The sequence below is a fragment of the Leptinotarsa decemlineata genome, unplaced genomic scaffold (genome assembly GCF_025532065.1).
Source record: "Leptinotarsa decemlineata unplaced genomic scaffold, Ldec_3_MD MMD2_tig00026361_RagTag_RagTag, whole genome shotgun sequence".
Classification (NCBI taxonomy): Eukaryota; Metazoa; Arthropoda; class Insecta; order Coleoptera; family Chrysomelidae; genus Leptinotarsa; species Leptinotarsa decemlineata.
The window spans coordinates 1,381,093-1,525,271 of NW_027412704.1; the positions used below are offsets into that span (position 1 = coordinate 1,381,093).

The 144,179-nt window shown below is 36.5% G+C and overlaps 11 protein-coding genes and 2 long non-coding RNA genes across 23 annotated transcripts in view; 4 read left to right on the plus strand and 9 right to left on the minus strand.

Annotated features, from left to right (window-relative positions):
* Positions 1–1,168: 1,168 nt before the first annotated feature.
* Ac3 (Adenylate cyclase 3) lies at positions 1,169–47,453 on the plus strand. Of its 2 annotated transcripts, none has more exons than XM_074185029.1 (20): positions 1,169–1,288; positions 4,014–4,293; positions 9,496–9,849; positions 19,065–19,214; positions 21,376–21,491; positions 21,564–21,675; positions 21,981–22,108; positions 29,273–29,431; positions 31,947–32,085; positions 33,674–33,879; positions 33,934–34,095; positions 34,285–34,375; positions 34,469–34,567; positions 36,467–36,720; positions 38,114–38,189; positions 38,800–39,025; positions 39,242–39,324; positions 40,005–40,103; positions 42,678–42,926; positions 45,057–47,453. In XM_074185029.1, the coding sequence occupies exons 2-20, from the start codon at positions 4,123–4,125 to the stop codon at positions 45,435–45,437; spliced, it is 3,255 nt and encodes a 1,084-aa protein (XP_074041130.1). In that variant the 5' UTR covers positions 1,169–1,288; positions 4,014–4,122; the 3' UTR covers positions 45,438–47,453. The 2 variants fall into 2 exon arrangements, with proteins under 2 accessions (XP_074041130.1, XP_074041131.1); XM_074185030.1 differs by having other exon boundaries at positions 1,178–1,309.
* A 1,745-nt stretch (positions 47,454–49,198) lies between these two features.
* Positions 49,199–51,708, minus strand: LOC111516317 (trehalose transporter 1-like protein). The gene is made up of 2 exons (XM_023172483.2): positions 51,468–51,708; positions 49,199–50,692 (listed from the first exon to the last, which is right to left on the minus strand). The coding sequence occupies exons 1-2, from the start codon at positions 51,607–51,609 to the stop codon at positions 49,353–49,355; spliced, it is 1,482 nt and encodes a 493-aa protein (XP_023028251.2). The 5' UTR covers positions 51,610–51,708; the 3' UTR covers positions 49,199–49,352.
* Positions 51,709–53,144: 1,436 nt separating this feature from the next.
* On the minus strand, positions 53,145–59,333 carry LOC141486657 (trehalose transporter 1-like protein). Its single transcript, XM_074185031.1, has 2 exons — positions 58,951–59,333; positions 53,145–55,121 (listed from the first exon to the last, which is right to left on the minus strand). Exons 1-2 carry the CDS (start codon positions 59,198–59,200, stop codon positions 53,776–53,778), a joined length of 1,596 nt encoding a protein of 531 aa, XP_074041132.1. The 5' UTR covers positions 59,201–59,333; the 3' UTR covers positions 53,145–53,775.
* A 2,817-nt stretch (positions 59,334–62,150) lies between these two features.
* LOC111503982 (facilitated trehalose transporter Tret1) lies at positions 62,151–72,091 on the minus strand. Of its 4 annotated transcripts, none has more exons than XM_074185032.1 (3): positions 71,763–72,091; positions 67,491–68,613; positions 62,151–63,642 (listed from the first exon to the last, which is right to left on the minus strand). In XM_074185032.1, the coding sequence occupies exon 3, from the start codon at positions 63,515–63,517 to the stop codon at positions 62,303–62,305; it is 1,215 nt and encodes a 404-aa protein (XP_074041133.1). In that variant the 5' UTR covers positions 63,518–63,642; positions 67,491–68,613; positions 71,763–72,091; the 3' UTR covers positions 62,151–62,302. The 4 variants fall into 4 exon arrangements, with proteins under 4 accessions (XP_074041133.1, XP_074041134.1, XP_023028253.2 ...); XM_074185033.1 differs by having other exon boundaries at positions 71,763–72,082; XM_023172485.2 differs by lacking the exons at positions 67,491–68,613; positions 71,763–72,091 and adding an exon at positions 64,977–65,540.
* A 5,433-nt stretch (positions 72,092–77,524) lies between these two features.
* LOC141486662 (uncharacterized) lies at positions 77,525–79,241 on the plus strand. Its single transcript, XR_012467970.1, has 2 exons — positions 77,525–77,769; positions 77,821–79,241. It is a non-coding gene; the product is annotated as an uncharacterized lncRNA (long non-coding RNA).
* Positions 78,597–82,855, minus strand: LOC141486660 (facilitated trehalose transporter Tret1-2 homolog). The gene is made up of 2 exons (XM_074185036.1): positions 82,648–82,855; positions 78,597–79,949 (listed from the first exon to the last, which is right to left on the minus strand). Exons 1-2 carry the CDS (start codon positions 82,790–82,792, stop codon positions 78,613–78,615), a joined length of 1,482 nt encoding a protein of 493 aa, XP_074041137.1. The 5' UTR covers positions 82,793–82,855; the 3' UTR covers positions 78,597–78,612.
* A 282-nt stretch (positions 82,856–83,137) lies between these two features.
* LOC141486659 (facilitated trehalose transporter Tret1-2 homolog) lies at positions 83,138–89,143 on the minus strand. Its single transcript, XM_074185035.1, has 2 exons — positions 88,689–89,143; positions 83,138–86,190 (listed from the first exon to the last, which is right to left on the minus strand). The coding sequence occupies exons 1-2, from the start codon at positions 88,831–88,833 to the stop codon at positions 84,854–84,856; spliced, it is 1,482 nt and encodes a 493-aa protein (XP_074041136.1). The 5' UTR covers positions 88,834–89,143; the 3' UTR covers positions 83,138–84,853.
* A 141-nt stretch (positions 89,144–89,284) lies between these two features.
* On the minus strand, positions 89,285–93,505 carry LOC111503981 (facilitated trehalose transporter Tret1-2 homolog). The gene is made up of 2 exons (XM_023158434.2): positions 93,051–93,505; positions 89,285–90,747 (listed from the first exon to the last, which is right to left on the minus strand). Exons 1-2 carry the CDS (start codon positions 93,190–93,192, stop codon positions 89,411–89,413), a joined length of 1,479 nt encoding a protein of 492 aa, XP_023014202.2. The 5' UTR covers positions 93,193–93,505; the 3' UTR covers positions 89,285–89,410.
* A 3,526-nt stretch (positions 93,506–97,031) lies between these two features.
* Positions 97,032–101,114, minus strand: LOC111503976 (facilitated trehalose transporter Tret1). The gene is made up of 2 exons (XM_023158429.2): positions 100,918–101,114; positions 97,032–98,456 (listed from the first exon to the last, which is right to left on the minus strand). Exons 1-2 carry the CDS (start codon positions 101,051–101,053, stop codon positions 97,117–97,119), a joined length of 1,476 nt encoding a protein of 491 aa, XP_023014197.2. The 5' UTR covers positions 101,054–101,114; the 3' UTR covers positions 97,032–97,116.
* A 24-nt stretch (positions 101,115–101,138) lies between these two features.
* On the minus strand, positions 101,139–106,993 carry LOC141486658 (facilitated trehalose transporter Tret1-like). Its single transcript, XM_074185034.1, has 2 exons — positions 106,457–106,993; positions 101,139–105,003 (listed from the first exon to the last, which is right to left on the minus strand). The coding sequence occupies exons 1-2, from the start codon at positions 106,605–106,607 to the stop codon at positions 103,664–103,666; spliced, it is 1,491 nt and encodes a 496-aa protein (XP_074041135.1). The 5' UTR covers positions 106,608–106,993; the 3' UTR covers positions 101,139–103,663.
* Positions 106,994–114,241: 7,248 nt separating this feature from the next.
* Positions 114,242–134,594, minus strand: LOC111514826 (facilitated trehalose transporter Tret1-2 homolog). 7 transcript variants are annotated; one of them, XM_074185043.1, is made up of 3 exons: positions 134,339–134,594; positions 130,968–132,121; positions 115,621–115,746 (listed from the first exon to the last, which is right to left on the minus strand). In XM_074185043.1, the coding sequence occupies exons 1-3, from the start codon at positions 134,511–134,513 to the stop codon at positions 115,735–115,737; spliced, it is 1,341 nt and encodes a 446-aa protein (XP_074041144.1). In that variant the 5' UTR covers positions 134,514–134,594; the 3' UTR covers positions 115,621–115,734. The 7 variants fall into 7 exon arrangements, 6 of the variants coding, with proteins under 6 accessions (XP_074041141.1, XP_074041144.1, XP_074041140.1 ...); XM_023171067.2 differs by lacking the exon at positions 115,621–115,746 and adding an exon at positions 120,329–120,476; XR_012467971.1 differs by lacking the exon at positions 115,621–115,746 and adding an exon at positions 125,636–126,937 and having other exon boundaries at positions 127,479–132,121.
* A 2,652-nt stretch (positions 134,595–137,246) lies between these two features.
* Positions 137,247–138,491, plus strand: LOC141486640 (uncharacterized). The gene is made up of 2 exons (XR_012467963.1): positions 137,247–137,337; positions 138,291–138,491. It is a non-coding gene; the product is annotated as an uncharacterized lncRNA (long non-coding RNA).
* A 3,933-nt stretch (positions 138,492–142,424) lies between these two features.
* The window catches only part of LOC111514823 (circadian clock-controlled protein daywake), a 10,239-nt gene continuing 8,484 nt past the window's right edge, over positions 142,425–144,179 (plus strand). The window contains exon 1 of the mRNA XM_074184966.1: positions 142,425–142,586. Coding sequence (XP_074041067.1) covers positions 142,514–142,586 — 73 coding nt within the window. The 5' untranslated portion in view covers positions 142,425–142,513. The remainder of the gene's footprint in view (positions 142,587–144,179) is intronic.

Consider the following 144,179-nt stretch of genomic DNA (forward strand, 5'->3'; position numbering starts at 1 on the left):
CCACAGTCTTACTCGACGAGAATCTGGATGAAATCCAAATCTGGATTCGTCTGTAAACAAAACAGTGGCCCAATCATTTGCATCCCAGTTTTGATGTTCTTGACACCACTCTAATCTTCTACCGCGATTGCCTCTCGACAAAGGTGGACATCTAAGTGGCCTTCTGTTGTGGAGATCTGCTTCATGCAGTCGATTTCTGACAGTATCACGACCAATGGTTACCTGGTGCTTCTGCTGCAACACGTTAACCAACTCAGGTGCTGTGATTGTCGGTTGTCTTCTTGCGGTTAAGACCAAAAATCGGTCTTGAACTGCAGTTGTAGCGCGTCTTCGCCCTGGATGTTGTTCGGCTGGACTGCCAGTTTCACGGAAACGCCGCCACAATCGACTAATAACACTTTGAGAGACACCCAAACGAAGAGCTACATCAATTTGTCACATGCCACCTTGAAGAAGCCCTACAGCTCTATTCATCTCAGCCAATGGTAAGTGATGGCGTTCCATGTTAAAGCACAATATTTCCAGTTTAATTGCTGAGCAAGAACTGCATAGAATGTACAAACTCGACACTTTCAGATTATTCATTTTAGCCGAAAACCTACAGTTTGTAAAAAACTTGATAAAAGATTAGTTACCGTTTTTGCAGGCTTTGTTCAACCCATAGAAATCTACGGGGTGGTCGAGTGTACCAATTTAATCGAAATTAAACGACCTCATGCATTTATTTTTATGATATTTAGTATGTTATAAAAATATCCCTAGACTTTTCCGATGTGTGTACATTACTCGCCAGTTGAAAAAGTGGAATCTAGATTTCGAAGACAACGTGTATGTGGGAGAGCTTCTCAATAGAAATATTTAGCCCCAGGAAGTGTTGTAGGACCCAAAAGTTCTCAGATTCTCACCTTCCTCCTTCACAAGGACTCAAGATGAAGACGAAAACTCCTCGCTCCTTCGCTCCCAACGCGCGAAACTCACAACCATAAAATATTCCATCCGATTGATTGAACCAGAAACTGAGAATCGCCCCCTCAGACTTCCGCCTACCCCCAAAATCATAATCGAAATCCGTAGAACTCGACACCCCTTTTACGCTTGCGTTCGCTATCCTGCACGAATTCAATGGAATGCTCTGGGAAGAAGCCCGACTCCGGGAGCAGTTAGCTTACTCCGGCTACCGGATTCGGTCGCTTGCGGACGAAACGTTGTCCGATCGATATGTACACCTGTCCTAGGTTATGTGGCGTTGATTCACGTGAGATGTGACTTTATTTCGGGGCGATTGATGGTGAGGGGTGCAGCAGTGAGGGTAGGGGGCATGCAAACTCTAGAATGCTGGGGGTTGATTGGGTTGATGCTGGGTTGAAGGAGTTAGAATGATGAATGAGAAGAATGCACTTTATTTCACAAAAGCCTTATATAGTGACATATGAATATAATAGTCTGGGTTTGATACGAAAAGTTACTATTGGGTAACAACCGATGTGTACTCTTTTATGAGTGGGAATAAAATAAATGAAAGTTAAAAATAAACTAGAAAAAACACGCTTCAATAGCAACACAAACTGAAAAATGAATAAAATGAATGAAATGCTTTATTCGAATAGGATACAAATCAAATCAAATGAAATCATTTTATTCTCAAATATGAAATGGAAACCATACATACTATTTATTTTGAGACTTAGAATGTAAGAATAACAATTAATACAATTTTAAGTGATTTGAGAATAAATTCAAAATCCCTCTGAGGTTACAAACCTGTGTGTGGTTATAAAATTTAAAAATATTAAGAAATATATAATAAAATACGAAATACATATATCGGAACGAATAATAATATTAAGTAAATACAATAATAAAATGATATGACATAAAATATAAAATGTAATAAATAAAAATAGATAAAAATAAGTCCTTAAGTTACATATAATATGAAAGTTGGGAATATAAAAGTAACCTCTTTTTTTTTTATTATTAAAAGCTAATAAGCGAAGTAAGGTAGAGGTACTATACGGAATTCAATCAATATATTCTCGTATTTTTCTTCTTTCTTTACTTGATATATGTTTTTTCAACATTATACATACATACATACATATAAACACAATAATAGAAAAAAAGATCTACTGATATTTGTTAATAAGTAGTCTCACCTACGATAATTGAGAATACATTTTGTAAATATGAATCATCGTTAAATATGTAAGCCTGCTTTCTATAGATGACCATTCTAGAGTATTTAACATTAACGATGTATGGGTACTCCTGTCACATCTAAAAATAATCCTAATTGCGCGATTCTGTAGTTTTTGTGGTGTTCTCATTTTATTTAAATCACTTGTGTATAGAAGAGTGGGACAATATTTGAAATGTGGCTGTATAATGGTCTTATATACAGTTATCTGTGATTGCTTAGCTAAGTGTTGGGACATTCTTGTGAAAAAATATAATTTCTTAAAAAAATTTTTCTGTATGTTAGTTAAATGGTTATTCATTCATAGATGCTTGTCCAACATGAATCCTAGATATTTGAATTCAGTAATGAGCTCAATTTTGTCATTTTCGATTTGTTTTGTTGACATTCAGCTTCAATGCATTAGTTTTTGAATATGTAGCAATATTATTCAATGCTTCATTCATTTTTTGAATAGCTTTATCTATATCTCTCTCACTAACCGATACTAGGGCATCATCAGCAAAATGATGTTCATAATCACATTCATTACATTTGCTGATATCATTAATGTAAATTAGGAATAGCAATGGCCCTAAAACACTTCTCTGTGGAACCCCGTGGTCTACGTTTATTGCTGTTGAGACAAACTCATTAATTTTGATTCCTGTAAGGTAATCACTGATCCAATTAAGTACTTTTCTTTCAATGCCATATTTTTTAAATTTTATTTTAATCAGTGTCAAATTATTTTTTGATTGTGTTGCTATTGAAGCGTCAATTTTTAGTTTTTGAACTATTATTCATTTTCCACTATTTAGCTTTCATATGATTTTCAATCCACGATTTTTCAGTTTTCAGTGTTAAATTTTTTTGGGTCAAAGGCTAGCACAATAATAAAATTGGGGTAAAATGTAAATATTTATTCATTCTGGCTCTTGACGAGATATTCTTCTGAAAAACTGAAGCTTATTTACTGTCTTTCTGTTAATGTAACCCATATTAAAGTGGAAACTGACTATCAAGTTGCTGTTGATGATAAATACCAAGTATTTAAAATCCTTCACACATTCAATTTTGTTCTTGTCAACAGTCAAAGCAACTTCTGATATATGCTCATCTGTTGTGGCGTTTCAAATATCATCGCTTCGATTTCAGTTACGTTTATTTCCAGTTCATTTTTAATGAGGCATTGAAAAATCTGATATACATATTGATTCCTTCGGAAAATAGCTCCGCTCAGGTTTAAATCAGAAATTAATAATGACAATGACTATGACAAAGATGTATGTCATTCATATATATTGAAAAAAGTAGGGCCCAAGTAAGTGTATCTTGCGGCACACCATAATTTATGATATATTCAACCTATAGCCTGTAATGAATATGAATACATTGTTCAAAACAGAGTATTCATTGCTCGTTTCAAATCCAAGCAAACTACTACAACAAATTCACCGTAATTTCTATAATTTTTCCACTTAGAAATGTTGACCTACAAAGTTACAGGAATATCTTATAAAATTATAATTATATTCAGATCTTTCATCTAATGTCAGAAGGTCTTATTGATTGAGTTTTTTAAAAAGAGAAATCGACTAATTTGATGGCAAAAAAGTGGTATGTCAGTTGATTCGAAATGATCCACCCTATATGTTCCATTCCACTGAATGGAATTATAAGTGATTAACTGTTGTGCGAATAGCATGAAAGTTTCAGTCACAACAAAACAGTGACCAGTCTGAAAAATATCTCTGAGGAAACCTAGACAGAAACTATTAATCAGCTCATCTTGTTTGCATGTCCCACAACATTTGCGTGTTCCACTCCACAAAAGCATCCGAACCATGGAAGGATAAATCACATAAAACGATGTTTCCTTATCAAGTTCTCGCACAAATTGAAATACCGATGAAATATACCACGTAAGAAAAACGAAGCGGAAAATGGAGGACCACAAGTCCGCGGAGAAAATGAAGGAAGTATGTTATTTATTTAACACCTTCACCGATCCATCCCTGGAGAAACTTTACCAGAGTTTCAATGTCAAACAGAAGAGGGCCGGACTTGAGTGTTTTCTTATCGGAGCCATTCTGTTCGACATCTATATGCTGGTGGTGAGTATTTTGTTTGTGGTAGAATGTTTTGGGATTTTGTAGAACACCAGGGTTTGTGAAGAACTTCAGAGTCTTGATATTGCTTCCAAAGGTCTAAATACAGAGCGAGATCCTTCATAAATTTAAATTATCTTCAGTGATGATTGCTCAGTTTAGGATTATTGAAGCTCTACTTTCGAAAACAATCGAATTCATTAGAATACGACATCAAAAATTCCAAAACAAATACAGGACGTTTCTTTTATCATGTGGTAACATTGCTATATTCTAAACCGTGACAGATACGAAGACGATTAATAGGAAAAAAGGTAACTGTCATAGGGAAAAATACAATGGTTGACGAAAATTTACGGGGACTCTCGCCTTTCTCGAGTTATACGAGGAAAACCAAAAATGCTGTTTTTCGTCTTTTTCGAATAAAATTGTTATTTCGGAGAATATCACAAAATGGAAAAAAATTAACAGTTGTTTCGGTGTTGCAATGAGTATGATGATTAATTTTGTTTCGGATGGTAAAATGTTTTCTCAATATTTTGATAAAGGACCCCGCACATTTCTTATGAGAAATGGCTTGCCTTGAATTTTGCCGAAATTTTGATATGTTGTAGTTCTTGATGTGCTGATTGAAAGTGTCTACAGTCAAAATTCAGAATTGTACAGTTTTCGAGATGTGAACCTTTGAATATAGATTTTTTCCATTTCTTGCAGTTTTGCTCATCAATCGAGAGCTCTCACTTCTGGTTGGGATAGAATTTGGATGTTCAGCAACCAGAATTAGTTTTACGAATAATCTTCTTCAGTTATAATAGATGCCGCCATCGATAATTTTTCATACACTGCTTCACACTATCTCGATAATCTGAGAATGTGGTGCTGTGACATTTTCCTCAGATAGACTCAAAATGGATGATAGCATCTCACAGCATCTGTATCTTTCATACCTGAGAATACTCTCCAGATAGAATGGAGGGGTTCAGGTATTGGAAGCGAACTATTTTGCGCCGTAATATGTTTTAAAAATGGGGTTTTCCATCGCGAGTGGCGGACAGTGTATATCACTTTGGCCAACCCCATTCAGGTGGTAGGTGCATTTTGAGCATTTCCATCAGTCCTGAGAGTTTCATCATTCCACCTCGAATATTATGGAAGATACGGGGGTGTTTCCATAAGAAGTGAGACAACTTCGGATTTTTCAGGACTGAAATTTTTTCAGGAAAAAAGTGTATTCGTAGTAAGTTGGTAGTCCTGATGACGAATCTGAAGGAATTTTGATTCTATTTTGCCCCCTAATATGTTTCACCGAAAAAATGGGGTGTTCCATCGCGAGTGGCGGACATTGTATATCATTTTGGCCAACCCCATTCAGGTGGTAGGTGCATTTTGAGCATTTCCATCAGTCCTGAGAGTTTCATCGTTCTACCTCGAATATTACGGAAAATACGGGGGTGTTTTCATGAGAAGTGAGACACACTGTATATATAGATTTAGGATTGGCCAGTTACAAAAATTTTGCTAATCAAGATTGTTCTTCACGAGAACTTGCACACAAAATGAGGACTTTTGTAAAATCCACCAGAACTATTCCGAAAAAGAACAAATATAAATGCTACAGGATACGCAAAGTTAAGACGTAGAAATAGGGAAGTTAGAAATATTTCTAAAACAAGAATATGGACGGACGAATCAAAATTCACCAACAATGGTTGGTTTAACAGACAAAGGTAAACCAATTTCCAAGAAAGGTTCGGAATGAATGTTTGGTTGGGAATTGTGGGAACAAAATTCACTGATGATGGTGGTTATTTCAATTGAAACGCTATAAAAATATCGAATGTGATATACCCTTGGATTGTGAATTTATCGCTTCATCAATATCTGTAATAAAAAAGACAGGTCCAAATTGAAAAAAAGTTGATGGTGGCCATGTTGACACGAAACGTTTTATCGAATATATATTATTACATTAATAACATTTTCCTACTCAATTTGTTTAAGTTATGTTTTTACGTTGCAAAACAATGTAAAGCATACCCTGTAGTATCTGTTACGGTTTAGAATATAGCAATATTACCACATGTATAATGACAAACACTGTACGTTAGCTTCATTACTCCAAAAAAAAAAGCAGAAACTGTTTTTTTCGGTTGGGAAAGTGATGGCGACTATTTTTGGTATAGTTATAGAGTTATTTCAATCGATAATTTTCAAAAAGATAAAATCATTATAGGAGCGTACTATGCATCATTACTTGAGAAGCTGCAGGCAGAACTTTGCAGAAAAAAAATCTGCCTCATCAAGATAACGCACCGTCTCACAATTCAGCGGTTGCTGTGGTGAAAATCCACGAATTACGGTTTGAACTGCTTGACCACCCGCCTTACACACCAGATCTAGCTCCGAGTGACTTTTTTGTTCCCTGGTCTGATAATTGCGCTCGTAGGACAGAGATTTTCGTCAAATGAAGGGGCAATTCGACAAAATGTCTTGCATCTTTGTTAGGTCAAAAATTTTTCAGATCACTTATAGAATACACAAAGAATTCACATACATATACTGACAGTGTGCTTCAATATGTTCACTTTTATGAATTTTCAGTCATCCCGTTGATATCGACAAGAGTTCTGAACCTTGTCGGAGTTTTCAACTGACGGTTCTAAACTGAATAAAAATAAAATAGCTATCCAATCTTGGTTTGATACATTGATTTGTTCGGATCTCTTATTTTTCTCTTATTTTTCAATAATTTTGGGTGAATAAACTTTTTTTCGACTCAGAGTCCGAATTCAGATTGTTCGTTAGTTTGTTTTAGCTCAAGAATATAAATTGCATTTTGTTGCCCGTCAATTGTAGCAAACGTGTGAGGATTGGCTGCTCATTGATTAGTGCAGCCTATCCTGATTAATTTTTTCAAAACATAAACCCACTCACCATTCTTGAAAGCCCCTCTTCCTCGCTTTCTATTCAATCCATCAATTATGTTTATAAAATTATCAAAATCGATGTCTCTATGTAAAAATGCTGCTTTCCTATCGAATTTCCTCGCTATTATTTGACCTTAGCCTACTGGCATTAAGGAAAAAAATCTCAGCTGATTTAAAAAGCTGAGCCCATCAATATTGTTCGCAAAGCTACAGGCGCAAAGTGATCGCTTAAGCTTTGATGCATGCTGAGGATACCCTACAAAAACACACTTTTGTCTATTTTCCACGCTATTTCTTTATTGTTGTTGAAAATGGTGTAATAGTCGAAACTAGTCAACAATAAAGAAATATCGTGGAAAATAGACAAAAGTGTGTTTTTGTAGGGTATCCTCAAACATGAATTTCCACAAAATAAACAAGTCGTCAATCAAAGAAGTTTGATGTATGCCTTTTGCTTAACAAGTTCTATCTTGGTAACTGAGTTGTGGTGACATCGTTCAATGTTTCAATCTGAACTCAGTTCATCAGCTACTTGAGCAGCAGTCTCAGAAGGAAATGCTCCCTCATGTTCGTGAACCGAACTACTAACTTCATCCAATACCATTCTGTCATTAGATACTCCAAACTGAAAACTCCACGATCCTCCTGTTGTCTTGGGAAGCTTAACCATGGAACAAGCAACTTGAAATGCAAACTCCTTGGGAGTCATTTTTGGTCTTCACGTCTAGTTGATTGAGCTTCTTTTGAGTGTACTATGGAAGAGTATAGCAAGTGTATTTGAAGCAGCAACTTTGTTCTCTTCCGAGAGTTCTAATGACCATATCTGCTTGAGCTATTACTTGCCAAGAAGAGAGTTCTCCACCGATGTGACACCTTGAGATTAACGTCATTTTTGGTCTTCACGTCTAGTTGAATGAGTATAGTAAGTACATTAGAAGCGATAGTTCTAATGATCAGATCTGCTGGAGTTTGTGCTATTACTTGCCAAGAAGAGAGTTCTCCACCAATGTGACACCTTGAAATTGACGTCATTTTTGGTCTTCACGTCTAGTTGATTGAGCTTCTTTTGAGTCTACTATAGAGGAGTATAGCAAGTACATTAGAAGCGATAGTTTTAATGACCAGATCTGCTGGAGTTTGTGCTATTACTTGCCAAGAACAGAGTTCTCAACCGATATGACACCTCAAGATTGACGCCATTTTTGGTCTTCACGTCTAGTTGATTAAGCTTCTTTTGAGTCTACTATAAAGGAGTATAGCAAGTACATTAGAAGCGATAGTTCTAATGACCAGATTTTCTGGAGTTTGTGCTATTACTTGCCAAGAAGAGTGTCCTCCACCAATGTGACACCTTGAGATTGTCGTCATTTTTGGTCGTCACGTCTAGTTGAATGAGTATAGCAAGTACATTAGAAGCGATAGTTGTAATGACCAGATCTGCTGAAGTTTGTGCTATTACTTGCCAAAAAGAGAGTTCTCAAACGATGTGACACCTTAAGATTGACGCCATTTTTGTCTTCACGTCTAGTTGATTAAGCTTCTTTTGAGTCTACTATAAAGAAGTATAGCAAGTACATCAGAAGCGATAGTTGTAATGACCAGATCTGCTGGAGCTTGTGCTATTACTTGCCAAGAAGAGAGTTCTCCACTGATGTGACATCTTGAGAGTGGCGTTGTTCCACTTGATGGTTGAGCAAGATTACGAATATGGTGGAAAATCATAATGGAATATGGGAAATAACACTTTCTATGTTTTTCACCACTTTTATTTGTAACTAACGTTACTGCAGTTTCATCCTATAAGGACATTTTCAAAATTATACATCAAACTTCAACGAATATGAGCTGCATATCCTCTTGGTAATCTTGAATCTCTTTTTTTCCGATGAATATACATATAAATGATCTGTCTTTGTTGCGTCATCTATGGTCTGACTTTTCTCTCCAGGAATCTACGCACGATTGAATTAACAGAACTTTTTCTTCCTCCACCTCATCTCTATCCTCACTAGTTCTTGATTACAATCCCCTCCAAAATATTCATCATCTCTCCAAGTATATTTCTGTTAGGTGTGCAAAACAATAAAGGTAACTGAAAGATTTGAGACGATAAGTGTGATTACAATTTGGAAGTTTTGATATATTTCTAGCCACATCAGGTGGCTCAATATTTTCCATGAGATTTTGGTCATACCAGAGTTTGTTTGCTGCAGAATGAGTATATAACGGTGCTTCCCAATCCACAGACAATTCCGTGTAGCTGAAAAGTATTTTTTTTCAGGTTCCAAACGGACAAGACCATATATTCTTCACCGTCATGATCCTCTACATCACAACGAACACATCGCTGTTGGTACTATGCAAAAAAGAAATGAAGTGCACTATTCCTTGGGCAGCAATACCCTACATGTGTTGGTACGTGGCGATCACCCAGGTGCTATCGGCCCTCATCCTCAAAAAGAACGAAGTCACGTCCAGGGATAGCCTAGGATGGGTTCTACTGCTAGTATATTTGGTGTACGTGACGCTACCTATAAGACTACGATATTGTATCATTTTGAGTATTGGTACTTGTGCCTCTTACTTCGCAGCTATTATCATATTCTCGAAGTCCGATCTGCATTTCTACCAACAGGTGAGTATGAAGTTTGAAGTTACCCGTGATGAATTAGGCGGTTTGTAATATACACCTACTGCTATATGGACATCTCACACCCCTCAAAACAAATAAAGGATCACTACTTTGTATAATAAGTTAGTCAACTTTGATAAGAAATAACAGTGGTTTTAAAACTTTGGAACTGCTACCAACAACTAGAGACTGTCCATCGGAGGCCAGGTCAAGGATGGTGGAGGTCCACTTTAGCCCAGGAGGATAGGTATTTACATCTGAGTACAGAGTTTTCAACAGCCAGGGAGCTACAAAATGAGCTAAGCCGAGCAACGAGGACCCAAGTTTCCTCGACTTACAGCACGTCACAAAAAGAAAGAATGCAGTTTGCTTGGACGCAGAGTTGGTAACTAAGGCATTGGCGTGAAGTACTCTGAATTCACTCTTCTTGGTAATGATGGTCGTGCCAGGGTATACAGAAGAAGGAATACACATTTTATCCTCTGCTGCTTATCTTCAGGGGTTCTATTTGGAGGTGGATCAAGGATCGTGTGGGGTTGAATGACACTCAATGATTTTAAAGACCTTGTAGATATACGCAACGAATCCCTGACCGCTCAAAAGTACGTTAATGAGGTGTTTGTCCAGATACGTTACAGGGCATAAAACCAGGAGGTTTTACAAGCGTACCACCCCACTACTTTGGGGTGGTACGCTTGTAGCCCGGGTCTCAAGCCCATCGAACATGTCTGGGATCAACTGGGAAGAACCATTCGAAACCAACAAAACCAACCTACCACTTTGGATGAGTTGAAGATCGCTCTTTGAGAAGAGTCCTTCGATTTCTGTCCTAGAAGGAAAAACAAGATACTGAGCCATTAATTATAACACAAAACAACTTTTTCTTCACTTTTGACTTCAATAAATGGAGGGTTTTCATTTTGACTTAGTAGTTCTTTTATTTTCTGACGAATACCCAGTACAAAACAAAAAATTATCCAATAATTCAGCATTTTGCATTGCCCTTCAAAATATTATAACATATAGGTAATGGGTTATTTTTTGTTGAAAAAATCACAAGCTCATAAAGAAGTGATTCTTTGATTGTTTTAAAAAGTGTATCAAATGTAAATGGTTTTCATAGTTCCTCCAAATCCTGTAGCGCCGATCGCTATCCTTTCCTCTGCATCATCATCATCATTACCAGTTTCATCACCATCATTATTATTTTCATATTTTATCATGATTTCTGTTTTCTAAACTTGTATTTGTTTTTGTATTCTTTGTTTTCGTTTACATTGAATACTATTGGATTTTTATCCCAACATCAAAGCCTAGATCTGCCAAGTGAATTCCAATGGACAAGCTCAATATGATTTCCATCTCTTTGATCCTAGTCACTATTGATATTAATTAGGTGGAAGTAGAAGGGCTCTATGGTCGATTTTAATTACGGTTGTCAATCAGCGTGAGCGATTGATTTCCGGCAAGCATTCCATAGCAATTTAATTAATCCTGAATGGATAGTCCTGGGGTCCTTCATCACAGAACTGGCTCACTTCGTTCCAGCATTTCCCTATTTTCACGTTTTGAAATGTTCGTTAAGCTTTTTATTCGTACAACGAAACAAACATGAAAGCTTCCAAAAGTCTGGAATAAAAGGACGATGCAGGACTCGCAAGACTGGAGATCGGCTTACGCGGAATGTTTTGTTAAACAGGATGAACAAAAGAGGATTTTCGCACGACAAAGTTAGGTAGGGTTTTTAATGATAACTCGATGGCCGGAGATTTTCAGAATGTCGTTATTTCAGAAATGACACCGGAGGAATCATTATTTTTCTGGCAAAATATCTACAAAGAAAGGAACTTTTAAAATCAGACGCATATCTCAGACGCATGAATTTGCGCAAATATTACAATATTTTCATTGTAATTCGGTAAAATCAAATCAAAAACTTCAGTATTGAAGATATTTATCATACCCTAAAAAAATTAAAGCCTTAATTTACTGCGGGACCTGAATATATTCCAGCATTCATCATTAAAGATTGTGCCTTAGCTCTGGTTGAGCCACTAACAACTCTAATTAATATATGCCTGAAAACATCAACTGTACCATCAATATGGAGAATGTCGAAAGTCTGCCCAATTTTCAAAAAAAGAGATGAAAGTGAGGTAAAAAATTACAGACCGATTTCTATCATATGCAACTTTTGTAAAGTGTTTGAGATGCTTTTTGAGAAGATAATGTATTGTCATGTCAGCATCATTATTAGTCCCAATCAACACGGTTTCATGAAAGGACGTTCAACCACCACCAATCTTGTAACAGTCACTCAATGTATTGCAGAGGGTATTGATTGTCAGTCTCAGACTGATGTCATCATCCTGATTCACAAGAAAAGTAATTTTATCGCATTACATGGGAAATTTACGTACGTCACATCACCGTTTGTTGAATAAGAACAATAAAAGTCAGTATAAGACCTCAATAATAATTAATGCCTGAAATCAATCCGCTTTTTATGACACTCGGGCGGGTTCATGATATCCCACTGCTGAAAGAGAGAGGACGAGTCGCTAAGTGAAAGTGAAGATTAGACTAATTGAAAAGGGTGAAAGAATGGAGGGTCTCAACAAAGCGCAATGGTCTTAGAGCATTGTGGGTCGATGAGGAGTTGCTTCTCATCGCGTGTTGCGAAAATTGGCTACTAGACGATTTTTATTTCAGGTTTGAAATTGTTCAGGTTTTCCTTGTCTCAGTGGATCGAATCTCGTCGACTTTTACTAACTACTATCTGAAAGTACGTAGGCAAACATAAAAACAATTTTTTTTAATGAAATTTGATTTTGGAGCCATGTTTCATTCATTGTCAGATATCCACCCATGAATTTAGGATTTTATGGTGTCTGTATCTAAATCTTTTGGTATACCTCTCTCATTATATGGTTCCGGAACGATGCTGAATAAGATGAAGTTTTTTTAACTTCATCTTACTCTACGAGGATATTGTTTTTGTCAGTCCAAGAGAAAATGAAAGTCCGAGGTTTCAAATATAAAGTATAATGAGTGAAACAACGACTACATGGAAAAAATAAAAAAAACGCCAATTTGACTGTGTTATTTACGAGTACGGATCAACTAATTTCAGTTTTCTAAACGGGGTTGAGAGAGGATTTTTAAGATCTTTAAAATGATGTGTTACAAGATAGAGGGTGCTATTCAAAATTATTAAGTGGGGGTAGCTAGGGGTAAGGGGGTTAAACCTAAAATACCACTGGCACTGGTTTTAAACTTCCCTCTCGATATCTAAATTGACGTGTTTTTTGCCTACGGCAAATTCTACCTACTAAACGAAGTACTAGGGGTGGGAAGTTTTGAAATGAAGGCACTGCATACATTTGTTTAGTCTAGCTTGATTTAAACATGACGCCGAAAGGTCCGACAGTCATAAAATTATGCAAACGCTTTTTTAGATGCGAGAATATCGACACCGAAACACCGGGTGATCGCCCTTGATTTGCAATAACATTACGAGTTTCTTATATAAATATTGAGACTTGATCGGGACGAAGATATCTGTTTTGAAATAACTTCTCATTTTCCATGAATGAAACGAAATTTTACGTTACTAACACAATGACATTTGCTACATCACCATCTACTCTGTGTAGCAAAATACATGGAATAATTTTTGCAAACTTTATTTGTTCGGGAGTTTCACGTTAGATGTCTCTTAGTGTAGATTTTTTTTTGAAAACTACTGATTGATTTAAAATATTTAAGAATTGGTCCTTTTTGAACGAACTCTGAACCAGCAATAAACTTTAACGTTCTCGTCTCACTACTGCTTGAAATAGTGATGGCATAACCAGCTGTTTGACTTAATAATTCACCTGGGATCGGGATCCCCCAAATTCACGACGAAACAGAACATAAATAAAGCCTAGAAAGTGGATTTACTACTGGCAGATGTTACTTTAATCAATATGGCATGAACTTTCGACCTTCCTGAACATCTTGTGGATTTTCGTGCCCTTCCGAGAGGCGTCTTCTTTCTTGCAAGACATGCGGAATTGTGTGTGGAGTAGTTTTTGAAACTCTACGTAACTCTGTGATATAAGCTTGAGTGCCATTGTTATTTGAATGAAAATATGTTGAAGACAACTGAAAGTGATTCTGAAAAACGATATTCTGAATTGAATAACAAATAATTATAATGATCTAGTTCTGAAATGTAATACAAAAGGTACAGAGTACAATCGCTGTATGCCACTGTCAATATTTCAAGTGTTTTTGAGCACCTCATTCCAGTTTTCACACAAAAACACAAAATGATGAATAAAGAATGATTGCCACCTGAAATAGAAATAAAATGATGTGTTATTAATACAATTAACCAATATATTGTCTTTGGGGTTGTGAAATGTAAAGTCGGGGATATATGGAAGACACTGTGAAGATTGTGACAATAGATATATCGGCCCGACTGAGCGGGCTATTGACACTCGTTTCAAAGAACACACAGCAAATGGCATCATACTTCTGGATGCTTTCTATAGTCTGAACATGGCGAGGAGTGACATGACAACTATGAACAATGACAAAGATCATATTTCAATCAACTCACTGCTATTGATGAGGATCCCTCTGTTGAAGATTACCGGGAACTTGCACTAGAACATTTCCCGAAAGTTTACCCTAGGAGATATAAATAGGTGTGGTTTAGATATCGCGTATTTTCTAAAAATCTAGAGGGGTCCTATCAGGTGATCTAGCTGGCCGTTCTAAAAGAACACACTACCCACCTACTGGTTTGGATAATTGACAAACTCAAAAGGGTTTTCAACCACTGTTATGTTTCACAACGATGAGATTATGTGAGATATGTGTTCGTGGATAGAATTCATTATTGAAGGGAAGTGACTTTTGAATAATTACGAAAATTTGAAGAGATAAACTGCTGAAATGAGTTTCGAAGACATTTTTCATTGAGGTTATCCAGATTCAGGAACGGCTGAAAACAAGTTGAAAACGCTTGCTCGGTAATTAGTGATGTCAGATTTATTTATTATTTATCAATCTCTTCTTGTCTGAAAGACACGAGAAATAAAACGGAGGTTTATATCACTTTGAGATAAGACTGAAACTACTAAAAATCCAATAAGCAGAAGGCGTGAAAACTTCTTGTGCCAGACAAAGGACTTTTTCATTGGATTCCTTTCCAGAGAAGATTTTGATGGAAATAAGTACGAGAACAGACATAGAAGAAAAGATAATGGAAAAAGTTTTATTGATATTGAACGTTTTTGCTGCGTTTCTCAGATCTTGATGGTGGAAATGATTACAAACATGATTTGTTAGCAAACTGAAGTTACTAACTGTTCACTGAGTTATCTGAAAATGGCAGAATATAAAGAGAGTGTAGATGAGAATCGAATGAATGAGAGAACCATTATTCATGTGATTATTTCCAAGAGATCCTTTCCGTAGCGAATAATTACTTGAAGGATTTTGAGAGAGTTCAATTTCTTTATTTCACTATAAAAAAATTGATGTAGTAATTCTGGAACATCATAATCATTTGGACGAATGAAAAAGGGATGAAAATGAGCCCATTTTCATCAAGCTTCTTTCTCTTATGATTTCCATAGACTTGGGACAGTTAATTTTCGAAAATATAATGATAAACAATCCTAATCTATAACCCAACCCAACCTACGAAGTTGGAAAGTTTCTCTTCAACTACTAACTCAACATATTACTCATATAGTTGACGGGAAAAGTGTTTTTCAACAAAAACTAACCTCCGAACCTACGAACTTGAAGAAGAGCGTTCCTTATTAAAAACTGATCTAACATATAACCTAAACCAATACACGTAGTTGAAAGAGTTCCCTAATCTAACCTTACCTAACCTAACCTAACCTAACCTAACCTTACCTAACCTAACCTAACCTAACCTAACCTAACCTTTTTTTTTTTGGTGGGGTGGAAACCCTCATGGGCACTGATCGCTTGGTGTCCATCGCGAATCAGTAGTGCCGGACTTTTACCGGCTAAAACCACCCCCGTGCCCTCTCCCGTACCCAGAACTTTCCGAAGGACATATCATCAGATACAGGCGGCATTTAACTGCCTTCACTCCCTATCTTCTGCTTCTAAGCTTCTCTCTTCATGCTCCTTTTGCCTCATTATCTCTTCCAAGTACCTTGCTCCTCTCTTCTACTGATTTTGACTGTTCATCATCTTTCCCATGAGGTTATCAGGATTTATTTCTCCTATTTCCATCTCTAACCTAACCTAACCTAACATAACCTAACCTAACCTAACCTAACCTAACCTAACCTAACCCAAACTAATCTAATCTAACCTAACCTTACCTAACCTTAACTAATCTAACCTAACCTAAACTAACCTAACCGAACCTAACATATAACCTACCCTAGCCCACGAAATTTGGGATTTTTTTTAACAAAAACGAACCTGACCTACGGAAATGAAAAGAAAAGTTAATTTTTATCAAAAACTAACCTCATGTGTGACCTAACCTAACATACGAAGTTGAAAAGGAGGGTGAACATTAGGTTTAGAGATTACCTATCGTTTTGAATGATCGAATAGTGAAGTTGTTGAGTTAGCTGCCATTGGAAAGGTATTGAAAGAAGGTGTGGGTTTTATATGGCATGACAAATTGACTATGAAAAAGCTCTGTTCAAAGTGAGCGTCTAGAGAGCTCACTTTTGAACAAAAATAAGAACGTCTTGATGATTCTAAGCAGTGTTTGCCCATGTTTAAACATAACAAACCGGAATTTTTGCATCGATATGTGACAATGGATGAAACATTGATCCATCACTCCAATCTTCACGTTTTACTTTGAATGTTGATGATAATAATGGTTTTTTGTGAATTGTGAACATTATTCCGAATTTGGACTGGCGATGTAGATGTTTCAGTAAATTTGAAATGCACAAGAATGTTCAGGAATACATACTGCTTCAAATCGTGGTCTGAAATAAAAAAATTGTTTTCGGATACGAAGAATACAAGAAAGGCTATTCAAAATTCGCCAGAAAAAGTAATTTGTGAAATCACCAACTTTCAAAACTCTGACAGAGAAACATTTCCCAGTAAAATATCTCCTTACAATCGAACTTCTCCCAATCGATAGTCGCCCTGCTTCTGGCTGTGTAGTAAGTCATTATCGACAGGTATACTGTTTCTGGGGATGATGGGGAGGTCATTAGTTTGAATATGAATCACGCCACTAGGAAATATAGTGCAACCGACTGGAATTATAATGAGCACGAGGTATTGACAGAATCGAAACCGCTTGTTAATGAATGTAAATAGAAACTATACTACTGCATATACATATACACTGATCCAGTCAATATTGGTTTCGAGATCACCCTCAATTTTCTGCAAGCTGGCATTATCATGAATCGGTGGTAAATTTATTGCTTGAGTGAAATCTAGTGTAACACGTATCAATGTTTGTCTGTGGAGTATATACATAAGAGCCTGTGTATTTTTTACGCATCACAGGTTAGAAGTAAGTAATTTGCTGTGCTCTCAGTTTTGACGCGAGCCATTTCTTAACTTCAATATTGGTTAGTGAATCCCTAATTTTTGATTGATGAAAAAGTCTCTGAATTATCTGAATTCTGATTCAGAAATTGATATATTACACAGTTACTGTGGAATCCATCCGGATCATCTGACGACAGGCTGATTTGGGAATTTTTACAGGCTAAACGTTTGTTTCAACTTCTATGATGCATTTGGATTTGCTACTGAAGAATATGAGGAAATTGCTACATGGCTATTTTATGCAGGGAAGTCATATTGCTGTTGGGTTTGGGCAGCATAATGATGGATTTTACCTACACTGTAGTCCGAGATCTGTATATAGAGTGAAGTATGGGACCTGATGTTGATCTTTGAGGCATTCTCAATATGAGAGGCGAAAGGATTTCATACTCTGTCGCTTTGGAATCTGCTAGTTAGACAGTTGCTGGAACCGAACGTTTCTGCATAAAAAGATGTCTGTGACCCGGAACATCAAGAGCTTTGTTGAAATCCATTCATATGAGACTACTAATGTGATTGTTATCGATACCTCAGTGATGTTTTTGAGGTGTGTACAGTTTTCTGAACCGGAATAGTTCCTTAAATTCAGCACAATGCAGTATCTTGGTTTCATTTCGTTACTTAATTTCGGGACAAAATGAAACGTTCGAAAAATAGTCAGCTACAATTAACTTTTTGAAGTTCTGAAGCATTGATACGACTAATTGGAGTTCTCAAATCTCCAATTTTGTGTCCTCTCGCTTCTGTTTCAATTTCATAAGGGATCTGTCAGGGCTTTGTCTCTGCCGTCCAATCCTCCAATAATCCTTGGAGTAAGAACGATCCGTCCCAATCTTGACTTCTATCTCATGTGGAATACACTGCAGATTGAATAATAATTGAATGTGGTATCTCTTACTTATAAAACAAAGTGGCACAATTATCTCAGTTACATCATTTTCAACTCAAGAATGACTGGATCGATTTTTATGATTTCTTATCTGAGATGAACATTAAAAGAAGTTGACGACGTTCCATTTGTTAGGTTAGGACACTTCTCATAATGCGCGCGAAGAGAATTGAGGTTATGATATTTGTAGTTATGCGCGCATAAATAATTGTCATGTCATGTCTCACCAGAGGTTACGGTTTTCATTCTGTTCCAATTTGAGTGTTCCTCAATATCCTAAAGAACTGGTAGATGACTTTAAATTTTTCACTTTATATAATTGCAACTCATTCACTGACGATTCCTGAATCGTTGTTAATGACCGACATGAGGGAATGAAATCATTACTCTAAGCATTAAAATACAGCCGTTCCTTCAGCAAAAGTGACTTTTCATTGATTTCTCAAACGGATTGAACATAACTTTTATTTTGAGATCAACGTCATAGCATCAATTGAATTCAGAATGTCTGCCACTGAATAAATTGTTTTTTGTACCGCTCTGTAATTAGTACAAAAGACATCTTGAATCACTTTGATTTATGAGTGAAGTTGTACAAATGTATCAGCAAGTAAAAAAACGACAACAATCTACGTCTCCCTTTCAATTCAATTTTCTTTGCAACCCTTGCAAAACCAATCCCATCCAACCACTCCTCCTCCCCCTACAATAAATCCCACCTGGATGTAATACAAATTATTTTCTCTTCTAGCACGTGTCGAACAGCATCCTGCTGCTAACGGCCAGTCTTTTGGGTATAACGTCTTTTCTCGTGGAAGACAAACAACAGCGAAGGGCATTTTTAGAGACTAGGCAGTCGCTGGAAGTGAAGCTCGTCATCGAGGAACAGAGCGCAGAGCAGGTGAGAGCAATATCCTTCAAAGCCAACACGTGGAAGGTAACAATCTCGGACGGTGCGTTGATTAATTCAGGACTGTTCGTCCGGGGATTCTGATTTCATTGGTTGAATAGGGTTCGGATTGGCGTTGCTGCGACCCAGTTCAGGCACAGGTTGGGAGAGCTATTATTGAAATTGCAGGAGTGTATTTCATAAGAATGAAGGAATGAGGTGTCTCAGTATCTATTGATGTCCAATAATTCATTTGTCTGCTTTGGGAAAATAAACAGATTGGTAGAGTAATTATAACAACTTGATATTGGGTCATCCCAATCATACAAACTCAACCTGAACAATGTTCTATTGATATACTTACATCAGTGTCAATTTTTCCAACGTAGCAGCTATTTATGATATTATCTTGAACAATGTAGAAAGTATTGATTCCAGGTGGTTCAATTGCAACAGCAGCCATAGAAAAAGCAAATCTACTAGCTTAAAAATTTGCTTTCCACTCCACAGTCGATTTTCTGGGAAAGGAACGACCCACTATTCCCACAATGCTGAAAATTACTTTTTGACAACTTCTAGTCAGGCGAATTTTGAAACAGCTCAATATTAACAAGATAGATATAGATAGATAGATATATTTGTTTTATCATGTTATGTATAAAATACATTTATGATAACCAGCACCAGCTAGGCTGTCCTCAAGACCTTGTTATCTGGTTGTTCAAAATTCCAATCCAAACATTGGATTTTTGTGGATTTTGTGTATAACACAAAATCCATAATGTGGATTTTCTCTTGCCCAGTATCGATACGTCTGACGGTTTACGTGACCGTCGAGCATAAAAGTAGCTTCATCTGAAAATATTACATTTTGTATGAAACTTCAATCTCTGTTAGAGCGTTCCATCATGATTTTGCAGATTTCGACTCTTCTATCAAAGTCATCTTCTAACAGTTCTTGGACCAGATGAACTTTATACGGATGCCACTTTTATTTTTCAACACACTGACGATTGGTGTGAATTTTCATCCAGTGCGACTTTCCTCGAACTGGTATGGGGGTTTTCTTGGAACACAAGTACCACGTCAAGTTTCTGGGCTTCTGAAATTGATTGTCTACCACTTTTACGAAGATCTTCAACATGACCCGTTTCTCGAAACTTTCTCTCTTCCACCGCAGTGCAAATAATCAGTTGCGATCTTTTGTTTTCAGGCATGTTAGGCGTACACATTCTCGAACCATCAGTCCACCCTTTCGTAACTGTGTCGTGAGTGTCATACCAAGTTTTGTCCAAATGGAAAGTTTGCCGTTTCTCTTGTCTACATTTAGTTATTTGTTCTGAATATTTGTTACGCAATTTCACTATTCTTCTGCTTTCCATAACTGTTTCACGTTTGTTCATCATTTCAAATCTGAATCCTAGTTTCCTTACCCAATTTTGAAGAGTTTTGTCACAGCAGCTCACGTTATGGCCGGAAGTATTTAATTTCTTCCTTATGATTTCAGTTGTAGGAATGTGATTGCTTTTGTAACAGTCGTATATTGTTTTTTTCAATGATTTTATTAGATGAACATCTAAAGGTTTTGGTAATCCTATATCACATCGCGTCTTGCATTCATAAAGTTTGTTTTTGACTATTTTACGTACAGTTGAGAAAGGAATTTCGGTCAAATCTGATGTTGCTTGTAATAGTTTGTTTCCCTCGAAACCAAACTTGAGATGTAGATTCTTATTTACATTGATACATAAACGCTGTATTTCAATATTCAAATGCATTCGAATCTTATTCACTGGCATCTCTTTTTCGCATTGTTCGCATTGTAAAAATTATCCAATACAAACTGCCAATTCTACAGTCCACGTTGACTAATTGGCAGCCGGTTCATTTCTTTGTATTGTTTTTTGGCGTTTGAGAGTACCGCCAACTTCAAATGTGCACAATATTGTTTACTTCGACTATAACTCAGTATCAAATTTTCACTGAGAACCGCACACAGTTTTTGAGGGCAAGTGAAAATAGTTTGTATCAACAGTCTTGTACAGAGGTTTGTCATTATTACTGGGAGATAGAGGAATAATTATGTCATGACAGATCATGTCCTACGATAGAAGTTAAACATTTATTGAAAATAATCATTATATTGTTCAAATAGTAATCGAAACATCTTTAGGAACGTTTGCTATTGTCCGTCCTACCTGAGCATGTAGCGGTTCAAATGAGGCAGGATTTGGACTCTACCGACAGTCAGTTCAAGAAGATTTATATGAGCAGACATGAAAATGTTAGGTAAGATCCTTCTGTCAAATGGGAGCACTGAATTACAATCTACCACTCCAAAAATTATGTTTTATTTTTCAGTATTTTATATGCCGACATCGTAGGATTCACGGCGATTTCATCGACGTATTCAGCTCAAGAGTTGGTGAAAATGCTCAATGAACTGTTCGCCAGATTCGATAAATTAGCAGAGGTGATGTATGAATATTGCTGCTTTATAAACGGGAATGATAAATTAATTTATTTTCAACTTCTTTGTGATTTATATGAAAAGAATGCATCAAATTGGAAAGCAACAAGAACCTCTTTATTTTTCAAACGTTCCGCGCTACATTTGATGTGGTTCATTTTCTTTCTCTCGTCGTAACTGTCGGTCTACTTGATTGATTAACTTTGGAAATGGGGTATAGAAATAGTGAAAGAAGTTTTCGAAAAAATCAATAACTTTCCTTCAGACTATTATTGAGTGTGAAAAACTTATGAACATGGTCTTTTCAGAAATATCAGCAACTACGGATAAAGATTTTAGGAGACTGCTACTACTGCATCAGTGGAGCACCAAAGGAAAGACCAGATCATGCGGTTCTGTGCGTTCATATGGGGTTATCGATGGTGAAAGCAATCAAGTAAGTGGAAATGAGTTCAATGATGATGTTAACGATTTTCTCATGAACATTGTTAATATTCCACATTCAATGTTAGCCTCAATAATCCGTTTTGAAATGAGTGACATATGCTACACATAGAAGTATGGAAAATAGTTTCAGTACACAGAGTGTTCCATGAAGACAGTACAGACATGACTCAGATTATTTTTCTGAAATAAAATATATTTCACACAATGAGGAATACTTTTTTTATGATGAACTGTTTGGAACCTTTGGTGTAGTAATGACTCTTACTGGAGTTTTTTTCCAACACCAAATCTTCATTTCCAACACCTCGACACGTGTTTCGATCACTAGAGTGATCATCTTCAAAAGAAAGATCAAACTGTCAGTCTGATGTCAGTTTGATGATCACTTGGTGATCGAAACACGTGTCGAGATGTTAAAAATAACGATTTGGTGTTGATCAAACTGAAAGTTTGATCTTCCTCTTGAAAATGATCACTTGGTGATCGAAACACGTGTCGAGGTGTTAAAAATAACACATTGGTGTTGGGAAAAAACTCCAACGATGTCTCGATACTACTTTTAATTTTCATTCTATTTTGAAATTGTATTACGCAGCTCTGCTTTGACTTTTTGACGTGAAACTCCTTCATACTGGCATGAATATACCTGAGCATGCTATTGCATAGTGTTCATACTAGTATGAACACCATACTAGTTCATACTAGTTTTTTCACTATACAATAGTTTTTTCAGGTATGTTTCTCACTAGTATAAACACACCTGAGGAACCTATTGTATAATTTTCATATTACTATGAATACGCCACAGGAAGCTATCGCCTAGTATACTAGTATGAGCATACCAAGGAAGCTATTGTATAGTTTTTATACTAGTATGAACACATATGGGGAAGCTACTGTACAGTGTTCATACTGGTATAAAAACTTTATATAGGAAGCTGTTGTGTGGTGTCCATACTAGTATGAACACTATAAATAGCTCCTTCAAGTATGCTTCCAATGGTATAAACACGCCTAAGGAAGCTATCGTATAGTGTTCTTTCTAGTTTGAACACGCTAGAGGAAGCTATATCACGATAGTATAGTATAATGTTGTATTGTATAATGTTCATACTAGTATGAACATGCCTTAGGAGCTATTGTATAGTATTCATACTAGAAGGAACACATATGAGGAAGCTATTGTATGATGTTCATACCAGTATGAACCCTATACATAGGAAACTATTGTATGGTATTCTCACTAGTATGAACATGCTTAAGTAAGCTATCGTGTAGCATTAGTGTTCGTACTAGTATGAACACTATGCAATAGCTTCTTCAGGTATGTTTTCAATAGTATAAACACGCCTGAGGAAGCTATCGTATAGTGTATATACTACTATGAATACGTCTCAGGAAGCTACGGTATGGTATTCAAACTAGTATGACGAAGATGTTGAGTAGTATGGACACGCTTGAGGAAGCTATCGTATAATGTTCGTAGCAGTATAAACAAGCCTGAGGAATCTATTGTATAGTGTTTATACTAGTATTAATACGCCCGAGGAAGCTATTGTATGGTGTTCCTTCTAGTATGAACACGCCTGAAGAAGCTATCGTATAGTGTTCGTAGAAGTATAAATATGCCTGAGGAATCTACTGTATAGTGTTCATACTGATATGAATACGCCTGAGAAAGCTATCGTATGATGTTCATAGATAACACAGGATGTGGTGTTTTACTTGAATATGTTATGGATTTCATTGAATATTGGCCAATTTCATCACATAAAAATCACTAATAGTCTAGTTCACATGTACTTTTTTTTGTAACATTTTTCAGCCCTGTCCAAAAATTACGACCAAGGTCATTCGATTCGTATTTTTGCCTAGAAAGTTTAAGGAAAAGTCCAAATAAATCCGATAGATCCAAATCCAAATAAATCCGATAAAATTTACAAAAGTTATAAACAATTAAGTGAAAAAAAAATTGGGCTTTAGTTTTTCCGCAATATCTCGGAAAATGTTCAAAATTTTGGGAATTTGAAAAAAGATTTGAAAAGATCAATGATTTTGCGACTCCCGAAACTGTATCTCGATTATTTATAATTTTTACAAAGCCCTGAAAATAGAGCCAAAAACGAGTAGTCTGGCTTCCGCGCGCCTTTCGTCACTCTGACATAAAAACAAAAAAAATATTTAAACATATTAAATGTAAATATTAAGGAATGAAAAAATTCATGTGATGTTGGGATACATCAATAAACAATAATTCACAGTCAAAAAATTTTTATCCCAATTTCAACTTATGATTTAAAAAAAACGGTTCCTTAATTTTAATATTTAGTTGCAAAAACGATTGTTGAATAACAAACGCATTTTTTAGCAACAAAAAAATTTTTTTATGAAACCATTTTTTTTCTAAAAATCATGATTTTTTCAATTAACATAATGCAAAAAAAAATTTCGAATTGCTTATAAACAATGTATTTGTTTATAATAAATTTATTACCAATAGCTGTGAAAAATTAGAAAAAAATATTAATAATTAGTGTTTAGCCATGAGACATTGAAACAATGAAAAATTAAAAAAAAATTCGTAATGTACTTTATATAAAATTATAATTTTCAATTGTTGATAAAAAAATAGAAAATAACAATTTTTTTTACTTTGGCAACGATAATCTATTTTTTTGCCTATTAAAGATAACTTCACCAAAGGAAAAAAATGCCAGGGTTTTAGTTTAATAATTATAGGGATTTTTATATTAACTTTCAATTCAGAAAAAGTTATCAATTAACAAATTTATAATCAACTTTAAAATTGGGATATAAATTTTTTGACTGTGAATTATTATTTATTGATGTATCCTAACATTACATGAATTTTTTCATTCCTTAATATTTACATTTGATATATTTAAATAATTTTTTTTGTTTTTATGTCAGAGTGACGAAAGGCGCGCGGAAGCCAGACTACCCGCTTTTGGCTCTATTTTCAGGGCTGTTTAAAAATTATAAATAATTGAGATACAATTTCGAGAGTCAGGACTTTTTTAACGCAAATTCATTGATCTTTTCAAATCTTTTTTCAAATTTCCAAAATTTCGAAAATTTTACGAGATATTAAGAAAAAACTAAAGCCCCATTTTTTTTTTACTTATTTGTTTATAACTTTTACAATTTTTATCGGCGCGTTTTCGGACCTTTCCTTAAACCTTCTAGGCAAAAATACGAATCGAATGACACCTTGGTCGTAATTTTTGGACACGGCTGAAAAATGTCACCAAAAAGAGCTAAATCGAGTGCATGTGAACCAGACTATAAGTGCAAACTCCAAAAAAGTAATCAATGCAATAAATATTCGAAGGTTCATAATCAGTGACAAAAATTCAGACCCTCAGACTGTATACCCCTACTTGTCTCTATAAAAAAGGCTGTTAGCGTCGGCCATCAGGCGCATATTTCGTGAAAGTCGTAAAAGGAAGCGGTGATGAGAATTGCTGAAAAAGTATATCTTCTACGAATTCCATCAAAGAGGCTTCATCGCAGAAAATAAAAAAGCCCGAACAAAAACGAAAAAGGAAGAGAGTCTCATCAGTCACGGGAAATCCAATTGGAGCGGAAGGAAGTCGAACCGAGTATAAAATATCGATGGCAGAACTCCTTCAGCCAGAATATCTCAGATAAATAAATTCCGCTGATATGAAGAGGGTCCAATAATTGAGGAGTTGGCTTCATGGAAACTGGATTATTATTGGAATCTATGCCCTTGGGTGGAACTGGGAGGGTGATGGCGACGGTTTTTTTGGATAGTCATAGAGTTATTTCAGTTAATTATCTTCAAAAAGGAAAAACTACTATAGGAGCACACTACACAAACTACAAAACGTCCATATTTGCCAAATACTATTTGAACGGGTTAAAGAGATGGGAGCATCGCTGGGAGAATTGCTTTGCCGCACTTTAAAAAGCTAGACGGAGATAAAGTTCTGATCGGAGATAATTTAAGTAGCCACGTCACTGTAAGCGAGAATGCGAAAATAACAATATTAGGTTTGTCCTCCTTCCACCAAACTCGACACACCTGCTACAACCTCTAGATGTAGCTTTCTTCCGACCTCTTAAGGCTGCATGGAAAAAGGTATTAGAAAAATGGAAGTTAAAAAATAGAGGAGTGCTTCCCAAAACTGTATTTCCAAAGCTTCTCAAGGAGACAGTGGAGTCTGTTGGTCTCAGATCTCAAGCCAACTCTACTGCAGGGTTGTCCTCCTTCCACCAAACTCGACACACCTGCTACAACCTCTAGATGTAGCTTTCTTCCGACCTCTTGAGGCTGCATGGAAAAAGGTATTAGAAAAATGGAAGTTAAAAAATAGAGGAGTGCTTCACAAAACTGTATTTCCAAAGCTTCTTAAGGAGACTGTGGAGTCTGTTGGTCTCAGATCTCAAGCCAACTCTATTGCAGGTTTGTCCTCCTTCCACCAAACTCGACACACCTGCTAGAATCTCTAGATGTAGCTTTCTTTCGACCTCTTAAGGCTGCATGGAAAAAGGTATTAGAAAAATGGAAGTTAAAAAATAGAGGAGTGCTTCCCAAAACTGTATTTCCAAAGCTTCTTAAGGAGACTGTGGAGTCTGTTGGTCTCAGATCTCAAGCCAACTCTATTGCAGGGTTGTCCTCCTTCCACCAAACTCGACACACCTGCTACAACCTCTAGATGTAGCTTTCTTCCGACCTCTTAAGGCTGCATGGAAAAATGTATTAGAAACATGGAAGTTAAAGAATAGAGGAGTGCTTCCCAAAACTGTATTTCCAAAGCTTCTTAAGGAGACTGTGGAGTCTGTTGGTCTCAGATCTCAAGCCAACTCTATTGCAGGTTTGTCCTCCTTCCACCAAACTCGACACACCTGCTACAACCTCTAGATGTAGCTTTCTTCCGACCTCTTAAGGTTGCATGGAAAAATGTATTAGAAACATGGAAGTTAAAAAATAGAGGAGTGCTTCCCAAAACTGTATTTCCAAAGCTTCTTAAGGAGACTGTGGAGTCTGTTGGTCTCAGATCTCAAGCCAACTCTATTGCAGGGTTGTCCTCCTTCCACCAAACTCGACACACCTGCTACAACCTCTAGATGTAGCTTTCTTCCGACCTCTTAAGGCTGCATGGAAAAATGTATTAGAAACATGGAAGTTAAAGAATAGAGGAGTGCTTCCCAAAGCTGTATTTCCAAAGCTTCTTAAGGAGACTGTGGAGTCTGTTGGTCTCAGATCTCAAGCCAACTCTATTGCAGGTTTGTCCTCCTTTCACCAAACTCGACACACCTGCTACAACCTCTAGATGTAGCTTTCTTCCGACCTCTTAAGGTTGCATGGAAAAAGGTATTAGAAACATGGAAGTTAAAAAATAGAGGAGTGCTTCCCAAAACTGTATTTCCAAAGCTTCTTAAGGAGACTGTGGAGTCTGTTGGTCTCAGATCTCAAGCCAACTCTATTGCAGGGTTGTCCTCCTTCCACCAAACTCGACACACCTGCTACAACCTCTAGATGTAGCTTTCTTCCGACCTCTTAAGGCTGCATGGAAAAATGTATTAGAAACATGGAAGTTAAAAAATAGAGGAGTGCTTCCCAAAACTGTATTTCCAAAGCTTCTCAAGGAGACTGTGGAGTCTGTTGGTCTCAGATCTCAAGCCAACTCTATTACAGGGTTCAAGGCATGTGGCATCGTGCCAATCAATTCGGACGCTGTACTTAAGAAAATGCCACGTAAAACAGTTGACGATACCCTTGAAACATCATGGACAGTTGCTATAGTAGACCATCTTGAACAACTTCGGACAGGTACATCAAATACTATAAAATGAGGAAAACAACTGAATGTATCTGCAGGAAAGAGCATAGGGACATCGGATGTGCTAATAGCTGAATCCAGATGCACATCACAAAACATCAACACCAGAAGTGACAGCGAATCAGAAGAACCTGAGCAAGCTGAAAATAAGAATATAAGTGACTTTGAGTCAGAAAAAGAATTGGATTTAGAGATTGTGGAGTCAGATAAGTCATTCAGAGAAGAATACGAAATAGGAGAACCCTCTACCATAAGCAAACGCTTGGTAGATGAGCAAAACTCTGAAACTTTTATTGTAAACGATTAGGTATGTATTAGTGAAATTCAAAACGAACAAAAGAGACAGACATTTTATTGCCGAGATTGAAATTATCTCAGGTGAAGAAATTACTGTTAATACAATGCGCAAGAAAGAGTCAAAGAAAGAGTTGTTTTTTGTATATCCGCAAATACTGGACCTATCAATAATTACATATGAGCAGATTAAAAGAAAGGTTAACTTGAAAGGAGAAAAACGTGGAAGGTACAACTTTCATCTTCGCGAAGAGGAACAAGGTCTTCTGTAATGAGTTTTAATTATTTATATTCTTTTACCAAAGCTATTTTTTACAGCTAAGAATTTTATATTTTTTGTTATATTTTATTGAAGTGTTGACTGAACTTATCTACATACCAATGTGATATTTTTCGTAGATAGGTATCAGAATTTGTAATTAAGTTATGTTTTTCTATCATTTTTAGTTGTTTTGTTATGTTGTTTTAAATAAAGATTACATGACTATCAAAAAAAGAAGCATTTTCCTATTTTTTGATGGATTCATTTCACTAAAAAAGAAAAAACATATTTTTTTTATTGTACGTAGATCGACTTTACCCTTTGAGAGGGAAAAGTCGATTTTTCTATGCTTTAAAACAGCTGACCGACTTTACCCAAAATGCGGGGTTAAGTCGATCACACTTTGATTGAATATAAAAATTGAATGGGAAAAGTTACGAAAATAATAATGGCTTCATCAGATGGTTTAATGTTTGAGGTATCTTTATTTTCGATCTCTTTAAAAAAAAAAGTCAATCGTTTAGGCGCTAGGATGAAAAAACCTTTATTTTTGATCGACTTTACCCCGTTTGACGGTACTAACTGTAAAAGCAGTGAATACATTGAGGGTTAGGCCCAAAACTTTTTAGCCCAAGTAGTAATTAATATGTCATTCAATTCACGGATTACTCTAACTTTCAACTCGCTCATGAATAACGCTCTCCAGATTTATATGCGTGAGATGATATCCGTGAATGACTCCGTTGAAATGAAATTTCGTTTCCAGATACGTTCAACAAACAGCGAACTCCCCGGTAGATATGAGGGTCGGAATCCACACCGGAGCGGTTTTGGCTGGAGTTCTCGGTCAAAGGCAATGGCAATTCGACGTTTACTCCAAAGATGTGGAATTGGCAAACAAAATGGAAAGCAGTGGATTGCCGGGGTGAGGATGAATTGAATTAACCGCGGTAATGTATTCCTCTGAGAAATCTTGATGAGATACGTATATTTTTTTAAGTAGGTAAACTCTTTTCGAAAATATGTGCAACTCTTCACCTGCTCAAGTTTGTTGGTGAGAGGCATGAATGTAAGAAGTGTTTTACGTGTTGGGCGATTTTTTGCTATCGAAGAAAATGGATCAAAACATAAGCATTAAATTTTGTACTTATGATGCACTGTTTGGAACCTTTGGTGTAGTAATGAATATTACTGGAGTTCTTTCCCAACACCAAATCGTTATTTTTAACATCTTGACACTTGTTCGATCACCAAGTGATCATCTTCAAGAGGAAGATCAAACTGGAAACTTTCCTAAGCTAACGCTATTTATGCTATACAGACAGTACTATACAGGTACCATATAGGTATACCACCCATAAAGGTATACCAACCTGAATGATTGAATCATTTTTGCCCATTCTGAAGGACCTTTCATGTTCAGCATACTGTTTTTGAAAATTTGGTCGGCATTGTCCCACATAAACACTATTACACTCCGGACACTTAAGCTTATGAACTCCAGATTTTTCTAACTTGTCGACCTTATCTTTGGCATTGAAAAGGAAATGATATAACCTGGCATGTGGTCTGAATGCTACTTCCACATTATTTTCTCTGAAGAAACCTGCGATTATTTCTGTTATTTTTCCAAAATATATTAGCGTTACCCATTTCTTGATTTCTGGTTGTTTGACCTGAGGATATATTAATCTGTGAGTGAATTTCCGGCTTTGTTTCCTAACTTCTGGATAGTATCTGCATTGAAACCATTATCATGACCTACCTGTGTAATTGTATCAATTTCCTTAGCTAGATTGTCTGCAGACAAAGGCAATTAGAATGCTCTGTGCAACTTTGAGTTGTAGCCTGCTAGTTTATGACTGTCTGGATGGAAAGAATCGCTTGGAATGGTTATGTCTGTATAGCTAAGTTTTCTGAAAACATTGAACTCGAATTTATTCTGATTGTGGCCAGGTCTAAGAAATTTATCTATCTCTTTATCGAGTGTGTACTGAATGTTGCTATTGAGATTGTTCATGAATGTCATAAATTGGTTCAGCTGTCGTGTACTACCTCTGAAACAGGCAAGAATATCGTCTACATATCTGTACCAATATAGAATACGATATATTTAGAAAAGAAACAATCACGTACAGGTATATTCCTGACAGTTCATATCACTGTGGACAGCACAAAACAAAGGATAGACAAAAAGATCTATTAAAGTAAGATATAAGGAACACATAGCACACTTGAAATATGGAAGACCTGAAAAATCAGCAGTCCCCCATCATATTTGGCAACAAATGCAACTATATGCCTATGAGAGTGTAGAAATAAGTAAACATAATAATAATTTAGATAGGAATATTGTGAAATTAATTTTAATATAGCTGAAAATCGTTTTATATATAACTATAACATTTAATAAGTACAGAAGGACATATAAAATAATAGATAAGGCAAATTGTAAAATTAATTTAGAGTGGTATACCTGTATGGTACCTGTACAGCATGAATAGCGTTAGCTTAGAAAAGTTTCCAGTTTGATCTTCCTCTTGAAGATGATCACTAGGTGATCGGAACACGTGTCGAGGTGTTGAAAATAACGATTTGGTGTTGGGAAGGAACTCCAGTAATATTCATTAGATTTTGTGTTGAAAATGAAATTAACTGCTCAAAAGTACTTGAAATATTGACAGTGGTATACGGTGACTGTACTCGTGAGTCAAAAAAATGTTTACAAGTGGTACATACTTTTCACAGAAGGTCGAGAAGATGTGAAAAATGAAACTCGCCCTGGAAGCTCCAACACATCAACAACTGATAGAAATGTTGAGGAAATGAGGAAAATAGATATGTAGAATCACTATTAGAAAAATTGCTGAGGATCTCGGCATATCGGTTGCTGCATTTTGAGGAAAAATACCTTTAACGGCGATCCAAGTTTCCTCAAAAGGGTCATAACTGGTAACAAATCATGGGTATATGATTAAGACATCAGAACCAAAGTTCAATCGTCTCAATAGAAGATACCAGGTGAGCCAATACCAAGAAGGGGCGCCAAATTTGGTATTGTGGAAAAACAATATATGGCTCTTTGGGCAAAAACAACACCGTAATCATGCCTCAATCACCGTATTCACCAGATTTGTCCCTGTTCGACTTTTTCCTCTTCCCAAGGTTGGAAAGTTCAATGAAAGGAAGGCGTCTTGCGACGATTGAGGAGATGAAAACCGAATCACTGAGAGCGGACATACCAGTGCAAATCTGAATTGCTTCTTCGAGAAAAACAGAAATTCATTTTTTTTTCAAACAGAGTAGTATGTTTTGAAGATGACTAGACGAATACTCAGTTTGTGACTATTATTCTTTGACAGATTTTCAGGAATTTTCATATATACACTCACCTATATATGCTTCAGATTCCTGTTGAAAAAGTTAGGTTTTATTTTCAGGAGAGTCCATATTTCGGATTCAACTTATTCTTTCCTAAGTGGAGAATTTGAAGTGGAGCCTGCCTATGGGGAGAAACGTGATGAATCTTTGAGGACAGCCGGACTCAAAACTTTCTTCATAGTCAGAGTAATCAAACCGGTAAGTAGTGAAGGTAGATTATTCGATTTTGAATCATTTTCACACATAGTGTGTTTCGACGATATTTTGCTCATTTAGGAATGCATCCATTTATATTTTCAGGAAAAACTTATTATTTCATTCTAATATAACCTGAAATCTCTGAAGAAATGAATGAAATTAAATTGAATAGGTAAACATTTCAATTATTTTGAACAATAAAACGTGAAATGAAATCACAATGATGTGAAAATAAGCGAAAAATTAAACAATTGAGAAAGGAATTGAAATACATTGAAAAAACTTCAAACCAATCTACTTAACGACGTTCAGCAGTTAGCGGGAGTTGACCGTTTTCCCGCTTGATTACAGGTTTTGCATATGTTGCGTATCTCTACACAGGCTTAGTTGGATTCGTCCTTGAACATCAAATTTGCTGCTTCCTTGAACTTCCTCTCAAACCACTGTTTCTGCCTGTGGATGATCTCAGCTTGAGACCACTTCATGTTATTCTTTGCTATTCCTGATTTGCTGGTTCCTCCTCGCCGTGTGTTTCTCTTTGCTCGTCAATACAGACTTCTAATGGCCTCTTTACTTTCACCGATATAGAATTTGCCACCCTCACAGGGTATCCAGTAAATACAATTCTTGGAATCGCAGTCCGCGTTTGGTGATTCCGGATCTGAAGCTGGTTCTGACGTTGTACTTGGACCCAATTCTTCTCATCCTTTTCGACAATCCTCTGATGTAGGGAAGTGCAAGCATTGGTTGTGACGGCTTCTCTTCCTTGCGAGGCTACTGCTGTTTCTTAGCCAAAGTCAGTTCCACCATCGCTTTGGAGTAGCCATTCCGTTGAAGATCATTTTTGATGATATCTAGTTCTTCCTCGAGACTTCACTTCGTAATACAGAGCCTGAAAGCTTGATTCATTTGGATCTTGATGATTCCTTTTTTGGTAGATGTCCCTTGTGAGTGGGTTTTCAGTATACAGATGTTTCCCACTTAGTGTCGGTTCTCTTCAGCAATACGTCTAAGAATGTCAATTCGTTGTGGACTTCCTTCTCCATTGAGAATGTGATCGATGCTGATGTGCTTCAGTAAGGTGTCTAGCTCTGAATCCTTATGGTTCCATACCATGGAGGTGTCGTCAACGTATCTCAACCAGACTCGGAGCTTCTTCAATGACCAGAGTTTCAAACCACCCCATACATATGTTGGCTTCAATGGCGATATTATTGGCAGTCCTTCATCTTGAGTAAATAATCCATCCTTCAGTTGAAAATTGCAGTTCCGTACACATCACCCTAGTAGGTCCATGATAACTTCCACAGGTGAGTTCGTTCTTCCAGGTCCTCGTCTTCGGATAGCTTTCTCCGTATGGTTTGGAGTGCTTCTTTGACAGAAACGGTGGTTTATACGCTTCCCACGTCGAAACTGATTGATTGTGACTTCGATTGTCTCTAGTAATTCTACAAAATGGCTTGAAATCCTTATAAAATATGAAATTTCTCCTTGTAGTACTTGTATTATTGGGAGTGAAAATCATATCAGTCCTTGAAACATTGTCAAGCAATTTGAAACAACAACTTATTTGCTCTATCGCTTTCAGTTCCAACCTTCTGTACAAGAAGTTCAAAATGGAACTAGCATTCTTCCTGACGAAGACAGTTGTGTGATAGCAGAAGTGACGTCTGATAAAGAGAAACAGAAGGAACAAGAAGCGAACCAAGAGACTGATATGAAAAGATCTCGCCAGGACTCGGCAGATTTCAAAATACGACTCAGGAAGGAATTGGTCAGTCGGGATGGACACAAGTATGTCTCAACCAGTTTGATGTGAAAGTATTATTAGTGATTGTTTTGTTACAGGGAGTTGTCCAAAAACACGAAGATATTCACATTAGCTTTTATAGATCCGCAGAAGGAAAAATCATATCACCTGCACACGGAGTCATTTTCTAGTTTCACTCTGCTGATGTTTTTAATCGTTAGGTTAGCAATAGGAGCTACAATAGTTATAGTATTACCAAGGTAAGCGATGAAATCAGCTAGCTCAGATCAGAAAGTCTCAAACACATGCAACAATATTGAAATTTTCATTAGAAAAATTTATAATCGGCCATTTGTTGTTCACCAAGGTTCAGTATTGAGAAGTTTGTGATTAGGATTTGATAAATTCACGTTCTCCTCGAAAAGTTTTTAACGATGTTTTTGTTCCAGTGATTTGACAATTAATATTACATATTGTACAGAGAATATAATATTTTTCATATTGGTGATGGTAGCAATAGCAGAAGAATTCCCAGGAATGGTGAGAACCCTCATTATTTACGAATAATCATCAATTAGAACACCTGCCAAGGTACTGATGCTCATTGTAATGCTTGATTCATTTAATTTTCAGTCCAAATGTTGGCGAACTTTCAAAGAGTCAATGCTAATCAGAAGGATTTTATCAACGGCCTGTGTTGTGATTATGGGCTCCGTAAATATCTTAGATACGGTAAGATTGAGATCTTTCTGTACAGAGATAAAGAAAATGTGTGTGTACGCAAGAAGTTATACTTCTTTGGCGTAACAAGATTGAAATCTTTCTAAAAATTTAATCATTCGTTTGTAGAAAAAACTACACTGATAATAGAAATGAACGGACACGGACTTCTCTGAAGCATTCGATAGGGTCAGCCATAAGTTACTAATTTGTAAACTTTCTTGCATGGGTTTCAATGGAATTTGTTGTCAACTTTTGGAATCATACCTTAGCAGACATAATCAATACGAATATTATCGCGGCTTTTCTTCAGATGTGTATCTAGCAACCAGCGGAGTCCCGCAAGGATCCAATATTGGTCCCTTATTGTTTTTACTAATTATTAATGATCTGAGTCCAAAAGAAGTTTTTAAAATGTCTTACTTACTTATGACCGGAACTTATCCTCCAAGAAACTGTGATTACCCTGATCTGCTATACAGATTTGACTTTGTAGCCTTAGAAAAGAGAAGATATCAGGCATCTGTTTCATTTCTATATAAGCTATTGAATGGCAAATTGGATTGTTCTGTACTATTATCAGAAATTGATATCTTTGTTTCAAGAATATATTTTAGGCACATCAATACTTTTTTATGCAAAAGGGCACAAACTAACTCATTGTTGAAATCACCAATGAATCTGATGTGTCGTAATGCGGACAACCTCTCTACTAACATCGATATTTTTTGTAGCAGTATTTGTGAAATTAAAAATAAGTCTCGTGCGTATGTATCAGTCATTTATGTTTTTTATTTCGAATATTATTTATCTTGTATCAAATAGTAAATGGGAAACTGTTGGGCCATAAACGCTATTATTGTTATTATTATTATTAAATGAATACAATAAAAAAAACACGCTTTTGAAGAACATCGAACTGAAAAGTTAAGAATATTTTTTTAAATAAGCTTAAAACAATAACGAACGAAAAATACTTGTATTATTGTGAAACAAGCGACGGGCGCTTGATATACAAAAAATATGGCACAATGCACTTACGCTTTTTTCACAATAATACTAGTATACTAGGATACGTACAGCGCCATCTGCCCGCGAATAGATCAAGCAATAATGCCGATAATTCTGTCAAATACAGATCCCGCGGTTGAGAGTTACAAGCAAATAAACAAACAAACATACATACATACATGTGCAGCTAATAAAAGCGTTTTCTGGTGACGTTTTAAAGACTATCCATTTTTTTCATGCAACCTATTTAAATCAAAACATAATTTTTAGTTATAATTCGTCTCATGATGTAAATCTATTTGATATTATTATTATCGACACTGATAATATCAAATTGATCGTTGGTTTTAAAAAGTTAGATGGATAAAGTCTTCGAAACGTCTCCAGATGAGTATTCAAATAGAATAGAATCTCTTATTTTTCTATTAACATGTTCTTTATATCTTGTTTTCCAAAAGTGAAGTTTAGCTCTTGTAATATATTTCATAATTCAGTTCTTCTTATATAAGGAAAAAAACTGTCTTCACGAATAACCGACAAAACTTTATTTGATGTAGATATTTCGTTTCTTATGTAAAATGAGTGAACTGTTCTAATAGAATTTTTGACTTCTTCGTCGATAACCAAACACTTTCTGCCGATTCTTTCGGTTGCGTACAGCGCCATCTTCCCGCGAATAGATCAAACAATAATGTCGATAATTCTGGAAATAAAAACGAACTGACAAATAAACAAACATACATACATACAGGGGAAGCTACTATAAAACGTGTAAAAATGTGATCTCTCGCGTTATCCCACGTTTGTAGAAAAAAGACACTAACAATAGAAGAAAAGGTATTCAATACATTGAAAGTTTTATCATACAAATCGACACCTTGTATATATTATCTTTTTCAGGTATCATGTGTCCAATTCAAAAAACACTACGAAAACTGTTCGACAACGACAGACATAGATGCGTCATGTCTCTATCCTTCCTACTTCAGCTACTTTACTGTTTTGATTCTGATAGCTTCCTCTCTGCCGGCTTGCCTCTCCTACTTGTGGAAGAGTTTCTTGATGTTGCTCATCGCTGGGAGTCAATGTTTAGTAAACATTGTGGTACTGGGATCAGCTTTGGATTGTGAAGAGTTGATGAAACATTGGACAAGGTACGTGGAACTTTATCAGAAGGTATTAACTGTAGTGAACAAGTAGTTGTTTGTATGTCTGATGTTCACGCAGAGTCTTCTTTGTTTCATTATGAGAACAGTGGAGGGCTTTGACGAGCTTCGATGCGTTTGAAAAAATAAGAAAACTATCTCCATCCCTACATTCCAAAATTTTAAATAACCTATATGGTTATTCAATATTCTAAAAAAAAGATACGATATTCATTGTCTTGAGTTGAGGTTATGCTGCTCAATTTAAAACAGCCATGTGTTTCTTCATCCTTTTGTTTTCCATAGATTGAACTTTGTTATTGATAAGGTTTTGAAGGAGGGTTGAGCCAGAATTTTGTAGCCAGAAAATCAAAAATCCTTTCATTAATGAAATATCAGAATTGTCTGATGTCTAAGTCTTCGATTTCACTGATACTCAATTTGTTGATACATTAAACTATATTGAGTGGACCAACGGAAACATCAAAAAGGTCTACGAGAGAAAGTGGAAAACATGAATTGATGCATCGATATGTGACAATGTATGAAACACGGCTCCATCACTTCACGGTTGGCAAGGTTAGGTTAGGTTAGGTTAGGTTAGGTTGGGTTAGGTTAGGTTAGGTTAGGTTAGGTTAGGTTAGGTTAGGTTAGGTTAGGTTAGGTTAGGTTCCTTTAAAAGGGAAAAGGACGTTTGAAGGAAGAAATCGTGGAAAAACAGCCCCATATGGAAAGAAAAATGTGGTGTATAATCAAAACATGCACTGTGTCACAAATCAATGAAAACGATGGCGAAATTTCTTGAATTGGGCTTCGAATTGTTTTGACATTATAATTCGTCTATTGATGTTAATCAATTTGATATTATTATTGTTAACACTGATAATATCAAATTGATCGTAGGTTTGTTAATGAAGATGCATAAAGACTTCGAAACGTCACCAGATAAGTATACAAATAGAATAGGTTTCTGCGGTTAGAAATTTGAACATTGTTCTACGTTTCGGCTTCGATTTTGAAGCCATTTTCAAGAAGTAGAAAATATGGCTTTACATTAGGGTATTGATGTTCTGGTCTTGCCAAACCTTTCTTTATTTCTCTTGAATAGTTTATTCTCCATTCTACAATCTCTGATTATTCTATTAACTTGCTCCTTCTATCCGGTTTTCCAAAAGTGAGGTTCAGCTTTTTTAATATCATTCATATTATCCCCTCACAGTGGACTCGGATTGATCTCGGTCTCAATATAATGAATTACTTCTTGTATTAAGAAAGAAAACAAGGAATCTATTTCCTTGACTTATTTTTTTTCAACCTTTCCTTAAAATCCAAATACTAACAAGTACACTGATGTGCGCAGTGAATAAAAACTAATTATATTTTTTCTTTTCTCTCTTTCTAGTTTGACACAAGGAAAGTACACACTCTCTGGAATACTTCTGACAGCTACTCTCGCATTGGCTTTCCTGGCTCGGCACGTAGGTATCCAGTTTTATTCAAATTTAACATAATAATGATGGAACGGCCAGTCTGTTCATCACATTTTTTATTTGATTCTTAAAAATCAATCGTTACCAAAAAGTGACAAGGGTTTCAGAAGGAATTGAGACTCATGCAAGATTCTGCGGGTTTCTCATGAGAGTTTTCAGTATTGTCACGTTTTCTTCGTAGGTTCTATAATAATTAAGCACAACTCAACTTCATTTTGTTACTATACTGACAATAGAGCACACAGAATTGTCGCTCATCAGCTGACTTCACGCTGCACTTTCCGCATCAGAATGACTCTCCTGAGTCGCGGCAATGCTTATATGAGGCAATGGAACTCTTTGAAAGCTGGTGGAACAACTCACTAATAGAAACTCCGAGAGAGAGACAAGTGAGGCTGAGCGAGACCTTGACTAAGTCGCAGTCGATGGGAGAAGTCCAGCGTTGGCCAACGTTATTTCTTCAGGGGATAATTTACAACAGTAACTATTCGAAAAAAGTTGAATATTTGAAGGCTAACATTCTGAAGTGGGTCATAAATGATTAAGGATTGAAACTCACGATCCTGAGATAAGATAACGTTTTTTCTTTCATTGACAGATGGAAAAAGTTGCAAGAGTGCTATTTCTATGGAGGTGTGAAGTGGAAGAGCAACGTGATTGCGCAGAAGATATGAGGAGGAGAAACGAGGCCTTGGTTTATAATATATTACCGCCACATGTAGCCACACATTTCATGGGTAATAGAAAGAGACAACATGATGAGCTTTATTCTCAGAGTTATGCTGAAGTTGGAGTTTTATTTGCTTCTATGCCAAATTTTTCTGGTGAGTATTTTTCAGTATAATTTGTGGGAAAGTTCGTTATTGACTGCCTAATTGAAACAAACTCTTCAAGAATGTTGAAAGAAAATTCATGAAATAGAAAAATAAATGAGTAAACACTTTGAAATATTATTGATGTCTTTTTGGGAAATCACTTCAAATTCTATATTGACCAATTCATGGCTGCTTGAATATTGATACAATTTGATGAATTTCCAGATTTTTACTCAGAAGAAACAGTGAACAATCAAGGATTGGAATGTTTGAGATTCTTGAACGAAGTTATATCTGATTTCGATGCTGTAAGTTATTACTTTGAATTGTAAATAAATGAAGATGTAGAACGTTGTTTCAAAAGTTTTGTCCATCTCAATATCATGTGTTTTTGTAGCTCCATATCTCAATAATTTTTTTTCAACTGTGTCGCCGTGTATACTGATCGATAGAGAATTTCGTACAGTATAAATCGATGCTGTTCACTTTTTTCCAATTCTAATTTTTGCCTCTTTTTAACCTATTACTATATGATGTCAATTCTAGACATTTCATACAATTTACACAATTTATGGAAATTCAAAACGTGTTTCGTTGAACAGTATGTATTGAAAAAAAGTAGATGAAATTCTTACTAACTTATGGAAATATAACAAATTAAAAGTCTTAATATTTCAGTTGTTTGTTAGTTTGTCACTTGTATGGGCATTAGAAGAAGCTTTACTATTTCAGTAGTGGAGACTGTAAAAATAAAAGAGCCTATTCAATTTTCATCAAGATAACCGGTATTTCCACAAAACACAGACTGCAAAAACTTGCATCGCCTGTGAAAATATGAACATTCCACTTTCACTGATGCAAATTCTGTAAAATTAGCTGTTTTTCACCAGTTATTCAGAATTGCTTCTTTCGAAGAAAATTAGATGTTACATCAAACAATACATGGTCACCATCCCAAAAATGTTTATACCTAATTTGTTTTTTCCAGCTATTAGAACTTCCAAAGTTCCAAGATGTCATCAAAATCAAAACTATAGGCTCCACATACATGGCTGCTAGTGGGTTGAACCCTACAAGACAAATGAAGGTGAGGAATTTTCTGTAGCTTTGAAGACCGAGTTGGCTGATACGTTGTTTCTTTTCAAAAATCCTGAAAAAAATACACCTGAATATCTGAGCCAGGAGATTCACGTACAGGACAAATGTTTTTATTCCGAATTTGACGAGAAAGCATCTTACTGATTTTCCGATGAATAATAAAGGAATTTATAATTGATCCTTTCCTTCGCGGTTTGCCATAACTGTCTCTTTACTGGATATTTCTAATTTTTTGTTGTTTTTGAAATCGTTTAAAAAAACGAAGAACAATACTTGCTGATATACCAATAATACTCATTAGTGAACAAAATGCTTCTTTAGTTTATGTTTGTTTACATATTATATGATTGGGGGAATTAACTGTTTATCTTGTTTCTACACCTCTTTCTTCAATAGAATTTACGACGAAAAATAAGAGAGAGGGGGAATCAAAATCTTATATTATTTATTCGGGGAAATACTACATCAAGGGCACCTGATATTGATGGGACTAATTAACTACCAAATCCGCCAATTATAATTGGTATAGCTATGAAAAAAATTATAACAAAAGCATGGGCAGTTGCAATAACATTATAAATTTGATCATTACCAATTAAAGTACCTGGATTTTCTAATTCTGCTCGTATTAGAATTCTTAACGAAGTACTTAGTATACCAGCTCATACACCCAAAATAAAATATAAAGTTTCAATATCTTTATGATTAGTAGAAAATAATCATGTTGATAGAGATAGATATGTGTCCTGGAATTATAGGTACAGGGTGTAATAAAAGTACATTAAAATATTCAAGTGACGTATTCCTGAAATTTTTTTATGAAAAGTCTATATGAACTTGTATCCGGAAATGCTTCGTTTCGGATGTTGAAGTTGATTTTTTGTTCGTTTTTAAAAAATAACTTTTGCAAAAAATAGTTGCACAGAAGGTAGCCAAGATTTTTCTACCGTGGAAAATCATATTAAATCGTATTAATTTCCATGTAACATCTAGACGGCGCTGCGTACGCTGTTATTTATTTCAAAGCCCTTACTTTTTTGACAGTGAACTTTTGGTACTTTTCATAAAAAAACTAATTCCCACACCTTTTCTATGTAAAAAAGATACATTTTTCAACAACGCATAAATAAACCTATTTTTTGTGAGTCATTTTTAAAAAACGAACAGAAAATTACATTTCTTCGTTCTGTATTTCCGAAACGGAGCATTTACAAGTTTATATAGAATTTTTTTTAATTAACTCAGGAATACGTCCCTTGAATATTCTAACGTACACCCTGTATATGACAATATCCTTTCAAGATGGTGTGTTTGTTATTGATTTTAGTGATGGCCACGTCACCATATACTTCTTTTCCTCGTTTGTTTGAAGGTGACTGACAATGTTTCATGATGAATTTCACTAGTTCGACTTCCACTGTCTACTATATAAAATGATTTGAAATCCCTGAAACAACTAAAAAAGAAGAATTAAAAATGAATAACTGAAAAATAACAATTATATTAAGCATAATAAACCTGAAATGAGATAATATGAAATAAAATACAAGTAGAAATAGAACAATTGAATGAATGAAAATAAAGAAATGAAAAAAAAATAGGAAATAAAAATAAATAAAAATAAACAAAAAGTGGAGAAATTCCAAGTCACTTTAGTTCACGACGTTTCGATTGTTAGTATCTACAATCGTCTTCGGGCGATGACTGGACTGATTCCTCCGAAAGATGACTATTTATAGATCGTTCGAGTACTTTCACTTATTCCCGCTTTCCATTTTCCGCTTCACTGGTTCCGTGGGAGATGACCGTTTTGGCGGGAGTTGGCCATTTTTCGCTTGATGGTGAGTTTCCATATGTTGCGTATTTCTACGCTGGCTAGGCTGAATACGTTGTTGGACAACATGTATGCGGCTTCCTTGAATTTTCTCCTAAACCAATGTTCCTCTCTGTGCAAGATCTCAGCTTGGGACCACTCGATGTTGTGTTGATGGGTCCAAACATGGTCTGCTATTCCTGATTTGCTGGTTTCCCCTCGCTGTGTGTGTTTCTTGTGCTCGGCAATGCGAACATTCAATGGCCTCTTAGTTTCACCAATGTAGGATTTTCCGCGCTCACAGGGTATCCGGTAAATGCAAATTTTGGAATCGCAGTCCGCGTTTGGTGGCCTGGTTTTCGTGAGGCTGCTACGGATAGTGTTACCGGATCTGAAGCAGGTTCTGATGTTGTACTTGGAACCAATTCTTCTTATTCTCTCCGATAATCCTCTGATGTAGGGAAGTGCAAGCACTGGTTGTGACGGCTTCTCTTCCTTGCTATGCTCCTGCTGTCTTCTAGCCAAAGTCTTTTCTACCATCGCTTTGGAGTAGCCATTCCGTTGAAGATCATTTTTGATGATGTCTAGTTTCTTCTCGAGACCTTCCTTCGTATTACAGAGCCCAAAAGCCCGGTCTAATAGAGTATTGATGATTCCTCTTTTAGTCGATTGAACAGGGATTTCAAATCATTTTATATAGTAGACAATGGACGTCCGAACTAGTGAAATACTCCTTTTCCTATTTTTCAGCCTGAAGATCCTATCTCAGTCCGCTGGGCCCACCTTGCTATACTGGTGGATTTCGCTCTGGAGTTGAAGAAAGCACTCCAAAGCATCAACGAACAATCATTCAACCACTTCGTTTTGAAGTTAGGAATCAACCACGGCCCTATAACTGCGGGGGTGATTGGGGCAAGGAAACCTCATTACGACATCTGGGGTAACACCGTCAATGTGGCATCGAGAATGGAAAGTACCGGGAAAGCTGGGTGTATTCAGGTAGGATAAGTTTTCTAGAAGTTGGTTGGTTAAAGTTCAAAAATATTTCAGTGGATGAGGAGAAAAGAATATTTAGAATTAGGGATGAACTGCTTGCCAATCCCAACAGGTCTAGATCATTCTGGTGGGTAGCTGAAGCTGTTGATCAGAACTTCTCAAAATCCACAGTTCCACCACTAATACAAGCTGACAGAAAAAGCAAATCTACTAGCTGAACAATTTGCGTCGCACTCCACAGTTGATTCTCTGGGAAAGATATCATCCACATCGACAACGTCTAGTCAGGCGAATTCTGAAACCGCTCAATATCAACAAGGCGTCTGGTCCTGATGAAGTGCCCGTCATATCCATATCCTTGAATATTCGGAAGGCATTAACATCATGAGCGATCATCATTATGGCTTTCTGAAACAAATATATGTACGAGCGTCTATCGTATGTCACCCATATTTGGAATAACGCAACCGAGAAACATGGAGAGTCAAGAGATGTTGCGCTTGATATTTTTGAGGTCTTTGACCGTGTGGAATGAGGGTTTACAGGCCAAACTTCAAAGCTATGGCTCTTCAGATTCCTAAAAGAACATTCCCCGGAAGTGGCCGTCGATAGATATATCTCGAATGCTTTTATCATAAACGCTGGTATTTTCCAGAAAACCACATTGTTTCTAACCCCCAATATATTGCTTTGCTGACGACAGCACACTTGTCTCGTCATTCAACTCGGTTTCAGGACTGCTGATGGACATCTTTGTCGGTAGCAGAAGGTTCCACATCTCAATGAGGGTCTAGAGGTGATTGAGTGGAAGTAACCATGTTCAATTCAATGCCACGAAATCTCTGGCATCGGTTTTCTCCAGAAAGATTAATTTCTCCGAACCGGAGGACGGGCAATTCTGCTTTCTGCTTCGATAAGTTTGTTGGGGTTGAAATGGAGACAATCATGTCGCTGGAATTGGAAAGGCTGCTTCTCAAAAGCTTGATACACTGTTTCAACCAGAAGACTGTACACACCCCAGCAACTTTTAGTGCTTTATATAGCTTGAAACAGACCTTCTTTGGAGTATTGTTCACATGTATGGAGCTCTGCTCCTAAGCATACCCTGAAGCTGCTGGATTACATCCAGAAAAGAACCATCCAGAAAAGAGATTTCTCTTTCTTTTATGAATACTTCGACTGGAGGTTTTCAAGTGACCAAAAGCGATGCAGGAATATTTTTTTATGATCGCTGAATGGACATTGCTAATGGAAGGTTTGGTGTTTGAACTGATCTTCATGAATTCAGGATACAAAGAGTTTGATGAAATTTAAGGAAGTACTCAAAGTTCATCATTATAAACGAAGCCTCTCGTCATACGTTGGTTGCCTTTTATATTTCGAAGATCTATACACTTTTGCAAGCGTTTGAATCAATTGTCGAAGCACTTCTGCCACTCTGATTGAGGTATCTCCAAAACATGCATTCTAAAAAAAAACTAATAAATAAAGTTTATTCTATGATTTTCACTATAAGGGTTTTACAAAAACCGCGACACGTGTTTCGCTATACAATAGTTTCTTCAAGCATAGGTTATGCTTGAAGAAGCTATTGACACGTGTTTCGCTAACACGTGTCGCGGTTTTTGTAAAACCTTTATAGTGAAAATCATAGAATAAACTCTATTTATTAGTTTTTTTACGTGGTTTTATCAAAACAACAATAAAAATAAAATAAAAACAACAATAAAAATTAATTGGCGCTCCGGGGCGACTTCATTGATTCCAGTGGCGCATTTGCTTTGTCAGCTGCAGGAAAACCCGAAAAAACCAGCAGCACCACATTAGTTTTTTAAATATGGATTTTCATCAAGTATCGGCCATTCCATTTTTAGGCCGAGATGAATCTTTTAAGTTACTGTAAACAACACAAATAGCGCGCGTATGTCAAAACTTTCTGAGTACGTATAAGCTCAAAAATGTCCAACTTCACAATAGAGCTGTCAGTTGCCAGATTTCAACACTAGGGTTGCCAAATCCTGAAACATAAAAGGCAACCTATCGTATTCATGAAAATTTTCTTCTCAGACAAAACATTTAGGAACATCCTGTATTTCATCAGTCAGAATATGACTCAAAATCTTTCATTTCCAGGTGACCGAAGAAACCTGTGAAATCCTCCAGCACTTCGGCTACGAATTCGAACAACGAGGTCTAGTCTCAGTCAAGGGTAAAGGGCAACTAATGACCTATTACCTCCAAGGAAAGGCAGGAAAAACCACTCCCGCTGCTGCAGGAGGTTCGCCAAAGGTCTCAGCGTCCATCATGGACACAGTCAACGAAGAAGATGAATCCCACGACAGCCCAACTTCCAAATCCGATGAGAAAACTGTAATAGAATGCTCGGAACATACTGACGATGGTGTTTTACCTCCTGAAAGCGAGATGGCGTGCGAGGAGACCCTGGTGAAGAAGGAAGTGGAGCCCAAAGATTCGACAGAAGCAACGTTACTGCTCAGCCAAGTTGACACATAGAGTCGTATGATATATTTTGGAGAACTTCTGCTGTCATCTCGCTCCGTGTGTTTCCCATCCCATGATCAACTATTTAGGAATCATAGAGTTCTAATAGAAATTTGTTGAATGATCAAATCATTTCGGCATGTTGATCAGACAAAGGTTGATCAAGCAAACACCAATATGTTCTATGCCGAATAAAATTACTGAAAAATAATAATTGGTTATCTATAGGAAGGGAGAAATACTCGTTTTTTTGGAAACCCATGATGGTTGTGTGAAAGCTTTTTTCCGGGTTTTTTGGCCGTGGTTTGCAGGTTTTATGTCTGACATTTCGTCTACCACTGCAGTAGACATTATCAAAAGCGATGTGGTAACAACGTAAAATTAGTTTTAATGGCGCAGTCGGTAGGATAAACCCGTAAAATGATGAAATACAATTTGAGTGACGAATAGAGTGATATCTTCGAATTACTATAGAAATGTTCCCTGATAGTTTTTTTTTTTCAAACCAGTATTCACATATTGGTACATATTGTTACATATATTCGTTTTGTCTTGGTCAGTTCTTGGGTTCGATTAGCACTTTTATCAATTCTACTTTGACAACCTCAAAATTAATAGTGTATCATAACTCATCAATAGATATTTACAGTCCTGGCCGCTTTAAATTTGTTTCGATATTCATTCAGAATCACCACTGAAGTAGCTCTTAGACTCCTACGAGTTTCTATATAGATACTTCCAAGTCAGAGTCCTCATATGTTTAAACTGGAAGAAAGTTTCCTCAACCTGTCGATTTTATGTAGGTACCCATTGTGACATTTTGTATGGTTTCCTAGCTAGCTGCTGGTATCCAAAGTATCTTCCAAAATTTTCAAAATCCAGCTTTGCAAAGTTTTCACTACCCTGTTTTCATTCTTGATATGATTTAGCACATGTATGATAATTTGAAATAATACGAAACACATTTCATGCAACGATATGAAATATATAGTATGTTGGTACGTTATTTGCTATGGGGCCAAAAGCACCCATAGAACAACGTAAAATCAGTTTCCTTGGCGCAGTCAGTAGGATAAGAAACCAGTGAAGTAATGAAAAACACTGAAGTGATGAATGGAGTGATATATTTGAATTATTTCCCATTATATGAGTTGAACACAGAATTGTCTCTAGTGATACTGTTTGAATTTTTCCGAATCGTTTTAATCTTCAGTCAGTTTTTGAACAGTAAATCAGTATTGATGGTGGAAAAATGTTTTTATGTAGGACGAAAAAGTCAATTAGTTGAAAAGAAGTGATAAACTGCTGTAGATACTCAAGAATTTGATTCTTGGTGGATTTTTTCTCATCCTAACTTTTTGTTGGGACGATACAGCATCATCAGTTTCCAATTAGTTCTTCGGTTTTTCTTGACCCACAGAAAATACTTATGAGTTCATTTTCCTCACACTCCTGCAACTTTATTCCATTTTGTTCGTTGTGGATGGTACGAAGTTGAAAAATTATTAAGATGACTATCATCTTCTGAAGTAAGTTCTACTCATCAAGATTCTAGTAATGAAATAGTTAACTAGATAGATTGTAGTCAGTATCAGGTCCGTCTGACATCTGAAATTTCTACATTGATCTAGGCATTTCATTGTACAGTATATCGACTGAAGTACAAGTATCTTTCATCCTTCTATATTATTTTGTAGTTGACATCGTGGGAATAGAAAAAGTTATCTGACATGGAATATAAGAACTTACCTTTGAATATATATAGGTTGTCACCTTCTTGGGACAAGTACTGTAATTGACAACGTTGAATTTGAGAAATGTGGGGCAGAAATTAAACCGACTTCTGCTGAATTATACAGAATTTGGTAAATAATATCTCCACATTCCATCAGAACAAACAATGAGCTTGCGATCATATCATAAGTTGTAGTTGAAATGTAAATGTTTAGCAGTACACATTACAATATTGAGGAATGTAACAATCATTACTCTAAGGCCTATATTAAAAGAATTTTTCAATGAAGGAAATTTTATTTCAAAATCCAGGAATTCCATCAGAAAACACGTCGAATATTATTTATGAAATAATATTATTTGACATTAATCCATTCACCTACTAGCGACCCACCTCGGCTCACCCATAGAACACTGTGAAATCAGTTTTGATGGCGCAGTCGGTAGGATAAGTAATTCGTTTTGATCTTCAATCAGCGAAAACCCCTAGAGACCCGTACGAGCGGTGAATTGATCAGTTCATTCAGTTTTTTTGTTATTTCGTGAATATTCATATGAAAAATATCTGAAAAGTTCAATAGTGAATGTAGTTACTGTTACTTGGATTGAATGAGTTGGTAGTTGTGAACATCAACAAATAATTTCGAATTACTTTCATTAAAAAAAAAACTGTTTTTAAAATCTTTTTTTCCGTTAACCATTTGTCGCACCCCTACGAACGACAACCCTCAGAAGCCGAAACTTGTGCGAGCTAAGGATTAACGAGGTCTTACCTTTTAACGTGTGATTCCTAACACGAGAAAATCAAGTGGGTAAACTTTTTGATTTGGAATAGAGAAACAGAAAAAAAACAGAAACAGAACTGGTGATCCGCCCGGCTCCGCACGGGTGCACTGGAAGTTCAAGGACATGGAGAAACAGTTGTGAATCGAAAAGGTAATTTTTATATGTAAACGCACCCTATTTACCACCGCGGGGGGCTTTCCAGTTGGGATGAAATTCCTTTCTTGGTGGGCATCTGAGACCTAAGTAGTAGTGAGATACAAAAGTGAGTCGGGATGAAGTAAAATAATTATTTTTATTACAATCGACTCAAATCATGAAAGAATACATTTGAGGAAAAGAAGGTCACATATACTTGTGATTTACAAATCAATATTTCGGAATTTATTTGTGTAAGTATTCTCCGAACTACGGAAGATATCAAATTCATTAGTCTTGTTTACATTTGTTCTTCATAGTATTTCCAATAAACAACCGCGTTTGATGTATTTAGTTGCTTGATGTTTCGGCGTCGACTTTGAAGCCTTTTTCAAAAAAGTTATGACTACACTGAGTGACCTGTTGTTAGGGTTTCGTGACGTGACGCCGGGGTCTCGATCTGCCTACTTCCTAGGTCTCATCGCTGGTCTCTGCCAGCGTCCCAAGAGTCCATAGTCCACAGAAACAACAGAGCATGTGGACCACAGTTCAAAAGCCAGAGGCTTCACAGAGCCTGGGGACTCAGAGTCGACGCTTGAGAGTAGGCAGATTGAGACTCTTGCAGAGACCAGCGACTAGACCTGGAGAGCAGGCAGAGTAGGCAGTCGATGCTTGGGAGTAGGCAGATTGAGACCCTTGCAGAGACCAGCGACTAGACCTGGAGAGCAGGCAGAGTAGGCAGTCGATGCTTGGGAGTAGGCAGATTGAGACCCTTGCAGAGACCAGCGACTAGACCTGGAGAGCAGGCAGAGTAGGCAGTCGATGCTTGGGAGTAGGCAGATTGAGACCCTTGCAGAGACCAGCGACTAGACCTGGAGAGCAGGCAGAGTAGGCAGTCGATGCTTGGGAGTAGGCAGATTGAGACTCTTGCAGAGACCAACGACTAGACCTGGGGAGCAGGTAGAGTAGGTAGTCAATACTTGAGAGTAGGCAGATTGAAACCCTTACAGATACAAGCGGAGGGAACCTTACATCATGTCCCCACCTGAGAAGTAGGTAGATTGAGATCTCAGTGTAGTTACAGCTACTTGAACATGGCTCCAAAATAACAGACGCGGTTCAACCCGTCATTATTTCATTTATTTATATTTCACAGTAAAAGAAGGTGAAACAATGGATTATTCAATATGATTTCAATGTAAACATAGTTTTCATATGGCAGTAACAGTGATATTAAAAGCCTACAGTTATCGGAAAGTCACTAGATGGCATTCACTTGCTAAGTATCTCCTGGATTTCTGAAAAACTCCTACCTCTGGTCTCCGGCAAAAAAAAGTACATGAAAACAAAAATTAGGAAGCAACCTGCACTAAACATTCCAATGCTATAATGCACTCCCAAATACTCTACTACTAGGGGAAAAGATGCGGATATAATGGTATTGAAAATAGCAACGGTTGTTCTAACAAAGCAACAACCTGTAGATCTCATATCGTTAGGATATAGCTCGCTCAGTAGAGATACTGTTACTGAACCTATACCTAAAGAATAGCAGGCAATGTAAAGTAGTACGCATACTATAGGTAACCATCTGATGGTATGAACAATTGGCGAATCGGTGGCGTTGAGATAGAAATACACAGCAGTGATGGTGAGAGGCACTCCAGTGGCAATGTAGGAAAAAAGTAGCAAGGGCCTTGTACCCACTTTTTTCACAACTGCAAATGTTACGAAATAAAAAGTCAGTTTAACAACTCCCACTAAGATTGCCACCGAGTTTCCAGATAGATTCGTATTAGCATCATTGAAGAGGGGTGCTACGTAGGCTATGACGCTAGGCACTCCTGAGACTGATATACTCAAGATTGCTAAGAATCCAATTGAAGTTGCCATCCTCAAACCGCGTGTTGAGAATAGTTCTTTGAATTCGCTTCCAACACCTTCATTTCGTTTCGTTAGAGATCTTTCAATTTCAATGTAGTCTTGAACAATTTCGTCTTCGGTTTTGTTGCTTCTCAGTTTCTTCAATGTGTTGATGGCGGTTACTCTATCTCCTTTAGCGGCCGAGTAAATTGGTGACTCGGGAAGTAGTACCAATGAAAGAATGATTTGCGGGATTAGAGGCGCTGCACATAAAAATGTGAACCATCTGACGCTGGTAACAGGACCTACAAGATAGCCGTAAAGACCCCCCAGGGGTAAAAAGAACATCATGAGACATCCATGTTTAACTCTGTTGTGATCTTCGCAAATCTCGTTCAGATATATTGGCAAAGCGGACAGTATAAACCCAAAACCTATCTCCGCGATGGATCTTCCAATGATGTAGACGTATATATGGCTTCCAAAGAGGACCATTACTAGATGGGGTGGAAGAGTTAATAACGATATAACGAGCAGAGTCCTCTTTCTACCGATGATATCCGGTAACTTTCCTAGTAATAGTGCACCAAGTATTCTAAATGCTGACGGTATTCCAAATAACATCGAGATTTGAGCCGTGGTTATTGGATCTTTCAGAGGGTTGATATCCGAGTTATTCGATTTCAGTTGAGGGATCACGGGGGATGGCCAGACAATGGTACAACCTTTCACGAATATCTGAACACTCGCTAGAACAAGAAAAATTGAATTGAAATTCTATCTGAGGCCATTAAAGAACTAATATTAAACGTTTTCTTTCTTTGAACTTTATCTAGAGAGAAAATGAGTTTCTGGAAAGCGGATTAGTTTTCTGACTTTCCATTTCTATGTCACTGAAAAAAAATTAGAAAACTCACAGAGAAAGGATGGAAAAAACTACAATAAAACTCCTCATTGAAAAGAAAGTAATGTTATGAAAGGAATGAGTGTTTCGTCTTGTAATTGAGACAAGTGTTCTATCCCAAAACTTCGAAGTACACTATTGAGGATAATGGTGTTCCGTGTGTGCCATCTATCAGGTGGAAACAATTTGCAATGCAAAATTCATTACGAAGTCACTGTTCGATAGCTACAATAATAATTTCAACAGTCCCTTCGTGTACTTTTTTGACAGAATGAAGTTATTTCGAAAAAGAGTATTGATCTCGTGTGATTTAGTGTTTATTCGACAGTAGTGTTTTGGAAAGGGTTGTTCCTCCAGTTTGTATTTGAAAAAAACTTCTGTTTATTATCTACATATTTCTGAAAGGGTGTCCATTATACTTATTTTCTTTACGTTTCTGTGATTTCATGATGAAGAAGCAGAATGACAATGAGCTTATAAAATGTTTATAACTCTCTCAGAAGATGACACAGTGTGCCGAAACAGCTGTTAGCAATGAATGTTGATGTTGTGTGAACTGTGGAGTATTATTGTCACCCTGCCTATTCATTTAAACAAATAGAGAGCAGAAGATGGCTTACCTGTGACTACAATGAAATATAAAAATAGCGTGTCATTTTTCTTCCTACTGTCTTTTGGTTTAAACTGAACTGCCCCATCCACATCCTCAATGGGTGTATAAACCACCTCTTCAACTAATTTATTATCTTGGTGACAACTCATAATTTCCTCATTCACAATTTCAATCACCGACACAAATTTTCTCTCTGTTACATTACCAGTTAACAACTACAAAAAAAAAGAACACCCAAAGTCAATTAAGATAGTGGGGCTCATTATTATGAATACTATCAGTTCAGTTCGTCAAGGTTACAATTATTATGGATATGACACGGCTTAACTTCGAATGAATGCGAAAAAGCAACGATTTTCTGCGTATCTAATTCGCTTCTAAAATATACCCCCTTCAATTTAGGGAAGGTTCCTATGGCTGGGATCGAATCAAATGAACAAATGATTGTCGCTCCGGGGCGACTTCATTGATTCCAGTGGCGCATTTGCTTTTTCAGCTGCAGGAAAACCCGGAAAAACCTGCAGCACCACATCATCTGCAGATCTTGATCTAACAATGTCCTCTCTCTCATTAAACAAAATGTAGGATGTCTCCAGAGGCTCCAATAAATTCACTTAGTGACACGACTATCGTCAAACTCAAACTTGGTTGAGAGTTGACTGCACTCATATTCATTTCGTTGAATACCAAAGTGAAAAGCACAATTTCCCAAGAATTTCTTTTGAACATTATCAATCAAATCGATATTTACATTATAGTATGGGTCCCAAACAAGACTGGGGCGGGACAATACGGAACAAGGCAAAACGAGACGGAAAAGGACAGGACGTAACGGAAAGAGACGGAACGGGACGGACAAGACGGGAGTGGAAAGGGACGTGACTGGACGTAATGGGATGGGACGGGACAGGCAGGAGCGTAACGGGCGAGAAGCAATGGAATGGAACACGATGGGACGGGATGGGACAAGACGGGACGGGACAGGACGAAACAAGATGTGACATGACGCGATGGGACGGGACAGAACGCGATGAGACGGGACGAGACGGAATGGGATGAGACAAGATATAATAGGATAGAATGAAATGGATGAAACGAAAACATTCGATTTGTCTATTCAATATACTTACTGCTACGACGTATGTTCTGTCACAAACGTAACAAACTATCGCTGTCACTGATTCTCTTGTCTATATGTCAGTTCTTCATGATAAATAAACGTGACAACCACTCAAATTTAACGGATGTATTTAACAATTTGAAATCACCTGTAAAAACCGTACTTCGATTACACTGTATTCATCGCACTTATTTTATTGCCGCTTTCTTCGCTTCTGAACTTCTTCGCAAAATTATTCAAATCATTCGAAATCCGAAAGATACGCATTATAAAGTTGGGTCTGTCTCTACGGTGAAGAGAACAATGAGATACATTTTTTAGATCTGACAGTATCCAAAAACAATGATAAACTCGACTTTAACATTTTCCGAAAAAACACATTCACAGATTGAACAATACGGAAATAAACAAGACAAAGAAAAATCTTAATTCTATTGTTCTCAAGGAACAACTTGATCCAAATAATAGTCCTCTCCTGAATCTATAATCCAGTTCCTAAAACCTACATTATATCAAAAGCTTTGTTTTGTTTTGTTCATGGATATTACAGGTATACAAAATCTAGGTACCAAATTATTTATGATAGGATAGGAAATTTAGGTATAAATTACTCAGATTTAAATGTAATCAGTGAGTTTTGAAAATGGTGTAATAGCCGAAACTAGTCAACAATAAAGAAATATCGTGGAAAATAGACAAAAGTGTGTTTTTGTAGTGTATCCTCAGTGAACATGAATTTCCACAAAATAAACAAGTCGTCAATCAAAGAAGTAGATATGAACAATTATGCAGCAGAAAATGTGACTCCTTGTCGTCATAATCTATATGCACTTTCGAATCACAGTGGGTCTACCTACAGCGGACATTACACAGCATTCTGCAGACATCCTTATACTGGCACGTGGCACGAATACAATGATTCACACGTGTCACCAATTTCACCAAAATCGCTTGTGAGTGGAGATGCATACATCCTCTCTTATGAAAAGGGAGGAACAAGATCGCACCTTTGAGCGTTTTGAAATGTTACTTTTGTACTGTTGATTTCAATGTTATAATGAATTATATGTTATAATATTATCTAACATTCAAACACCCTTTAATGTAAACATAGTTTTCATATGGCAGTTACAGTGATATTGAAAGCCTACAGTAATCGGCAAGTCACTAGATAGCATTTACTTGCTGATAGCATTCACTTGCTGAGTATCTTCTGGATTTCTAAGAAACTTCTACCCCTGGTCTCCGGCAAGAAGAAGTACATGAAAACTAAAATCAGGAAGCAACATATACTGAACATTCCAACACAATAATGCACTCCCAAATACTCTACTACCAGAGGAAAAGCTGCAGATATAATGGCACTGATAATATCAACGGTTGTTCTAACAAAGCAACAACCTGTGGATCTCATATCGTTAGGATATAGTTCGCTCAGCAAAGATACTGTTACTGAACCTATACCTATACCTAAAGAATAGGAGGAAACGTAAAGTAGTACGCATACTATAGGTGACCATCTGATGGTATGAACAATTGGGGAATTGGTGGCGTTGAGATAAAAATACACAGCAATGATGGTGAGGAATACTCCAGTCGCAAGGTAGGAAAAAAGTAGCAGAGGCCTTGAACCCACTTTTTTCACAACCGCAAAAGTTACGAAATAAAATGTCAATTCAACAACTCCCACTAAAATTGCCACTGAGTTTCCAGAAAGATTCGTGTTAGCATCATTGAAGAGGGGAGCTACGTAAGCCATGATGATAGGCACTCCTGAGACTGATACACTCAAGGTTGCTAAAAATCCAATTGAAGTTGTCATCCTCAAACCACGCGTTGAGAAAAGTTCTTTGAATCCGCATCCAACACCTTCATTTAGATTTGTTAGAGATCTCTCAATTTCAATGTAATCTTGAACAATTTCGTCTTCCGTTTTGTTGCTCCTCAGTTTCTTCAATGTGTTGATGGCGGTTACTCTATCTCCTTTAGCGGCTGAGTAAATTGGTGACTCGGGAAATAGTACCAATGAAAGAATGATTTGCGGGATCAGAGGTGCTGCACATAAGAATGTGAACCATCTGACGCTAGTGAGAGGACCCACAAGATAGCCGTAAACACTACCCAGGGGCAAGAAGAACATCATGAGACATCCATGTTTAGCTCTGTTGTGGTCTTCGCAAATTTCGTTCAGATATATTGGCAGACCGGACAGTGTGAACCCAAAACCTATTTCCACAATGGATCTTCCAATGATGTAGACGTATATTTGGCTTCCAAAGAGGACCATTACTAGATGGGGTGGAAGAGTTAATAACGATATAACGAGCAGAGTCTTCTTTCTACCGATGATATCCGGTAACTTTCCAAGAAATAGTGCTCCAAGTATCCTGAATGCTGAGGGTATTCCAAATAACATCGAGATTTGAGCCGTTGTTATTGGATCTTCCAGAGGGTTGATATCTGAGTTATTCGATTTCAGTTGAGGGATTACGGGGGATGGCCAGACATTGTTGCACCCTTTTACGAATATCTGAACACTGGCTAGAACAAAAAAAATGCTTGAAATTCTATTTGAGGTCATTCAAGAACTGATGAAACATTTTCTCTCTTCGAACTACAGCACTTTTTTTCAGAAAATGGTCACGATAATCACCTTCCTGAACAATGGATTGTCAAAAGGGGGATATTTCGAAAGATATCAGTTTCTGGGGAAAAACAAATGAAAATCAGAGTGAATAGCTAAAATATCAATTACGGACCGTCCTGAGGCTTCAAAGGGGGGAGGGAGTTAATAAAAAATGGCGGAATATTACAAGGGGGAGAAGGGGGAAGGAATATATCACGTGTATCAATTTTTGCCAATAGATATTTTTGAAATCTCAATTGATTCAGTGTTATTTTTTCATTTTCACATTTATAAATAGATTTGCACTTGCATCTTTCTTATAAAAAATATTGGCCAAATTTGACAAATTTTTAGCGTCTAATAAAGAATTTACGATACTTTTCTTTCCTTTTCCGGCAAATCCAGATCTTGTATCGCTACCGGAAAAACAATGCAAAAATGCAACATTATTTTTGAAGGATTCATGTTTGAAACTATTCGACGGCTTTGACAGCTGCTACGAAATAACAAGTACCTATGTAGTAAGACCCAGACCCTCGTAGCTCCTTCCCCACTTCTCTATGAAATACTTTTTAATGGGCTAAAATTTTCCATAGGTCACCCAGGTATATAAATTATTCTAAAACAGCAATGAAGAGGCATCTACAAATATTATTTGAAGGAGATTCTACAACCTTCTCAAAATATTGGGGATGCCTTTTTTGAAAAAGATAAAAATAAAAAACCAAAAACTTGATTATTTGAATTTTCCACATAAATTTTGAATTCATGTGGAAAAATTGTGGAAGATAAAGTTGTAGATCTTCTTATTACCTACAACAGTGGTCGCCAACCTGTTGATCGCGAGCTACCGGTAGCTCGCGGAGGCAATCCTGGTAGCTCTCACAACGATTTCAATTTAAAAAATGCAAACTGCAAAAATCAGAGAAGCTTCCGAAAATTCCACAAAAAAATCTAATTGTCATAATATTAAACGTAAACAGCGGCAACGTTGCGGTGAGTGATCTGCCGCTGACGCCATCAAGCTAGAATCGGCTAGAACCGACCATCCGGACCAGCGCGTTAGTGTTCGAGAACGATCTGGAATGCTTTGAACGGGATAAATACGCTTGGCGCGGCGACATTGCGCTTAGTTTAAAACTGAACGCGTAACCAACGTCCAGCGGTTGGGTTAGTAGAGAACAAAAAAAATAATATTATGGCAAGCAGTTGTAAGAAGGTAAAGACATACCACTTTCATTCGGAATGGGAAGAACAATACTTTTTTACAGAAGTTAAAAATAAAAATGTGTGTTTGTTATGTAATACTTTGGTCTCCGTTGCTAAAAAAGGAAATATTAAGAGACATCATAAAACTGTACATTCTGATTTTGAAAAATCATTCCCACTACATTCTGCCGCCAGAAAGGAGAAACTGAAACAGTTAAAAAAGCAGGTAATTGGACAACAATCAATATTTTTAAGAACAGTCGACAAAAATAAGGCTGCAACTGAAGCATCGTACCGTGTGTCCCAGATAATTGCACAAAAAAAGAAACCTTATGAAGACGGGGAAATGATAAAACAGGCGTTTTTAGAAGCTGCTGATTCGTTATTTGCCAACTTTAGAAATGAAGACGAGATAGTTTCAGCTATAAAATCTATGCAACTTTCTACTAATACAGTGATGAGACGTGTAGAAGTAATGAGCAATGATATTTTTTTACAGTTAAGAACTGACTTAGATAACTGTGTTTATTTTTCACTTCAACTGGATGAATCAACAGATGTCGTTGACACTGCCCAGATGGCCGTGTTCGTCAGGATGGTTTTTAGTGATTTTACGATTAAAGAAGATCTTTTGAAGTTCATTCCACTGAAAGGACACACTACTGGACATGAGTTGTTTTCTCATTTGAAAAATATTATTTATTCCGAGAAAATTCCAATATCGAAAATGGTAGGCTTGACAACCGATGGCGCTCCAGCTATGGTGGGTTGTGATAAGGGTCAGGTGGCGTTATGTCGTAAAGATGAAACTTTTCCGCAATTTCTCTGTTGCCACTGCATTATCCATCAGCAAGCATTATGTGGAAATTTTCTGAAACTAAACAACGTTATGAAACTGGTGGTAAAAATTGTGAACAAGATTAGAGCTCAAGCTTTACAAAGAAGATTATTCAGAACCTTGGCCGATGAAGTTGACTGTCAATACGGGGACCTACTCCTTCACTCTGAAGTCCGATGGTTGAGTAGAGGACGGGTGCTGAAACGTTTTAATGATGTCCTATCTGGCATAGTTCAATTTTTCAAACAACGCGATGAACCGACTCCGGAACTAGAAAATTCAATATGGCTTAGAGATTTTGATTTTCTCGTGGACATCACAGAGAAATTAAACGAACTTAATTTGCAGCTTCAGGGGAGAGACAAAGAACTAGCGAAAATGATTTCTGATATAGAAGAATTTATCAAAAAGCTGGAGTTTTGGGAACAAAACCTAATCAACAGCGATGCCAAGCATTTTCCTATTCTTTCAGAAAAAATATCTCAAAATCCATTAGAACCCTATAACAACAAATATCATGTAGAAATAATTTCTACCCTGGAGAATAACTTCAAAAATCGTTTTAAGGATTTCAATGAAATGGCTTTAGTAGCGCAGTTTGTTGTTTCACCCTTTATGGAAATTGATATCCAACAATTTGCAACTTGTGTTATACAGAACTTTGGCGAAGACATCGCTGCAACAGAAATGGAAGTCATTGAGTTTCAAAATGATTTAGCCTTAAAATCGTTAGTCTCAAGTACTGAATGTATCTGGCCTATTGTAAGTAAAGACAAATATTCAGTTTTATGCCGTGTTGCCTTGAAAGTGAAAGCATCATTCAGTTCAACCTATTTGTGTGAATTTTCTTTTTCCAATATGAAGTTTATTAAGAACAAATATCGCAATCGACTTACAGATGAACATTTGGAAAATTGTATCCGAATGTCTGCATCAAATTATACTGCAAACATTAAAAAAATTATCGATGAGTCTGAGTTTCAGCCTTCTCATTGAACGTGCTTTTTTATTTTTCAATGTTTATGTTCATGATAGTGCGTTACTTTTTTGTTGTTATTATAAACTATTTTTAAATCATACGTGACATGACGTTGTGGCTGGATAAAAGTTTGTGTTTATTTTTCAAACACCTTCGTTTGATAGGTAGGAATGTAGCTATGAACAAGTACGTATTAGTAATATTAGTTATTTTGTTATTAGTTTATCATTAGTACATTATGTATTATCAGTTAAATAGTGAAATAAATACATATAATGATAAATTAACTGTGGATTATTTCATTTACGTTGCGTTACGTGGCTTCCGTGTGGGTACCTCGCTGTTTATTCCAAAATTAACAAAGTAGCTCAACACATTGAAGAGGTTGGCGACCACTGACCTACAACTTTGCCATTCAACTTTTTTCCGTAGCAATTGTAGTTGTGCCGAAAATTGAGATAAACCATTTTTACCCTTAAAAACTCACCCCTCCCACTTCCTGAACTCAGATCGCCCGTAATGTATTTTTCCTTCCATTTTTATTGTATTCCTCTCATTTCCTAATGGAAATAAGGGGAATATGATAATAATTTCCTACTTGTTATTTTTTTCACTTTTTTCCATTTTTGAAGGCCTTGGTCTATGATGAAAAATGGGTATACTTTCGACACCTGATATAACTATTCAAATAGAAGTTGAAATATAGTACGTGGCTCACCTGTTATGACAACGAAATATAAAAATAGCGTGTCATTTTTCTTCCTACTGTCTTTTGGTTTGAACTGAACTGTCCCATCCACATCCTCAATGGGTGTATAAACCACCTCTTCAACTAACTTATCACCTTGGTGGTAACTCATGATTTTCTTATTCACAACGTCGATCACTAACACAAATTTTCTCTTTGTTAACGACCAACGACCAAAATAAAGGAAATACAAAAACTCAATCAAGATAGTGCGGCTCATTATTATGAAAACTATCAGTCTAGTTCGTCAAGGTTCTAATTAATATGGATGTGACACGGATCAACTTCGGAAGCATGCAACAAAAGCAACCTTTTTCTACGTATCTAATTTATTGAATTTATTCAAATGGACAGCTAGAAAGCCAAGAGAGGGCAGGGACGGGACGGGACAAAACAGGACAAGACAAGACGAGACGGAGAGAAAAAGGACATAACGGGAAGGGATGGAACGGAACTGGACAGAAAGGAACGGGACGGACAAGTCAGGACAGACGGGACGGGACTGGACGTGATTGGACGGGACATGACTGAACGAGACGTGTCTGAATGGCCCGAGCCGTGAATGGACGGAACGGGTCTGGTCGTGATGGGACCGGACGGAAAGGGACGGGACGGAGTAAGATTGTTTATTCTTCATAGTATTTTCGATAATCAAACGCATCTGTTTTCAGTTGTTCGACTTATCGGCGTCGAATGTGAAACCATTTTGAAGAAGCTATGGCTTCACTGAGGTCTCAATCTGCCTAGTCGTCAGAGCGTGACACACTGTGAGGGTTTTGTGACCTGACGCTGGGGTCCAATCTGCTTACTACTTAGGTATCGTCGCTGGTCTCTGCAAGGGTCTCAAGAGTCCATAGTCTTCAGATTGTGAACCATAGTTCACAATCCAGAGTATCCACAGAGCCACAGGACCCACAGTCTACGCTTGAGAGTAGGTAGATTGAGACCTCTATACAGACCAGCGACGAGACCCTTACATTATGTCCTTATATGAGAAGTAGGCAGATCGAGGCCTCAGTTTAGTGATAGCTTCTCGAAAGTTAATCCAAAGTCCAAGCAGAAACGTCGAGCAAATGAAACACTAGACGCAGTTTATCACAGATTTTAAAATTAAAAAAGTTGAAACATTGAAACATTCGCAACGCAACGTAAACATAGTGCTTCTATGGCAGTGGCAGTGATATTGAAAGCCCACAGTAATTGGCAAGTCACCACAAGTCATTTACTTGTTTGATATCTCCTGAACTTCTAAAGAACTTTTACCCCTGGTCTCCGGCAAAAAAAGTACATGGAAACAAAAATCAGGAAGCAACATGTACTGAACATTCCAACACAATAATACACTCCCAAATACTCTACTACTATAGGAATATAGGAAAAGATGTGGATATAATGGCATTGATAATATCAACGGATGTTCTAACAAAGAAAAATTCATATTAAAAATAATTGAAAAGCTCAATGGTGGATATATTTACTGTTACTTATTCTTCACTTGTCTTTAGAAAACAACACATTCAGCATATTCCATAAGTAGATGAATTTTTGAATGAATGAATGGAATTCAAATGATTTTAAATAATAGACCAGGAAGAGAACGTGTATGGTACCAAATGGATGGTGCTCCACCCCATAATTCTCATTCAATCAGCGAAGCTTTAACCGAAATCTTCGAAGACAGATGGATTGGTAGTAATGGACCTTTTCGTTGGCCTCCTAGAACACCAGATGGCAATCCATTAGATTATTTCGTGTGGTTTCATTAAAAATATGGTTTACTCTACTCCAATAACAACAATGGAAAATATGAAATCGAGAGTTACAACTGCTTTCAATAGTTTGACTCCAGACTTAATCAGAAGCGCTACACATGACAATCTTTTGAAGAGACTACATGTTTGTTTAAGTAGAGATGGAGATGTGTTTGAACATATTCTGAAATACACTGACGATTAAATTAACTCATTAATTTATGGTTTTATTATTTTCAGTTGGTGTTTCAGCGTTAATAAAACTATTGTTTGAAGAGAAGTTTCATTCGATGGTTGAGGAGTATTTTAATAATTATCTTTTCATTGTATTATCTGTGACTAATTGAGAAACATCAAACAAAATCTGTTTTACAAAAATGAGTGATGAACAAGGAAACCATGTCAATTTCCGTTTGAAACAGTTTATCTCGAAAACGCTTCAAAATAGAAATAGTATTATCTGAACAAAGTTAATCTGAAACTGGATGTAGAGCTCAAAAATGTTGAAATATACAGGGTGTTCCATTCGAACAAATTGAGTTCTACTAATTTTTTCATGAGATCAAAGTATCTGCATTTCTGAAGACCCTGTATGAGGCAAATGAAAATATGACTCGGAGTGAAGATCCTCATAGTATCACTCCACTCCATTTCAAATTTGATCGTTTTAGTGCAAGAGAGTTCAAGAGTATCAGCAATTATAAAAGTTCATGTATGGTAAAAAAAATATCGAAATTAATTTATATCTTCTAAACGGTAATAGATAGGTATAGGGAAATAGTATATGAATTTGTTGACAAAGTGATAATGAATTATAATATGATATTATATACGGGGTGTTCCATTTGAAAAATCAAAGAAGCCGCTACTTTATAGTAGAAGCTCCAACGCCGCTTCGTCTAAAATATTTTAGGCGTGTAGGTCATATTGACTTCTGCATACTGTGGAATTTTCAGCTAGATCCGTTAAATAGTTTGCCAGAAACGGCTAATTAACGCTCATCATGAAAAGCCCTGTATATGTTTTGTCTGTCCGCCATTTTCAAGAAGCTATGACCACACTGATGTCCCAATTTGCCTAATCCTCAGAGAGTGACACCCTGTAAGGATTTTGTGACTTGACATCGGGTCTCTATGTCCCGGTCTAAAGGGTCTCAAACGTCCACAGCCCACAGGCACAACATAGCCTCTGGACCACAGTACATAGTCCAAAGTCTCCACAGAACCTATGAACCCACAGTCAACGCTTGAGAGTAGACAGATTGAGACTTTCGCAGAGACCAGTGAAGAGACCCTTACATCGTGTCCCTTCCTGGGAAGTAGGCAGACTGAGAACTCAGTATAGTTATAGCTTCCTGTAAATGGCTCCAAAGTCGCATAACTCAAACACCGTACGTAGTTCAACCCAGACTTCAGTTACTTTGTTGCCATAATGTTATTTATTTGTATTTCATAATGAAATGAGTTGGAACATTGGACCATTCAAAATGATTTCAATGTAAACATAGTTTTCATTTAGCAGTGACAGTAATATTGAAAGCCTACAGTTATTGGCAAGTCACTAAATGGCATTTACTTGTTTAATATCTCCTGAATTTCTAAAAAACTCTTATCCCCGGTCTCCGGCAAAAAGAAGTACAGGAAAGCAAAAATCAGGAAGCAGCCTGCACTAAACATTCCAACGCTATAATGCACTCCCAAATGCTCTACTACCAGAGGAAAAGATGTGGATATAACGGCATTGATAATAGCAACGGATGTTCTAACAAAGCAACAACCTGTGGACCTCATATCGTTAGGATATAGTTCGCTCAGCAAAGATACTGATACCGAACCTATACCTAAAGAATAGGAGGCAATGTAAAGTAGTACGCATACTATAGGTAACCATCTGATGGTATGAACAATTGGCGAATTGGTGGTGTTGAGATAGAAATACACAGCAATGATGGTGAGAAAAGCTCCAGTAGCGATGTAAGAAAAAAGTAGCAAGGGCCTTGAACCCACTTTTTTCACAACTGCAAATGTTATGAAATAAAAAGTCAATTTCACAACTCCCACTAGGATCGCCACTAAGTTTCCAGAAAGATTCGTGTTAGCATCATTGAAGAGGGGAGCTACGTAGGCCATGATACTAGGCACTCCGGAGACTGGCAAACCCACGCTTGATAAAAATCCAATCAAAGTTGCCATCCTCGAACCGCGCGTTGAGAAGAGGTCTTTGAATCCGCATCCAACACCTTCATTTCGATTCATCAGAGATCTTTCAATCTCAATGTAATCTTGAGCGATTTCGTCTTCGGTTTTGTTGCTTCTCAGCTTCCTCAATGTGTTTATGGTGGTTATTCTATCTCCTTTAGCGGCTGAGTAAATTGGTGACTCAGGAAACAGTACCAATAAAAAAATGATTTGTGGGATCAAAGGTGCTGCGCATAAAAATGTGAACCATCTGACGCTGGTAACAGGACCTACAAGATAGCCGTAAAGACCCCCCAGGGGTAAAAAGAACATCATGAGACATCCATGTTTAGCTCTGTTGTGGTCTTCGCAAATCTCGTTCAGATAAATTGGCAAAGCGGACAATAGAAACCCAAGACCTATCTCCACGACGGATCTTCCAATGATGTAAACGTATATATGGCTTCCGAAGAGGACCATCACTAGATGGGGCAGAAGAGTTAATAACGATATAGCGAGCAAGGTATTCTTTCTACCGATGACATCTGGTAATTTTCCCAGTGATAGTGCTCCCAATATTTTGAACGCTGACGGTATTCCAAATAGCATTGATATTTGAGCCGTTGTTATCCGATCTTCCAGAGGGTTGATATCCGAGTTATTCGATTTGAATTGAGGGATCACGGGGGATGGCCAGACTATGGTGCTTGCTTTTACGAATATCTGAAGACTAGCTAGAATAAGAAAAATTGAGTTGAAATACTTCATTGGACAGCCTCTTTATTTGGATATGATTGATCAAAATAGTTCTAGAGAGTGTTTTCTGGTGACATGCTTATATACAAGGTTAATTTTGAGTCCATTTCGAAGAAAAAACTACATATGTACACATTCTTAATACTTTAGCAACTTTAAAATCGAGGTGTATTTGTTCGGAACTTTCTTCATGTATCCTTCTTCATTGTATCCTTATTACACACTACTTTTAATGAGTACGAACTCTTGTTTCTTGTGACTTTTCATCACGAATCAACATAATGGAAACGCATTATTCACTTTGAATTTTTTTCCGCACATTTTTTCAGGTATCCCATCCAAAATTTCAGTTTGAGGCTGAACTTGCTACATGATCTGCAGCAGGTTTTCGAAGAGAAGTTGACACTTTCATCGAAAAAAAAATTTCAGTCTTTATGAAAAAGACGTAATGTTGTGAAAGTAATGAGTGTTTCGTCTTGTAACGTTATCCAAAACCCTATTAATGAGGTGATAAGACAAGTGTTCCGTCCCGAAACTTCGGAATACACCATTGAGGATAATGGTGTTCCGTGAAGGTCATCTATTGACTGGAAACAATTTGCAATGCAAAATTCATTACGAATTCTTCGTTCGACATTGTAATCCCTTGTAAAAATTCCCTTGTTTCCATCGTATTTTCAATAAATTATGACATATCATTGAAAAGGTAAAATATGGTTCTATTCAAAATAGAAAAAATCCAATGTAGTGCCCATAAGAAAGAATAAAGTTGATGATGGTGGCCGGAAGACGAAACGTCGGATAGCAAATCTGAAAACACCATTATGTAGCAGGGGAAAAGTGGCAATGTAGAAGTGCAATTTATTTCTGAATCCTTCGAAAAATAAAGCCAGAAAATAATAAAAACCATTTTCCGAAATTTCTGTTTTTTCCGGATACACTCGGAATTTCAGAACTATCTCAACAGCATATTATTAGTCAGGTAAATGCGCAACTTTGTCCTAATTCAACCATCTTCGTATCTCTCATAGTTTCCGAGATCCCAATGGTGAGGATCGAATTTAGAACACCCTGTATATTGTATATGCATAGTACATAGTGAAAAAATCTCAATCAGTCTGTATATACAACGACATAGTAGCATGATTATTTATCGAGATATAGAGCTACAAAAATACATGACATTAAATTGGACAAAACTGTTGAAACAACCTAAAAGCAAGTTATGTAGGATTATCTTGAATAGTAAAAGATGAAGTGGTGTACCAATACAGCTATTTGAATAGAGGTTGAAATACAGAATGTGGCTTACCCGTAATGACAACGAAATATAAAAATAACGTATCATTTTTCTTCCTACTTTTCTTTGGTTTGAGCTGAATTTTCCCTTCCTCAGCCTCAGTGGGTGCATAAACAACCTCTTCAAATAACTTATCATCTTGATGGTAATTCATACTTTTCTATTCAACGACACAAATTTTCTCTTTGATGCATTACCAGTAAACAACGCCAAAAAAAGAAAACACAGACATTTTTTAATGATTGTGAGGCTCATTATCATGAATACTATCATTTCAATTTGTCAAAGTTATAATTATTATATAATTCTGAAAGCCGCTATGACACGGCTCAACTTCGAATGCCTGCAAAAAAATCAACTTTTTCTCTGCATCTAACTTATAAAATTTATTCAAATGGAAATAGTTTCAATATTGTTGAAGTTATTATTCAATTTCGTTGTAATGACTGGACTGGACTGGACTGGACTGGACTGGACTGGACTGGACTGGACTGGACTGGACTGGACTGGACTGGACTGGACTGGACTGGACTGGACTGGACTGGACTGGACTGGACTGGACTGGACTGGACTGGACTGGACTGGACTGGACTGGACTGGACTGGACTGGACTGGACTGGACTGGACTGGACTGGACTGGACTGGACTGGACTGGACTGGACTGGACTGGACTGGACTGGACTGGACTGGACTGGACTGGACTGGACTGGACTGGACTGGACTGGACTGGACTGGACTGGACTGGACTGGACTGGACTGGACTGGACTGGACTGGACTGTGGACTGGACTGGACTGGACTGGACTGGACTGGACTGGACTGGACTGGACTGGACTGGACTGGACTGGACTGGACTGGACTGGACTGGACTGGACTGGACTGGACTGGACTGGACTGGACTGGACTGGACTGGACTGGACTGGACTGGACTGGACTGGACTGGACTGGACTGGACTGGACTGGACTGGACTGGACTGGACTGGACTGGACTTGATTGGACGGGACTGGACTTGACTTGGACGGTATGGGACGAAACAGGCGGGCCGGGATGAAACGGGTAGGGACCGATCATATGGGACAAAACGAGACCTGACGAAACGAGACGGAACGGAACGGAACTGGACGGGACTAGACAAAACTGAGTAGATGACACAAAAACCTTCAATCTACCTACTGTTACGACGTACCGCAGTTAGCAGGGAAATTAGCCAACTAATTCAAATTATTCAACCTTCGGGAGTACGTATTGTAAAAAAGGGGAAATATAAAGATCATTAGAGAACACAGAAAAAACTTCATGACCTCGAAAATTCACTTCTTCCTCTCAGAAATCAACTGACTACCTCACTTTTTTTTGTTGTTATATAGTAAGGAGTGTCTATCCAAGAATGTTGAATCATGCATTAGGTTTTTTATTTCGATCGCAATACTCCAAATAAAACCTGTTTGTGATCCAGGGGATGAGAAATCAAACAATTTTCTATGATTGTCATATCCTCCCAGAAATTTGGTCAAAAACATACCAGAAGATGAAAATTGGGAAGTAGCAAAATATATGTCAGAACTTAAATAATCCATGATACAAACATGGGACTAGTCTGCACCACAAATGCATCTAAATCATTCTTGTTCTTCTCTTTCCCTGCAGTTTATTTTTGGTAGTTGTGTTGCAGTGGAAGCTGTAGAGAAAGATAGAAGACAAATCTTCTTTGGTGGTTCATCATCTTTCCAACGATGAAATTAAACAGGATTATGAGGTTTTTTATTGAGCGACTCATTTGAATGTGAAAGTTAGTGGAAAACTGAGTTGACGAAATAATTTGAGAATACGTCCGAAACACTCTTTTATTTCGATTTACATTTTTACATATTTATCATACCACATAAATAAATACCCTCGTCGTCACACATTCAATACTCACAGTCGAGAGGTCGTGAGTTCGACTCCCACCAAGGCCAGATATTTTTATTGAAAGAATGTGTCCAGTTGAAGTTGGTATGATTCTGTAATGGAACATGGCTGATATGCTGCATATCGTGATGATGCAGTAACTGATTAATTTATATTGCTAATGACTAACATAGTCGAAACCGTTGAAACAAAAAAATTTATGGTAGGTTACGTTTGGTCACAAGATTAATTCCTCTTTGCAACATTCTGAAGTGAACAGTTAATGTTCAAATTACATCAATTTATACTCAAGAGAAAAATATTGAAATTTCAATCTTCATTCTTTCGAATAACTTTTGATTGGAATTCACATAAACATGCCCACATTGAAGAGATAATACAGTTATAGAAGTGCTTCAATATCACTTCATCAATATTTCTTGAATTTCCAAGAAACTTTTGCCTCTGGTCTCAGGAAACATCAAGAACAGGAAAATGAAACTGAAGAAACAACTGATACTGAAAATTCCAATGCAGTAGTGTACCCCCCAAAGCTCTGATAAAATAGGAAAAGCTGTGGTCAAAATGAATATACAGAAATTCACTATTATCAAAGCAGAAGATGTAGTTACTGACCTTAGGTCATCTGAAAAGAATTCACTAAGAATTGCTGTGGGTATTGAGCCCAGTCCTAGGGACAAGCTAGAAATGTAAACCAATATAGAGACAACTGGGAGCCACCTGATATTATCGATTATAGGGGAATCCACGTCATTCAAATACAGATAGACAGCAAGGATACCGAGTGATATTCCACAACCAGCAGAAGAGAAAATCAGCAACGGTCTCCTACCGAGTCTTTCCACAATATTCATTGTTACGAAGTAGAAAAAAAGTTTCACAGATCCAACCAGGATTGACACAGCGTTCCCAGACATGTTTGTTCTAGCATTATTGAAAATGAGTCCCATGTAGGACATGATAACAGGAATTCCTGACATTTGAGTTGACAGACACGAACCCAGACCGATGATGAACCCTTTCCTCGATGCTTTGGATCTCAGAATATCCTTCCAGGTACCTTTTTCTGACTTTGATAGGGATTTTAGTGTTGTTTCAATGTGATTGTAATCTTCTTCGATTTCTTCGCTGCTTTTGTTACTTCGCAACCTCTCCAATATTGAAATAGTCGTTTGCTTTTCTCCTTTGGACGCTGTGTAGTATGGCGATTCAGGTAACACCAAACAGAAAACGATCAGTTGTGGAATGAGAGGCATGGTAGAGAGTAGAGTGAAAACTTCGACAGTTGTTACTGCACCTACAAGGAAACCATAAAGACTTCCAAGGGGGATGAAAAACATCATCAGACATCCATGTTTAGCTCTGTTGTGATCTTCACAAATTTCATTTAAATATATTGGAAGCACAATCATCAATAGACCCATACACAGTCCTATGACACTTCTTCCAGCGTAGTACACATATATATGGCTTCCAAAGGACAGTGCTGTATTTGCCAGTAAGAACACTGAAGATATTCCGATCATCGTGTTTTTTCTTCCGATAACATCAGGAAGTTTTCCAAATAATATCGGTGCTAGAATCATCACTAATGGAGGTATCCCAGCTAACAAAGATATTTGGAAAGTGGTGATTCGCTCTCCTAAGGGGTTGACCTCTGGATCAGGTGATTGAAGTTGAGGAATTACAGGGGACGTCCAAACGAGGCAGCAGCCATACTCGAACTGTAGAACATTGGCTGGAAATAAAAATTATTGGAATGAATATTATTTTCAGATCTGGAACAAATACATATTGGATACACGAAAAGAACATAACCTTTTTATCCGATAGCTTTTTCAGGATAGTATAAATACCGAACTCAATTTATGAAGTTATTGTATACCAGAGGTTCTCAAACTTATTTTGTTTACCGCCCGCTTAGAGAATTAATTATTTTCTAGCGCCCCTCAAATTTTTTCTTAAGAATCACAATCGCAGGCATTATTTAAATAATTGAATTATGTGTGTGAAAATAAGACTTTCTGATGAGGGTAATTTTGTAATATTAGGAAACTTTCATTCATGTTATTGAAAGAAACATTTCAATTTGAATTTCAAAACCAATCTATTGTGAAGGCTGAATTTGATGATTTTGAACAAGTTTGTTAATATCAGGATGGAATTTACTCAAAAACAGCCGTAAGTCACCGCGTTCGGTAATCTACAACCGATTTCTCTTTTCAGTTAGCAACGTTGCCACAGCACTGGATCCACGTTCACACAAATACGATGATGGGAATGCTATCAGAAATAGTTGAACGATGGACCTCAATCCAGGGTACAATTGCGAGATTGGCTTTTGTAGCCAAAATTCTTGGTATCCATTTTTGAAAGTTTTGTCACAGTTGGCTGAGCTGAGCGTTTCTTTTCCAGTTCTTGAAAGTAAGTCACACCTTGGTCTTTTCTATCTGGATGCATTTTATTCAAATCATCTTGTAGCCTTGAGGGTTTCATCGCTCCATTCGAAATGTTTTTTGACGAAGAAGGCACACTAGCGAAAATGGATTTGTGGGATTTTCAATAAATCCATATTTTATATATTTCGCGCTAAACTGCCGTTTCTTCTTTTTTCCTTCCGACATATTTTGTCTTCAAAAATGCTGAAGTGAAGAATCGAGTATTGGAAACTTGCTAATGACACCACTCACAGTATTTACCACAGCACTTTACCTACCTAGTCGCTAACTAAATCCACTTGTTTTCGTAATATCATCGAATGACATTACTGGCTGGAAGCGCGCGCGCTTTTATATGAGGCAGCGGGCGGGCCTGGTGCTTTCGAGAATGGAGACTAGAAACTTCTCGCTTCGCATTTAATCTAACCACCATCTATTGTACAGTTTGCCAACTATCGGATAGGAAATAGTCACTGTCTGGTCCCCTAGATGGCGTTACACGAGGAAACGCGCGTTAAGCGTGAAGGAGCGTTAAAGTTTGAGTTGAAAGCAAAAAAAACATTTTGAAATTACCCATCACCTCCCCAATTCGCTTGAACGCCCCCCAATCTTCTCCGTGCCCTTTACTGCTCCCCTATAGACCTCCAGTACCCACAAGGGGGCATTATCGTCCACTTTGAGAAAGACTATTGTATACTTTGTTTGTCGCAGTATCACTCTCAGGAAGCTATCTGAAGAATCATACTCGAAGAGTTGTTGTGGATGGAGTTGTATCAGAAGGAGTGCCACAACGATCTATCCTTGGACTCTTGCTTTTCAGCTCGTATATCTCTGATTTTCATCTGCTTGTGATAAAATGCAATAGACATCACTATGCCGACGACACGCAGCTATATTTCTCCTTTTCCGTCGTGATTCCACAGCTGCTCAGTCATATGTTAATAACGATCTTCAAGCCATCTTTGACAATTCAGCACATTAGCTGAATTTGAATAGATCTGCAATAATTTTGTTTGGACCTGAGGAGAACAGACGGCTCACCAACTCCATTTTTCAATTTCGCATCGAAAATGAAATTGTTTCCTCCGTGACCAATATAAAAACTTTAGGATTGTGGTTTGTTCCAGAATTTCACTTCACTCAACTTGTCAGCTCTTTGAAACAAACTTCTTATAACGTTCTCCCGAGGGATCCATATTGGCTCCAACTCTTTTCTTATTGTATATCAACGACTCATTGGAAAAACCAAGGATCCAATATATTGCTTTGCTGGTGACATCACACTTGTCTAGTTGTTCCATTTGGATTCCAGAACATCTGCTGCGGCAGTAGGAAGTCGCATATGAGAATCTAGAAGTGATTTCGAATCGGGAGGAAAGTACCCAGGTTCCATTCAATACCACAAAAACTCAGTCATCGGTTTTCTCCAAAAGGATAAATACCTCCGAACCGGATGTAATAATTACAGAACAGACAATTCCGCTTTCTGCTTCGATAAGTTTGTTGGCAGTTTGAATGGACACCAATATGTCGCTGGAATTGCAAAGGCTGCTTCTCCAAAGCTGAACCAGAAAACTGTAAACACCTCAGCCAATTTTGATGCTTTATAAAGCTCAGATCAAACCTTCTTTGCAGTATTATTCTTATGAATGGAGCTCTCTCCGTAAGCATACCCTGAACCCACTGGATTCCATCCAGAAAAAAGCCATCCGCCTGCTTGGAAACGCAAGAAAGGTTGGAAATTTGTCTTTCTCTTATTGATATTTCCATGGGAGGTGTTCAAGTGACTTGGCACATTCAATTCCACCAAGAGCGGTACACATCAGAAATACGCGACCAACTGTGGCTGCTCATCATTTCGGGGTTTACCTCAGTACACCTCGAACTTCACTGTTCAAGAACACCCTCATTTGAAGAATATTCCGATATATCGTAGACTACTGAAGCACTAACAAAAACAGTACCTATGCAGCTGTGCTAAGACAGTGATGTTATTACCTAGAAATAATCTATCATAGAGTAACCATGATATTTTTCGATGTGTTTTCGCCTTTGGGAGGTACCTGGATGGTGAAAGAGGTTCAAGATTAGAACCTTGTGGTACCCCAGACGTAACTACGTACTGAGCCGATTTGAAAGATTCATATTCGACAAATTGTTTTCTGTTAACTGATATACAATCAGTGTAAGCAGTTGGTTACAGAGTCCCAATTCTGTCAGTTTGTTGAGAAGAATATGATGGCCTATTTGATCGAAGGATTTTTGAAAGTCTAAATGAACAGCACTTGTCTTTGCTTGTCCAGGTACATACAGAGATATTGATTTAAACATGCAAGATTTGTCATACATGATCTTTGTTGTACAAAGAGTAGGAGAAAGCAATATATTCGACGCCAATTTAGGACAGATTCAAATAATTCTACCAAAATTTAAAGAAAGTGTAAATTACCTGTACATAAAACGAAGTATAGAAAAACTGTGTCACTTTTCCTCTTGCGATCATTTGGATCCGAATTTTCCATTGAGCACACTATTGATGACTAAATTAGACACCTTACGACAGATTTTTTTCAGTAATTCCGTAGGCAGTATTTTAAATTTTCGCTGATTTTATGTTAAGTGAAATTAGTTATTCAGACATGAGCGCAACTGGTAGTTTTACAAAGTAAGAAACAATAGTATAACATATAAAAACAACGTATACAAATTAACTTCACAATTAAAATGAAAACACACTTTCAATTTGGCAAGTGTGGAGTAAATCGTCGGGTAAAATAGCAAGAAACAAATAACAAATATTTTTTTATCGAAGATACACACATTTTGTGGGTTTTGCCACTGTAGTGAAGGATATATTAAATAAATGAGTATCAATTCATTTCAGTAGTATATTAACAGGGCTCATCTAAAAAATAACAACTACTTGATTCAATTAGAAATGGAAAAACACAATACGCTAGCGTTTTTGGATACTAAAGTAAAATCCACATTATAAGGAATTTGAAATCAAGAGCAATTGCATTTCCAATTTTAAATTCCATAACAAAAATCTGCAATCAATTGAGAATCACTCAGTAGAAAAATAATTGAAGGAAGAAGTTTCTCCTCCAGAAATACAGGGGTCAAACCCAAATATCACAAAAATTCATTTGTTGAAAATTCATCTGATAAACTTGAAATGCTACTCAGTACCGAACACATTATAGTGGCCTTTTCAAATGAAAATACAGCTGGAAAGCATTTTTTCGAAACAAAAAACAAGAAAACCATATTATAATGTACAAATTGAACTGTGGAAGCTGTCATAAATGTTATGTTGGTCAAACCGGACGGTATCTTAAAACACGACTTTCAGAACACATGAGACACTTGAGAAACTGAATATAAAAAAACTCCACAGCTTTCGTCGAACATCAAAAAGAATATGGACTCATTTTTGATTTTGATCATACAACAATTCTATATGTTCAACCATATTTATCCCAAAGACTTTTGAGCGAAATGATACAAAGTCTCAAATGCGATGTGTTAACACTAGAAGATATGTCGATGGCCCTAATACTGTAAATTTCAATTCGATACGCAAAACACCTCAATAATTCACCCTTTTTCGTTCTTTTTCTTTCCGCCATTGATTAAAAAACAGACACAACTTTATCAGATTCACAGATAAAGCCATTCCTTTGTTTCATTTCGTTTTGTGTTGGTGTTGTCTCAGAAATTTGGTTGTTGCAATGTTTTTTATTTATTTTTTGATATGTTTCTAATTCTTCTGATGGTTTTCAAAATAGTAATATTATCAACACAAGAAAACTACTTTTCGGTGAGTAATTTAATGAAGAACTCGATATTTCTTGTGAAATTGAAACGATAATAATCGTATATGTTTTGTGGAAGGTATGTTAATGAAAATTCATTGTTACAAAGCCCTGAAGAATAATTTATTTGAATTTGAAATGTCGGCAAGAAGACAATTGTTTTTTTAAGAAAGAATTGATCCTGATAGCAAAGACAACTTAATTCAATGATGAATCGTCTATTATAATGCATTTAGACCAAATATGAGATATTGTGAAAGTCTTAAAACAGCCATAAAAAATTATACGTATAGACTCTTCCATTAGGCGCTTCCTATCTTCAAATTTGAATAAAAAAAATATGCGTGAGAAATTATCCACCACTACTTTTCAGGGTGAAGTGCATCCGAAACTTTCAATTTTCCATGACTCTGGCACATAAATCGTGCTGAATTTGACAGATGGCATGGGATACGTTGGCAATGGGGACCACTAGAGAAATTGATGACCTATAGTGACCTATAGTACTTGCTATTGACAGTGATAACCTGGCCAACGTTGTTCTCAATGAAATATGGACCGCGAAACCGACTGCCTCGTATTCTCCTGCACACTCTCACAGACAGCGGCTATGCTATTGGCAGATGCTGCGTTTCGTCGACGTACGAACACCCATTTTGCAAAAACAATTTTATTATTTCCACGTGTTGTTGAATGCTCTATCAGTCTATGGTGATTTGGCAAAACAGGCCGGATAAATGATAACTAATTTGACAGATGCAGCTTTGAAAATATGACCGTTATCAATTGTCAAAGTTGGACGTCCCTGTTGGAATACGCGTTACCAAAAATCTTTTATTTTTATATGTCGAAACATTTCAACTAATCAATAAATAAGCCTAGGGAGACAAGCTAGGTAGAATATGCATAATAAAACTTGTCCTGATCAAATTATTCTTTTATACTATAGAAACAGTTCTATATGAGTTATTTCTTCAGTACTTGAGTACCAATGGGAAATGTTCCTCCATTTGGGTTATTAGAGCAAATGCAAGTTTGAACAAAATAAAGTTGAGTTTAATTCATGAGTTTCTCGAATTCACTTCAAATTGATATTTCAAATGTTGGGTTTTAATTTTTAAAAGGATTTGTTTCTGATTCACATATTGGCAACAGCGCCTATATCAAGTTGAGATAATTTATACGTACCTAGATATTCTACTTTGAAAAAGAAAAAGTATCTTTATGAATCAACAATTGAGGCAAAATATAAACTATAGTTCAATACCACCTCCACAAGCCACATGAACAACAGTTGTTTTTTTATTTATTTATATAGAAAAATATAGGTTAGGTGCACAAAATGTCATGTCACAGAATGTCTCGTAACTCGGAACATAAGTAAACAGAACAGCGCGCCTCTGAAATATGTCATCTTTGTTTGTCTCACACAGGTAACAGATTCATTGTCCTTTATTAGCTATAACCGATGTTGCCAAATGGTGAAATAGAAACGAATCCCTTTAAATGTTGAATGCATTATTTCATTCCTCATTTTTAAGTATTTTAATAATTGTTCAAAGAAGAAGGTTGAAATGTTTAAAATGTGCTGTTTTAGAGCTCTTTTATGAAAACTACTTGATTTTCGTAAGGAGGAACATTCCCCATTGTCTTTTTTAGTATTTTCATTTCGATACGGGAATAATTTAAAAGATTAATGATCATAATCACCTTACTCTCAATTCCCAGAAGTAAAATATTAATGTGATATACAAATCATATGAATCATATAAATCATATCTTTCCGTATAGCTAAGTATAACTATGCAAATCAGAAAGAATTTTTTGTTTTCAACAATGATTCGCGGTTACGTGCTCACACACTCAAATTAAAAAAGGAAAAATTCGCAACGATGTTATGAATTCCGACTCAGTGAACAGTTTCAAAAACAAAATAGACATTTGCTTATTTGAATAACTTTTTTCGAGATCAATTGCCCTAACACCAAACTGATATTTTTGCACTCGACGCGCGTTTCGCCAAAAAACTTAGCATCCTCAGGAGAAGATCAATTTTCTTCTCCTGAGGATGCTAAATTTGTTGGCGAAACGCGCGTCGAGTGCAAAAATATCAGTTTGGTGTTAGGGCAATTGATCTCGAAAAAAGTTATTCAACTTTCACACCAAAGGTTCCAATCTCATCGTTATATTTGCTTAATCGGCTCTATGCATATTTTAATTATTTTTCTTTTCTTTTTGCATACATTGTATTAACTTGTCGATATTCTTCGTTTTTAGGCTTACATAGGACTTTGTCCTCAGCCCTTATTTATATGTAATAATAATAATAATAATAATATAATATTATATCGGAATATTTCCAAATCTTATATAAAGGTTAGCAATTTTCTGTTTGGAATGGGACCATTGACATATGACATGACATTAACACGGGCAAAACTTTTGAAATAATCCTATATAATCGAAAAACTTGAAATATAATGAAAAATAGGGTAATTTCATAACCGACGCCCTTTTCATTGGATAACCTTCATTCATTCTAAATATAGGATAAGAATAATACATTTTCGTTGAACTCAGTAATAATTAGAATACTTTATACTAATGAGTAGATAAGTTTCTTTGGGTGATATTCATAGAAATACGAGTAATGTCAGAGAAGAAAGAGCAATTCACCTCAACATGGGGGTGTGTTGTTCTTAATAATATTATATTCTTTGGAAATTTTCTAGTTTGGGTTTTTGTGACCTACATCGAAAGGAATCACAACAATTGGGCGATAAAAATGTACAAACAAAAAAGTACATTACACTTTGACATGATACATAATACTATTCATGAATCAAACTTTAAAATTGCGCATATCCCACTTCGGAAACCAGAAATGTCTAATTTATTCATTTACGTATTCATGTATTCAGTTATTTATCTATTTCATACACTGTTCTAAAGGTTACACCCAACTACAGAACAGATATATAAGTCAAATCACAATACAATACAAACACAATAAGTTATAAGATAAAAACAATACATATAGAATTAGCTGAAGTAAAAAGACTTAATCTCAGAGATGGAACATTGAAAAATGTCGAGCTGACAACTTGCATAATTGCATTTGACACACATGTTATACAGAGGTGAACGTTTTAGAATATTTGTACGTGGTTTCGGCAGATAAAAAAGATTAACTTCTCTAGATGTTTGACTAAGTAAATTGAAATCAAATTTTTGCAGAATATGTAGGTCAATAATTAAATCATTAATCAGTTTAAGAAGAAGAATTGTGTGGTGACAATCACGACGGCAACTCAAGCTATTCATAGCAATACATCATGGGGGAATCCAATTGGTGGATAGATATTGTCTGATCTATAGGAGAGAAGTTTTAGGAAACGACGCTATACTTATGTGCAATAAATCCATACATTCTGTTCGCAGCAGACAAAGTAGCTTCAACGTGTGGTACGAAGGAAAGTTTTGTGTCGAAGGTAACACCTAGATCGGTGAATGTGAGAGGCCGTTGAAGTGGAATATTGTTTATTAAATATTGATATGAAAGTGGACAATTTTCCAGTGTGTACGTCATTACATTACATTTACTCGCGTTAAAAAGAAGATTGTTGTGAAAACACCATTGCTCAACACGTTTCAGATTGAGGGAGAGTGTATCAAACAACTATGTCGTTTATGAAGGTGTTAAAGAGAAATGGACCTAGGTTGCTTCCTTGTGGAACACCAGAGGTAGCTGCATATTCCAAAGATTTGAAGCCATTGAATATAACATACTGACGCCTGTCAGTGGAGTGTGATACAAAGAGTTAGATCAGGGTCGAAGAAAAGCCCCACCTATACAATTCCATGATCCACTTCCTGTATTGATTATACGAAAGGGGTAGAGAATGAGATTATTTAGGCCTCTTCCAGGGCCGTGGCTCAACTAGAAGTTGAGCAAATGCCCACAAGTCTAGGTTTTCTTAATTGAGATAACAATAACTCAAGAACTGGTCGATACAAAAAATTGAACATTATATAGGGTCCTCCAACAGGAGCAAAGTAGTTTCTAGTTTTATCTTCCTCTTGAAGATGATCACTTGGTGATCGAAACACGTGTCGAGGTGTAAAAATAACGATTTGATGTTGGGAAAAAACTCCAGTAATATTCATTACCACACCAAAGGTTCCAAACAGTACATCATAAGTATAAAAATGGACAATAATATATGCCTTGATAACTGATATAGTACATGCTATATCTAAATATAACTCTATATAGAATTAAACGAGCTGTATTGTCAAATGGTTTTCAAATGCTCATGAACCCTAATAAAATAAATAAATCATGCATTCATGCTACCCACCAAAAAATAAGATATTCAACGTTACTGGTATATTAGCCATATTGTCACCCAGTCAGCCAGCGCCCTCTGTAGTGTATGCGACAATGTGCTCTTTCTAATGTCAATGGTTTCCACAAACTTCGTATTTTTGTTAAAATAATTTCAAAATGAATGTTGAGCCTAGTTTTGTTAAAGCTGACTCTCGACAACTTACCAAGAGTCGATTTTGAAATGATGAATTTTACTTGAAAAATTTGCAATACTTTGGTACCGAAATGAAGAATGGAAAATTGAAACAGTAGGTGGTTTATTTAGTGGGTCCCTTTTATTTATATGATATTCATTTCAGATTTTGTCTTTTTATCGAAGGATGGAAAGTTTTGATTTATTTTTTATTTTATCTCTGCCAAGGAGCAGTATGGTGACTGAAAAAAAAGCAAAAATATGTACAGTGGAATGTAGAATTACTCCAGAACATATCAATCCAAAAATAACCTGAAAAAATATTTCTCGAAATGTAAACTAATGACACGGAATATGCAGCAAAATATGTACTCGCCGAGACCTACCTTTTCAACAAAACCTTCTTCAATCATATAATTGTTACAGTTGTATTCACATCGAGTTGACAACAATAACAACAATAATGGCGTCTGTCAAACTGGATCATCAGATCTGTGAATGGATATTGAAAACCGATACACTTGGCAACTCCGCTCTAGACACGATCAATTTTATTGGTCAACAGACACGCGGCCAATTCAAATTCTTGCTTTTCGAATTATTCTTATTTCTGCAAATTTAAAGAGATTTTGGGACCGATTAGGCTTGATAAGATTAATATACCCCTAACTCGATCAAACTATCGTTTTCCATAGCATGAAACAAGCACATCGCTTGCAAGTTATGTATTAATTGCACTCTGATTTTTTTTACACCAACTTCTTCCAAGTCTTGAGTTCAAAAAAAATACGGTTACCTTTAAATATTTCCCAAAAGATTTAATTTCCACCAAGTAATTATTCGATGATGATGATGAAGAGGAAAAGAATGGATGTGGCTGTCTATTTCTCCAATACCTTTCTTTTCCAAGAATTTATAATGGATTGTATTTGTGATCATAAATGAAGAGAGAAGTTTTTTATTTGCTTAGTATTTCTTGAATTTCAAGAGTACTTTTGCCTTTAGTTTCTGGTAACATGTAGTAAATGAAGATAAAACTGAAGACGCAACTAACGCTGAAAATTCCAATACAATAGTGAACTCCTAAAAAGTGAGAAACGATAGGAAAACCGGTAGTCAGTAGTAATAGTAACGTATTGCCTATTGTCATGATAACTGACGTAGCTATCGCTCTAACATTGTTGGGAAACAGTTCAGTGAGGAGAGAAGTGGCTATTGAACCTAATCCTAGCGAATAGATGGCTATGTAAATTAGTACGCAGGCTACCGGCAACCACCTGATGTTCACGATCATTGGTGAATGGATGCTGTTCAAATAGAAATGAACAGCCAGAACACCAAGTGGTATTGCAGTGCCAATGGAGGACAAGAGAAGCAGCGGTCTCCTTCCAAACCTTCCCACGATGGTGATCGTCACGAAGAAGAACAGTAATTTTACACATCCCACTAAAATAGCAACCATATTTCCTGATAGATTTGTACCAGCATCGTTGAAGATGGGACCTAAGAAGCCCATGATGACAGGAACTCCCGACATGTGTATTGATAGACAGCATCCCAAACCGACAATGAATCCTTTTCTCGAAGCTCTTGTTTCAAAAATGTTCTTGAATCCACCTCTATCAGCTTTGGAGTTAGCTTTCAACATTGCTTCGATCTGGTTATAATCTTCTCGAATCTCATAGTCAGTCTTGTTGCTTCTCAACTTCCTCAAAATTTTCATGGTTGCGCCTTTCTCTCCCTTGGAAGCTGTATAAACCGGTGTTTCAGGTATCAATAACCAGAGGAATATCAGTTGTGGTATCAAAGGTGCTGCACACAGAAGAGTGAACAGTTTGATGCTCGTTATTGGACCCAAAAGGTATCCGTAAAGACTCCCGAAAGGGAGGAAAAACATCATCAGGCATCCATGTTTGGCTCTGTTATGGTCCTCGCAAATTTCATTCAGATAAATCGGTAGTACAACGAAAAGTAAACCCAAACATAGATTTGCAATACTTCTTCCAGCGTAGTACAAGTAAATATGTTTCCCAAACGCAACAGCTACGTTGGACAAGAAGGTTCCCAAGGATATACATATTAATGTATTTTTTCTTCCAATCACGTCTGGAAGTTTTCCAAAGAAGAAAGAACCAAAAATTGTGAATAACGAAGGTAACCCAACTAAGATTGATATTTGGAACGTCGTGATTTTTTCTCCCAGTGGGTTGATTTCTGGGTTGGTTGATTCCAGCTGAGGAATGACGGGGGAAGTCCAGACCAGAGACGATCCATTCACAATCATCAAGAGGTTAACTGAAAAAAAAAAGGATCGTAAAAATATTACATCAGGCTGTTCCGCCAATTGTTTTCATAGTTGAAAAACCAGTGGTTGGCCTCACAATACCAAGGTGGCCACAGAAGTACCCAGCCTGACCTAGAGATGGCGGTAGTTGTTCGAAAAATGTCACTGTATTAGAAAGTATATATATATACAGTGTGGTCCAACGAAAACTTAACACCTCGATTTTCCGGCGTTAACATGAAAATGTGGAAAATCGCTCGAACCCGTCAATTGCTGATTCGAGGGGGAACAACTTTTCCGCTGTTTTCATCCCCGTGACTTCAACCCCCTAACGGGGGTGAGCACAACCCCTTGATTTTGAATAGGGATGAGGGGTGTTGAGATACCTCATTTTGAAGATCTTATCGTGTACTATCTGCCCGTAAAATTTCACTTCAAAATATCCATCGATAATGAAATAACAGCGAAAATAGTGAAAGAGGCAATATGGAATTTATCTCGAGAATATTATTCGTATCCGACGCATTTCAAAGGTATTGAGTGGTTAATTTTTTGTCCAAAAAAGTAGACGGACCTTGTTTTTGTACCTTAGTCTATCGTGAATTGTTAAGAACGGTACAAGTGTGTACAAGCGATTGTAAATTTGTAGTGGAATTAAAATGGTGTATTCCGTAGAAGAAAGGGTGGAAATGATAAAATTATTTTTCCGAAATAACGACTCTGCGCGCACAACAGCGGCTTTATTTAACGAACGACATCCTGGAAAAAATGTATCCGCTGCTTACGTTGTGCAACTGGTTGCCAAATTTGACGCTACTGGGTCAGTTGGAAACAAAAAGAGGGTGCATGAAAGAGACGAAGCGAGGGACGTGGCTGTCTTAGGTCATATAGCAATGGATCCGACCGTTAGTACTAGGAAATTGTCCGAGGTATCTGGTGTTTCACGCACAACAATCATGAGAATCCTGAAACAACATAAATTCCATCCGTATAAGATACGATTGGTTCAGGAACTGAATGAGGATGATCCCGATCGCCGACTCCAGTTCTGTGAAGTGATCAGTGAAATAATTAACTGCAATCAAAACTACATGCTCGATATCTGTTTTTCGGACGAGTGTTCATTTTACCTTAACGGCATTGTAAACCGGCATAACTGTCGGTATTGGTCAGATGAAAATCCACGATTATTTCGTGAGGTGTATACACAGCGCCCCCAAAAATTAAATGTTTGGGCGGGTATTTATGGAAATCACATAATCGGCCCTTTTTTTCTACCCGGTAATCTCACAGGCCAACTTTATCTCGATCTATTGGAGAACGCTATTTATCCAGCCCTCGTGCAAGTATTGGAGAATGCAGAAGACCATCAAACGATCATTTTCCAACAAGATGGCGCACCACCTCACTTTGTTCAACCGGTGCGTCAGTTTTTAGATGACAATTTTCCTCACGCCTGGATTGGAAGAAGGGGACATATTGAGTGGCCACCCAGATCACCGGATCTGGCTCCACTGGACTTTTTTCTATGGGGTCACCTGAAATCCAAGATTTACGCTACCCAGCCTGAGTCACTGGATGATTTGCGAACTCGGATCATTAATGAATGCCGTCAAATTACACCAGACATCTTGAGTAATGTACGTGAACGTTTTCAGCAAAACTTATATTACTGCATGGAAGTGGATGGTGCCCATTTCGAACATTTAATAAAGTAATCACAAAAGTACGTACTCTTCCACTCTTTTACCTGTCATGTCGTTATCGATGGATATTTTGGAGCGAAATTTTACGGTCAGATAGTACACGATAAGATCTTCAAAATGAGGTATCTCAACACCCCTCATCCCTATTCAAAATCAAGGGGTTGTGCTCACCCCCGTTAGGGGGTTGAAGTCACGGGGATGAAAACAGTGGAACAGTTGTTCCCCCTCGAATCAGAAATTGATGGGTTCGAGCGATTTTCCACATTTTCATGTTAACGCCGGAAACTCGAGGTGTTAAGTTTTCGTTGGACCACACTGTATATATATATATATATATATATATATATATATATATATATATATAAAGTGTAGGTTTCAAGTTTGAAGGCACTGCGTTGTTGAATATTTGTGAACATTTAGTGAACATTTTCGGTGAATTTGTGGAAATGGAGAAAATTGGTCTCAAAGAGTTCAGAACATCGTATGCAGTGCAATCCATTTAAAACGAGGTTAACAATTATACAGGAGACCAAATTTTCAATAATTCATTCTAGAGACAAATATGGAAGCAATAAATGAGGAGAAAAAAATTTCGTCCAAAGAAACGAGCTTCCATTGCCACTTTAGACTTCAAATGACCCTACAGAAGTGAGATGCGGAGATCTTGGTGGTCATTCTGTAGGACCTCTTCTACCAATGGAGACTTGCTTATTTGAGTAAGAGATAATACTTCAAATTACTGACTGGTATGTTTCAGAAGAATGAAAATGGAGGAAACATGAATACCTTCAGTTCAATCTTCACTATCATTTATATTTATAGTGTGTTATACTTTTGATGAAACCACCATCAATATTGAAGAGTTGATGTACCTTCCAGAATTCTACAATTCTACAAATAACATATTTGAATGGAAATATGTCATTCTACAATTCTACAAATAACATATTTGAATGGAAATATGTCACTCTAAAACAAGTGGATCAAAGGTTTATAGACTTACCTGTCAAAACTGAGAAGTACAGAAAAAACGTATCCCTTTTTTTAGTTGAATTGGGTTTCAACTCTTGAATTCGAAACTCATGATTGACTGGTTTGTAAGTAATTTCTTTCAACGAAACCATTTCATTATCGTGATGATTTGTCATTTCAATACTGTCTTAATGGAAGTAGAGCAGTAAATGTAATCTTCCCAATGTCATCTACACATTAATTTCATATGGAAATCACTTTGAATAAGAATTACTTGAGGTATTACGCTATCTTGTTCAATTATTGACACATTTGTATACATGGTGTTCCAGTAAAAAAACTAATTATTACAGTTTATTGTATGATTTTTACTATAAAGGGTTTTTCAAAAACTACGACACGTGTTTCGCTCCTAAGCCAGAAAGGCGTATCTCAAATTTCCTTGTTTTGGGATATAAGGAATTTTAATGAATTTCAAAACCGCACCTACATAGTCAATTTTTTTTTATTTTTTTTTTGTAAATACAATAAAGATTGACACGACAATAACACGATAATTAACTTGACTTACGTAAACTACTATTTCAGTTTTAAACTGAGATACGGCTAATTGACTAAGCAATTGTGAACAAATATTTTAGATACGTCTCTTTGCGTTAAAAATAAATCAATAGATAATGTTCGATTCTATTTCATACCACATGGACTTGGATATGAAATTGAATAATAAATAAAAAATTATCTAGAAACGATTCATTAATAAAGTGATACATGAAGAATACGCTACATTTGTGGGATATTGAAATAATTTTCCAGAAAACAATACATATTTACACTGGAAATGAACCCAAAAGTAAACTAGAATACGAATGGATAAACATAAATTTTGTTCAGTTCTCATCTGAAACTGGAAGAGTGTCCCAGAATTGCAACCGATTTTTTATAATTCCAGACAAATTTTTCATTATATTGGCTTTCTTCTGCGAAGAAATTCCAAGAACTTTTGTTTGTTTTTGTTTATTGTTAAAAAATTAAGATCAAATGATGGACAATCAAAGTCATTTTTATATGTGATATTATGTAAACCTCTGTAGACGGTTACCTGAACCATATCATGTAAATATGGCCTGGGCTCTGTACGAGTTAACTTTGTATTGCGAGGAAAAATCTCCCCAAATGTAAAAATGCTCTAGCTCCATTGGCTGGACTTCGGTTTTATGAGCAACACTTTTTATGGCTTCCAATTTTCAAACTGCATTTGACACTGTTGATGAGTAAACAACAAACTTTAAAGATGAGGCTGATAAGAACCCTTTACAGCGCTGATACTGCGGCAAATTGAGGTATCAATCAGGGAGCTACTAACTGTAAGTGACGTATCTCTGTGAAGTTCAAATTGTAAATTACGAGAAATCCTAAGCGAAGTAGAAACATCTCTAAGAAGCGGCCGTTTTGCTTAGAAATATGACTTACGTCCAAGCTGCTTAGGTTTTTGTTTCATTTTTGAGATACGTCTTATATTTCTAGCAATTCAGCTACACAATACGTACAAGATACGTCAAGCCTGATAGGCTTGAACACTGTTTTTATTTTATGCTCCCTTAGATTATTCCGATTCTGTCTGTAACCCTAGGGATGTACGGAAGAAATGCACGTGCAACCGTTTGAGTTTCCTCCCTATTTTGACTTGTGGAAGTCTTCAGTTCCATGGCCTGGTTGATCTCGGTATCCATTCGATCTCAAGGCCACTTGAAGATGCTCCAATTCTTCTTGTAGGTGATCTGGTTCACATATTCTATGGATACGTTTTGTCAGGGTGTTGATAATTCCCCGCTTTTGACTTGGATGGTGGTTCAAAAGTGTATGCAGATATCTGTTCGTATGCATCAATTTTCGGTACACTTCATCTGTCAGTCGTGTGCCAGACCTTTCTACGAGTACATCTAGAAAAGCTATCCGTTGTTCCTGTTCTCTACTGTCTCCATGGTGAACATGATGCTGGGGGGTTGAGCATATCGGTACCACCAGAAGATCCATGGGTACAATTCATCTGAATGAATTACAAATACTGTTCAGTTAGTTGAAGGTTTGAAAATGTAGAATTCAAGAGGTTGAAAGTTATTTCATACGTATTACATATTGAATAACATTTTTTTTCGCATAAAATGTGTCTGGGCAACTAGTGAATAATTACAATAATACTAACTACAACATTGAAAAAAGTCAATGAAACTGTTCTACCTGCTCAATATTTCTTGAATTTCGAGAAAACTTTTTCCTTTGGTTTCTGGTAAGAAGAAGTACATGAAAATGAAGCTGAAGATGCAACTGATACTGAAAATGCCTATGCAATAGTGGACTCCCATAAAGTCCGAAACAATAGGAAAACCAGTGGTCATAATCAACAAAAAGACATTAACTATTGTCATAACAAGCGAAGTAGCTAACGATCTGAGGTCGTTAGGAAAAAATTCAGTAAGGAGAAAGAAGGCGATGGAACCTAGCCCCAATGAATATAAAGCTATATAAAATAGTATGCAAGCGACTGGCAACCACCTGATGTCTGCGATTATTGGTGAATGACTGCTTTTCAGATAGAAATAGACAGCGAGAACAGCAAGTGGAATGGCAGTGCCAAAAGAGGACAAGAGAAGTAGCGGTCTTCTTCCAAACCTCTCCACAATTGTGATCGTTACGAAGAAGAACAGTAATTTTACACATCCCACTAGAATAGCAACCATATTTCCTGATAGATTTGTACCAGCATCGTTGAAGATGGGACCTAAGAAGCCCATTATGATAGGAACTCCAGACATGTATGTTGACAGACAGCATCCCATACCGATGAGAAATCCTTTTCTCAAAGCTCTCGTCTCAAAAATGTTCTTCAAGCCACGTTGTTGAGTTCTGGCGTTAGCTTTCAACATTGCTTCAATCTGGTTATAATCTTCTTGAATCTCATAGTCAGTCTTGTTGCTTCTAAACTTTTTCAAAATTTCCATGGTTCCGCCTTTATCTCCTTTGGAAGCTGCATAAACTGGTGTTTCAGGTATCAACAACCAGAGGAATATCAGCTGCGGTATTAAAGGTGCTACACATAGAAGAGTAAATACTTTTATGTTCGTTATGGGACCCAAAAGGTATCCGTAAAGACTCCCAAAAGGAACGAAAGACATCATCAGACATGTGAATTTAGCTCTGTTATGGTCCTCGCAAATCTCATTCAGATAAATCGGTACTACAACGAAAAGTAAGCCCAAACATAAGTTTGTAATACTCCTTCCGGCGTAATATAAGTAAATATGTCTTCCAAATGCCACTGCTATGTTGGACAAAAGGATTCCCAAGGATATACATATCAACGTTTTTCTCCGCCCAATTACGTCCGGTAGTTTTCCAAAGAAAAGTGAACCGAAAATTGAAAATAGTGAAGGCAACCCAACTAAGGTTGATATTTGGAACGTCGTGATTTTTTCTCCCAGTGGGTTGATTTCTGGATTGATTGACTGCAACTGAGGAATGACGGGGGAAGTCCAGACCAAAAACGATCCATTGACAACCATGGAAAGGTTGACTGGAAAGAAAAATAATCATCAATGTTTCACATTAGACTACTTTGCAAATTTTCATCAAGGTGGATATGTACTTTCATTTTGGAAAACTAGAGATATCCAATTCCGATTTCCTTTTCAATACGTGATTTTGACGAATATATGGTAGCAATTATTATTACTCATTAAATAGACATTGGCTTTTCATATCATCTCTGTGAAAAATAAAGAATATTTTCACACAAAAAGTGACACATGGTTGTTTTTGTTTTTTTTTTTAGTATTTAAAAAATATATAGTAAAAATTAATTCGTTTAAAACAAATTGTTTATTAAATAAATGAAGATTTTTTTCAGAATATCAAAAAAAAAGAAATTATTATTTTTCAAAATAAAAAATCGTTCCTTATAATCATTAATCATCAACATGGATTCAGTAGTAATAAATCTACCAGCACAAATCTGCTCATTTATCAACACTGTATGATAAATGCCTTCGAAAATAGACACCAGGTGGATTCTATTTACACAGCTTTTTCAAAGGCATTTGACCGAGTAAACCACAATTTGTTATTGTATAAACTAAACGCTTTGGGTATTCAAGAAAACATTCTGAAATGGATTGAAACTTATCTAGCCTACAGTATGGTTACTCAGTATCTTCCTCAATCACAGTTTCATCGGGTGTACGACAGGGTTCTCATTTGAGGTCATTGCTTTTCGACTTATTTGTAAATGACTTGAAATATGTTATTCTTCATAGCGAATTTATTTTGTTTGCTGATGACCTGAAGATGTTTAAAGTTATTCATGACTCAACTGATACAGAATTATTATAGTACGATTTATCTAACTTTGTTCGCTGATGTGATATAAATCTACTGCAATTAAATATAGATAAATGTCAGAAATTTATTTTTTCCGAAACAAATATCCCATTAATCGGCCATATAAAATTAATCAATCAGAACTGAAAACACAATCAAATCAAACACAATCAGAGATTTAGGAATCACTCCCGACCCAAAAATGTCATTTGAACCTCATATTGCAAATATTACTTCTGAAGCACTGAAAATTCTTGGATCTGCAAATGAATTATCTTTAACTTCAATGAAAATCATATATTGTCCAATTGTTAGATCAATAATCGAATACAATTCCACAATTTGGTGCCCTTCATATCATGTGGATATTGATATGCTTGAAAGTGTTCAAAATAGGTTTTTAAGGTACTCTGTATATAAACTGGGATATTATATTGGTGAATATGACTATAAAATTATATTGGACATTCTTAACTTTGGATTTTGAGACCTTCAAATACATGCGAATACATGATTTCAAATTTTTTAATTCTTCTTTGGAAACATTTGAAAAGACTGTTGAAAGATTGTGATTTATTACCTCATTTTTACGTTTTTTTATTTTATTTTATATATTTTTTCCTTAAACCTAGCTTTGATTACATATGTGTGAACTTTGTAAAGAAGAGACACTGCCGTAAATAAATAAAATATTCATATTCAGTAGAAAAAAAAATTCAATCAACGAATGCGTTTTCAGGCACTAAAACATTTTTTTGAGAAACGATTTTGTTTTTGAAAATCATAATATTTATCGCTGATATAAATCCCTTCAAAACAATTTCATATATCTAGTGAAAAATTATTTTTATGTAATTTTGAATAACAAGAATACGAATGAATTCGAATATTGGAAAAAAATGTCATTTCTTCAATTTAATTTTTCAATTTTTAACGCCTTTGATTATTAATAACAAAGTGGAAAATCAATATTTTTCAATTTCTCAACAGAAATCTTTTTTGTAGGCTTTCAAGAAAAGCTCCAAGAAGTGAATAAAATTTAAGGTTTTTAGTTAAAAAAAAAAGTTTAAAAATTATTAGGGTTTTTATGTAAATTCAAAACTTGTGAAAATTAGTTGATTAACTGAAGTATATCTAATAAAACAATCACGGGAAAACTGTTTTTCCATGGATTTTTGTTTATTCAAGTGCCTAGAAGGTATTTAAGTTTTTTTTTTCTCAATAATGATATTTAATGGGTTAAAATTATTTTTACTGTTCAAAGGTCCATATCGTATTTTATGAAATGTTCTCCTCTTTAAGCATCTTCTTTTAAATTTCGGATATTTCGAGATATTATCAAAAAACCAAACCCCCCCTTTTTCACTGAATTGTTTTTAACTTTCGCAATTTTTTCGAGCCCCTCTTGAAATTTTTCAAAAATTTGTTAGAGGTCATTCTGAATCGAATTAGCCCTGGATCATAATTTTCAGTGCTCTGGAACAGATTTTCAAAAAAAAAGGATCAGATTGATTATATAGTTTGGACTGAGTTAGTGGATATCAAGCAACAATGCAACGGAAATCATTTCAATTCACCATTCAAATTCATTTTTGACTGAAGAAGGTTGAGACTTCATAAATCTCCCATTTCGACTTTTCATCATGATATTGCGAAACAAATAACATAAGTTATATCAAACCTTTTTTGACTCACCTGTCAAAACTGAGAAGTACAGAAAAAACGTGTCAGTTTTTCTAGTGGAACTAGGTTTCAACTCTTGACTTCTGGAATCATGATCAACTGGTTTGTAAGTAACTTCTTTCAACTCTTCTATTTCACCATTTTGATAGTTGTCCATTTCAATGCTGTCTTGTCGAGCGAAAGAGTAAATCTTTTTCAACACTCTGAAAATGTTTACAATGTATCCCAATCCTTATCTTTTCATTCAATTCACCTAGAAACCAATTTGAACAAGATTTACCTAAGGTATTATGCTATCTTGTTCAATCATCGAAGTGAAGGATATACTTACATGATGCTTCTATCAGAACGTAACATCCAGATATGAATGTGTGCAGAGAAATTTTGATTTGCCTCCAAAAGTAATCCACGATTTGTTGAAGTAGAAAAGGTGGCTGGTATTTTCCTGGTCTTCTGGCGATGACCAGGAAAAATCTACGCTCAACAGTAAAACTATTGCTTTCACGCCTTTGTTTCATTTTACACTGTTAACAAAACTAGTACATCAAAGTTCCAGATTGATGAATTCAGGTTGAAAAATGTCAATATATAATGAATACATCAATAAAAAATAGTAATTATTTAATATGTATTGCATCTAACAAAATCATTAAAAATATTTTTCATACACTCACAATATCAATTATAATATTATCTGATCAACTGAGTCTCAATGAAAATTCAATACGTCCGTCCTATCTGCTCAGTATTTCTTGAATTTCAAGAAAACTTTTTCCTTTGGTCTCTGGCAACAAGAAGTACATGAAAATAAAGATGCATATGCAACCGATACTGAAAAATCCAATGCAATAGTGAACTCCCAAAAAGTCGGAAACAATAGGGAAACCAGTGGTCAAAATCAATACGAAGATATTGACTATTGTCATAACGACAGATGAGGCGATTGACTTAAGTTCATTTGGAAAAAGTTCACTGAGAATGGAAAAAGCAACGCCACCCATACCTAGTGAATAGATGGATATATAAATTAGTATGCAAGCTACTGGCAGCCACCTGATGTCTGCGATTATCGGTGAATGAATGCTGTTCAAATAAAAATAGACAGCGAGAACCGCAAGTGCCATGGCAGTGCCCATAGAGGAGAAGAGTAGCAGCGGTCTTCTACCAAGTCGTCCCACAATCGTAGTCGTTATGAAGTAGAATAGTATTTTCACACATCCCACTAAAATAGCTACGGTGTTTCCAGACAAATTTGTACCGGCATCGTTGAAAATTGGCCCCAAAAAGCCCATGATTATGGGAACTCCAGAAATATACGTTGACATACATGTTCCCAAACCAATTATGAACCCTCTCCTCAATGCTGTCGTTTCGAACATCCTCTTCAGTCCTCCACTACCAGCTTTGCTGCTAGCCTTCAATGTCACCTCAATCTGTTTATAATCTTCTTCGATTTCTTGGGCGCTCTTGTTGCTTCTCAATTTTTTCAGTATGTTCAAGGTAGCTTCTTTATCCCCCTTGGAAGCTGTATAAACTGGTGTTTCAGGTATCAATAACCAGAGGAATATCAGTTGCGGTATCAAAGGTGCTACACATAGAAGAGTGAACAGTTTGATGCTCGTTATTGGACCCAAAAGGTATCCATAAAGACTTCCACAAGGTATGAAAAACAACATCAAACATCCATACTTGGCTCTGTTGTGATCTTCACAAATCTCATTCAAATAAATCGGCAACGCAACAAATAATAAACCCAGACATAAATTGGCGATGCTTCTTCCAGCGTAGTACAGGTACATATGTCTTCCGAATGCCACTGCTATGTTGGACAAGAGAGTTCCCAAGGAAATACATATCAATGTATTTTTTCGCCCGATGAGATCCGGCAGTTTTCCGAAAAAAAGCGACCCAAAAATGGTGAATAGTGAAGACGATCCAACTAAAATAGATATTTGGTAAGTTGTAATGGTTTCGCCCAGTGGGTTGATCTCTGGGTCGGTTGACTTCAGTTGAGGAATCACGGGGGAAGTCCAGACAAGGCATGATCCGTATACAACCGTCAGAAGGTTGGCTGAAAAAGAAAACCATACTGAAATTTCACTACACTTTTCTATTGAACAGAGATGTTTACCTCCCTTGATTCATGCAAATCTGAACAGATATTGAATTTTTATAAGAATAGCTGATAATCCTGTGCGTTCAAACTTGTGGCTATGAACTGGTATAGAAAAGAAGCCTACACCAACTCTAATATTACTAGTTCAAGCACCAGAAATACTCCGTCATATTTTTGAAACTAATCAAAGGAAGCTTTGGATGTGTGACACGATAGCAAGTATACTAGAAATATATGGCCGTGTTAGGAATCACACGTTGAAAGGTAAGACCTCGTTAGTCCTTAGCTCGTACAAGTTTCCCAACTTCTGAGAGTTGTCGTTCGTATGGGGGCGACAGCTGATTAACGGAAAAACAGATTTTGAACAGATTTTTTTTAAATACAACTGGTTAAGACCCTGCATCTCTGAGAAAGAAAAAATTTGGCAGTCAATAAGTAACACAACCATTACAACAGGTTCTAAAAATCTTGAGCTATGGACAACGGACCGATTGGCAGACTGGCAGGGGACTTCTAGTTGGTACAGTGATCACTAAGTGGGATAAAGTGATTCAGCAAATAGTGGAATATCCTATGTCTTCGCTGGGATCTATTACACACCAAATAGGCGAGTCTAAATGGGGAAGCGGATGTCATCCGCTGGAACAACTCCATATTTCCATCTTGGCATGCGTTAGAGTGGTACTATTGCCGGAAAGTGGAAATATGGGTCTACAACACCTAAGACATGTTGTTTGGTAGTACCAAAATCAGATCTGTTTCAGGTTGCAGAAAAAGAACCTTACTTGGTTACTTTTCCATCGCATTCAGCTTCTTATCCACCAAGACCACATTCAAGTAGACCTGTTTCCTGATAATAACTTCAAGATTATACAGGAGGCAGAGATTTTTCTGGGTCTCTTTCTTCGTAGGCCTTCAATACTGATCATGTTAGATCAGATGGACATACGATAGAATCTCACAAAATTTTTGTTCGATAAAGTATAGTTTGGGAACCGGATAAATTGTGAAACTCGATAGGAAGTGAAAAGCCTTCATTAATTGGCAGGCATCTTGAAAATTGAGGATAAATTTCGAAGAGAATTTGGAAAAATGCAACTATCATACACAATCTTCCAGACATTGGAGGGGAAAGTGATCGATGATACAGGATACATGCTTCGAGGAAGATTGGGGGAAATAGTAGTGTTACTGATGGCTCCAGAAGGGATCTTGTTATAGAACTATGTATTGGGCGAGTCATTACCATATGAAGGTCCTCAATTGAGGAAGAAAGTCGTGAACTAATCCTGGTAAGACTTGGGCTCCATATATTTCCGAAGTAAAATGATTCAGTTAACGGTAAAAGTTGAATATTTTGAACATAAGATATTTTGACTTGGTTGCAGATGAAACAAGGGGTCATCAAGAATGAACTAGGTAGGGTGAAAAAATGGAAAAGGCAAGAGAGGAAGGCAGGGGATTGAACAATATACAAATGTCGGAATATGTTTAGAAACGACCATTGAACATGTTGCAATGATTGTATTGATTCAAGGTTTAAACGGAAATGAAAAATGATTAGAGGTGTTTCAAACCTGAGTCACTGATTCTATATATGGTCCCTCAACTAGCTGCGAGAGAACCATAGTCTTAGTACTGAACTAGATCAGGAAAAGGCTCGATAACAAACATAAATTACAGAGAAGATATACCTGGTAACACTCATAAGACTTGGAGGAAACAGACATGTCACACAGCTTCCAAGGAGTAAACAACTATACGTGAAATATCAGTTAGAGTTAGAGTTGAATTTTTTTAAATTGTTAGTTTTCTTCTGTTATGAGATTATCAATATTGATATGCTCATATAAATATCATATCACATCATATAATATTGATATTCTCATCCTTGCATTGAAAAATAATGACAAATGAAAAAGTGGTATTAGAAAATGACGATAAAGAATATTCGAATTGTTCGTGAGTTTCCAAGGTGATTTTCAATGTGATGTAATATGTGTTCTATAAATTAGGCAACCACTTTATTGAATATCCAATACTTTTCTATTTAGTCACCTGAATTAACACTACTAACGGAGAAATTTCATGATATTATGAAAGGTATATTTTTGTTGTCATTATGAACATAGTTTCAATACTAATCTCTTCAGATAAAAGATAAAACTAACACTGATATTCTGGCACTTTTACAACTGTTTACCGTGATATTAGAATTTGAAAAAGGTGACTATTCAATGAAAGATATTATAACTCACCTGTTAAAACTGAAAAGTAGAGAAACCATGTATCGTTTTTCTTAGTGGAATTGGGTTTTTCTTGGACGTTGAACTCACTGCAAACTGGTTTGTAAATAACTTCCTTGAAGTCATCAATACCGCGATTGTGGATATTCTTCATGTCAATGCTGTCTTGGGAGAATAGAAAAATCAATCTCACTGATCGTAGATCTACATGAATATCACATCTGTCTCAGTGTTTATAGACTTATCCACTGGTTATTGACTGGAATGAAGGGATCACCGCGAATATCAGCGTACGATACTACTCGTGTAACTGTTTTCAAGACTTGTTTTCATGCGGTCGGTGTACGATTGATATATGTTTATTATGGTTCCGACATACAAGTAGAATAACAAAGATCCAAGAACTACCAGTCCCATTATTTCCGTACATAATTTTGCACTCTTAGCCTTCCCCTTATCTCTCTCAGAATTCTGTGACGCACTTAGCACGCATGTTTCATTGGAACATCTCTATCAACAACTACAATTGTTAGAATTTTCAGTTTGCAGTACAGGGCAATATTTCATTATTGCATTGTTGATAACTGGCAGATTGATTCTTGAAAAGAAGTTTCGAAGATGAGAGTTTTGGAGCGATTCAAATCCTAACTTATCAAAGTTCGAAAGAATAAAAAAAATGATCTCTCTGGAAAGGCCAAAAAGCTAGAAAAGTGGGTGGCCCACTTTTCGAGCTTTTGTTATGTTCCGAAGTTGGCAACACTGACTAAGAGTTCATCTATTGTCTGCTTGTCATGCCACTAGATCACTAGTTACTATTTTAGTCTTGCGTCTTGTGCGATCAGTTGAGGTTATGGCAGTGTCAGCGTAATCAAGTGTCAAGTCAAGTTAATGTTAGTAACTCAAATACCGGCTTCTGTTATTGATGAATGCGTCACAATGCCGAAACGTCAGTGCAAATTCACTGATACTTATTGCTAGGAGAAGAGGAGAATTTCATTTCTGTAAATGTTCAATCTGTTCTTGAAAAAAAAGTACCGCAATCAGCTTCGACATATGTTCCAAGATTCCGAAATGTGATCATCCAATTTGAAATTATATTATCTGCTCTACAGCAGCTAAGGCCTCATTCATTCGTTTATTCATCTTCTGTATTCCCCAAATATATTCTACTACCTGCTCAATATTTCTTGAATTTCAAGAAAACTGTTTCCCCTAGTTTGTGGTAACATAAAATACATGAAAGTGAAGCTAAAGAAGCAAATTATGATGGAAGTAACAATATAATATCGCGGTAACAATACTATAGGAAAAGCAGCTGTCAAAATGAATACAAAGACATTGACCATAGTCATAACAAAAGATGTAGCTATAAACGTGAGGTCATTTGAAAAAAAATCACTCGAAACGAAATAAGGAATAGAACCTAGTCCAAATAAATAAATGGAGATATAAGTCAGTATGCAAACAACTGGTAACCACCCCTCTCTGGCAATCATTTGTGAACTGATTCCATTCAGATGAGAGTAGACAACGAAGATGTTCGTACCGACATCGTTGAAAATTGGTCCCAATGACAGAAACACCTGACAAGTGTGTTGACAGACATGACCCCAAACCGGTAGTGAAGCCCCTTCTCAAGGCTTCCGTTCCAAAAATTTTCTTCACAGCGCCTACATCAGCCTTAAGACGCGACTTCAGAGTTGCGTCAATTTGCTTGTAGTCTCCTTCGCTGCTTTTCAATATTCTCAAAAATGCAACAGTCGTTTTTCTTTTTCCTTCCGAAGCTGTGTGGAAACAGGACTCAGGTACAAATAAGCAAAAGAATATCGAAATTGTCATGACCAATGAAGGCGTAGTTAAATAAAACATACTCTTCAAGGATGTTGCCTATGTACCAGTCTGCATTCATTCTGAAATTCGCCTCTATACGCTCGGTGCGACTGTCCCGACTAATGCCACTCCATAACATAATGGAACCACCACCAAAGCTAACTTTATGTACAAGATTTTTTTTTGGTACCTTGGGAGCTGTCTGACTTGTCCATTTAGTCAAAGCCTTCAGAAAACACTGCAGTCTCTTGGGCTTATTGCGTTTATTCTCCCATCTTCTCATGCCATCCATTCCATCAGTCTCGTTCCTTGTACTAGTTGGTACTCTGCACTCTGTGTGCTTCTTATTGGTCCATGTCCTAATCTGGTACCCCCAGAGCTGGTTCAGGACCTATATATCAAGTTGATGATCCGTGTCTAGCGCATTCATCAGCTTTATCATTATCTATGATTTCTGAATGCCCTAGCACCCAGTACAAAGTTAATTTGTTCCTGTTTGCAGGTTCAGTCAGTTCTTCATGGCATTCCCAGACCAGTTTTGATGTTACCTTCGGGTTTGTCAGAGCCCCTAGCACGCTCTTGCTGTCTGTTAAAATATTGATCTGCTCATTTCTTTGAGGTCTCAATTTAATAACCCTTGCACACTGCAAGATAGCATACACTCCCGCTTGAAAGACGGATGTGTATAGTCCTAGCGGATAACTGTAGTTTGAATTTCTATCCGCTCGGTATATTCCAGCTCCCGTTCCATGTTTGGTCTTCGATCCATCTGTATACCAGGGTCTTCCACTCCTCACGGCTTATGATTTTGGCCGTGACGTTTGTGTTAAAGGTGTACTTCGGTGTCATGTGGTCCGTGCACATATTCAATATGTCCTCCTCCACTTGTTCCGAAATTTCTGTTCGGTTTGATCTTTTGTAGTTCAGTGAGTTTTCCAGTCTGAATTGGCCCATCTTGGCTTCCCCCATTATCACAAAGTGCGAAGGAGGTAGATTCAGGAGTATCTCCAATGCAGCTGTTGGGGTAGTTCTCATTGCTCCCGTCATTCCCAAACATGCAGGTCTTTGCACCTTACCTAGTTTGTTGATGGCGGTCGCCTGCTTCATCTTTGGCCACCAGTCTAGAGAAGCATACGTTATCAAGGGTTTAACCACCATCATGTATAGCCAATATACCATGTCTGGTTTTAGCCCCCATGTTTTTCCATAGGTGCGTCTGGCGAGCATCAGTGCTACCTCCGCTTTCCTCTTCATCCTGTCCAAGTAATGGTTCCAGGTCAGTTTGGAATCTAGAATTACTCCTAGATATTTAACCTCCTCCGACACTTGTATTTCTTCACCTCGAAGTTTTAGAGGTCCAAGACCCTCCGTTTTAATTCTCTTGGTGAATGCTACTATGGTCGATTTGGAATGTACATTCCAGTTGACATGGGTATGACCGTCTAAATGTGTGACGTGGGAGAAGCCTAGGAACTCTCAGAGCGTCTTGGATTTGAACCAACTTCTTTTTGGTCATCTCTTGGCGTTATACATCTCTTACATCATTGACCAGGCCACTTTATGTACTCCCCAGCCTAATTGTGTCGCTTCACAATATGAGAAACAGTTGATTGATGGATATGCAATCTTCGCCCAATATTTTTTTGTCTGCGTTCCTCGTAGACTAAAGTTACAATCTCAACACAAATGAATTCACTGAAAACTAAAAAAACTACAGAATCAACATATGAAATACTCGGAATGTCATTTTCAGAACAATGAACAAAACAATAGACATTAATAGTGGCAAAGGCACACACCTCAAAGTTTGTAATTTGTACCATTATTTTACTCGTTCAGCTATAGCGACTACGTTTTATCTATACTGAATGGCAATTTATGTGAAATACTTTGGCTTTTGAACATTCATCAATGAAAATAAAGTGCTTCGATCACCACCAAGTGATCATCTTCAAGAGGAAGATCAGTTTGATCTTTCCCTTCAAGATGACCTCTTGGTGATAAAAACACGTGTCGAGGTGTTAGAATAACGGTTCGATGTTGGTAAAAAGTCCAGTAATATTCATTACCACACCAAAAATTCCAAACAGTGCATCAGAAGTAAAAAAATAACGTGTTAAAAAAAATTAACATGAAAGAAACATCTTGAAATAAAATATGTAATAATTTTGTCCGAGAGTGTATATATTATTCATTTATGGGTTCATGACTAGGAACATCACAATCAGTACCGCACAGTTGCAGTTATTTATTTTTCCAAAAGATCTTGAATTTCTGAGAAACTCTTGCCTGTGGTTTCTGGAAGTAAGAAATACATGGAAACAAAAATGAGAACGCACCCCACACTAAACATGCCAAGACAAATATGCACTCCCAAATGATCTACTAACAGAGGAAAACACGTAGAAATAATAGTTGAAACTATTCCAACAACTGTACTAACAAAACTAGAGGCCGTGGATCTAGCATCATCAGGAAATAGCACAGCCAGAAACGATATAGGGATCGGACCTACTCCCAAAGAAAAGCAAGCTATATAAGCTAGAACGCACAGTATTGGCAACCACCTAATGCTTTGAATGATTTCTGCATTGGTCGAATTTAGATAAAAATAAACGGCGGTTATGGCGAGAGTCACCGCAGTGGCACTACAAGAAAACAGTAACAAGGGCCTCCTTCCGAGTCTCTCTACGGCAGCGAACGATGCGAAGAAGGAAAATAATTTCACGACCCCCACCAAAATGGCCACTGAATTTCCAGATAAGTTCGTATTGGCATCATTGAAAATTGGCGCTAAGTAACCCATTACATCAGTAGCTCCCGATACAGGCGTACTCAGGCAAACCACCAACCCAACTAAAATCCCCCTTCTCAAACTCTTCGTCTCAAAAAGGTCTTGGAACCCCACCCTGAAACTTTCATCTCGAGTTCTTACAGTAGCATCAATTTTCAGATAGTCTTGTACAATTTCTTCCTCAGGTTTGTTGCTCCTCAATTCCTTCAAGGTCTTGATGGTTGTTGCTTCGTCTCCTTTAGCAGCTGAGTAGATGGGAGACTCGGGGACTAGTACCAACAGCAGTAATATTTGCGGTATCAGAGGAACTGCACATAGTAGAGTGAACCACCTGACGTTGGTTACAGAACCCACAAGGTAGGCATAAAGACTCCCCAGAGGTAAGAAGAACATCATCAGTCCTCCATGCTTTGCTCTGTTGTGGTCCTCGCAAATTTCATTCAGATAAATTGGAAGAGCAGACGTCAACAGCCCGAGACCCAACTTCTGGAAGCATCTGCCAACGATGTAGACGTATACGTGGGAGCCGAAAATGACCATTGTGAGGTTGGAGAGGAGTATCAAACATGATATACCTACTAAGGTATATTTTCTTCCTACGATATCTGGTAGTTTTCCAAATAATAGTGTACCGAGTATTACGCACAGTTCAGGTACTCCGAACAAGATTGAGATCTGAACGGTTGTTATTGCTTCTTCCAGAGGGTTGACTTCTGAGTTGTTCGATTTGAGCTGAGGAATGACTGGGGATGTCCATGCGGCGCAGGTACCCTTCACGAACATCAAAATATTTGCTGAAAAAAAAGAGAAATTGATTCAAGTGTTCAAGTAGTGCTTTCACCGACGTAGGGTTCACATCACAACTCTGCGCCCCAAAAATATTTATAGTTATCACCATGAGAACGAAAATACTGATTATAACTATTATATACTGATAATGAGTGATTTTTTGGTGGTTTGGTCTATAATTTAACTATGAATCGACTTACGAATGAACAACGCTTGCAAATCATTGAATTTTATTATCAAAATTCATGCTCGGTGAAGAAAGTGCAACTTGCACTTCTTCCAATTTATGGGCAGTTTCGTCGGCCTACTAAGGGAGCTATTCGAAAGCTTGCGACTAAATTTCGAACCCAGCTTACATTATTGGACATTGAACCAACAACACGCATACGTAGAGTGAGGACTGAAGGAAATATTGCGGCTCTATCCGCCAGTGTTCGTGATGACCGTGAAATGTCGATTCGCCGCCGTTCGCAGCAATTGGGCCTCTGTTACTCCACTACGTGGAAAATTTTGCGAAAGGATCAGGGTGTAAAACCTCATAAGACACAGCTGGTGCAAGAATTGAAGCCACACGACCTCCCACAACGTCTAACATTTGGTGAATGTGCGCTGGCAGAGTTGGAGGAAGATCCACAATCTTATCGAAAAATTGCGTTCAGCGACGAGGCTCATTTCTGGTTGAATGGATACGTTAACAAGCAAAATTGCCGCATCTGGAGTGAAGACCAGCCACAAGCATTGCAAGAGCTACCGATGTATCCCGAAAAAGTCACTGTTTGGTGTGGACTATGGGTCTGTGGCATCATCGGGCCGTACTTCTTCAAAGACGACAATGGCCGGAACGTTACTATGAATGGCGAGCACCACCGTGTGAAGATTGACGACTTTTTGTTGCCCAAATTGGAAGAATTGGACATGCCTGACATGTGGTTTCAACAAGACTGCGCCACATGCCACACGGCACGCGAAACGATGGCCCAATCAAAAGCCGCCTCCGGTGAACAGTATATCCCACGTTTGGGGCCCGTCTATTTGCCGCCTAGATCGTGTGATTTAACGCCTTTGGATTATTTCTTGTGGGGTCATGTTGAGGCTAATGTCTACAGGGATAAACCAGCAACGACTGACGCTTTGGAAGCCAATATTGAAGCATTTATACGTGAAATACCGGTCGATATGTTAGAGAGAGTGTGCCAAAATTGGACCTTGCGCGTGAGCCATCTAAAGCGGAGCGGCGGATAAAATTTGAATGTAATCATCTCCAAACATTAAATAATATTATCGTTCTACCGATTCCAATGAATATGAGGTTCATATTTGATAGAACAACTTCATGCTTTTCAAAGGAGAAAAAAAATTAAAGTGAGGATCTATCAAATAAAATCGAAGATCCACTTGAAGTATGCCTTGAAGCAAGGTTGCTATCTGTAGATCAAAAAGACCTTTTCAATCACTTCACACAGACGTAGCAGGACTCATTGATCCAGAGACATTTATTTGGTGGCGAAAATAAATTCTTGAAAATTTTGGATGACCACACACTCTTTAAGGTGATCTACCTCTCAAAATATGAAAGTCAGGTGTAGAGTTATAGAACTAATTGGAACCTGGAAGTGACCAGTACCAATAGTATGAATGAAAACAAAAAATTGATCTACACAGAGATGTAGAAAACCAAGCATAAATGTATTGAAAATGCTATGATATTGAATAACGATGAAAAAAAGCAAATCGAGAAGGTACGTATAAAAAAAATATTCAGAAAATAATGGAACAAAAAACCTGACAGAAGGTCGCAAGAGGAATGATGAATTGGCAGCTGGAATACTGATACTGAATACTTCAGCACTAGCTGAAGGAGCTCTGTTAATGGAGGTACCAAAATTTTATGAACTGTGAAAAATAAAAAAGGGAAACAAGCGATGCAGAGGACGTTGAAAATTTGAATACAAATGAAAAGTGGGATCCTCTACCAAAACCAAATAATAAACAGATAATAGACTCTAAATTGACTTTTACACAGGCTCAAGTGACTGATTGCCATTAATGGTTTCCAGGTGAGTTTGAATGATAACTTAATATTTTGGGAATCGATAATGAACAAGCTATTACATGATCCAATCGTGAATGCGAAAATGTTGTATTATAATGTGATGTATTGTGATCGAACAATTATCAGAAAACTTATGGGTCTCTACTTTTTTAACTATATATTATATATTATATACATATAGACACCATTTCGTGATAGACTGTATAGGAACTATTGTGATGACAAAAATTTGAACTTGTTGAACATATATTTATTTTATGTTGTGTTGAAATTCTGCTCACAATACTTGATAGGTTGGCTATATTGTCATTAGATGATTATTTTTGACGTGGAAACATAATGAATATTCGTATCAATGTTGTTTTAGAAAAATTATAACTGTGCGTGTAAGAAAGTCAAAAATTGATCCTCACCAGTTATTACGACCAGATATAGATACGGAGTGTCGCTTTTCTGCTGTCTGTTTTTTGGTTCCAGTGCAGTTGGCTCATAAACCTCCGCTTTGATCTCAGTATCAGTAATCTCGCTATTATTTTTTTTATCCATCATCTATAATCATCAATCTCAGACCCCGGTTGAATAGATACTCTCCACTACTTGAATGTTTTGGTAATGAGAGAAAAACGAACAAATGTCGATAAATCTGACGATCATATCAAATACTATCAGTTTTCCAAGGTTAAAATGTATCTATACCAGGTGAGTTGAAATTGATCTCGATGGCAATCGTAGTTGCAGTTGAAAAAAGAGTTTTGTACTATCAATTTATTCTGTCGGATTTGTTGGTAGAGGTGAGAAAACAATAAAAACAGAAAATGAAATTCTGCCACGTTTCGACCTTTTCATTGGGTCATCCTCAGAATACTTAAATAGAAAGAAAAGAATAGAATGGAAACGTATAACATACAAAAACATAGCAATACGATAAAATGAAATCATTTCAAAAGATTAGCGTTACATGAAAACTCACCAGTAGTTTAGAATTTCTTTATTGAGAATATATACAGAATTTGTGATTCTATTGTTGATTTGTTATTCTACTCGACTGACAAAAAATTGTGTTTGCCATACGTCCGAACTTGTAATCTTCCATTATATTTTACATTATAAATTCATTTATTCATTCAGTAGACAAGTTTGATATACAAAAAAATTACAAATTTATAAATATCTTACAACATAATTGAACTATGTAAATATAATTAACATTCGAAAGTACATTTAATGAAAAACGAAATATACATACATATCTATAGATTGCTAGGTTAGGTCATATCACAGAAACACCAACCGAAAATACCAAATATCATGAAGAGTTGCCACTAATATACTTCTTTAATGATGATTCAAATTGTTTTACTGAATTGAATTCTTCAACAAATTGTGGTAGTTCATTTAATTCGTTTGAGCCTCTATGAAATATACTATTCTTTCCAAATTTAATGTTATTTTCATTAATGTAAAAATTGTTATTCCTTCCCGTATTGTAATCAGGAACTTCATTATTTCTCAATAAAAATTTTTGAAAATAATGTTCAAGCGGTGTAGGCACATTATTTTTGTCATATCGACGGAAACTAAGATTTTAGTGATAACCTTAAATAATTTATTATGGAATCAAGTGTCATAATTCGTAGTTATAGCCACTTATAGTCTATATTATAAACTATACTACTATATTACTTTACTATTATACTACTATACTAATATACTACTATATTACTATACTGCTATACTACTATACTACTACTATATTATAAATTTTATATGGCGTGTTTTGACCGGAACTACAGGCTCTAAAAACGTTGAAATTGAAAGTTGTAGGGAATTTAAACTTCTTCAATATCGGTAATGGATACTAATAACGAAAAACCCATAGGAAATAAGATATTTGCAACAAAAATGTGCAAAAAATCAATTTATGTGACCTTTGGTGAATTTCAGTATCGTCTGCACAAAAGTACATTCGACAACATTTTAAATGTGTGATAGTTTAACTTGTAAAAAGCGAAAAGAGCACTAGCCCGAGTATAGATCCTTGGGGTACACCTGATCTCAATAAAAGGTTATCAGAGTAGTTCCGTTTATTAAGGTATAATGAAATTTCTACACAAGTGAAAAAATAGAGTAGCTGCTGAAATTGTGGAGCATAACTTATACAAAATCATTTGAAATCCCTACAAGAACAAATACAAACGATAGCTGAAAATATCAATTTTATCAAGCAAGAAAACCCTGAGATGAAATTACAATGGAATAAAATACAAGTGAAAAATAGAACAATTGAACAAAAAATACAAAATTTAGAGATTCCTAACCAAGTTACTTCACGACGTTTCGATTATTAGTATCTACAATCGTCTTCGGGTGATGACTGGACTGATTCCTCCGAGAGATGACTATTTATAGGTCGTTCGAGTACTTTCATTTATCCCTGCTTTCCATTTTCCGCTTCACTCGTTCCGTGGGAGATGACCGTTTGGCGGGAGTTGGCCATTTTTCGCTAGATGATGGGTTTCCATATGTTGCGTATCTCTACGCTAGCTTGGCTGAATACATTGTTGGACAACATGTATGTGGCTTCTTTGAATTTCCTCCTAAGCTAATGTTCCTCTTTGTTTATGATATCAGCTTGGGACCAGTCGATGTTATGTTGATGGGTCCAAACATGCTCTGCTATTCCTGATTTGCTGGTTTTCCCTCGCTGTGTGTGTTTCTTGTGCTCGGCAATGCGAACATTTAATGGCCTCTTCGTTTCACCAATATAGGATTTTCCGCACTCACAGGGTATCCGGTAAATGCAATTCTTGTAATCGCAGTCCGCGTTTGGTGGCCTGGTTTTCGTGAGGCTACTACGGATAGTGTTACCGGATCTGAAGCAGGTTCTGATGTTGTAGTTGAACCCAATTCTTCTTATCCTTTCCGATTGGTCATAAATAAAAATGGGAATTTTGACATATTTTTTTCTGTAGTTTGTATTCGATTGCAGAAAAACATGCTGTCAGCGAGCTATCTTGTTATCCAAAAGAAAAATTCGATCTTACTATCGACAGTTATAGATATCGAGATTTTTCGCATTCAATGAATGGAATTATTTCAATAGGGGTTGCTGGGATTTTCTAGGGACTGTTTTACGAATTAATGTTACCGGTGAGTTATTCATCCATTCAAGAGCTCTTGAATTTCTGAAAAACTCTTTCCTCTAGTCTCCGGCAACAAAAAGTACATAAAAATGAAAATCAGAAAACAACAAACAGTGAATATTCCAAAACAGGAATATACTCCTACGTAGTCCACCAACAGAGGAAAAGACAAAGCACATAGTGTACTGATAATAGTAATGAATGTCCTAACAAAGCTGCAAGCTGTGGATCTCATGTCATCAGGAAATAGTTCACTCAGAAGAGGCGTTGGAATTGAACCTATTCCGGAAGAAAAGCAAGCTATATAAACTAAAACGCACAGTACTGGTAGCCATTTGAGCTGGTCAACTCCTGTTGAATTAACTTCATTCAGATAAAAATAGACGGAAGTTACTGCAAGTGTCAGAGCAGTGGTGATAGAAGAAAAAAGTAGCAGAGGTCTTCTACCGAACTTGCCCACAATGACGAAAGTTACGAAGAAGAAGACCAATTTCACAATTCCCGCCAGAAGAGCCACTGTGTTTCCGGAGAGGTTTGTATCTGTGTCGTTAAAAATAGGTGCTAAGTAGGCCATAACCAGGGTTGCTCCAGACAAGGGTATACTCAGATACACAACCAACCCGATTAAAACACCCCTCCTCAAGCTCCGGGTTCCAAAAAGTTTCTTGAACCCCCCTCCAAAGGCTTCGTTTCTGGTTTCTAGAGTTGTTTCAATTTTCATATAGTCTTCTTCTATTTCTTCTTCACACTTGTTGCTCCTCAGTTTCTTCAAGATACCAATGGTGGTAGCTCTGTCTTTTTTAGCAGCCGAGTAGATTGGCGAGTCGGGAACAAGTACCAACAAGAACGCTATTTGAGGTATTAAGGGCGCTGCACATAACAGAGTAAACCACCTCACGGTTGTTGTAGGCCCGACAATGTAAGAATAAACACTCCCAAGGGGCATGAAAAACATCATCAGACATCCATGTTTTGCTCTGTTATGGTCTTCGCAAATTTCATTGAGGTAGATGGGTAGGACAGAGGGTACCAATCCGTAACCCAAGACAACGAAGGATCTTCCGATGATATAAATGTATACATGGTTTGGAAACAAGAACATCAAAAGACTGGCCAGGAGAATCGTCAATGATGTACACAATAAAGTGTACTTCCGTCCAATAATGTCGGGCAGTTTTCCGAATAATAGAGTACTGAGTATCATGCACATTGAAGGTATTCCAAATAGCATTGAAACCTGAATAGTTGTTATTGGGTCTTTTAGAGGGTTGATTTCCGAGTTATTAGATTTGAGCTGAGGAATGACTGGAGATGTCCACACAATGCAGGCACCTCTCACGAACATCAGAGCATTGGCTAGAACAAAAAAAATCTGAATTTCATTATCATATTGCGAAAGAATCATAAATGGTCAATTTCAAAAACTTCCTACCCTCTATATCTCTCTTTCAGGAAATAATAAGGAAGGTTTGAGAAAACAGTTGATTTTCATCTCGGCGGAAATTTTTAAGAATATTTTCAGCCATAGCTATTTAGTTTATCAAGACATGGATGTCACCATTTTAATCTTGAATAGGACATCACACATAATTTTGAAGAACTTCCAGTTCTCTTTGCACTGGTACCATAATTTTCATTTTTTGACCAGCAATTTTCGGAAAATAGCATTTTGAAGTTATTTAACTTCGGTTGAAGACGACCAAATATAATATTTTTTCCAAAGTTCTTGTTGTATTGGTGGTATGGAACTGACGTATACATGGTCTTTCACGACGAGCGTTCGTTAGGAATATATGGAGAACGATACAAAATAAAAACTTGAAATTTTGTAGTAGTGGGTTTTACAAAATGGCCTTCTCAACTAAAATATTTCCAACTTCCGGTCTCTTTCCGTTATACCGGAAGTTGAGGGCAACTTCCTTATTTCAAATAGAATAACCTGTATTTTATTACATTTTTGAATTTCTCGGCACATTTCAAGTCCTGTTTGTATAGCAATGCCTCTACCCAAATTTGTTAGTTTTTTTCTAAAAAATTTGACAGTTACAGCACCACTCCGAAAAAATCATAACTCATAGACAGTAACAGTTGAAAAGGTGAAATTTCACAGAATCACACCTGAGGCATCAAGTCATGAACTGGTCTATCGAATTTTCGAAAATAATTTACAGGGTGATCGAAATTTCCACCTGAAACATAACATCGAGTTATGTGTGAGTTTTCGAATTTTTTTTGAGTTGTCATAACTTTGTTAATAATGAATATTTTTTCATGAAATTTTGGTCACACCTATTTAGAGGCACTATGAATCCAGTGGCGTAGTGATTTCTTCAATACAAAAATCGTTAATAAAAAATCCCGATTTTCGACTAAGAAAAAATATCGTAGTATGCCCTAAAACTCCAATGAACATTTCAAATTTTGTCGCAAGGTAGACCTTTTAGTACTTGTCATTTAAAAAAAATTATTGAAATCGATTTACAACTTCAAATTTTAGGGGGGTGTTTCCATTAAAAATGAGTCACACTGTATATGCATGTATATGTGTATGTATATGTATGTGTATATGCTTAATTTCAATGTCTTCCATAGAGTTTAGTTGTTGTTGTTGTAATTCTGTAATAATGTTGATGAAATTGAGAAAATAAATGTATTGGAAAAAAATTATTCTGTTTTATGTTTTGAACAGAAATTGAACGTGATTGACAAGATTATTCTTTTCAAAATATTCTGTTATTTATATTTTCGAAGCCTTCGCTATGGAATTTGACAAATTCGTGTAGGTACGTCTATTAGTAGATAAACTCACCTGTGATTAGGACAAAGTATAAAAAGAAGGTATCGCCTCTCTTCTGTCTGTCTGTTGGTTCCAACTGTACTCTTTCATTCACCAATCCAGTTGGTATGTACATGATTCCTTTAATTTCTCCGGTGATCATTTTGTCCTGGTTGTTATCCATCGCTAGTAACTCAAAACTGTGACTCTTTTTTGCTCTTTTTTTAGACTGCCACTACTCAACAACATCAACATCAAACAAACAGAAAAATTCAACACATGTTATCAGTTTGGTCGAATATATTAAATACTATCAATTTGTCAATGTTGCTATCAACATATACCAGGTAAGTTAATGAGAATTTCATTTAATGAAACATAAAATGTGTGACTTGAAAATACTTTTCAATCTGCTTGACTATCTTATGTTTTTTTGGTTATTGCAATCTGAAGAAACTGGAAAAAAAATTTCATCATTTTTTGAAGTATTCCCACTCAATATTGTCATCAGTTTGACAAATCTGAAGTCATTTTCCATTGAATATTACAATATAGCAATTGTTGACTCAACTCCACAAAATATTTTACCAAAAAGAAAAATTAAATTGAAAACTACACATCAGTATTTCTACCTCAATGCCTGAAATCTTCAAAACTGTTGAATGTTAGGCAGTTTTTGAAATGAACATAAATTGGTGGTTGGGATGCAGTTTTGTTCCAAACATTCTTGTAGACCAACTGTGGTATAGGTCCCAAATTGGACAATTTTGATTATTCGCCTACCCATTCATCCAGGAATGGTCCTCATCGCTGAAGATGATTTTTCGATGAAACTCAGGGTCAGTTGCCAACTGCTGATGCCGATGGTGATATGGCAAAACAAACTGATAGAATGGCAACTAATTTGACAGATGTAGTTTCAACAAGATGGCCATTACCAGTTGTAAAATTGATTCTTGATAAATTGTGCTACCAATACTAGGCAGAATTTCAGTTTTTGGAACCACGCCAAGGGGAGAGCTTCGTCACGCTGGAACCCACCCGCTTTGAAAAAAATCTACTTTTTTCAGCCTACTTCACCTACAAATGATACTGATAAATGTAGTAATGTTAATTTTTTGTAGTCTCATCGGTTACATCGGTTACTTCGGTAACTACGAAGAACGAGTAATAATGTGCCAAAAAGTTCTGAAATAGATTCTAAATGGATTGTAGTTTATTGTAGTAATAACAAAATATCACTACATTTTATATTATTTTGAACTATAGCAAAGAAGCTACTATAGCAAGACTTCAAATCATAAAATAACAATTGTCCTCAAACTACAAACAATGAAGTTGATTGTAGCTGAAATTAGATGTTTGTAGTTACCATTAAACACATCAAAAATGAATGAAATAAAATAAAGTATTTCTCAAGTGCATTTGTAGTGAATCAAGAACAAAATTTCAACTACAAACGATGCTGATGAATGTAGTAGAGTTAATTTTTTGATAGTATCATCAGTTACTAAGAAAGCACTATTGATAATATTCAAACTACGGAATACAATTGATAATGCACTGAAAAGTTTTGAAATAGGTTCTAAATTAATTGTAGTTTATTGTAGTAACAACACAATATTAATTTATTTTATATTCTTTTGAAGTATAGCAAAAAAGCTACGATAACAAAACTTCAAATCATAAAATAACAATTGTTCTCAAACTACATACGATGAAGTTGATTGTAGCTGAAATTAGAAGTTTGTAGTAACCATTAAACACATCAAAAATGAATGAAGAAAAATCGAATATTTTTCAAGTGCATTTGTAGTGAATCAATAACAAAATTTCAACTACAAACGATGCTGATGAATGTAGTAGAGTTCATTTTTTGACAGTCTCACCAGTTACTAAGAAAGCACTATTGATATTATTCAAACTACGGAATACAATTAATAATGCACTGAAAAGTTTTGAAATAGGTTCTAAGTTAATTGTAGTTTATTGTAGTAACAACACAATATTAATTTATTTTATATTCTTTTGAAGTATAGCATAAAAGCTGCAATAACAAAACTTCAAATCATGAAATAACAATTGTTCTCAAACTACATACGATGAAGTTTATTGTAGCTGAAATTAGATGTTTGTAGTAACCATTAAACACATCAAAAATGAATGAAATAAAATCAAGTATTTTTCAAGTGCACTTGTAGTGAATCAAGAACAAAATTTCAACTACAAACGATGCTGATGAATGTAGTAGAGTTCATTTTTTGATAGTCTCACCAGTTACTAAGAAAGCACTATTGATATTATTCAAACTACGGAATACAATTAATAATGCACTGAAAAGTTTTGAAATAGGTTCTAAGTTAATTGTAGTTTATTGTAGTAACAACACAATATTAATTTATTTTATATTCTTTTGAAGTATAGCAAAAAAGCTACAATAATAAAACTTCAAATCATGAAATAACAATTGTTCTCAAACTACAAACGATGAAGTTGATTGTAGCTGTAATTAGATGTTTGTAGTTACCATTAAACACATCAAAAATGAATGAAATAAAATAAAGTATTTCTCAAGTGCATTTGTAGTGAATCAAGAACAAAATTTCAACTACAAACGATGCTGATGAATGTAGTAGAGTTCATTTTTTAATAGTCTCACCAGTTACTAAGAAAGCACTATTGATATTATTCAAACTACGGAATACAATTAATAATGCACTGAAAAATTTTTAAATAGGTTCTAAGTTAATTGTAGTTTATTGTAGTAACAACACAATATTGATTTATTTTATATTCTTTTGAAGTATAGCAAAAAAGCTACAATAACAAAACTTCAAATCATGAAATAACAATTGTTCTCAAACTACATACGATGAAGTTTATTGTAGCTGAAATTAGATGTTTGTAGTAACCATTAAACACATCAAAAATGAATGAAATAAAATCAAGTATTTTTCAAGTGCACTTGTAGTGAATCAAGAACAAAATTTCAACTACAAACGATGCTGATGAATGTAGTAGAGTTCATTTTTTGATAGTCTCACCAGTTACTAAGAAAGCACTATTGATATTATTCAAACTACGGAATACAATTAATAATGCACTGAAAAGTTTTGAAATAGGTTCTAAGTTAATTGTAGTTTATTGTAGTAACAACACAATATTAATTTATTTTATATTCTTTTGAAGTATAGCAAAAAAGCTACGATAAAAAGTCTTAAAATCATAAAATAACAATTATCCTCAAACTACAAACGATGAAGTTATCTGAAACAACGTGATGAGAGAAACATAATGGTAGTGGTTTTAGGACGAGGAAATAAAAAAAAGTATCAATGCTCAATATTAACATATACTTTGATTTGAACTGATATTCGATTAGCTGTAAGAATGGATCCAACTCATTTTGGCGGACTTTCCGACGCCAGAGGCACTCGCATATGTGCATAGCCAGATCATCACCATTGTAATCACGCTCTTCCAAGTCATGTTTGAGCCACCTTCAACTGCCTTTGATGGCCTGGATGTGAGCAACGGTCTGTTTTTGGAATGTATGGTTCAGTTAGATTAGGTTATGTTAGGTCAGGTTAGGTAGGCCTTAGAAATATCAAGCGCAACAGCTGTTGACTCTCTATGTTTCTCGATGGCGTTATATGGGTGACATACAATAGATAGTCACCTGTTGATCTTTATATGGATCCGATCTGTTGTTCTGTTATTTGCTGCTTGGATTAAGTACTGAGTGGAATAAAACGATATTTTTTTTTGTGTAGCTGTTCAAAAAGTGATGATCCGATTCCAAAAGTCCATACCGTAAAAAGCCCCCTCGTCCTTACTTTCTCAAAAAGGGGATGATTTGTATGAAGGGGACTTAGTACTTCTCGATAGTCAATGATGTGACTCCACTTGAGGCAGATAGGGTGCAACCAACTTTGTTTTCATTTGAAAGAGATATCTCGAGAGATTTTTTATGGGTAGTATTTCAATTCTTTACATAATGACCTCCACTTTATTCAATTTCTATGACCGGTTGCGGAGTTATGGATGTTTGGAATTGGAACTAGGAATTCCGTAAGTTCGCCACGGTATATCAGATTTTTTCATATGAAATCAGTAACATCACTCCGCTGCTTGAAGTTATTGTCTAAAACTACATATATGTTGAGGGTACATGTTATTGAATCCCCGAATATCATTTTGACTCCATTAGGCTCCTTTCATTTCTGATAAATAATTGAACGCAGTTTATATCAACTGAAAATATTTATGACTGTATTTATGAACGGTACGATGAATATTATCAAGTTGAAATAATGCTTGTTGTCCCAAATGAAATTTAAATAATAATGCAGGTCGTTATGAATATTATCTGCAGTATTCAATCGGCGGTTGAATTTTTGTGAGTGGATTCTTCAAAGAATTGTACAAAATCCCACTTTCACCTGTGAAGCTTCATTCACAGATGAGGCAGGTTTTCCAAGAGATGCCACCATAAACTTCCATAACAATCATTCTTCGGCCCACTAGAATCGCTATGCTATTGTTGAGAGTGGATTGAAGCTAAATTTTCGGTGAACGTCTGGGCGGAAATTTTTGATGAGCATTTCATTGGGCCGCATTTGCTTCCCTCTCGATTCAACGGTGTGACTTATAGACAATTTCTAGAAGACACATTGCCAGTGGAACCTCTAAAATGGCCACCTAGAACTCCAGACTTGAACCGTCCGGAGTATTTCTTCTGGGGATATCTCAAATCGCTTGTTTATGCTACTTCAGTTTCAAAATTATCACGAAACAAAGACTTTATATTCGTAATTTCGTTAAAGACATATTTTATTGAGTAGTACTAATTGAATAGTTATATCTTATATTCATTCATGAATTTTTTTTCTGCTGTACAAAAATCATACACATTTTGGAACGTGGTTCGATACTAATCTTTGGAAACTCGCTTTTTCTCCGAAATATAAAAATTTGGGTGTTAACTTTTTGATGAATTATTTTCCTATAGAAATTGTGAGTAGTTTGATTTTTTCCAAAAAGTGCAGAAGTCTCTTGGATATAATGTGAATTACACATTATATCCCAGAGACAAAATTTCGTGCATCTCTCTAAATACAGGCTGATTCACGGTGGATGGCACAATAGACGTTTCTGGTGAACCAGACAACGGATCACTTTGAAAATTTAATGGAGGGCATATTCGGACATTCTCTAGCCAACTAAAATATTTTCGACAATGCGGTGTTGCCGCTTCTATTAGAAAGCAGTAGCAACTTTGATTTTTCAAATGGAACACTCTATATATAATATTATTTTTGGAATCTCCAACAATTGCCCGACAACTTTTCTTGATATTTTCCTATACCTATCTGTTACCGTTTTCGAAATAAAAATTAATTTCAATTTTTTTCTTCGAAAATCATGACTTCTAAAAATGCCGATATCTTTTAGTTAAGAAGTACTATGATATCGAAATTTGGTTTGGAGTTAGGTGATACTTGGACACTTCCCACACGTCAGCCTAATCTCCGTTACTTCAATACAGGGTGGTAAAAAAATACAGTTTTTTCGTTTGCTTGAAAAAGTTGCTGAAATTTGATTATTTTAAATAGAACACCCTGTATATTATTGAAAATTCGGAAAGCTACTAAAATTTACTTCCTTTCTATGTATATCATACCTATACCTAACTAGTCAAGTTTCGGACTTATGAACATTTATTTGTGAAAATGTCCCTTCAGAATGGTATTTCCATTCGGTATTTGGTAAGCAGGCCATGATTACTATTTGACAGTAGCGTTGTGATATTCTCCTAATAATATCGACATTTTCGTCACTTCAGAAGTTGCAAATACCTTCAAAACGATGGAACAAAACTATTCAAACGAAGCTCTTATGAATTTGTTTATTATTTTTGGACAGTGTGACAAAATTATCAGCAGAACATGTAGAAAGTTCAATGAAATGTATCCGAATCTACCGCCAATGAACCTCAAGAAATTTATACGAATTCAGAACAATTTCAATGCATTTGGATCAACTTTAAAAGCACCAAGAAACTTGCCTCGACCCGTAACTTTCGAAGACAACCAGATTAATGTCTTAGCATATTTTCACGCATTTCCCGAGTCATCGATAAGAAGTGCTGAAGAAGATTTGGGTATAAAATATTCATCGGTTCAAAGAATCTTGCGAAGACATAAAATGCATGATTATAAATTCACCAAAATTCAAGCAATGAAGCCTCAAGATCCTCAACAGAGAGTAGAATTTTGTGAAATGTTGTTGACACGCATTCAAGAAGATCCACTTTTTTTAAATAAAATTATTTGGACTGATGAATCGAAATTTTCGAGAGAAGGGATTTTCAATAGAAAAAATCGTCATTATTGGTCCAATGAAAATCCTCACGTCACAAAAGAAGCCGGATTAAAAATTTAGTTTTAATGTCTTCTGCATGTTGATGGACAACAAATTGAGGTACGTGATATACGAGGAGTCATTAACATCCAGAAGCTACCTGAATATTTTGTAGAATACTGTAGACAGTTTCGTGGATAATCTGCCACTCGAAGATTATCGAAACTGTTGGTACCAACTAGACGGAGCTCCTGCACATTGCACAAGAGAAGTGAGCGCAGAACTGGATAGACTATTTGACGATCGGTGGATGAGGCGCTTGGGACCATGGAATTGGCCAGCGAGATCACCCGATCTCAATCCATTAGATTTTCATTTGTGGGGAATGTTTAAAGAAAAAGTTTACAAAATACCCGTGCGTTCGAGAGATGAATTGTTAGAAAGGATTGCCCAAACATTTGAAGATTTGGATACCAATGAAATCAGATCTGCCACCACGAAAGCAGTCAACACCCGCATTTTAAAGTGCTTGGAAGTGAGCGGCCAGCGATTCGAACATATTTTGAAATATTCCACATGATTGTTTTACTTTTTTATAATTATTCATATCAATATTTCCAATTTCAAGTTTCTTGGTACTTTTTTAAAGTTTATCCAAACATATTGAAATTGTTCTGAGTTTGTATAAATTTCTTGAGGTTCATTGGCGGTAGATTCGGATACATTTCATTGAACTTTCTACATGTTCTGCTGATAATTTTGTCACACTGTCCAAAAATAATAAACAAATTCATAAGAACTTCGTTTGAATAGTTTTGTTCCATCGTTTTGAAGGTATTTGCAACTTCTGAAGTGACGAAAATGTCGATATTATTAGGAGAATGTCACAACGCTACTGTCGAATAGTAATCATGGCCTGCTTACCAAATACCGAATGGAAATACCATTCTGAAGGGACATTTTCACAAATAAATGTTCATAAGTCCGAAACTTGACTAGTTAGGTCTAGGTATGATTACATAGAAAGGAAGCAAATTTCAGCAGCTTTCCAAATTTTCAATAATATACAGGGTGTTCTATTTAAAATAATCAAATTTCAGCAACTTTTTCAAGCAAACGAAAAAATTGTATTTTTTTACCACCCTGTATTGGAGTAACGGAGATTAGGCTGACGTGTGGGAAGTGTCCAAGTATCACCTAACTCCAAACCAAATTTCGATATCATAGTACTTCTTAACTAAAAGATATCGGCATTTTTAGAAGTCATGATTTTCGAAGAAAAAAATTGAAATTAATTTTTATTTCGAAAACGGTATCAGATAGGTAAAGGAAAATATCAAGAAAAGATGTCGGGCAATTGTTGGAGATTCCAAAAATAATATTATATACAGAGTATTCCATTTGAAAAATCAAAGTTGCTACTGCTTTCTAATAGAAGCGGCAACACCGCATTGTCGAAAATATTTTAGTTGGCTAGAGAATGTCCGAATATGCCCTCCATTAAATTTTCAAAGTGATCCGTTGTCTGGTTCACCAGAAACGTCTAATGTGCCATCCACCGTGAATCAGCCTGTATAGTGCTTCACAGATTTAATATACTTGAGTAGATTATTATATCAGTCACTTATTCAATAGATCTTGGATTTCTAAGAAACTTTTACCTCTGGTCTCTGGCAAATAGAAGTACATGAAAACAAAACAGAGCAAGCATCCAACACCAAACATTCCCATACAATAATGTACGCCCAGAGACTCTGACAAGAGAGGAAACAGAGTGACTATAATAATCATAAAAATACCCTCAACTGTCATAACGAAGCAAGAACCAGTGGATCTGATATCATTAGGAAACAGCTCACTCAAGAGAGATAGCGGAATCGATCCCATTCCCAAGGAATAGAAAGAGATATAAAACAATATCGCTACTATTGGCAACCATCTGATACCATCAACGATTGTCGCACTTGCTGCATTCAGATAAAAATAAACTCCAAGGAAGACAAGAGACCCCACTGTCCCCATGCAGGAGATGAGTAGAAGAGGTCTTCTACCAAAGTTTCCTACAGCAGCTACTGTAATGAAGGAAAAAATCAATTTTACCACCCCTACAAAGATAGCTACTTGATTTCCAGAAAGATTCGTATTGGCATCATTGAATATGGGTGCCAAGTAGGACATTACAACGGGAACTCCTGCGATATGAGTCGTGAGGCACACCACAAACCCAATGAGAGTCCCCATCCTCGAAGCCCGAGTTTCGAAGAGTTTTCTTAGAGTTCCGCCCACAACTTTATCCCTAGTCTTCAGAGTGGCCTCTATCTCCAAATAGTCTTGCATAATATCTCCAGGGCTTTTATTACTCCTCAGTTTCTTCAACGTCTTGATGGTCTCTGCTTTGTCTCCCCTGGCACATGTATGAATTGGGGACTCAGGAATCACAAATATCAAAATCATTACTTGTGGAACCAAGGGCGCTGCGCATAGGAGAGTAAACCACCTGACACTGGTCACGGGTCCAACAAGGTAGGCATAGAGACTTCCCAGGGGCAAGAAGAACATCATCAGGCATCCATGCTTCGCCCTGTTGTGGTCCTCGCAAATTTCGTTTATATAAATCGGTAGAACAGTCAGTAAGAACCCAAATCCCAACTTTACGGCTGACCTTCCGACAATATAGACATAAAAGTTGCTTCCGATCAAGGCCATCACCAAATTGGACAAAAGGAACAGAAAGGATATGCTTATCAAGGTATTCTTTCTTCCAATAATATCTGGCACTTCTCCAAAAAGAAGTGTGCCCAGAACTAGGAAGATTGAAGGTATTCCGCCTAACATGGAAATCTGACCACTTGTTATTGGTTCGCTGAGTGGATTAACATCTGAACTGTTTGACATCAATTGAGGGATGACGGGAGAGGTCCAGACAATGGAACAACCTTTCACGAAAATCAACAAGTTGACTGAAAAAAAAAACGTTTGGTTAAAACTTGATACAGAAAATATTATATATATTATATCATATTATGTTATGTTACGTTATATTATATTATATTATATTATATTATATTATATTATATTATATTATATTATATTATATTATATTTTATTATAGTATATATTATATTAGGTATATTATATTAAGGAGGCAACTGAAAGACATGCGGTTACATTTGAAAATTACCTTTTGATCACGGTTTTTCAATACAGCTAGATTTTCAGAGGCTGTTAGTGTTTTTGAGCACTTCAGACAACTTTTCACAAAATAATTGATAAAAAATTTTGATCAATTACTCTAGATAACAGAAAATGGCTGAAAACGCAAAACACTTTTAATTCCTATGCCTCCCACTAACAAACTAAATATACCAAAGAGCTGAAACTCCAAACATATATTCGGGACGGGTGTATCAATGTGAAATATAAAAATCCCTGATCGAATGTATGTAGCGCGCAAAATTCAAACATTCATCTTATTTTTTGCACAGTTCGCACATGTGGCAGGCTCCCAGTTCTAGACAGTAGGAATTTCTCACAGAAAAAAATTTGTTGCAACAAAAATAATTATATTTATTCAAATAGTGTGTGATAATTATTAACTTTCAAAAATGAAATGAACAGAAAAATATAAACAAATATATGAATGGGGTGTATCAATAGTTATTTATGTATCAAGGGAATTAGGAGGGCCTTAATTACCGATGGCAAAGTTTGCGTCCCGAGGGCCTCTGGCCCGAGGGACAGCAATTGCCTGAGGTTATTAAGGCTCATTAATTCCCGTGGTACATAGATAATTTTATTTCTGACCGATTTCAATAAAATTTTGTTCATTTTTGAAACGGAAAAATGTACCAATTCATTACCTTCCCGGTATATTTGAATCAGGTACCATTGATTATAGTAGAGTTTTCTTGTTGCTAGGTTGTTGCTATGTTACTTGTTTATAAACAGAACTTTGTTATCAAACTGTGTTTGCGGTGAAAACGTGTTTTCTACCCCAAATATAATGGAGGATATTTTGAAAAAAGCTGAACAAGCAAGAGAATCATTAATTCCATCGAAAAGTGAAGCCGTATACCAAAAAGAATACAAGATATATCTGGACTGGCTGACACGGAAAAATGTTATGCCAAAAGATGTCACTGAAACTGTATTTCTGGCATATTTTCAAGAACTGGTAAGGAATTTTCTATGTTTTTTGGTAGATTTGGTAGTAATTGTGTTTATTCGTTTCAATCAGAAACGTATAGTCCGAATTCTTTATGGACTAAATGGTCAATGCTAAAATCGATGGTGACTATACATGAGAAACGAGATATCACCAAGTTCAATGAACTACAGGCTTTTTTGAAACGGAAGAGTAAGAGTTATAAGCCGAAAAAGTCTGCTGTTTTATCTCCTAAAGATGTTATCAGATTCCTAAAGGACGCTCCTAATGATATTCATTTATTGCATAAGGTAATTTTTTTCTTATTTTCCTTTTTGTGTGTATTTATTTCCTTTTTTTTGTTATAGGTTGTTTTGATTATGGGTTATTTTGGTGGATGCAGAAGTCAGGAACTTTTGAATATGAAGATATCGGATATAGAGGACCGGAATTCCGTTATGGTAGTGAACGTACCGGAAAGTAAAACTGGTGTATCGAAGAAATTTACAGTTGTGGATGAAAAAGAGTTCTCCGCTTTGCCTTTATTAAGACTTTATATGTCTTTGCGTCCTAAAGGTATTGAACGATTTTTTTTGAGCTTCCGACAAAATAAATGTACATCTCAGCCAATTGGAAAAAACATGTTTGGGAAAATCCCCAGCAAAATCGCAATGTATTTAGGATTGCCAAACTCATCTTCCTATACGGGACATTGCCTTCGTCGCACTTCTGCTACTGCTCTAGCCAATGCAGGAGCAACTATGACTAACTTAAAAAGACACGGAGGTTGGAAAAGTTCCACGGTGGCGGAGGGGTATTTGGAGGATAGCATCGAATTGAGAAATAAAACGGCGCGTATGTTGTCTACTTTGTCATCAGAAGAGGCAGGTACCTCGACTGTAGTAAACAGAAGCTCCAGCCATACAAAAGAAGAAATTGTTTCCAGTGGCGGAAGTAATTTTCAGGGAACATTTCAAAATTGTACATTTATTATTTGTAATGACGTGAATAAATAAAATATGGTTCAGTTTTCATTTCTATTTATTTTTACTTGTGAAAGGTAGAGGGAATTATAAAATCTATAATGTCCCAAGGGAGTTATGACCCTCTTTATTGATAGCGTAACTATGACGATATAAGCTTATAATATCCCGGTCAGAAATCAAGATATTTATACAACCATACCTCGTATGGAAATAATGACGTTTTTACAATACCACTTATACCAGAAGCCGGTACAAACTTCCTTTTTCCAAGAGAACACCCTGTATATTTTTACATTTTACCTTGATTTTCGTTTGTTTTCACTGAAGGCTACCAAGTAAATTCCCCATGAAATAAACGAGCCTTATAGCAGACATGAATGAGCTATCAATGAAAAGTAGAACTGGAATCTTTGATGTATAATAAATTCTGAACAAGCACTTTTCTTGAACACCAGAACTGTAAATTTTGAATTATCATCTCATAGGGCCACATTTTCTTACCCCTTGATTCATCATAACGTTGAATCAAGGCCTCTACAATGGCCACCTACATCTCCAGACTTGAATCGTCTGGAGTATTTCTTCAGGGGATATCTCAAATCGCTTGTTTATGCGACTTTAGTTGCCGATGACAATGCCTTGAGAAATAGTATTATGCATAATTCTCATTCAATAACCATGGTCTCTTTGGTGGGTTTTCGCCTTTGAAATGTGTCTGGATAGGTCATCGGTGTACAACCGCTGTCCTAAACGTCTTCTGTTGTTGTAGATGATCCACTTTTCATCACACCTGACGAACTGATCTGAAAACGGATCATTTTGGTTACGCGAATGCAAAAAAGAACAGACTTCGAAACGTGACGAATTCGGTCGATCGTTCGAATCATGGGGAATCCATCTTTAGAGCTTTTTGACCTTTCCAATACATTGCAAACCATCAAAAACCATATGAGAGCTGACGCACCGTTTGTGATGACCAGCAGAGTCCTATTGTCTAAAAAGTGACTTCTTCGACTTCATCGAATCCCGATCACTGAATTTCTGTGCTCACGGTAAAAGGAGACTCATTCAGATTGCACTCATTCCAAATTATAATCTAGTATTCACTGAGATGTTACAGTTCAAAGTATACCAATATATTTATATTTTTTCCAATTCTAGTCAAACAGTACACAAGTCACAATTTATTCTACATCAGTCATTGAATGTTTACCAGATATCTTACTCAGTATATGTTGAATCTCTAGGAAACTTTTTCCCCTGGTTTCAGGTAACAGGAAATACATGAAGGCAAAACATACAAAGCTACCAGCACTATACATTCCCGTGCAGAAATGTACGCCCAAACTCACAGATAAAAGAGGGAAAGAAGATACTATAATAATTATAAAAACTCCAACGATGGTCATAACGAAGCAGGATCCCGTGGCTCTGATATCGCTGGGAAACAACTCGCTCAAGAGAGAGCACGGTATCGATCCCAGTCCCAGAGAATAGAAGGATATGTACACCAATATGGAGACTAATGGCAGCCATCTGATACTTTGAACTATCGGTGCGTTGGTTGCGTTCAGATAAAAATACACTGTAATGAAAACCAGGGACACTGCAGTGCCCATACAGGATATCAGTACTAAAGGTCTTCTACCGAATCTTCCTACAACTGCAGCTGTTATGAAGAAAAAAACCAGTTTTACTGCTCCAACCAGCATCCCAACTTCATTACCAGACAGACTAGTATTGGCCTCATTGAATATGGGTGCCAAAAAAGACATGACAACAGGAACTCCTGACACGTGCTGACTGAGGCACACTCCGAACCCAATTAGAACTCCCATTCTGGAACCCCGAGATCCAAATAGTTTCTTCAAGCCACCCACACTAGAATCTCTACTTCCAGACTTCAAACTTTCCTGAATCTTCACGTAGTCCTGGAGGATTTCCTCTTCACTTTTGTTGCCCCTCAGTTTCTTCAAAGTTCTTATAGTTGTTACTCTGTCACCCTTAGCAGCTGTGTGAATGGGGGACTCTGGGACTAGTAAGTGGAAGAGTATCATCTGTGGTATCAAAGGCGCAGCATTCAGGAAAGTGAACCATTTCACGCTTGTTAGAGGACCCACAAGGTAACCGTACAGATTTCCCAAGGGCAGGAAGAACATCGTCAGGCACCCGTACTTTGCTCTGTTGTGGTCTTCAGTAATTTCATTTACATAGATGGGTAGGCTCGCTAGCAGCAACCCGTATCCCAATTGCTGGATGGACCGGCAAATGATGTAGACGTATACGTGGATTCCAAAAAAGACCATCACTAGATTTGTTATGAGAATCATCATCGATATGCTCAGTAAGGTATTCTTTCTTCCAAGGGTGTCTGGTAGTTTCCCGAATAATAAGGTACCTAGTACTAAGGAAAGTGCAGTCAGTCCTGCTAGCAGAGAAATCTCTGCGGTGGTTATTGGTTCGTTCAAAGGGTTGACATCCGAGTTGTTTGACATGAGCTGAGGGATTACCGGAGAAGTCCAGACAATGGAGCAGCCTTTCACAAATATCAGAATATCAGCTGAAAATGAAATATCGGGTCAAGGAGCCTGAAGAAATAGAAATGAAGTATTCATGATGTTTATTATAAATTTTTACAATGTAATACATGGGCTGAGAAGTCTCGGGATTAACACATAGGTGGCGTTGGTCTTTTTGCATTCACCGCTTCTTTAGTTGGTACTAACCTCCAAACCTCATAAGTTTGTAAGTTATGGTGCTACTTCTGTTATTTTCAAAATAGTATATCAAAAACAATTTCGTGTTCCAATCTTACACTGCTTCTTGACGAGAAAACATATCGTTCAAGCTGAGCAATGTCTTGAAAAGTATTATTAGGATTCCGGTTTGCCAGAAACACCAATTAAACGTTGGTTTGGTGACTTCAAACGTGGTCGTAGAGACGCCGATGATGCAGAATGCAGTGGACGTCTATATGAGGCAATAACACCAGAAAACATACCAGAAATACACAAAATCGTTTTGAATGATCAAAAAGTGAGAAGATATCAAAAGAACGCGTTGGTTTTATATTGCATCAGCATTTGACACTGAGAAAGCAGTGCCACATAGCCCCCTACGGCTCTGAGGAATGATTCTCTATAGGGATGGGATGGGATCGCGGGACTCCTGGTCAGTGGCAGAATTAAGTAGGGTGAGGGGAACTAAAACTCCCCAAAAGCCATTACGAAATATGCCACCGGGGACCATCCTACCCAAGCTAAGGTCTGAGGAATCGTGCTGACAGCTGAATGGCCGCAGGGTGATATGCAGTTACGAACGATCCCCTTGGGGAACCGGACGAAACCTCATTGTAATTAGCCTTCCTCTGGTAATGCGGGGCTCCGCCAGAGGTGACCAACTCTTCCCTTGCTACTCGTGGGAACACACATATATGAAACAAACAGACACAACAGAAACCAATCTCGAGGCTGGACAGAAGTGCTCACCTCAATCTGAAGCGGTGGCTGGGGATGAACAGATATGTCCACCCCAATCTACCGCTCTAAATGAGGCTCGACATAGCAAATCACCTCGTGATGTAATACAAAGGTGGCGCATTTGCGGTGCCGAGGCCGAAAGAAGAAAGAGAGCGAAAGAGGTAGAAGTGGCAGCAACTATAAGTGCACCCTCCTCCTCCCCCACTCCACCTCCAACAGCAAGGGCACTTCCTGTGGCGGGCGCCAAGATCTCCGCCTTGAATAAAGGCAAGGAACCTGCTGCCCCTGCAGGAAAGCGCCCTCACTTGAACACCTCCATTAGAGGAAGCCCAGGAAGTTTGACCAAGCCGCGCAACGACAGTAATTTTGCTGCACCTTCCAAAACCTTCGTGGAGGCCGCCGTGAGATACCTCAAGGTTGTCAAAGAGAGTGTGTGTTTGGCCAGTCTTGGCTTCCACCTGCCGATATAAAGAAGATGTTTCCTAGTGACCTGTCCAACTTCCTGAAAAGGACAGGATGGACGATGACCTAGGAGGACATACAATGGGACACATGTGGCCTAAATGCTGCTCCCTACTATACATATACCTACATACCAGAGCTTCGGAAAGGATACACCGAAATATGTCCCGTGGGGTCCAATAAATAGGATAGGATAAGTGTATCCTTTCTGAAGCTCTGGTCTATCTGATATATTCCTCACAGTTGTAAAGAGCTGGAGGGAATTATTCTTTAGAGTCGTAGAAGGCTATAGAGAATCATTCCTCAGAGCCGTAAGAGGTTGTGTGGCATGGTTAAGTTGTTAGAAACGTAAGTGTTGTAAACCATTTCGGCTACTTGATCAAAACAATAAACGTTAGAATTTTTGGTTACTTTTTCAATTGTCATAGAAAACACATTTTGGGCGACATGAAGTGGGACTACAAAATTAAAGAACTTTAATTTTGAAAGAACTTTTGGACTAAGTGAATCATCGACTGATGAATCAAAAACATTACTTATACCATGAGGTCAGCGAGTTATTGCGAAAAGCTAACTGTTGTCGAAAATAACTCAACCTGGAACTAAACTAACTTTGATAAAACAGGTAATGTAAACACTCATTTTTAAAATGTTTTCCCATTTATTAGAATAATTATTCTTTCGTCATGTACGTGCAAAATTGCTGAATTGGCAATTCTCAGCAAAGATTTGCAATCACTGCAATGAAACAAAATTGGAAACCAAACCAGTACAAAGTTAGTACAGTGACTCTAATTCCGAAAATAAATAATGCAAGTAATGCAAGTAATTTTCGTCCAATAAAGTCTTCCAACGCTTGAAAAAGTACTGGAACTGGCAGTATATAAAACACTAGTTACGAATTTTGAAGAAAATAATTCATTCATCAAAAATCAGTCTGGTTTTCGTAAGAATCACTCATACGAAACAGCATCACAAACTAACAGTCACAGAGTGGAAAAAAAGTATTGATGACAAAGAATATATTGTTGCTATATTTCTAGATTTCAAGCGTGCCTTTGAAACAATTATTAGGAAAACTTAAATCAATAAACTGAAGTTTTATGGTGTAATTGGAAAAGCTTTAAACTGATTGGATAGTTATCTTGAGCAAAGAAGTCAAAGGACTAAAATTTGTGATGTAATGTCAGATGAAATTATAAATGACATAAGTGTACCACAAGGTAGTGTTTTGGGGCCACTGCTATTCATTATTTATATAAATGATATCAACTATGTACCTGGTTCACACCATATTAATTTATTTGCTGATCATACTCTTGTTTGTACGGAAAACTGTGATTTAAAAGAAGCTGTACAAGATATCAATATATCTTTAAGGAACATTGAATTATATCTACAAGTGAATGAACTCAAATTGAATATCAACGAATCTAAGGCAATGATTTTTACAACAAATTCGAATCAAAGAAAGATTGATACTAACGACGTTAATATCAGCATATTCAATAATCAACTCACAATTGTAAATGAAATGAAGTACCTAGAATTCATTATAGACCGTCAATTAAGTTTGAATAAGAATGCCGAATATACTATCAGAAAGATATGTAAGAAAATGTATTTTTTCTCTAGAATTTCAAAATCTTTATCGACATGTTACAACTGCATAATAAGGCCATACTCTGACTGCTGTGCCACACTGATGTATCTATTCAACCAAAATCAAATGGGACAGTTGCAGAAACTACAAAATCGAGGTATGAGAATCATTTTGAGATGCAAACAGTATACCCCTATTGAATCTATGTTGAATACTCTACAGTGGCAGACGGTACACAAAAGACTGTATTATTTGAGCATGATTTTTATTTTCAAAATTACGAGTGGGATACAACCAGCCTAGCTTAGCAGATATTACGTCCGAAATAGTGTCATTCATTCATAAAACACAAGAACATGTAATACATTTTATAGATCCTGAACAATCTATAAGAGTGGAATGAATTCATTGTTCTTCAAAGGTCTAGATAGTTTCAATAAAGTACCTGATGAAATAAAACATGTAAATTCCTTAAAATTATTCAAAAAGTATAATTAGAATATATAAAATTGTAATAAATGACGCACTTTAAAATTATTTACGTATATAAATTATTCATATATGCATAACTAAATATTGTATATTAGGATTCCTAAAATGAAGTCTTCTACTTCTACAATCTGTAAAAATGTTGGACTTGAAAATAACGAAAGATGATAATGTTATAAAGAATATGATATGCAAAAATTGAATTAAATAATTACTTGTTATCGTTTCCTTACCAGTAATGACTGAAAAATATAAAAACAAAGTATCGCTTTTATTCTGCTTGTCTTTTGGTTTGAGCTGTACTGTCTCTTCTGCTTCCCCACTTGGAAAGTAAACCACCCCAACTATATCATTAAGATTTCTATCCATTTTTCGAGATTGGGTGATTCTGCTGTTTCTTTTTGTTGGCTGATATCACTACTAGACAACTAAATCAAAATTGAAATGAATGTTGGAAATGCAGTACCATATATTAACGTTTCTGTGCAACTATCAGGTTCTCAAGGTTGCCATTTTATGAGTATATTTTTGTCACAGAAGTGCATGCATAATTTCTTGACTTGATTTGTTTTTGAAACATTTCCAGAATGGATATGAGAGATATCTGTATAATATCAAGTTAATTTCAAGTATGAATTGTCTAAACTAATATATTAAAGAGAAAAATATTGTTTGATCGTTTATAATGGATAAACTCATTTCACCCACATGTCTTCAGTTAGAGATCTATGCAAAAATTGCAATAAAGCAAAATAATTAGGAACCGTTGAAAATTCTACTCAAACCTCCCTCTCAAGTCTCACGTCGCGTATTTTTTTCTATACATTATCTATAAAAATACAATTTTAAGCCAGCAGAGTCAGCAGAACTCAATACCTTTGTTATTTCCCATCGTCTACTGTTGACACCGTTGTCTACACATTATAAATGGAGCCTGAGACGCCAAATGAGTGTCCAGTACTGATTTAGAGTCTGATCCGTATTCGTTATAGTTTTGTATTTGTCTTTGTTACGATATTTCCCATTATTTGTTCAAGTAAAGTTTCTATTTGAAAATAAAGTGTTTTTCAAAAGTCATATTCAAAAGAGTGACTATAACATGTGCATATTAGCCAGTGTAAATATTTTCAACTCAAGGAAATGTTCTTCACATGAATCTGAGCTTCGGGGTCCCAAAAGAGCACAAATAGCTCCCTTTTGAAAAATGAATGCCGAGTTGCTGTACCTATACAGAATCTCTCCAAAATTCGATACCTCAAGAAATTATACTCTGGAGATAACTGGTATATACAGTCTTTGCTACATTGGAACCCACTTCATTTTTTTATAGTTTGTATTGCATATATGGCCTAGATAGCTTTCCATTCATCGCTGCTATATGCATCCTCCAATATAACTTCTCATCTGGAATATATCCTAGGAATTTGGTTCCTGTAGTGATCTTCAATACTCCATCTTTTGTAAAAATTTCAAGTTGTTCATGCGTCGGCCACAATATCCTCCAGATTTGCCCCCTTGCGACTGTTTCTTCCTGTTCTCGAGATTGAGGGCTACAAGATTAAAGTACCTACTACTCTGGGGGACAAAAAATAAATTCTTGAATAGATAATTATTTCTTGGGAAAAATGAAAATTTGCCCTATTTTTTCAATAGATCTCGTTGATTAACAATTAAACAACTATAATATAATAATAACAATAATATATTTAATCACTAGAACAAACCACAGTTTTAATTATAGACTACATAATAATTTAAGTAGGTAAGTAAATAGTTTTGATGATATTTTTGTACATAATTTACATAGTATCATATCATGAAATGAAATATGAATGAATAAATATGAGTTATAATCCACAAAAACATATTCTTGTCGTGGAACAATGAAAAAAAATAATGGTAGATAATAATGAAGGATAAATGTGTATACGTGTTGACGAAACGAACAATTAACGTATACATACTACAGATATAAACACATTTACACACATACAAATATATAAATGAAGCTATTTGAAAATTATGATATCGATACTTTTTCATTGAAGAAAACTCAGTGCTTTGGTCGTACTGTATTATTTCAGAAATTATTCTTCATATCGATCAGTTGATTTCAGTTCTTTCTCGAATAGGCTTAGCGAGTTGAATATTCAAGCATTTTTGGGAAAAAGGTTTAAAAAACGAAGACATACTTTTCAATGACAAACAAATCACAATAGTGGTGGGGAGAAAATAGAACAAACCTAACAAAACCAAAATAAAACCTGTGAAATAAAGAAAATAATGACTTTTTCAACAAATACATGAATTGTGTATCAAAATTGGGTAATGATTAGTTTTCCTTCCCCTTTCAGGTTTTTTAAACTTGGCAACACCTTTTCCTAACCTACGTTGTTAACTACCTGCAACTAGTTTAATTTATTTCAGACTTATTATCACTCTTGTACTCCATTCATATTATTTTTCATTTATTTCACTAATTACCGATAATCCAATCTAGTACAGTGCTCATTAACAGTTATCTTCGAAAAACAAACAGACTGAATAATTCTAAGCAACTTTGGTTTCAAAATTTTTTTCTGAATGGGAATAGTTTTTCGAATGAACTGGAGAATACTTCCCGTAGCTCAGAGCTACCCTGTAGCTCAGAAGTTAGGATTTTTCGTTCGTCGGTTTATTGAATTTTCCTCCTTTAAATCACTGAAAGATTCATAACTTTGAGGATCAGCTTCTCATTCTGGAAGTTCTTCGAAATTAATCCCGACATGCTCAAATATAAATGTTGATTTTCAGCGAATTATGAAGCAGCTCAATATCAACAAGGCGTCTGGTCCTGATATAGTGCCCGTCATCGTACTTAAATAGTACGCAAAAGAACCCGCTCCAGTATTTTGCAGAATTTTCACCCTGTCTTACAAAGAAGGGGTTTTTCCTTCTTGTTGGAAGGTTGCTAGAGTTTGGCCTATTCCCAAACAGGGCAATAAAAATCTTCCAAATAACTAGAATATTTGGAAGGCTTCAACATTTTGAGCGATCATCAATATGGCTTTTAGAACAAAGATCAACAGGCAACCTTCATTGGAATAACGCAATGGAGAAACATGGAGAGCCAAGAGCTGTTGCGCTTGATATTTCTAAGGCCTTTGACCGTGTGTGGTATGCGAGTTTGCTAGCAAAATTTCGATGCTATGGCTTTTTGAATCTTTTTTGTGTATGGCTCTCCAGCTTCCTGGAAAAACGTTCCCTACAAATGACCGTCAATGGATACTTTTACCATCAACATCTTGACCGTGCCGGTCAGGTGAATCCTCCATAAAACAAAATGTGGGGTGTCTCCAGAGGCTCCAATGAATTCAAGACATCGCCAGAACACTTAGTGACACGACTATCGTCAAACTTAAATCAGTCCGTTTCGTATTTGACCAATGCGTAATAATGATCAGATTCAACGACAGAACCACAGTGAACAATGACTGCATGAAGATTATAATAGTGGTCTGCTAGATTGAAGTGTTCATCTATTTCGAACCTTCGTAAGAGTTTGGTGCTTCCGTCAGAGGTTGAGTCATGTTTGCAGATCATCGGTGTTATTATACGGTTGATTATTACCCGTTAAAAGTTTCATTTTCAGATGATTTAACAACAAGCTTTGCATATTAGGAAACGCAAAAGATTTACAAACACAAGATGAGATAGACTGTACGGAATCATTCAATCCAGAACGGTCAGGAGTATTGATTCTACTACTGTTTTGCTCACGAAGAGTATTCAACAAGAACCCCAACGAGTATTTAGTGGACTTCAAAGACTCCAGGAAATCGGTTGATGGGAAACATGATACATTCTTACGGAACTGCAACTGCATGAACAATTGTTTGAGTTTGGAAAATAAGTAGAAAACATTCCCGTCCTTGGTCATCGTTAAAACCTCGTTCTTGAAATTCTTCGTCATGAACAACACTTGCAAAAATGCAATTCATGTAGCAAGTGTTTCACAAAACATCTAATTCAATTTTCCTACCAAGATTTTCAGGACAACTGCCTACTGACTCGTAAGGAAGAACATGTATCACAGAATCTGTATCAGAACCATTTCTCAAGCTGCGATCGATCCTTCCAAGTGAAGAAGAGATTTCAGTTCCATACTTGAATGGGGGCAATGCATGATCTCATCAAAATTATGTGAAGGAGGAATAGTTTCAAAATAGACCGAAGCAGCATTACCACGTTGAATAGCAATACATAGTTCTTTCTATCAAAAAAGAAGTGGTACGGTAATCTTTCGTTGCTTGGCTTATTTTCCTTCCTAGTTCATGAACGAATAACAGAAACTCCGGGCCATAAACACCAAAAGTTGCAACCGCTACCGGATGGAACTGATAGTTGTCACCAAGATTTTGGTTTTTTTTAGTTTTAATTTTTTGACAGACAATACTGCAGTTCCAGCAGATTTGTGCCTGCTGGACAGAAAATTTCGCTTTCTGCTTCGATAATCTCTCTGAAATAAATCGAATACGACACCAGAAACACCAAATATTGCATACATTACTGCCACTGTATTGTGAAATCATATTGAGTGTTTTCGAAAGTTTTGTCGGTTTTTATGTGTCTTCTTCAAACTGTAACATTTCAGTGGATGCTTATTGACTTTCGCCAACGCAACATGAGTCGATTGACTCTGTCAGCATAAAAACTGTGTCGAGACTTGATGTAGTTGACGAAGGTCGTTTTTGTCCGGTCCTGATTGGCGAATATTCTACCTGTGAGCATGAAAAGATAAAAGTCACCTGTCGGAAGGTCTGGGAAGTATGGTGGATGAGGGAGAACTTCTACGCCCAATTCGTTCCATTTTTGGACGGTTATTTGTGAAACGTGTGAACGAGCGTCGTTGTGAAGCAGGCTCGGACCTCATCTATTGACCAGTGCCGGCTCGTCCTGAATTACTGTAGGCCGACCAGTTCGAGGCTCATCTACGAGACTAAAATCCCCGGAACGAACGTACATTGAACAGTACGTTCATTAACACCATCATTGACAACTGCCTGGTTAGTTTTTCAGGCTGTTTTGGCAGCGGTGTGGTTCAACTTGAATTCGTAGAGAAAAATTGACCAAAAAAGGCTCAACGACATCATACAGGGTGTCCCATATAAAACTCCGCGGGCAAATATCTGGAAAATGAAAAAGAATATCCATATTCCGTGAAAGCAGATAATTTTGGTGTCAAAGGTTCCTCTTATTTGCGTAGAGATCCAGCACTAAGCGTCATCCGTTAGGGCGTCGTGACACCGACGCCAATTTTTTAAATGGTAACGCAGTATTTTCAATTGGTTTTTGAATTGTGCATTAAATTCTGAATTCAGCCATATATGGCACTTTCGTAGTTTTCCTTGAAAATTGCGTATTATAAAGAGGGACATGAATAAGTAAAAATAAATGCAGTAATGTATTCATCGATCTGTCAAAAGACCTGTCAGATTTGACAAAAGTGTATTCAGTTTTCTGTTGGTTTATATGCGATGTCCACAAAATGTGGAGGATTTGAAAAATAGTATCACAAATGTTAGTGCTTCCATAACTCGAGAGACGCTTTTAGCTGTCACGAATCGGGAATTAATTGAAAAGATGAAATATGTATATTCTACGTGAAGGGAGGCAATTCAAACATTTACTAAAATGATTCTTGTTATCACTAATTGATTCCGTTATCGTCATGTTAGTCGAGTTATGGTCAAAGTAACATATTTTCTGGTAATTTGAAACATTTATTTTAATTTGTACAGAAATACACAACTAGATAAAATTGAACAGATAATGAAATCATTAGTGATGGATTCATTTTACTAAACTCTTATTATTGCATTCATTTTGACTTATTCATGGCCCTTTTTATAATATGCAATAAAATTGCCTTGTTTCATCAGTATTGAAGGAAAACTACAAGTGCGCTATAATAGCTGAATTCAATGCAGAATCCAAAAACGAATCGGAAAATCTAGGTTACTTAAAAAAATTTGGCGTCGGCGTCGCGACGCCCTAATGGATGACGCCTATTGCTGGATCTCTTCGCAAACAAGAGGACCTTTTGACATCAAAATCATCTGCCTTCACGAAATATGGATATTCTGTCTCAATTTTCAGATATTTTCCCGCGGAGTTTTATGTGGGACACCCTGTATAGTAATGAGCTGAAAAGAGGCAAAAAATAAAAAGTCAGATGAAAATGGAGAGCATCAATTTATGAAGTATAAAGTTTCCTACCGATCATTATACATGGAATGAATATTCATTGAGATATAGAGTTGCAAAAATGAATGACATCTAAACGGTCTGAAGTTTTGAAACAGGTGAAACGGGAGAAATATCCTCATTTCCAAATTATAGTTTGTGGGATTTATGATAAGAGAATTGAATTATAATCGTACAGGAACTGATAATAAGCCACTTTCTGTAAGGTTTTTGTAATCGTTGAAATTCAGTTCTTGAGACTGACAATTATATGCAAAAATATGGAATTTATTGAAATATACGAAATATTATCAAAATAATTAAATGCGAACCGTCTTCAGGTAGCTTTATATCAGTTGTTTATCAAATTTCCATTTCAATACCAGTCATTCCATGAAATTCAACTTTCTATTTGTTTTTTTTTATATTTTGTCGCCCTGGTGTTCATTTTGAGGTTTTTTTTTATCATGATCCGAGCTGATTTCTATCACCCAGTGAATCACCCAAAATGCGAGAAAATAATTTTCAAAGATAGTTTTTATTGATATGGTTGCAAAAAAAATTAGGTGAATCTTGCTGACTCATCCTGTATGTTGTTCTTCATTTTGCTTTACTTACTCAACAGATTTTGAATCTCCAAAAGACTTTTACCTCTGGTTTCTGGCAGAAATAAGTAAATGAAAGCGAAGTCTAAGAAACAACAGACACTGAACAAACCTAAACAGTAATGTATACCAAGATACTTCGATATGAGGGGGAAGCAAGTAATTATTGAACAGATAACAGTACTTACAATCGTCATAACGAAACTAGTAGCAGTGGATCTGAGATCGTTAGGAAATAGCTCGCTCAAAATCGTCAATGGTATCGAACCCAGTCCCAAGGAGTAAGCACAGATGAAAAGCGATATGCAAAGAATCGGCAGCCACCTGATATGATCCACGATTGGGACATTATTTTCGTTAAGATAAAAGTACACGCCTAGGAATGTGAGAGGTACTGCTGCTCCAAAACTAGAAAAGAGAAGTAGCGGCCGTCTACCGAACTTTCCCACAAAAGTAGCGGTTATGAAGAAAAATAGAAGCTTGATAACTCCGGCTAGAATTCCCACTGAGTTCCCAGAAAGTTCCGTACCAGCGTTGTTGAAAATGGGGGCTAAGAAAGCCAGGACAACAGGTGCCCCTGATATGTGTGGGCACATGCAAACTCCTAGGCCAATGAAGATACCTTTTCTCAAAGCCTTGGTTGCAAAAATATCTCTCAGCCCACGTGCTTCAGCTTTACTTTGAGCATTCAAAGTTGTTTTGATTTTCAAATAATCCTGTTCGATTTCATCGTCGCTTTTGTTCCTCCTCAATTTCCTCAATGTCTTGATGGTGGTTGCTTTATCTCCTCTAGCAGCTGTGTAGAATGGTGACTCAGGAACTAATAAAGCCAGACTCACCATTTGGGGTAATAAAGGCAGTCCACACAATGCAGTGAACCATCTGACGCTGGTTGCAGAACCCACAAGGTAGGCGTAAAGGCTTCCGAAAGGGATGAAGAACACCATGAGACACCCATGCTTCGCTCTATTATGGTCTTCACAAACTTCATTCAGATAAATTGGAACAACTGCTAGCACCAATCCACAGCATAACTGTACGATGGCTCTGCCAACGAAGAAGACATAGATATATGTACCGAAAGACATAGCCAGGTTGGACAGGAACATCCCTAGTGATACGCAGAGTAAGGTGTTTTTTCTTCCGATGATGTCTGGTAGTTTTCCAAATAGTAGAGTGCCAATTATTGTGAAGAGTGAAGGTATTCCGCCTAACAGTGATATTTCTATGGTTGTTATTGGTTCTCCTAGCGGGTTGATATTCGAGTCGTTCGAAATCAATTGAGGTATTACTGGAGATGTCCAAACCATTGAACAGCCTTCAGCGAACATCAGAAAATTTGCTGAAAATAAGATTTAGGTTAGATGCATTCAATCGATTACACAGGCCAACAAAAAAATGTTTTTCAAAACTTTGTTTACTTTAATAGCTGATTTTTATAGATTTTTGTATGCTGCACCCAAATCCTGGGAAGTGGGAAACATCTGTATACCGAAAACCCACTCATACGAGACAGTATCTGAACCACGAATCCAACCACCATCAATCGACTAGAAGAGGAATCATCAAGACTCTATTAGATCGTGCTTTTGGGCTCTGTAATATGAAGAAAGGTCTCGAGAAGGAACTAGACATCATCAAAAATGATCTTCAACGGAATGACTACTCCAAAGCGATGGTAGAAAAGACTTTGGCTAGAAGACAGCAGGAGCCTCGCAAGGAAGAGAAGCCGTCACAACCAGTGCTTGCACTTCCCTACATCAGAGGATTATCGGAGAGGATAAGAAGAATTGGTTCCAAGTACAACACCAGAACCTGCTTCAGATCCGGTAACACTATCCGTAGCAGCCTCACGAAAACCAGGCCACCAAACGCGGACTGCGATTCCAAGAATTGCATTTACCGGATACCTTGTGAGTGCGGAAAATCTTATATCGGTGAAACTAAGAGGCCATTGAATGTTCGCATTGCCGAGCACAAGAAATACACACAGGGAGGGAAAACCAGCAAATCAGGAATAGCAGACCATGTTTGGACCCATCAACACAACATCGAGTGGTCCCAAGCTGAGATCTTGCACAGAGAGGAACATTGGTTCAGGAGAAAATTCAAGGAAGCCGCATACATGTTGTCCAACAACGTATTCAGCCAAGCCAGCGTAGAAATACGCAACATATGGAAACCCATCATCAAGCGAAAAATGGCCAACTCCCGCCAAAACGGTCATCTCCCACAGAACCAGTGGAGCGGAAAATGGAATGCGGGGATAAGTGAAAGTACGCGAACGACCTATAAATAGTCATCTCTCGGAGGAATCAGTCCAGTCATCACCCGAAGACGATTGTACATACTAACAATCGAAACGTCGTGAACTAACGTGACTTGGAATCTCTCCACTTTCTATTTTTATTTTCTTTTTTCATTTCTTTATCTTTATTCATTCAATTGTTCTATTTTTACTTGTATTTTATTTCACTATTATTTCATTTCAGGTTTATTTTGCTTAATATAATTGTTATTTTCAGCTATTCATTTTCAATTCTTCTTTTTTTAGTTGTTTCAGGGATTTCAAATCATTTTATATAGTAGACAATGGAAGTCCGAACTAGTGAAATTCATCATGAAATATTGTCAATCACCTTCAAACAAACGTTAAAAATTCCTACTCTATCAGTATATACAATGATACAGTAAAATAAATATTCATTGAGATATAGAGCTATAAAAACACATGACATTGAATTGAACAAAACTTGTTAATTATTCTAATAGTTTTCTTCATTTTCAAAATTATTCTATTTTGTAGATGATCCAAATTTGATAGTTAGCCTTCATAGTATTGGGTCAAGAACCCGTGGGTTGGGATACCTATCGGGTACGTCCCCAACCCAAGCTAATATATGCAGAGATTGGGTCAAGAATAACCAAAGACAATTTAGAATACCCACGTTTATCAATTTCCGTAAAATTCTATCAATTACGAAGGAGAAAAAAAAACGTATCTGTTAGCATATTTGTAGCAAACGCTCTCTTCACCAACAATTCTGAGGCCAGATCTGTGCTAATACTAAACTACATTCCTCCAACTGACAAAGTAACCCAAACAGAGTTACTTTGTCTGTTTGTCTGCGTGATCAAAGCATTATTTTCACGCCCATTTGCATCTATTAGGTAGAATAAACGAGCGTCCTCACGCTGGCCAATCAGATTTAACTGCAATCGGCTGGCGGAATTCAAGATACAGTGCTAGAGTGTTCAGTTCCGTTTTAACTCCTGTAGCGAGTACATGTACGGTATTTTGGAGTTGCTGAAGAAACTGATGATTTGTGTCCCTACACTTCACCTAAAAAGTTTTCTTTCAACCAGCCGCATATTATTGAAAAAAAATCGGTCGCTCCTTAGTGCGACTCTGTACAAGCAGCCTCGTCTGGGGGATCATGTGCACTATGCATTATATTGTTTTGAAGTACTATATTGCTCAGAAGGACAGAGTATACCTCTTACTATTATCATCGTATTACCTCTGAGTATAATGGTTGAGCAGTTGAGAATGTCTTACCAGTTATCACCGAAAGATATAAGAACCATGTATCGTTTTTTTTCTGTTCGTCTTTAGGTTTGAGTTGTAATGTCTCATTGATCTCCCCGTCAGGTACATACACAACTTCTTTCATTTTATCCCCTTTAATTTCATTGCTATTTATGGTTTCCATGTTAGTAGTCGCCCAACTCATGGTAAGTGTGGATCACGTTGAATACAAAATGTTTCACTACATGACTTATTCACCGAAATCAACTATTAAACAACTGCAATTTAGGTAGTGTAATATTTTAAATACGATATGTCGCCTCAAGGTTAGCATAATCACGGTTTCCTAAATTTTAATTATACAGAAACTTGATAACTGTTCATAACAAAGAAAGAATTAGTTGGTACAGTCTATCCATTCCCAATTGGGAGGGCAATGAAAATAAGAGCACTACGAGGGGTGTTCATAATCACTGCCCGGCAAATAGGAAGTGTTTATACTACCAGTGCGTTTAGGTTCGAATCGTCTCTGGTACAGTCATAAACATTTCTTGCCTGTGGCCCCTAGTCGCCCAGATAGTTACCAAACGTGCTATCAAATGTAAATGAGCAATAACGGCTCGGCTAGCTGGACTGGCTGAATACTAATTATTTGTCCGTTCCACAATATTTCTTCATCAGTGTTGTGTGTTCGTGGGGTTAGGTGAAGTAGTGAGTGGTTTTGCAAACCGATTTTTGAAAACTTTTTCTAGAGATCAATTACCCTAACACCAAACTGATATTGATCAATTTGGTGTTAGGGTAATATTGATCGCTTTTCAATCTATTGTTGGCAAATTAATTTGAAGGTAGTGGTTCCACTAGTTGATTATCGAAAAATCAAGATGCTGAAGATGCTAACCTTGTTAGCGCAACGCGCGTCGAGGGCAAAAATATCAGTTTGGTGTTAGGGTAATTGATCTCTAGAAAAAGTTCTCAACTTTTACACCAAAGGTTCAAATCTCATCGTTCAAACCGATTTTTGTGAAAATCGCTTTCTGGAGACCTTTTGAAACAAATGATGATATTACGTGTGAGGAATCTGTATCAATCGACAAGGATCCGGACTTTGAAAATAAGGATTTACAGGTTCAAGTTCAGTGAGTAATTCTAAATATTCATGAATGCTTGAAGAAGGAAAACTGTCATACTTCACAGAATGCTATTATGAATAGAATATACGAGTTAACGAAACTATGTCGTTCGACAGTTCTTCGAGTCATTAAAATAGGGAATGTCAATGATCATGCAATGAAACGAAAACAAAGGAATAAAAAATTCGCAAACGTTGATGGTGCTACAAAAGATGTGATTCGGCGAACAATTTATGGTATATACCAAAAAAATGAAGTACTAACCTTGGAAATGATTTGGTATAAATTACTCGACTCTCCCGATTACAATTATAAATCTTTAGAATCTCTACGAGGTGTCTCATTGTCTTGTGGTTTCAAATATGAAAAATTGAACAATCTGATGGTCATAATGGAATCGACATGCATTGTTCAACTCCCACAAGAATATTTGAGGCGAATGAAAAGCAACCGAGAATCCAGCAGGCATACAATCTACCTCGACGAAACTTGGTTTGACACCCATGATGTTGTCAAATATGGCTGGGTAGACGAAACCAAGTATTGTGCTTTGAACACACCTTCTTCAAGGTGTAGAAACCCCACCTTGCACACATACCTACCGGTGATCGGCGTCGATATGTGTGCAAGGTCCCGTTCCCATATGTGGTTCACTATTGGAATTTGGACGACCGGTATGAAATCGGCCGTCCAAAATCGGTGTGTGTGCAATTAGCCTAACGCTTTGCTTCTGTCGGCCAAAAATATAAAAGATTCGTCTGCTGATTACCACGAAGATATGACTGCGGCTTCATTTGAAACCTGGTTCAGTGAGCAGCTTCTCCTAAATATTCCTCCAAACTTGGTTATTGTTATGGATAACGCTTCGTATCATTCTCGGTTATTAACTAAAATACCAAAGAATAACACAAAAAATGCAGATATTGTTGATTCCATGCGAAATCATGACATGGAAATACCCGAAAAGATTCCAACGAAAAAGGTATTACTGGCGACCATAAAACAACGTGACTTCAAAAAAGAGTATATTATTGATTCGATGTGTGAAACACGTGGTCATATTCTCTTACGTTTGCCTCCATACTATTGTGTGTTCAATCCAATTGGAATGGTTTGGGCCACAATGAAAGAAAGCTTGCGGAAATGTAATCAGTCACCGACTTTGAATGCTGTGGTGCAATATAGGGCGAGTGGTGAATGAAGTATGTAATTTTGATATGTGGAAGAACTGTGTGGCCTACGTTATAAAAGAAGAGAACAAATATTATGTGCAAAGTTCCATAAATCCGATCGTTATTCAACCCGATGATGATTCCACCTCATTCGAATATATCGAAGAAGAATTTTGATTTTTCTAGCAACTTTTTTGCCTCTATTATTTTGTAAATAAATATTTGACGAGAATCCGGTGTTATTATTTATGTTTTCATTGTATTTTAAAGTTTTCAACTTGGAAATCAACTACCTTAAAATTCGAAGTTTTTCATAATCACCCATGGTGGAAAAATTCAGTTGAGATGACTTTTTCATGGGGTTATCAATTGCTATGATTGTAAGAATAAGTAACTGAAGAACTACCACTGAAAAATAATATACCGACGCCTATGTCGAGGCGGGAATTCCTTCTCTGTGCTGTTCCAATTGGTATTGCAGTATAGGAAAGAATCCTGTGCTATTTATCGCCAGATGGTACTAGTTGACCGTCTGCGAAATGATTATTCGCAATTCAGCATTGGCGACTAATAAGGTTTTTGTTGTTTTCCTCTCTATTTGACCTTTCGTTTTTTATTTCAACTTTATTCTGTGGATTTCGATGCCGGCACACCAAGCTGACAGCCCTTTGGAATAAAATTCATTTGTTAAATTTTGCAAAGCGAATTTTCTTCTTGGTGTTAGGTAAGTGGTAATTGTAGTTTTTGAAATGAATGTATTACTGAAAGTAGTTAATTTCTAGTATTTTGGAGTCGTTATCGAAAATTAGAAATAAACTGAGGCATTCTGAGAAACCATTACTATTACCCTGAACCTATACAAAATTATCCCTGTTACAGTATTGGAAATACTATAACCTTTGATACATTTCAGTCCAACAAAAGCATGTTCACAACGATCTATTTCGATTTCAAAAAAAGTGAGAACGTATCTATTAGCTTGTTTCAAAAGTGTTGTTCCTTTCAAAGTCGTGGGTTTCTGTATCTCAATGAATATAGTGCATTACATTCAAAACGAACCACCCTGAATAACTCTTTTGGTACAATTATTTTCAGAAAAAATAAGAAAAACGTCAACAATAGTATAAAGGGGGACACAGTTTTGACGTATTCACATTTGATGTTACTTCCCCTATCGCACCCCAATTTTTTTAATGGATCACCCTGTATTGTTTCGCATTTTCAGATGCTCCATAATGGGTAGATTTCAACAAAGTATAAAATATATAGTCTGAAGCTTATGGTTCGAGAGCTACAGACTATTTGAGTAGAAAAAGAGCCACCCTAAATAACTTTTGAAACAATGATTTGCAGGAAAAATTTAAAAAACACGTCAATAATTATACAGGGAGCCACAGTTTGAAATATTCGTTCCAGAGACAAATATGGAGGAAATGAATCAGTAAAAGAGATTTTTTATTGATTCTTGAATCAAAATCTAAAGACTAGACAATGAGAAAAAAGTTTTCTATAGTGAACTTTCAAAAACTTTCCCATCAACTTCCATACAATGGTACGAACGAACTTCCATTGCCGCCCTCATATGGTTGAGAATCTCGGGAGTTATTTCTCTGCAATTCCTCATGATATTCTCTCTCAAATCTTTTTATGTTATTGATTCTATCTCATATACTTCAGACTTCAAATGACCCCATGGAAAGAACTCTACAGGAGTGGGATCCGGATACTTCAGTGGCCAAACTGTAGGACCTTTTCTGCCATTCCAGCGACCAGGAAAATGATCATCCATAAAGTGTCGCACTGGAGCTGCATAATGAGGAGGTGCACCATCCTGCTGAAATACTATGTCGTTTTCAAATAAATTTAGATCCTCCTCAATTGCCCTATTGATGCACGATTTTATTCCATTCTCCAACATATCCAAATATTTGAATTAAAGGGGTTATATTTTTAGGAGTGAATAATTTTTGGGAAAGATTTTTTTTTTGCTTTATACTACTCCATTTTGATACAAAAAAAGATAAGGGAATCTTTCAAAAAAAGGAAGGGAGTAATCAATCAAAAATAAGTAACTCTATACATGGATGTGTAGATCATGCAAAGAAGTAACTTTCAGACACAAACTGAAAGAAAGTCCTCCTGAAACAGCTACTTTCATATAAACATTGAATTACACGAAAGAAAAAATTCTTTCGGAACAAATACTTCTATATGAACACTGAATTATACAGAAGGTACTTTTCTTTACTCAGTTTGTATTTCAAACATTCGTTGTGAAATAAGATCAGATACCTATCATTCACATGAGTTCTACTTTAAATAAATGGTAAGAAATTGCACTTTCTTGGAACACTGTCATCCTCACTGGTATACATCGATGTTTCGCCGTAAGACACTTGCCCTAAGGCTCTTCAGTACCAAATTGGATAACAATAACATGAATTTCAGGATATGATGTGGTCACTTGAAATTTCTGCCCAAACATTCAGTTTTTGAGGTCGTTGGGTATGAACTTGACGGTATAAATGAGGATTCGTATCACTTCAATAGCCACAATTCTGCCGATTCACCTCTCCATTCAAACTAAACGTACATTCAATCGAAAAACAAATTTTTTACAAGAAATTCTGATGCAAGTTGATCCGTTCAGTGAAACTTTCACAAAACTCGATACGACTATCGAAATCATCTTTGTTCAATTCCTGAACTAGTCTGATCTTACATGAATGAAATTTGTACTTATGAAGGATCCTGCAAACCATTTTACGACTGATTCCTAATTCTTGGGATAACTTAGTGAGAGATTACGAATTTTCCATTAGTCCAGCGTGCCCTAAAACTGCAGTACACATAGCTTCATCGTTGACAACTCCTGAACGGTTATGCTTTTCATGGTTAACAGATTCTGTTTCCATAAATTTGTCAATAATTCTAAAACGTATTCGTGTCGTACATTTCTTCCTGAATGATTACCATTAAACATACGGGCAGCAGCTCTAGCATAGGTAATCATTATTGCAAAATGAGACAACTACAAAATGGAGAAAATATCGAATAACAGAAGCCATTGCTTTGCTTGAACGGAATTTTTTCCTAACAAAAGTAGGGTCACTCCTAGCACAATAACTCACAAACTCATGAGTAGAATATCATGAGATTTCAACACCTCTCTTTTGGAGGTAGGTAAGTCATATTTATGTGACTTTTCAGCCAACACAACTCATGCCCAAAATTCACGAAAAAATTGCATGATATCAGACATTATACGCCATTTTTCGAATATACCTCGTATCATGGTGGTGTTGAGTTTGACAAACTATCTTTGAAGATAATTAATAAATTAGTTCTGTCGTTCACTATTTAGATAGCATATTGCGTAATCAGTGAAACGAAGCGATATTGGTGTGTGATATTAACGTGTGTATTAATTTTTATCCTTTTGTATTGTTTATGATGTTAATATGACGCAATTTTCTCATACTGAAAATTTCCGTCACATTTTGTATGTACTTTCCGTGACGCAACTATGATTCATGTTATGTTATAGTATGTTTTCGCCCCAAAATGAACATATCACACAAACATCATAATGATGCTGTCAATCATTCCTATCACAAAAATTAAACGTTCCCTTCATCGATACAAAAAAAAAATTACCAGGTTTTCACCTAAGTGCACAACTATGTATTCAGAATATTAATATAATCCAAACCTGTAACTTCTCATGGAATTTATCAGAACCAGTGTTTGAAATGAAGTTGATATCCTAATTTGATATTTCGGAATTTTTTTTAACTTCAACAAAACAAATTATTACAGTTGGAGGTTGAGATTCTTGGAAAGAAGAAAAAACGTATAAGTATTTGAAGGCAAGTTTTTCAATCGCTATCTGATTAAATTTGACATATTTTGGCCTTCCAAACAGAATCTAATTGTGATAATCTGCTAATTATTGATGCAAATTATACCATATTCGCGTGTAAATTTTCCTTCGTGTCAAACAAATCTGTAGCTGACGAATCAACATTTTTTGTAATTTTAATGAATAATTGCTATTCTCAGTATATCGTGAGTTTAAAAAAATAACCAAGAAACGCTACGGTATAAATAATAATAATAATAATGTTGATTTGTGAAAATACATCTCTGCTCTGGTATCGGTCCACCATCGTCGTTCATAAAATTATTTTGTTCACTTATTTCTACACTCTAGGCATCTACATGCCTGTTGTTGTTAACTTGTCTAACTAATCTCAATGAACAAAACTTTATGGAATGGTAATGAAGGAAGATCTTACTATCTAATTACGAAAAAAGTTATTTGAAAGATACCTAAAGCTCTATCGTACCTACTACCAGCTAGTGTTATTGTCAATTCTATAACTAAAGCTCTGTCGAGTACTTACCTGCTGATTTTATTGGTAATTCGATATCTATAGCTCTTTCGATTACCTGTTTTGTTTTATTGTCAATTCGGTAGCTGAAACCCTGCTAGTTTTATCATCAGTTCGAAACCTACCTACTACCTGCTGGTTTTATTGCCGATTACTTACCTGATGATTTTATTGTCAATTTGATACCGTTAGCCCTGTCGAGTACCTGAGACCTGCTGGTTTCATTGTCAATTCGGTAGCTGAAGCCCTGCTGGTTTCATTTTCAGTTCTGTACCTACAGCCCTGTTGGGTTTCTATTACCTGCTGGTTTCATTGTCAATTCGGTAGCTGAAGTCCTGTTTGTTTTATTGCCAGTTCGATGCCTGCAGCCATGTCGAATATCCACTACCTGCTGGTTTCATTGTCAATTCTGTAGCTAATGCCCTGTCGATTACCCACCTGCTGGTTTTATTGTCTATCCAGTACCTAAAGCCCTGACGAGGACTTACTACCTGTTTCATTGTTCTGAAGTACTCACCTGCTAATTTTATTGTCAATTCGATGCCTATAGTCCTGTCGAGTTCCGGGTGCCTGCTGGTTTTATTGTCAATTTGGTAGCTAAAGCCCTGCTAGCTTTATCGTCATTTCGATTCCTACCTGCTATCTGCTGGTTTTATTGTCAATTCTGCAGATTAATCCATGTCGATTACTCACCTGTTAATTTTATTGTCAATTCGATACATATTGCCCTGTCGATTGCCTAGATCTTGCTAGTTTCATTGTCAATTCGGTAGCTAAAGCCCTGCTGGTTTTATCGTCAGTTCGGTACCGAGTACCTACTACCCGCTGGATTCATTGTCAATTCTGTGGCTAAATCCCTGTCGATTACCTACCTGCTGGTTTTATTGTCAATCAGGTACTTAAAGCCCTGTGGAGTACCTACTACCTGCTGATTTTATTGTCAAATCGATACCGTAAGTGATGTCGAGTACCTACTACCTTCTGGTTTTATTGTCAATTCTGTAGCTAAAGCCCTGTCGAGTATCTACCTGCTGGTTTTATTGTCAAACCGGACCTAAATCCCTGTCGAGTACTTACTAGTTTCATTGTCAATTCTGTAGCTAAAGCCCCGTTGAGTACATAGTACCTGCTGGTTTTTTGTTAACTTTCTAGCTGAAGCCCTGTCCTGTACCTATCAGCTGGTTTTACTGTCAATTCATTGTATCTCGGAAAATACTTCGATTTCAGAATTGAAATACGCTTGACTTGTCCAAACCATAGGCTTTTTCCAGATGTGTCGAATACTCAATTTTTTCATTAATTTCTTCCTACAATTAGGAACCACTGAATCATCGCTGATGATAGACATTGATCGAAGTTTTCACCTTGATACTCGGTCGGAAGCAGTGGTGGGAGTCATTTCGAGAAGTAGCGATCGGCTTGATATAAAAAGAAAAATTTTGTGGCATGTGTTGTATTGGTGAAACCGAATTTTGGAAGTGATTCTGTTTTGAAAATCGATTCAAAATGGCGTGGACAAGTTTATCTATCATTTTGGTTGGTGTATTGTATAGTGTTGATTCAGTAATATTGCCTTTACGTAAGTTTGTTTTATCAGTAATTCTTCTTGACTTCTTTTGATAAAATTTCCTTATAAACAGCAGTTTCACGAAAATATATACTATTTATTCATCCGTGATGATAAAACTATATTGTGTGAAAATTGTTTCATGGATTATATAGTGTCACACATAAAGTCCGCATCGAATGGGACTTTTTTTTGTTCATCTCTTCAAGCAACTTTTGATATCTCCATTAGGTTGTGCTTTAAAAATGATGCCAAATGACATGCAAATGACCGATCAAGTGATTTTTCTTCCCTGTCAAATTTGACATTTTTTCCAAAAAATGTTCAGAAAAGCAGTTATTGCTCGAAATTTCGAAAATCGGTAAAGAGAAAAGAAGTATTTTTACAGTTTTTCGAAAATTTGACATTTGCCGGTTTCTCAAATTTAGCCAAACCTCAACAAAGTTAGTGCTTTATGCCTAAATTCTCTTTCCAACGCATTTATATTACCAATTGCAATTCTAAATACAACTCATTTCGCAAAAATTTAAAACACCAGAAAAAATTATGACAAAAATGTTGCAAAGTTGATACAGTTTTTAAAAACAGATGAATATTTCACTTTATTTCTACTTTCTGTGAAATAGTTTGATACATAAGCATAATTAAAAAACAATATCAATGAAAAGTCAATAATTTATTCTTTACTGCACTTTTCAAACAGTTAAACTTTGATTTACTAATTACGAAGAATTACAATAACTGAATTGATCAAAATTAACGTTGAATGACTTGAAGTACGTCAGTTTCCCAGTAGTAACTGAGAAAACAATGACCACTTGTAATTCGAATTATCTGGACATCGGTGTAGGTATTCCTCAAGGATCCGTAGTGGGCCCAATATTGTTCCTTATATATGTAAATGATATCGTCAGAGCGAATCCATATAGTTCACATTGTATGCAGACGATGTGTCTATATTTATTTCCTAACAGTCTGGTTATTCTCTAGAAAAAATATATTATGAAGTTCTTTCTAATCTCTGTGATTGGTTTTGCATGAATCCATTGCATCTGAATGCAAAAAAATACATCCACCCGTTGAAATGTGGATTTAACACCTCGGAAGAGTTTTAATTCCCTTTCTTGAGTTAGTTAGATACGGTTTTATGACAAATTCTATACAGTTTTCTGCATGTCACTAAAAAAAATTGAGTTTTATTATTATCATAAATAATATCTTTCTATATCATCATTGATTTTATCTATGCTTTAGATTTTTCACACGACTGAAAATCCCGACAAAAAAACGTTCATCTAATAAAAGCACCAAAGTTACTGTTTGATTCATCGTCGAGCTATGTCAAAACTAAAAACGTGAACTTTTCAACATTCTTTTAGAAATGTAACCTTGTAAAATGAATCTTGGACGATTATATTTCCAAGTGAATCGAACAAAGTTGAAAAATCCAAAAAGAGAAAGGAGGTTGAAACTAGAGGTTGAAATTCATTTATTAAATGATAACATTGACCATTTTTTGCACATAGATAATATTTGTCAATAACCTTCTTTATTCTTCTAAACCAAATTTCTTGATGAAATCGTTTATGCTGGTTTGAAAAGTAA

Coding starts and splice junctions, on each gene's coding strand:
- Ac3 (XM_074185029.1), top strand. CDS start 4,123: ATGGAGGACCACAAGTCCGCGGAGAAAATGAAGGAAGTATGTTATTTA. Junction 9,850..19,064: donor ATCTGCATTTCTACCAACAG/GTGAGTATGAAG, acceptor TTTCTCTTCTAG/CACGTGTCGAACAGCATCCT. Junction 22,109..29,272: donor TCGATGGTGAAAGCAATCAA/GTAAGTGGAAAT, acceptor TTTCGTTTCCAG/ATACGTTCAACAAACAGCGA.
- LOC111516317 (XM_023172483.2), bottom strand. CDS start 51,609: ATGAGTTGTCACCAAGATAATAAATTAGTTGAAGAGGTGGTTTATACA. Junction 50,693..51,467: donor ATATTTCATTGTAGTCACAG/GTAAGCCATCTT, acceptor TTCTTGTTCTAG/CGAGTGTTCAGATATTCGTG.
- LOC141486657 (XM_074185031.1), bottom strand. CDS start 59,200: ATGAGCCGCACTATCTTGATTGAGTTTTTGTATTTCCTTTATTTTGGT. Junction 55,122..58,950: donor ATATTTCGTTGTCATAACAG/GTGAGCCACGTA, acceptor TTTTTGTTCTAG/CCAGTGTTCAGATATTCGTA.
- LOC111503982 (XM_023172485.2), bottom strand. CDS start 65,118: ATGAATTACCATCAAGATGATAAGTTATTTGAAGAGGTTGTTTATGCA. Junction 63,643..64,976: donor ATATTTCGTTGTCATTACGG/GTAAGCCACATT, acceptor TTCTTATTCTAG/CTAGTCTTCAGATATTCGTA.
- LOC141486660 (XM_074185036.1), bottom strand. CDS start 82,792: ATGACAAATCATCACGATAATGAAATGGTTTCGTTGAAAGAAATTACT. Junction 79,950..82,647: donor GTACTTCTCAGTTTTGACAG/GTAAGTCTATAA, acceptor TTTTTTTTTCAG/TTAACCTCTTGATGATTGTG.
- LOC141486659 (XM_074185035.1), bottom strand. CDS start 88,833: ATGGACAACTATCAAAATGGTGAAATAGAAGAGTTGAAAGAAGTTACT. Junction 86,191..88,688: donor GTACTTCTCAGTTTTGACAG/GTGAGTCAAAAA, acceptor TTTTCTTTCCAG/TCAACCTTTCCATGGTTGTC.
- LOC111503981 (XM_023158434.2), bottom strand. CDS start 93,192: ATGAAGAATATCCACAATCGCGGTATTGATGACTTCAAGGAAGTTATT. Junction 90,748..93,050: donor CTACTTTTCAGTTTTAACAG/GTGAGTTATAAT, acceptor TTTCTTTTTCAG/CCAACCTTCTGACGGTTGTA.
- LOC111503976 (XM_023158429.2), bottom strand. CDS start 101,053: ATGATGGATAAAAAAAATAATAGCGAGATTACTGATACTGAGATCAAA. Junction 98,457..100,917: donor ATATCTGGTCGTAATAACTG/GTGAGGATCAAT, acceptor CTTTTTTTTCAG/CAAATATTTTGATGTTCGTG.
- LOC141486658 (XM_074185034.1), bottom strand. CDS start 106,607: ATGGATAACAACCAGGACAAAATGATCACCGGAGAAATTAAAGGAATC. Junction 105,004..106,456: donor ATACTTTGTCCTAATCACAG/GTGAGTTTATCT, acceptor TTTTTGTTCTAG/CCAATGCTCTGATGTTCGTG.
- LOC111514826 (XM_074185039.1), bottom strand. CDS start 124,318: ATGGATAGAAATCTTAATGATATAGTTGGGGTGGTTTACTTTCCAAGT. Junction 120,477..124,182: donor ATATTTTTCAGTCATTACTG/GTAAGGAAACGA, acceptor TTTCATTTTCAG/CTGATATTCTGATATTTGTG.